The 144,179-nt window shown below is 39.5% G+C and overlaps 1 protein-coding gene and 1 long non-coding RNA gene across 5 annotated transcripts; one reads left to right on the forward strand and one right to left on the reverse strand.

Annotated features, from left to right (window-relative positions):
* Window positions 1–4,750: 4,750 nt before the first annotated feature.
* Window positions 4,751–19,998, forward strand: LOC118911116 (uncharacterized). Of its 2 annotated transcripts, none has more exons than XR_005024352.2 (4): window positions 4,751–5,120; window positions 12,287–12,448; window positions 16,679–16,839; window positions 18,049–19,998. It is a non-coding gene; the product is annotated as an uncharacterized LOC118911116 (long non-coding RNA). The 2 variants fall into 2 exon arrangements; XR_005024351.2 differs by lacking the exon at window positions 4,751–5,120 and adding an exon at window positions 6,526–6,793.
* Window positions 19,999–29,729: 9,731 nt separating this feature from the next.
* RYK (receptor like tyrosine kinase) lies at window positions 29,730–116,745 on the reverse strand. 3 transcript variants are annotated; one of them, XM_057497672.1, is made up of 15 exons: window positions 116,315–116,742; window positions 96,427–96,548; window positions 85,393–85,492; window positions 83,541–83,675; window positions 81,308–81,361; window positions 72,615–72,759; window positions 66,789–66,889; window positions 63,745–63,870; window positions 62,544–62,630; window positions 57,882–57,951; window positions 51,930–52,062; window positions 50,611–50,720; window positions 50,287–50,446; window positions 32,691–32,827; window positions 29,730–31,749 (listed from the first exon to the last, which is right to left on the reverse strand). In XM_057497672.1, the coding sequence occupies exons 1-15, from the start codon at window positions 116,547–116,549 to the stop codon at window positions 31,638–31,640; spliced, it is 1,827 nt and encodes a 608-aa protein (XP_057353655.1). In that variant the 5' UTR covers window positions 116,550–116,742; the 3' UTR covers window positions 29,730–31,637. The 3 variants fall into 3 exon arrangements, with proteins under 3 accessions (XP_057353655.1, XP_057353649.1, XP_057353663.1); XM_057497666.1 differs by having other exon boundaries at window positions 63,745–63,878; window positions 66,788–66,889; XM_057497680.1 differs by lacking the exons at window positions 29,730–31,749; window positions 32,691–32,827 and adding an exon at window positions 32,839–32,988 and having other exon boundaries at window positions 63,745–63,878; window positions 66,788–66,889; window positions 116,315–116,745.
* Between the last annotated feature and the right edge of the window lie 27,434 nt (window positions 116,746–144,179).

The following is a 144,179-nucleotide window of genomic DNA, read 5'->3' on the forward strand; positions in this document are numbered from 1 at the left end:
CTAAGATCATTTCATTGTCTAGGAAGTGGGTAAAGGCATTAACATTAATCTTTGGTAAATCAAAGATAATTATTATTATTTCCTGGGTAATTACTAACAGAATAAAAGAATGTACACTTAAAAGCTAGTTGAGGGGGAATGAAATTGTTAAAACATATACCCACTCAAAAATAAGAAAGCAGTGCGGGACCATAAGAAATATAACAAGCAAACAGGTGTGAATTAAATTGAAATATATTAGCAATTAATTGTCAGACTACATAAAATCAAAACACAACTGATGTTATTACAAGCTATAGGTTATAAAGAGGCAGAAAGGTTTAAAGTAAAAAGAAGGAAGGAAACATATCATGTAAACATTAACTGAAAGACAACTTAGCCAGCTTTAACATGTGTCTATCTGTAACTGATAGAACAAGACTAAAATCAGCAGTATTTCTTAGCTGATTTGAGCAATGCAATTCACAAACTTGATTCAATGGACATATTTGAACCTAACAACTATAGACACAATTGAAAATCAACAACTTTTCTTTGATCCACGGAACTGAGGTCACAGGGCAAACTGCTGCCCCCAAAACTGGGAAAACAGATGGATACAGAGACCCAGGGCTTACGAAGAGAATCCTGGGGGCAGAAGCCCACTCCTGGAGCAAGTACAACAGGAACACTTAAACTTTAAGTGACAAATTGCTGGACGCTCGGCACAAACAAGCTTGAGAGCTAAAAACTCCGGATTGGGCTGTCCTGGAGATCTCTAGCCCTTTTATGCATTTACCTCCAGGAGCCCAACAGGATGAAGATTGGAAAAGGGTCCCCTTGTGCTTCTGCTGGTGGGGGAGGGGAGGAAGGGGGAAAGTAACCATTCTAAAATATGCTCAGAGCTCTCTGTTCTTCATATCATCTACCCTCAAGGGAAGCTATGTTACCAAAACCTGACTTGAGTTTTCCAAAGCCTAACCAACCTGGAGAAAGGAAAATACCCAATTCCAGTCCCGTCTAGCCTTCCTGTCTTAAGGGGTAAGGGAGCTAAGAAGCACTTGTGAAGCCCAGGGGCACGGGTTTACTAAATGACTGAGACCTAATCATGGGATTACAGGGTACTCTCCCTCCACTCACACCTTACGACCCATCAAAACATACACTACTGTCCAATAACAGGGATTACAGCTCAAAGACTGCAAGCCTCAGATCCTATTGAAGAAAGAGTCTTTAGGGAAACCCAAGACAACAGGGGAAACAAAAGAACACTAGAGGAAATTTCAGCCTCTGACACACAGCTACAGCAAGCAGTAAACACGGCCTAATTCCTAGCCAGGAAGCAAAAGCCCACACTAATGCCCCGTCAGTTCGTTTTACATAATACATCATGTCCGGCTTTCAACAAATGATTCTAAGACATGCTAAAAGGCAAAAAACACAGTCTGAAGAGACAAAGAAAACATCAGAACAAGACTCACATTATGGCAAGGATTTTGGAATTATCTGATTGAAAATTTAAAATAACTATGATTAATAAATATGCAGAGACCATAATATGGGGGTGGGGCACAGGGAAGGCAGTAAAGCACAGAGAAGACAAGTAGTGACTCTATGGCATCTTACTACGCTGATGGACAGGACAGTGACTGTAATGGGGTATGTGGGGGGGGACTTGATAATAGTGTCTAGTATAATAGCTCATGTCTAGTAACCAAAATGTTGCTCATGTGAAACCTGAGCATAAGACTGTATATCAATGATACCTTAATAAAAAAAAAGGGAGTTCTAATGGAAAAAGATGGACAACATGTAAGAACAGATGGGTAATGTAAGCAGAGAGATGGAAACTCTAAGATAGAATCAAAAGGGAATACTAGAAATAAACAAAAACTAACAGAAATGAAGAATACCTTTGATGGGTTCATCAGTAGAATGGACATGACTGAGGAAAGCATCAGTGAGCTTGAAAATATGTTAATACAAACTTGGTAAACTGAAAAGCAAAGAGAAAAACTGAAGAAAATAAAGAAACAATATCCAGGAACTGTGGGACAATTACAAAGGGTGTAACGCACATGCAAATAGGAATGCCAGAAGGAAAAGAAACAGAAGAAATACTTGAGAGGATGACCTGATTTGATCTCTAGATTCACGTATTCCCAATAAAAATGTATAATAGGTATTTATTTATTTATTTAATGAAATGTGACAAGCTGATTCTAAAATATATTCAGAAATATAAAGGGCTGTGAGCTAAGATCTCTTAAAGAAAAACAGAGTAGGAAGCTTGCCCTACCAGAATGAAGCCACTACAAAGTGATGGCAGCACAGACGGTATGAGTACAGCACCTCAAGTGGGCTGTACTCAGAACAGTGTCAGCACTCCAGGTCAATGGAGAATAGGTGGCCTTTCTGATGAATCATCCTGGGACTATAAAATACCCATATGAAATACAAACAAAACTTAACTCCTATATCAAACCGTGCACAAAAGTCAATTTCAGGAGGACTATGGACTTAAATGTAAAGTGCACTACAATAAAGATTTTAGAAGATAAAAATAGAGGAATATCTTCTAACTGCAGGATAAAGATTTTATTTTAAAACAAGGCACAAAAACAACTACCACAAAGACAAAAACTGATAAATTTGACTGTACTAAGGAAAAGAATTTGTTCACCAAAAGACGCTATCAAGGCAGTGAAAAGGCGAGCAGAGTGGGAGAAAATATTTGTAATATATGTAACTGATAAAGGGTTGTATTTCTGATATATAAAGAATTCCTATAATTCATAAAGAAAAAAGAGACAACAGAAAAATGAGCAAAAGAGGTGAAGAGGTATTTAAAAGAGGATACCCAAAGAACAATAAAGAGACAGAAAGGTGTTCAGCCTCATTGATAATCATCACAATGGTACACCAGTACACCCCCACCTGACCAGCTGAGATGTAAAAGTTTTCTAAGACCAATGAGACAGAAAGATTCCCAATGCACAGAATATGCAAAGATCAAGTTGCAGAACAGAAAACGCACTAAACAAATAAACAGTGATAAGCTATGACGGGAAATATCAAGGCCATGCTGGAGTAACTTATTGGCTTGCAGCCAGTCTGCCTTAACTGCAGGGCAACATTATCCCACACGAATGCAAATTCAAATGTAAACAGCACTTCAAGGAACTGGCCCAGTTCCTGGACACATGTGAAGGCCAAGGTGTGGAGACTGAAATTCTCTCCCGTGGATTCTGCCAAAGGGCAGTGAATCAGCGTCCATGAAGAGCACAGAAGGTGCCCTGACATGGACACTGGGGATGTTTCCCTCCTCCTTTGCCCCAGACACTGAGATGGGCCCTTCACAGGGGCAAACAGGCAGGGCAGGGGCAGCCTTTTATTAACTGGTTAAAACCAATTTGTTCTCTGTGCAAGACTCCTGCTCAGAACGTGTGATGAGTTAACGATTGTTGCTAATTGAAATTTAATGAGAGAAGAGATGGCTATGGTTCCTTTAGCTAGGGCAATTTGTAAAGAAACCAGTGGAACCAGTTGTTTTGCATTTTAAACCAATCAAATAAGCAACTTGTCATGCCTTTGGAACATTCTTCTCTCTTCCTAAAAGTGAAGGGAAACAAACACTCTGATAGAGGTTTCCTAGTTTTAGAAGCAAGGGACAAATGTGGGGTTCTTGGCAAGGACCTGGACCAATAGGAGGCAGAGAATTCTAGACAGGTAGGAGAACAGAGGAAAACCAACTGAGGCATTGGTCAGAAGGGGCTTCTCAGAACAAAGGATGTAATGAGCACTCAAAGAATGGTCGTGATGATGGTGGGGAGGGCGGTGATATTGTGAAGCTGCTCCTGGTCCTGAGGATGGAAGGGGGAGGGTGGGTAGTGGTGGTGGTGATAGAACTGATAATGGTGATGGCTAGTAGTGATAGTGGAGGAGACAATGTGGATGGTGGGTGGTAACAAAGATGGTGGGGAAGGAGGCAGGTAATGGCAGTGGAGGCCAGTGAGGGTGGTGGTGGTTGGTGGTAGTTGCATTGATTGTGATGGAAAATTTTTTGATCCTTTATGGAAAGAATGTAGCTGGGCCTATCAAATCCACAACAGCTGGGACAAAGAAGCCCAGAGAGACTGACACCCCCCTGCTAGAGCCAGGGAGTCAAGCACAGGATGGGAAGTTTGATTCCAAATAAATGAGCAACTTGTTCACTGCAATCAGTCATTCTAATGGGGTCTTGTAAGAACATGAAAGTGGGACTGGTGTACACTGTTCTCAGGATTACTATGCAAACCATCTGAGCAAGAGTAGACGAGCAAGAGACATTTTTCAATACTCTGCTTCTCCAATCCAATCAGCTCCCTCATCCAGTAACCCTTTGTCCTGCAGACGCTCACTTCTTATGCCTCCCCTTGGACTCCATCTCACTCCAGGCCCCAACATTGCTCACACTGGCCGCGTTTTCCTACGGCATCCCTCTCCTTGCATGGTCCACAGTCTTCTAATCTGTACTTTCCTGCAGCCGGGAGCCCCACTCTCTCAGCCAGGCGGCTTGCAGAAAGATCTGAAGAAAGAAAGGAATGTTTTGCACTAGGTCATAAGGCACTTAGCTGGGGAAGAAAAAAATACCTGGTTTCTCTTCGGTGTCTCACCATGAGTCACCCACCTCACAGCCCAAAGGGCCTGGAAGGAAGCCAGCTGGAGATCCTACGGTCTGACTGAGTTCTGCCCCACAAGGTCATTATCCCTGTGGGCAAGTGTACCTTCACGCTAACTGAGATCAGCCTCCTGTCACCCAGAGTCACCCAGAGCCAGCTCTCCTGGCCCACCTGAGCATGCCCCTGACGAGCCTGCCTGTCCCGCCTGAGCATGCTGCTGCAGCTGGAAGGAGCAACATGGGTTCAGTCCCAGAGCTTGGTGGCTGGCCGATATGAAACACTCTCCTGGCCAGGAACTGGGACCGCTACGTCGCCCTGCAGACTCAGAGCAGTGAGGCCGCGAGCAGCTCTGGGGAGGGCTGGGGATCCTGGTGGGCAGTAAGACACCTGCACCATCTCTTAAGGTCTGGCCTCACCTCCCTAGGAAGCCTCACTGATTCACCCATCTGGGCACCTGTTCCACTTCTCAGTCAAGACCTGGTAAGTCTCTTCCTCACACCTTCTCTCTTTGGGGTTGCAGCAATAAACAGTTAGCAGCATGCATGCGGTGCTTTATGGCTTACCAAGGCTCTTCAACCACTCAGCTTCCTAGACTGAGCTTTCCACACCCCAGGATCCTGTGTCCCTGCCCTAGGACCTTGTGCCAGGGCATTCTGACATCAGTTTTTGCTCATAGATTTGTGATAAGGGTAAAGTTAGGTAATGTAACAATTTTTATGTTAAGTGAAGACATAAAGTAAAAGCAAACTTCCTCATTTTTAGGTAAAACAGTAGACAAAATTCCCAGAACCCTTAGGAACAGACTTCCACATTCCCAGGGCTCACTCCACTGGGCACTTGGGTTGCTTCCACAAAGAAGGATGGCAGCACTGTTAGAAACCATCACAGTGAATCCTGTCAATAACCCAGACGATTAGCACCAACACATGCACTCTCCCAGTGCAGATGCTTTGGGTGGCCGTGCATGTGCCAAGTTCCCAGAGCCATCAGAAAGCGTGAGTGGGTGTGCCTCTTAGTCCAGGCTTCTTCCCAGCATCAGGCTGGCTGCCAGCACCCAGAGTCAGGCCCCACAGCCAGTCCATAGGCTGGCACACCTCTCCAGGCCACAGTGAGGCCATGGCAGTGCCAAGGGTATCTAGAAGGCTTCAAGCTCCCCACCTCCATAAACCCTCCTAATCCACCCCAAATAAAAACAATCATGTGACAATAGAGGTTTTCTCAGTGTTATGTAAGGTATGAGTTCAAACACCTTTACACAACTTGGGTATTTTTATGCGCCTGTGAGATCCAAGGAAGTGAATCCAGCTTCCTGACAGTTCCCCCAGCCTCCCAATCCCCTTTACCCAGAATGCCACCCCCAACATTCTGGCATTGGCAGGGGTAGGGGCATTTATTTTTTGTCCTTAGAGCACTGCATACTTTTCAGTAGTATTCATTACCCATTATAATTTATCCCTTACTTTGAACAAGTGGGATTACAGAGAGTATAAACAGAAAACACCTTTTTTCCTGACCCTAGGTGAAATCTCCAGGAACCCATGCCTTCTGATCACTCATGAATAATAAAAAGCTTCCAGTCTCAAGAATCTTATAATAACTAATGTGACCAGCCCAGTACAACAACCAAATCCTTCTCTTTACTGTCAGCTTCTCCTGCATTCCCTGGCAAACAGCGGTGTTCTAGAAGTGCTTGTGGAATGGATTTGCCAAGCCACAGGTTCCTCATCTGCAAGACAGGGAGGTGTTGCACATGGCACTGCTCCCCGCACAGGTGATGTGTGAGGTAAGGGGGATGAGCAGCAGAGGGGGTCACTTCCTGAATGTGCGGCCCTGTGGGTGGATCTCTAGGACTTTGCAGACAATGCTCTCTTTGTCCTGACGCCTCCTCCCATATCCCCTTCCCCTGAGAGACCCCATTCTTCCTCAAAACTCAGCCCCTGCGGAGACTTGCTGACACCCCCATGCTGAAGCTGGGGCCCTCCTCATGCCGCCCCCTCTTAGAGCTTGTGTTTGGGAGTTCTTGCCATCCTCCGACACCCACCATCACGCTCTGAAGGGGTGTTTGCCGAATAACAGAAAGGAAGAGGAAGGGAGGAGTGGAACGGTCCTTTATAAATGGTGATGAGAACTTGCGGAGGTGGGTATTATCTGCAGTAAGTGAGAAAGGGGAGAGGCACGGGGAGAGAGCAGGAACAGGGAAGAGGCAAGGTGGGGGGAGAGAGGAGAGCCAGAGACAGCAGGTCCGCGAAGGAGAGGAGGTGGAGGGCAAGCCCACCTGCACAGACAGGCCCCCTGAGAGTGCAGAGAGCAAAGCGGGTGGGAATCAGCCGCTTCCCACATCTCCCGCCCCCAGCGGGGGCCAGAAGAGGGAGTAAGGCCAGGGCCTGCCGGCTGCCCTCCTGCATGGCTCTGCTCCTCACGCGCAGGGCCAAGGCGCCCGAGCTCCGCCCTAGCTTGGCTCTGTCCTGTGTGGCCAGAACGATAGGCCAAGATGGAGTCTGTCCCAGGCAGAACCAGAGGGTGTGCCGAAAAAGGGCTGGGCTCTCTGGGCATGGCTGGGGCTCCTGCTGCCTGTGTTGACATCTCAAGAAAAGGCTTCCTCATTTTATTGTGGGGGCTGGGGGGCCGGGCCATGGCCTCTAAATGGAATCCTGCAGGTCAACATGCTTAAGGCTCCTACTTGGAAGAAAGTGCTGTTGAAGAAATAAATCCATATAATGGTAGAGAAGATCAACCCCAGCCAACTATATTAAACCACAAATCTTTCATTCGCAGACATAAATGAATAACCAAGTGTGGATAAAATGAGAGTTCCTGTGGCCGGGATTCTCACCTGCCCCTGGTTGACTAGCTCACTGCACACCTGTGGGCAATACATGGCTGTTTACTCTATATAAAGAGCTCTGCCCAGTGCTCTGGACACGACAAGGTGGCAGGGCTGCAAGGCTGCAGGAGAGCAGAGCAGAGGCTGGAGTGGTGGCAGCGCTGAGGACAGAGGCCCAGAGGCAGAGGCCAGCTTGCTGCATGCAGACTCGCTCTGAGTGAACAGGATTTTAGTGACTGACCTGCCACCTGGAAATAAAGTTGGGTATAACCCGTTCACCCCAAGAACGTTTTACTGTCATTTTCTTTGATCACATTGAATCCATAGCGAACTTGCCCAGGGCTGAAACCCACTGGCAAGACACCAAGGATCCCAAGACCTTTGAGTAAAAACAACAGTTTTGAAAAAAGAACCAAGATAAATAGATGAGCAAAACAATGAACCAAAGAAAAAATATAGTGCAAGGAATAGGAAATAACTTAAAAGAATAGTATTCTCAGTGAGGTTCTAGGTTTTTTTCCCATAGACAAAGAGGGAAAAAAAGCCATTGAAGAAGAGGAAATAGAAAACAGTACAATGTTCTTGGAAATTAAAAATGTAAATTGTCAAAGATGTGAAAGAAATACTTGAGAATAGTGCTTCTCAAAATGTGATCCCCTACCAGCTGCAGCAGCACCCAGGAACTTTTTAAAATGAAAACTTCTGTGTCCCAGCCCAGACTTACTGGGTCAAACACCAGGGGATGGGGCCCAGCAATCTGTGTGTTCACAGCCTTGCAGGAGACTGGGATGCGCCTCAAGTTTGAGAACCACAGACCTAAGAAAGAACAAAAAGCCAAGGAGGTGAGAAACATGAGAGAGAATTAAAAGACTTAAAAATCAATATAGGAAGAGTTATAGAAAGGGAAAACAGAGACTTTGGGGAGTATACAATCAAATATATAATTTCAGAAAATGTCCTTGAACTGAAGAATTTTATCCCCTCAGAGTTGCTGGGAAGAACAGATCACATACCCATAAAGAATCCGTAACACGTCACAGCACAAAGCAAGCACTGAGTAACTCTCACTACCCTGGTCACTGCGTGTTTGACGTTCATCCTTCCAAACCTTTCTCTGTATCAGGACAGTCTCCTTTATAGTTGTTCTCCATAACGTTTATCTTACTGTTCATAGTTTTGCAACTTAAGTTTTTGTATTTAACAGGAAGTTCTCCCGCTGCCAGTTCTTCCAGATTTAAATACTACGTAGTATCCATACTTCACCTGCCTTTTGTTTTGTTTTTTTATAATTACAAATAATGCTACTAAGTTTCAGTCCTACCAACAGTATGTGAATGTACCAATTTCCCTCATCATTTAATATTACAAGTGGGTTTAATTCTTGATAAAAATTATTAAAAACAAATATTCTTTCTTGTTGCATTTCACTGCACCTCCCTGACTTCATGTAGGGTGACCTCTTTTTTGTTTGTTGACCATTTTACATTCTCTGTAAATTTTCCACTGATATCCTTTGTCTAGCTTTCTTTCCTATTAGGTTATCCTTTACTATTGATCTGCAATGTTTTCTATAACCTAAAAATCCATTTTTGTTTATTATACATGTTACACATCTTTTCTGCTAGTCTGTTACCATCTCTTAACCTAGTGAATAATTTTAAAACTTTTTTGAAGCGTAAGATTAACACTAATTATTGAGAAAGTTGTAAGATAACTTTCTGTGGGGAAATGGAAGTCCCTATGGCCAGGATCCTCACCTGACCCTAAACTACTTGATGATGTAATCGGCCTTCTGCTAGGCTACAGCTTCCACACCCTAGGCAATAAGCTATTACTGACTGAGTCACTATATAAAGAGTTCTGCCCAGGGTTCTGGGTGGGGGTGGAGACAGAGGTGGATTATGGACCTGCAGACTGCTGGATGCAGATATGATTCTAGTGTTCAATCTACCACTGGGAGAATAAAGCCAGGTATAAACCCTTTTACCCCAAGAATGTTCTGTTGTCGTTTCCTTGTCTCACTGCATCCATAGTGAACTTGTCTGGGGCTGAAACCCTCAGGCAAGACACTTTCTGACTTTATTTTTCTCCAAGTAGATAAGTTTCAATGCCAATATTTGAGTAGTGTTTTGCCATCTGTGGGGAAGTTGGGGTTCCTATGGCCAGGATCCTCACTGAACTTAAACCACCTGATGATGTAACTGGCCTGTTGCTGGGCTACTGCTTCCACACCTTTAGGTAATAAGCTATTATTGCTCTATACAGAGAGCTCGGCCCAGTGTTCTGGGCAGAGGCAGAGACGCTAGCACTTGACCTGCCTCCAGGAGAACAAGCTGGGTAATAAACCCTTTCACCCCAAAGAATGTTTTGCTGTCAATTTCTTTGGTCACATTGAATCCATAGCGAACTTGCCTGGGGCTGAAACCCATTGGCATGACACCATCTTAAAAAAATCTCTTTTAAATAATTTCTCCATTCTCACCATGTAAATGTGCCATTTATGGCTTCTTTATTCTACCCCAGTGACAGTTTTCAAATTCTTGGCAAGTCCCCACCACCATTACCACTACTATCACTGTCACTGTATAGCTTTTTCAAAATATTCTTGTATATTTTCTCCTCCAGATAACTTTTACAATAAGCTTGCCAGGTTTGTTTTATTTTACACTCATTTATTCCTTCTTGGATGCTCTTCTTTTACATAGATCTGAGTTTTTTGCCTATACTGTTTTCATTCTCTCTAAAGAACTTTTAAAATATCTTGCAGGGCAGGTCAATTGACAGAAAATTCCTTTATTTTTCATTTGAGAAATTCTTCATTTCTCTTTCACTCTTGAAGGATAATTTCACAGGGTACAGAATTCTAGGTTGGTTGGTTTTTTCTCTCAACACTTTAATCTCACTCCACTCTCCTTTTGCTTGCTTTCAAAGAAGTCAGCTGTAATTCTTATCCCTGATCCTCTATAGGTAAGATGTTTTTACCTTCTGGCAGGATTTTTTTTTTCTCTACTTTGATAGGCGTAGGTATAGTTTTTGTTGTTTTTTTCTGGTTTTTTTTTTCCTTTACCCTGCTTGATGTTCTGAGCTTCCTAGATCTGTGATTTGATATGACATTAATTTGGGGAAGTTCTCAGTCATTGTTATTTCAAGTACTTCTTCTGTTCCTGTGTCTCTTACTCCTCCTGGTATTCCCATTATGAATATGTTACACCTTTTGTAATTGTTGCACAGTCCTTGGATATTGTTCTTTTTTTTTAGGCTTCTATTGATATATTCTCAAACCCAAGAGATTATTTCCTCAGCTGTTTTAGTCTACTAATAAGCCTATCAAAGGAATTCATCATTTCTATTATAGTGTTTTTTGAGCTCTGGCATGTCTTCCTGTGCTCACATTGCCCATTTGTTTTTGCATGCCGTCTACGTTATCCATTAGAGCTCTCAGCATATTAATCATAGTTGTTTTAAAGTCCTGGCCTGATCATTCCAATATCCTTCCCAGGTCTGGTTGTGACATGCTTGCTCTGTCTCTTCTTGCTTTTGGCTCTTATATGTCTTGTACTTTATGATTAGGTTTCAATCCTTTATGGAACCTGTGCCTCTGGACTGTGTGATCTTCACACATTTCTCAGTGTTTCTCTCCCCTGGTCCCCATTAGGTGGGACAGGATGGCTAGAGGGGGCTAGAGCTGAGAATTTCTCTTCTCCCATATGGAACGCTAGAGTTGACTGGAGTTGGATATTTCCCTTGCCCCAGGTCAGTTAGGCTCTGAAAACACCCCAGCATGTTGGTCTCTGGTTGACTGGTTTGCCCTGAGAGCAGGACCTCTTAAGAGGAACAGAGTGCTCTGTGTGTTTAAAAATAGTTCCTTTCCCCCACCTCCCTGCTGTATGCATGAAGGGATTTTTCTCTGATATTTAATGGGAGAAACTAGCCAAGCTCCTGGAGGTAAAAACTCATAAAAGTATGGGGGCCTTCCTAGGACTCTGTTCCTGGAGTTTTTAACCCTCTTACTTGTCCACACTGTCCCTCCAGAAATCTGTCAATTATAGCTCAGGTTTTTCTACCCTGCCATTAGTTCCCACAGTGGTTTCTGTTCACGAATCTCTGCTCTGGTAAGCCCTGAAGGTCTGCATTTGCCTGTCTCTCCAATCCTGGCTACAATAGTTTGCCCTGAACCCTCATGTCTCTTATAGATCCAAGAAAAGTTGATGTTTTTTCAGTCTGTTCAGCTTTTTTACTGGTGATTAAGATGGAGTTGCAACTTCCAAGCTCCTCACATGCGGAACCGGGAACTGGAAGTCCCTGCCAAGTTCATTTTAAAAACCATCATTTATAACTGCATTGAGTACATTCATTAATTTAGGAAGAACTGACTTGTTTATAATTTTGGGTCTTTGTATACAGGAACATGGTTGACATCTCTATTTATTCAGTGTGCTTTTTATTAGTTCAATAACTTCAAGAATGTTTGATTGGTTTTCATATAAGTCTTACACATTTGTTGGCCTGTTTATTCCTAAATATATTAGTTGTTTTTAAAGGTATTTTTATAGATCCTTTAAAAAAAAAAAAGGTACCCTGATTGGTTATTGTTGGCTTATTGGAAGGCTAATGATTTTGGTAAGTTATTCTTTACTAGGCCTCTTTCCTTTGTTTTTGTTTCTTTATTAGTTCTAATAGTTTAGCTAATAGTTTTATTAGTTCTAACTGGCTAGTTGAATCTCCTGTACTTTCTAAGTACATTATGAAATCATCTGTAAATAATTACAACTTTTGCTCCCCCACCAATATTATTTCTTGTTCATGTCTTACCATCCCGCAGGGTTTTGACAAGTCCAGGCAGAACATGAAGATACAGTCCAAACTTATGGACCATATGAATAAAGAAGCTACCAGAATGAAAGTCAACAAAAGCACAAGCAGCTGCAGACTTCAAAGACTTCAAAGAACTTCAAGAAATGAACAGATCTAGATTATTACAAAAGTATGTATACATTTAAAGAAACAAAAAGATGCAATGAAAAACATAAGCAGCTACTAGGTAAAAAGAGACATATTTTCACATAAAAAAGGAAAGCTTTTAGAAACAAAAAATACATCTATCACTGTACTTTAAATCCACATTTTTAAGCCACATAAGAGCCAAAACTGAAAATAAGAATTGGTGAATCAGAAGGCAGGTTACAAAAAGTTACCCAGTGTTGTACAGAAAGCAAAATGTGGGAAAACATTAGAGGTTAAGAAACATGGAAGACAGAATAGAAAAAGGCAACATTAGCCTTCAAAAATATTTTTTTCTCCCTTTCATCATTAGGGTTTAATTAATCGAACAGTAAACTCCAGTCTCTACCCACAACTTTGCATTTTTTCTCAGACAACAGAAAGTTAATCAAATGTTTACTGTAGCAGGTTCATTTGTTATAAAAATATATTTTCCTTAGCTCTTTAAAAACAATTCAAGGTCATTTCCTGGTATCCTGTGCCTAGGGGAGAAAGTATCTTTGTAACAAAGGTACTGTGTACTTCCTAATTTTACTGCACAGAAATCTAAATGAACCTAATTCCTGGGGCAGGAGGGAGGGAGGGAGGTCATTTGTCATGTAGTCACACTGGCAGTGGCCTGTGCCTCCCTTTCATGGTAGGCCAGCCAACAGTGTCAGCTCTTCAGAATGACATTCTAGGTGATGTTTGTGCTGGTGAATTAGAGCAGGGAACTGGTGATGTCTAGGTCATGGGTCATTTCCTTAGTGGCTCATGGCCACAGGCAGCAGCCCAACCCTAGCAGGCGCCCTTAGTCTCAGGTCTGGGTCCAGAGGTCAGGGCCATTGGGCTGAAGTTTTTACCATTGCTAGAATAGCAACTCAGGGACTCTAGCAGGATTGTGTACATGCATATACATGATATAGTGAAAACATGAACATATGAGCCAGATACCAGGCCATGCCATGGGAACACAGCAGTGGGAAAGGAGCCCCCATCAGTGGGTTCACGTAAAAACTCCCTATACGTGGCCGTCTCACCCCATAGATCAATACCTGGTCCATCTCTGTGTTTCTTTTAGGAGTGTGTATCAGAAAACAACCTTGTGTCTGGCATACCTTCCTCCAAGCTTTTTGGATACATTTAGCTTTTTTCTGCCAGTAGAAACTTGTGGAGTAATGAATTCCATATGCTTACATTCCTCAGTGGGAAGTGGGAGGATTACTTGTATATAGTCTTACAGTAAAATTAGTCTTTGCTCCAAGAAAGCATTATATTTAATAAACCCTAAATGCTAGAAGAAGTTCAGAGACAGGAGTGGACTGGTTTTTTTTGTTGTTGGGAAGCTTACAAAGTAACAGACCAAAAAAATATGTGTCTTTGACATCCATCAAATCACCCACTTGATGATTCTACACATCCACACTTTTGAAGGAAAATACCTCTTATCAGAATGTTTGAAATAAGTGCTTGAGTGATATTCGAAAAAGGAAAAGATGGTATCCCTGGCAGCCAAGGTAGTACTGGGAAGAAAGTGAGAGCAGGGGCCCAAACAGGATGTCATCCTCCGAGCCTGGGGGAGGCAGCAGGGGGCATGGGAGAGAGGCTGGCCCCACAACCCTGCAGACACTCTCAGGAGGAGGCAGGCTGCACGGGGCTTGTCCGAGACACCCAGAATTCTTCCCCTGGAGGGTTCAGTAAGAGTCACAATGGAAGGAGTGAAGGTGGCTCCCTGGGGGGCCCTGGTGGAGGACTGGGTTTTGTGGTGGCTGTGTTGGGGCTGAGGTGGCAGCATGGCATCCAGGTGGGAAACCCAGGAAGAGATACTCAAAAAGGCCTGGACCAGAGCCCCATGTGTGGGGGTGCTGGGCACAGAGCAGTTATTTGAGCATGGATGGACTCACTGAAGAACAAGATGGAGAGAAGACTGGGATTCAGTAAGATTAGGAAAGCTTGGAGGATTAGAAGTGTAGGAACCCTCCACACTGAGGAACGGGAAAGAGATGAAGCCTGTGCAGAGGATAAGAGGAAGAAAAGGTCTAGGAGAGACAGGTTGAGGGAAAGGAGGGTTTTGAGCAGGGTGATGCGGCTGGCAGGGGTGGGAGAATGAGAGCAGAGGAAGGCCACTGCATCGGGCAGCCCTGCCCTGGGGGTCGGTCCTGCAGAGGGAGCAGCCCCAGAGAGTAAGAACAGGGTGCTGACACCCTGAGCAAGCCGAGAGAGGGACCAGGGTGGATGACCTGCCCGCTCTTCCAAGCAGCATGATGGCACCAGGCGGGGGAGACATGATGGAGGGTGGAAGGAAGTCGTGGTCCAGCTCACATGGACAGAGGAGGGAGCCACCACAGATGAGAAAATCACAGGAAAGAAGACCACAAGCAAAACCAGTCCTAGGGGACCCTGGGTGGGAGGGGAGAGCAGTGCTGGCAAGAGTGAGTGAGAAAGGGAAGGGATGTCCCAGGTGCCCAGGATGGACTTGAGAAAGGAGATCTAACTAGGGCTGAGTCAGGAGAGCGTCAACAGGGAGTGAGGGAGGGGTGCACAGAGGGTCAAAGTGAGGGAGGGGACGATGAAGACAGTCTGTGTAATACCCACTGGACCACAGCACTTAGCCGAGCTAAGAAGAGTTGAGCTTCTGAGAGGGCCCCCGGCCTGGCCTGCCGGCTAGAAAATGAGCCTGAGGTCATGCTGGAGTCGGCCCTTTCTTCTGAGCCCCAGCCGGCCGTGGCCTCTCCTCTGAGAATGCTCCTCACTGTCCCCAGCCCCAGCCCAGAAAGTCCTGTCTAGGGCGGCCGCCCTGGCCTCGGTCTGCTTCCTGAGGCTTCCTCCCCTCCCCTACAGCTCCCCGGGGAGGGAGGTGATGCTTCCTCTCTGGAACTCCTGCCCAGGCCAGTGGGGTCTGCAGTGGTTCTGGAAAATCAGGCTGCCCACACTTGTCCACTGCGATGGTCCAGGCCCTTGGTCAGGAGCTGGGGAGGTTGGAGTCATCTAGGCAGGAGTGATGGAGCCTGGCCCAGTGGGGTGCTGATGGACTGAAAAGTGGGGAATGCAGGGACACATTTCAGAAGCAGTAGATTAGGTATGGGGGTGAGAGAAAGAGAGGGGCTCGGGCTGGTCTCTCCCATCGACTGACACTGAACGCTGTTACCCAAATGGCAGACATCCAAGGAAGAAGCATACTAGGTGGGTGTGTGACAGCCAGAGTTTTCTCCCAGCCTGGGAAACCTCAGGGAAGAAAGCAGGTCTGTTTTCCTAAGAGGGGGCGGAGGGGGGGCAGGGCCTCTGGATGGCTGGATGGGAGCGCAAGAGGGGACTCTTCTCATGTCCGGCCTCTGCAGGGACCTCCCCGAAAGGTTCAGGGCCGCAGTCTCTCAGTCAGCTCTGGGGAGGCTGCGGGAGTCCAGATGGCTGGGACCAGCTCAGGCCTGACCTCCCTTCTCCCAGCTCCTGCCCTGGGGGCAGCCATGGCAGTCTGTGCCTGAAGGCCTGGCCCGACTCCTGGCAGTCATGAGACGAGCACTCCCTCTTGACGTAGTAGGATGCAGCTTTCCACAAGATGGGCATTTTTGGTTTTTACCTCTGGGAAATGGAGTATTGGTTTTCCAAGACAGATTCTTGGATAGGAAGGCTGGGGTTGGAAAAAGTTTTTGGTAAAAATGGGAAGGTGGGAAATGGAGGAAGGCAGCCTGATCCCAGCAGATGCCACAAGCAGCTTCCTTACTGTCCAGCTGAGGCTCAACTCCGGGGTATGGACTAGGGTGGTCTGACCACTGGGTTTGGAGGGGCAGGGGCGCATTTAGGTTCATAGATGCAGACTCTCATCACACCACGGGGGCCAATAGGGAAACCGAACTGAAGGACAGAAGCAATGGTCCTCGGGTGAACGACGGCCATGCGTGTCCACAGACTGCACACGCACACACCCTAGCGCATTCCCACCCCACGGGCACTGGCTGCGGCAGGTTTCCCTCAGAGCACAGGACCAGTCCCTCTAAGGATCATCTGTGTCCCTGCAGATGCCTGGAGAGGCCCTCCTTGAGTGTTCAGGCTTCATAGGTCTTACCAGGCCCTGGGGAAGGCTCCCTGGGGCTGGAACCGTCAGGGTATCCACAGCTTCAGAGCCTTCCCTTCCACATATAGTGCACCATTACTAGCTGGTTATGTGTCCTAACCTCCCCACTTCCCACCACCAGACTGTAAGGATGGGATGGCTCCTTGCTTTCTCCATTCCCAGGGCCTGCAAAGCTGCTGTTGAATTGAATTAACACACCAATGACCAAATCCTTACCCAGCGGACCAATTCCTTTTGGTGCAGTATAAATGTACTGTTCTTCAGTGGTGAGGAGAAAAGGCCACCTGGAATCTCCCTAAAACCCCTCCCATACTCCAGGCCTGGTAAGAAGATAAAGCAATGGTGGGGTTATAGCCCTTCCTGTGCTTCTGCACCATGAGGAGCAGGTAGATCAGCAGCCAGATCTGTCCATTCTGTTCTCTGGCGCACAAGTGACCAGGTGGTGGCAGCTGATATACGGTCTGGTATGAAAAGATGAGATGAGCTGGGCTGATCAGATTGTCTGTCTCAGAATTCTGATATGAAAATAAGCAAAGAAGCCACTTTGTCAGTAGTGGATATTTGTAAAAAGTGGACAGAAAGGCCAAACTGGCCATATGTAAGCTTAAGTTGCACACTATAAATAAGCAGAGGAGGAAGCCAGCTGGTGGCCAGACAGAAACAAAGAGACTTTAAGGGCTACAGGTCAAGGACAGCCTCTTGGGAGAAGACACATGAAGTGGTGTTTGGGTCAGGGGGTAGGCGGTCAGCTGGATTATAGGGAAGTGGGTGATGGGGTGCCATCACGGGAAGAGGGGTACACAAGAAGGCACAGGAAGGCTCCGTGTGTAAGACCTGACTATACATCAGGCAGAGAGGAAAGGAAGAGAGACAGTGTGTGGGGGGAGAGCTAGGCGCCGGATGCTGAAGGGTACTGTGTGCTAAGATGGGAAGGCTGAGCGCAGTGCAGTAACACCGACCCTGCTCTGTGACCACCTCGACTCTGGAGACCTCTATCTCACCATGTCAGCTTCCCGAACCCACAGTTCCCCGTAAGTCTTGTCATCCCCCAGAACTAAGCCACCTGCAGACCCAATCCCAGATCCTCCACTAACCGTAAGTCTAACCATTTTTTCCTTTTGTCTCACATCTACTCTGTAACCTCCTAGACTCAGGGCTTCCAGGCCTTTGACATCCAGCGGGCCTAACTACCTTGCCCTACTGGAGCTCAGAGCTGACCACCTGAACCAGACCCCAGCAACAGCCTAGAGTTACCCATACTGCCATCATCACAACTGTCCAGAAAATGTTCAGTCCTACATCAATCCCCCAGTCAGCACTGCTACCTGGTCCCCAGATTGATTCTCCTCTTCTTCCATAGTAAAATAATTTTAGTTGGGAACATGACTGCCTATCTAGACCCATCTCCCAGGTTTCCCTGTAGCTCAGTGTATAAGTTTTCACGAATGAAATATAGATAGTGATGTGTACAAACTTCTCTCTTACCTAAAAGGAGAGTATTTACTTTCTACCTCTGCTCATATCCCTTTCAGGAGCTGAAACCCTGAGGTGGCAGAGACCCAGCTTTTGGCCATGCAGCTCTGTCAGCACAGCATACGGAACAGCAGAACAAGACAGAAGGGACACAGGCCTGAGTGATTTAACAATGAGCCACTCCACCAGATTGGGCCACCTTCCTCCCTTTGGACTGTAATGTGAGAAGGAAAGAAACAAGTATCTTATTTAATCCACTCCTTCTCACAGCAGATTCTACTACTGTCAAATTTGTGGAGAAAAATGCCATAACCAGTTGGGATGGTATCACCATAAATTCCTTGTCTCCAACCTCAGCTGAGTTCCATTTTCACTTGATCTTGGTCAGATCCCTTGCAAATTTCTCTAAGCAAAGGCTTCAAACTCTCATGTTGATCAGGCCTCTACCCAAACCCTTTCAGCCAGTAATACTGTCTCTCATGGCACTACACAGGTTGAGACCACCAAGTAGGGTCTCCCACCACGTCCCACCTGCCCCTGAAATCTTCTCCCCTTATCCCAGTATGTAGGTGCCCTTCTCTCTTCTCTGGTCAGACTCCTTCGATTAAAATCACAGCTCCACCATGGGCTGCCCATCTTGGCCCCGTTTCCTCAACTCTAAAATGGAGATGATGACAGTAATACTCAACAGGATTGTGAGGATATGAGATGATGCATTCAAAGTGACAGCACAGTGCCTGATAAACAGTAAGCAGTGGCCACATGCCACTAACATTGCAAAAATAAGTGTGCCCACATCACTACCTGATAGAAACCCTTCACTCATTTCCAAAACCTACAGAACAAAATCTAAACCTTTTGATATGTTAGGCCCTTCATGACATATCTATTCCCCTTGACTCTTCTCTCTTGCCATTCTGCTTTGAACACTGTGCTTCAACAATTCGACCCACAGATCTAAAAAATAAAGGCAGTGGTCAGTCATTCAACAAATACATACTAAAATACACAATTTTGGCATTTTAGTGACTATGCCAATAAAGTCCCCTTCTGGAAAAGAATACCCACCTCCCTAAAAATCACCAACATGAGAAAGAGCCTACTTTTCATTTTGTGTCTGGGAAGTGGCACTGAATTCAGTTTTCTCCTTTGTAAACTGACCTTCCTTTCAGCTATAAAATGTGATGCAATGCTAAGGTGGCTGTGAGGGAAAAAGCAATCTTTATAGTTTATTTTAAGTCTTAGTATGTTGTTTAAATTTACTTGAAATGTCACTTCCTGTGGAAAAGTAATGAAGTTCCTTTTAAGAGGGACTTATGATACATAAGGCAGACAGTGAGGCGGGCCACCAAGAGATGCTAAAGAATGGGAAGAGGTCCAAAGTGGCCAGAGAGGGCGGAGGAGACAGGGGAAGGCCCTCAGGGTGGAGTCAGTTCCAGATTTCCGCAAGGCCTGGCAGCACCAGGCTGCAGCCCCCGTCTCTTCCTCTTCCTGACTTCCCAGAAGAGGCACAAAGGGCTGTAGGGAGTACTTACCACTAGACAAGAGTCAGCTTAGGTGGCCAAGCATACCCGTCAGGTCAAATAAATGCCCTTGTCAGCTAAGTCATCTGTGGGTCTTTCTCGTGGGGGAGGGGGGTTGGGGAGGAAAGGCCGGAGGGACACAGCCTAGAGATTCCAACACAAAGGCTAAAACACCGGTTTATCAAGACACTGTACTTCCCGATGAGGAGATGATGGTCAAATCAAACCCATTCTGGCCTGAGCAAAGTCAGAGTTAGAGGAATTTTATTCAAATTATTAACTCTAGTGCTTTTCTGGAGCCAGAACCTATGGGCAATTCCTCCTCAAGTGCACAAGAGTTCAGCGTATCCTGTTCTCCAGGTTATATGAACAACTTTTAGGCATTCCTTAGATGTATATTAAGTGGTGCGGTGGCCAAATAGTTCCAATTAAAAAATCAATAAAATTTTATATGAATGCAAATAATCTAAAGACACATAAATTTAGCCCAATATGCACCTATCAACATGAAAAGGCAAAAAATTTGATCCAGCCAAGACTAACCCAGACAGCTTCGGCATCTTCTACATCTTCCCCTGAGAAGGAACCTGGGGAGATAGATTTAACCAGTCTTCCTGAAAAAGAATTCAAAACAAAAGTCGTAACCATGCTGATGGACTTGCAGAGAAATATGCAAGAACTAAGGAGGGAGAATACAGAAATAAAACAAGCTCTGGAAGGACTTCAAAACAGAATGGACGAGATGCAAGAGACCATTAATGGACTAGAAAACAGAGAACAGGAACGCAGAGAAGCTGATGCAGAGAGAGATAAAAGGATCTCCAGGAATGAAAGAATTTTAAGAGAACTGTGTGACCAATCTAAACGGAACAATATCCACATTATAGGGGTATCATAAGAAGAAGAAGAGAGAAAAAGGGATAGAAAGTGTCTTTGAAGAAATAATTGCTGAAAACTTCCCCAAACTAGAGGAGCAAATGGCCTCTCAGACCACAGAGGTACACAGAACTCCCATGACAAGGGATCCAAGGAGGGCAATACCAAGACACATAATAATTAACATGGCAAAGATCAAAGACAAAGACAAAGTATTAAAGGCAGCCAGAGAGAAAAAAAAGGTCACCTACAAAGGAAAACCCATCAGGCTATCATCAGACTTCTCAACAGAAACTCTATAGGCCAGAAGAGAATGGCATGATATACTTAATGCGATGAAACAGAAGGGCCTCGAACCAAGACTACTGTATCCAGCACAAATATCACTTAAATATGAAGGAGGGATTAAACAATTCCCAGACAAGCAAAAGTTGAGGGAATTTGCCTCCCACAAACCACCTCTACAGGGCATCTTACAGGGACTGCTCTAGATGGGAGCACTCCTAAAAAGAGCACACAACAAAACACTCAACATATGAAGAAGGGTGGAGAAGGACTAAGAAGGGAGAGAAATAAAGAATAATCAGACCGTGTTTATAATAGCACAAATAAGTGAATTAAGTTAGACAGTAAGATACTAAAGAAGCTAACCTTGAACCTTTGGTAACCACAAACTTAAAGCCTGCAATGGCAATAAGTACATACCTTTCAATAATCACCCTAAATGTAAATGGACTGAATGCACCAATCAAAAGACACAGAGTAATAGAATGGATAAAAAAGCAAGACCCACCCATATGCTGCTTACAACAGTCTCACCTCAAACCCAAAGACATGCACAGACTTAAAGTGAAGGGATGGAAAAAGATATTTCATGCAAACAACAGAGAGAAAAAAGCAGGTGTTGCAATACTAGTATCAGACAAAATAGACTGCAAAATAAAGAAAGTAACAAACGACAAACAAGGACATTACATAATTATAAAGGGGTCAGTCCAACAAGAGGATATAACCATTATAAATATATATGCACCCAATACAGGAGCAACAACATATGTGAAATACTAACAGAATTAAAGGAGGAAATAGAATGCAATGCATTCATTCTGGGAGACTTCAACACACCACTCACTCCAAAGGACAGATCCACCAGACAGAAAATAAGTAAGGACACAGAGGCACTGAACAACACACTAGAACAGATGGACCTAATAGACATCTACAGAACTCTACATCTAAAAGCAACAGGACACACATTCTTCTCAAGTGCACATGGAACATTCTCCAGAATAGACCTCATACTAGGCCACAAAAAGAGCCTCAGTAAATTCCAAAAGATTGAAATCCTACCAATCAACTTTTAAGACCACAAAGCATAAAATTAGAAATAAATTGTACAAAGAAGCAAAAAGGCTCACAAACACAAGAAGGCTTAACAACACGCTCCTAAATAATCAATGGATCAATGACCAAATCAAAATGGAGATCCAGCAATATATGGAAACAAACGACAACAACAACACAAAGCCCCAACTACTGTGGGACGCAGTGAAAGCAGTCTTAAGAGGAAAGTATATAGCAATCCAGGCATATTTAAAGAAGGAAGAACAATCCCAAATGAATGGTCTAATGTCACAAATATCAAAATTGGAAAAAGAAGAACAAATGAGGCCTAAGGTCAGCAGAAGGAGGGACATAATAAAGATCAGAGAAGAAATAAACAAAATTGAGAAGAATAAAACAATAGCAAAAATCAATGAAACCAAGAGCTGGTTCCTCGAGAAAATAAACAAAATAGATAAGCCTCTAGCCAGATTTATTAAGAGGAAAAGACAGTCAACACAAATCAACAGTATCAGAAACGAGAAAGGAAAAATCACGACGAACCCCAAAGAAATACAAAGAATTATTAGAGAATACTATGAAAACCTATATGCTAACAAGCTGGGAAACCTAGGAGAAATGGACAACTTCCTAGAAAAATACAAGCTTCCAAGACTGACCCAGAAAGAAACAGAAAATCTAAACAGACCAATTACCAGCAACGAAATTGAAGCGGTAATCAAAAAACTACCCAAGAACAAAACCCCTGGGCCAGATGGAGATACCTCGGAATTTTATCAGACACAAAGGGAAGACATAATACCCATCCTCCTTAAAGTTTTCCAAAAAATAGAGGAGGAGGGGATACTCCCAAACTCATTCTATGAAGCTAACATCACACCAATACCAAAACCATGCAAAGACTCCACCAAAAAATAAAACTACAGACCAATATCCCTGATGAATGTAGATGCAAAAATACTCAATAAAATATTAGCAAACCGAATTCAAAAATACATCCAAAGGATCATACACCATGACCAAGTGGGATTCATCCCAGGGATGCAAGGATGGCACAACATTCGGAAGTCCATCAACATCATCCACCACATCAACAAAAAGAAAGACAAAAACCACATGATCATCTCCATAGATGCTGAAAAAGCATTTGACAAAGTTCAACATTCATTCATGATAAAAACTCTCAGCAAAATGGGAATAGAGGGCAAGTACCTCAACATAATAAAGGCCATCTATGATAAACCCACAGCCAACATTATATTGAACAGCGAGAAGCTGAAAGCATTTCCTCTGAGATCGGGAACTAGACAGGGATGCCCACTCTCCCCACTGTTATTTAACATAGTACTGGAGGTCCTAGCCACGGCAATCAGACAAAACAAAAAAATACAAGGAATCCAGATTGGTAAAGAAGAAGTTAAACTGTCACTATTTGCAGATGACATGATACTGTACATAAAAAACCCTAAAGACTCCATCCCAAAACTACTAGAACTGATATCGGAATACAGCAAAGTTGCAGGATACAAAATCAACACACAGAAATCTGTAGCTTTCCTATACACTAATAATGAGCCAACAGAAAGAGAAATCAGGAAAACAACTCCATTCACAATTGCAACAAAAAAATTAAAATACCTAGGAATAAACCTAACCAAAGAAGTGAAAGACTTATACTCTGAAAACTACATGTCACTCTTAAGAGAAATTAAAGGGGACACTAACAGATGGAAACTCATCCCATGCTCGTGGCTAGGAAGAATTAATATCGTCAAAATGGCCATCCTGCCCAAAGCAATATACAGATTTGATGCAATCCCTATGAAACTACCAGCAACATTCTTCAATGAACTGGAACAAATAATTCAAAAATTCATATGGAAACACCAAAGACCCCGAATAGCCAAAGCAATCCTGAGAAAGAAGAATAAAGTAGGGGGGATCTCACTCCCCCAACTTCAAGCTCTACTATAAAGCCATAATAATCAAGACAATTTGGTACTGGCACAAGAACAGAGCCACAGACCAATGGAACAGACTAGACAATCCAGACATTAACCCAGACATATATGGTCAATTAATATTTGATAAAGGAGCCATGGACATACAATGGCGAAATGACAGTCTCTTCAACAGATGGTGCTGGCAAAACTGGACACCTACATGTAGGAGAATGAAACTGGACCATTGTCTAACCCTATATACAAAAGTAAACTCAAAATGGATCAAAGACCTGAATGTAAGTCATGAAACCATTAAACTCTTGGAAGAAAACATAGGCAAAAACCTCTTAGACATAAACATGAGTGACCTCTTCTTGAACATATCTTCCTGGGCAAGGAAAACAACAGCAAAAATGAACAAGTGGGACTATATTAAGCTGAAAAGCTTCTGTACAGCAAAAGACACCATCAATAGAACAAAAAGGAACCCTACAGTATGGAAGAATATGTTTGAAAATGACAGATCTGATAAAGGCTTGACGTCCAGAATATATAAAGAGCTCACACGCCTCAACAAACAAAAGACAAATAACCCAATTAAAAAATAGGCAGAGGAACTGAACAGTTCTCCAAAAAAGATATACAGATGGCCAACAGACACATGAAAAGATGCTCCACATCGCTAATTATCAGAGAAATGCAAATTAAAACTACAATGAGGTATCACCTCACACCAGTAAGGATGGCTGCCATCCAAAAGACAAACAACAACAAATGTTGGCGAGGCTGTGGAGAAAGGGGAACCCTCCTACACTGCTGGTGGGAATGTAAATTAGTTCAACCATTGTGGAAAGCAGTATGGAGGTGCATCAAAATGCTCAAAACAGACTTACCATTTGACCCAGGAATTGCACTCCTAGGAATTTACCCTAAGAATGCAGCAATCAAGTTTGAGAAAGACCAATGCACCCCTATGTTTATCGCAGCACTATTTACAATAGCCAAGAATTGGAAGCAACCTAAATGTCCATTGATAGATGAATGGATAAAGAAGATGTGGTACATATACACAATGGAATACTACTCAGCCATAAGAAAAGGGCAAATCCTACCATTTGCAGCAACATGGATGGAGCTGGAGGGTATTATGCTCAGTGAAACAAGCCAAGCGGAGAAGGAGAAATACCAAATGATTTCACTCATCTGTGGAATATAAGAACAAAGGAAAAACTGAAGGAATAAAACAGCAGCAGAATCACAAAACTCAAGAATGGACTAACAGGTACCAAAGGGAAAGGGACTGGGGAGGATGGGTAGGTAGGGAGGGATAAGGGGGGAGGAGAAGAAGGGGGATATTAAGATTAGCATGCATGGGGGTGATGGGAGAAAGGGGAGGGCTGTACAACACAGAAAAGGCAAGAAGTGATTCTACAACATTTTGCTATGCTGATGGACAGTGACTGTAAAGGGGTTTATAGGGGGGACCTGGTATAGGGGAGAGCCTAGTAAACATAATATTCGTCATGTAAGTGTAGATAAATGATACCAAAAAAAAAAAAAAAAAGGCAGTTCCTGTGTGGTGACCTCCAATGAGTTCTACACAATGGTATAAAGGGCATATAAAAGTGTAGACAAAGGGTCTGTTTGTGTTTATACAGAGGATCAAAGCCTAATTTGGCTACCCTGAAAATGAACTAAGATACGATATGAAAAAGAACTTCCAACATCAGCACTCTCTGGAAGACTCATGCCAGAAGATGATCATCAAAAAACCCCAACAAAGATCCACGTACTGCTACAGGTGTAGATGCACTCATCCCACCAGTTCCTGGACTTGCCATGGGAATGAAGAAGGAGATATCTAAGCTGGCCTGTGCATACAGTAAAACAACAAATTTGACTGAATCTATACTGTTGGAACTCAACCAAGAATTAGGAGAAGTGCAAATTGTAGCGCTCCAAAATCTTACAACTACAGAATATTTACTGTTAAAAGAACATATGGGATGTGAACATTCCCCAGGAATGGGTTGTTTTAATTTGTCTGATTTCTCTCAGACTGTTCAAGTTCAGTTGGACAATATCCACCATATCATAGATAAGTTTTCACAAATGTCTAAGGTGCCTAACTGGTTTTCTTGGTTTCACTGGAGATGGCTGGTAATTACAGGTATGCTTTGGTTATGTAACTGTACTCCTATTATGTTAATGTGTGTGCGCAATTTAATTAGTAGTTTAAAACCTATACATGCTGAAGTTACTCTACAAGAAGATATGTCAAAGAAATAATCAATCTTCCCATGTTTTCTTCTGCCTGCTACTTCTATAGCTTTTCTTCTTCCTTCCTAATTACAACCCTTAAATAGAATTCGTGCCTCATATCAAATTTACCGAGTATCATAATTCTTCCAAGTGGTAAAGATACCTCAAGACAAATGCTGGGCATAGAAGCCACAGGGCATAAATATGCAAAGAAGTAAAAAGCTAACCTTTTCAAACAATAAGGCTTCTCTCTCACTTACCAACTTTACATTTCCCTGTACGGCCCCGGAAGATGACTGGTTAGCCAGAGACGGGTAAGATTCCTCAAGGGAGGAACAACCTAAGACGGGCACAGTCGCAGGGGGGCCATCAGGTGAGAAATTGGGGATCAACAGAGGTGAGGCTTAGAACCTCACCCCCCGTTCTGAGAGAAATCTTCTGCATACGTGGATGTTTTATTGCCCTTGTTTAGCTTGGATTAACACATAGTCTACAGGCACACACCTGATCATCTACATTTGCTCTCTTACAACACTAAACTATGTTTTCTACCTTTATCTTGTATCTACCTACCACTTCAGCATTTTATTAAAAATAATAATAATAATATAGAGAGAAATGTGGTATCCACATATAAATCAAGTATAAAAATCAAATGAGTATTCATATTTGAACTGTTTATAGTTCATAATGCATGAGCAAAACCGAAAGTTTCTGTGATGACTGCCCTTGTACTGTTCACCATGTAACTTATTCACTATGTAAGAATTTGTTCTCCATGTAAGAACTTGTTCGTTATGCTTCAGAAGATTGGAGACTGACGAAAATTAGGCTTGGGGTGGATTAATGATTGTGCATTGAGCACTGACTCCCCTATAGAGAATTTTATTGTTGTTAACAACCATTTGATCAATAAATGAGAGATGCCCTCCCCCAAAAAAAAAAAATTAGCCCAATAAATGCATGTGATACAGTATTAAATGAATAAAGAAATAAATCTTTAAGCTCTTTTAATAGGAGTTTTTATGGAGACATATAGCCAATCTCTGGCTTACTTTCAAAGGCCCTAGTCAGACCATGAAGCTACAGGAAACATACTTGGTGGGAGACACTATAGGCCAAATACTGAGAACATAAATGTCCTTGTAAACTGAAATCCATAAAGTGGTGGCAAAATTATGGACTACTGGAAAATAGCAGGACCGAGGCCAAAGTAACAATCACAGTGGAACAGTGGGTGTTCTGGACACAGACTCAGAGGCTAAAAGGGCAGGGAGTAATGCCAACCAGGGTTTCTCTTTAATAATGGCAGTGTTCACCAACCTACAAACAAGGCGACTGGGTACTCCCTACATTCACCAAGACTTCATGGTCACTGCACTTCCTCCGATACCCGACAGAACTTCTGAAGCATTAAATATATGGCTGAAAGACACTAGATTCCAGTCCATTATGCAACTTTTGCACATAATGGACAGATACTGCTAGTTACCCATCAACAGCTAATTGGTGCTTCCTTACCAACAGAAACCCTATTTTGCTCAGGATAAGAATGTGCTCAACTGAAAACTCAATTTCCCCAAATATACATAAACTGATGAATGAATAATGTATGTCCACATAATCAAATATTTGGCAATAAGAAGGAATGAAATACTGACACATGTGACATGAATGAACCTCAAAAACAATATGTTCAGTGAAAGAAGTCAGATATGAAAGGCCATGTATCGTATGACTCCATTTATATGAAAGGTCCAGAACAGAGAATCCAGAGATAGAATGGAGATTAGTAGTTGCCTCGGGCTAGAGGTGGGAACAAAATTAGGAATGACTGGTAATGGGTATGGGTTTCTTTTCAGGATGGTACAAATGAATTTGACTGTGGTGATGGTGCACAACTCTGTGAATATACTGAAAGTCATTAAATTGCACACTTTAAATGAATGATAAGTGAATTATATCTCAATGAAGCTGTTAAAAAAAATAACAACAATATCTAATTTCCCAAGATGCCTGACAGCTAAGGATCCATGTGCTGCAGTTCTGGTCAGTAAGATGCTAGTAAAAACACAGTGTCCTCATAAAAACAACTCAACTAACTCATATCTTTTATCTCTCATCCTTTCCCCATCTTCCTACCTAGTAAAGGTATAGGCCCTTGGGATCCCTATGAACAAAAACAGTTTAAAGATGGCAGAGAAGCAAAAATGGAGATCAGGTAATGGATATCCCGGGATCACTGCACCAGCCCTGGTTTAACTCTCTGGATTTGTTATGGGAGAGAAATAAACATGAATTTGGGGAAGTAATTAGAGTTGGACCTCTATTACTTGCAGCCAAATGCCATCCCTAATGAAACATGCCTATCTAATAGCAGCCTGTGCTTATTCTCGGAGTCAAAAAGGCAAAAGACTCAGAAAGATGCAAAAAAGTTCATTCCAAATATTTATAGGTTCACTCCATGTATGTTCGGTGAGACCTCTTCTCTAAATCTAGCTATTCAAAATCTCCACTTATATAACAAATTGGCATCTCAAACATGGTCTGTAACAAATTTCTCAATCCCCCCAGCAAAGCAAAATCCTATTCCTCCTAGTTTCTTCCATTTCCGTATATAGTTTGGCCATACAACCAGTTGCTTAAGCCCCAAACCAACTAGCCATCCTGATCATTCTCTTTCTTGTTCCACCCAACCCTGTACCATCCAACAGATCCAGGTCCTATCTGTAACCTTCAAAATGTTATCTTCAATTTGCCCTTTCCAATCTTAACACTACTCAAATTTGTCCAAAACCATTATCTTTTCTTTCCTAAACTATAAGTAGTTTCTTAAATAGTCTCACTACTTCTACCCTTACCTCCCTACAATCCAATCTCCACAAGTTGGCATAATCTTTTTAAAATGACAAATCAGGTCATGTCATTCCCTTACTTAAAATATCTTTTGAGTGAGATTCCATGTATTTGGAATACAATATGAATGTGTCCCATGGCTTGTAAGGCCCTGCTGTCTGTTCACATATCTCCAGACCTCATCTGTACTCTCCCTTCCCTAACTACATTCTAGCCACACTGGCCTCTGTGCTCTTCCTCCAGCAGCAACAGCTAGAGGATGAACAGGAAAAGTCAAGACTGGAGGCCACCTTGTTCCTGCTTTAAGGCCTCTGCAATTAGGTCCCGTCTGCCTGGATCTTCTCACGGCTGGCTTTTGTCATTCCAATCTCACATCAAATGCCACCTGCTCAGAGAAGATTGGCTAAATATTATACCTAAAGTTATTCTCTATGATACCACTCTGTATATTTTTTTCATAGCACTTACCAAAATCTTAGTTATGTACATTATCTGCTTCTCTTAAAGTGAATATAAGACCTGAAAGGGAGGAACCCCATCTGACTTGTTCCCTGCATATATTCAGAGCCAAAAATAGAGTGGGCACTCGATAAGTATATAATGAATGGCAGCCCAATCCTCCTTGCTTCTACAAACAAAATTTTCTTACAATGGGGTGTTATAAGAAAGGACAGAATATAAAAAAGTTCTGTATTAGGCCTGTAACAGGCCACTAGAGCCAGCCATATTCATGGCCACGATATACGGCCACTAGAGCCATAATATCAGATCAGTGCTTTGTCAGTTTGCTTCTTTCCTTTAAAAATTAGACTTCTGCAAAATCTGTTCAGTAATATGCACAATCAACAAAACCACTGGAGGAAGACCAGCCACAGAAATCTTATAACTGCTCTTTTCGTTGAAGTCAATGATTCCATGTAGCTCAACAAGAAAAACCAATTTAGACATTTAATCACCTACTAAAACAAATATATACATAAGACAGCTTCCAAACACAAAAAGATAAAGTTAAAAGCACCACACATCCCAGTAAACTGAGAGCACCTCTTATTACCTGCTAGTTTGAGACAGAAGTCAGATGTCAGCACTTTTTCTTTTGGATCATACATAGAACTGTGATATCTAAACAATGCACTGACCTGAACACAAAGAATGCACTGAATGTTGGAAAGAGTGCTAGAATTGAACCACTTTGTGTGCATAATACACAGTCAGTGCTAAATAAATATTTGTTGATTGATGCCTGCTAAGACTACAGATTGTAGGCAAAAACATATCTACCTGACAAGCAGTTCAAAGAGCGTTTAAAAAACCGGCCATTCAGGGGGCTTAGTATTCCTTAAACCAAAGAACCAGTGTTAAGAAATGGTACACAGAAAAATCTTGCTCTTGGCCCACTTGTGGTAGAGCATGTACTGTGGGAGCTATTTTTCCAGATGTGCTGATTCATAAAGCTTCTTCAAGAAGAGCTAAAAGCCTCCAGCAGCTAAACACTCTCCCTTATATACCTTGGAGGCTGGGAGTAGAGGACAGGCACCAGAAGGACTAGCTATTTAGATGTTCTATTCGACTCTGTTAGGCTAACTATAACCAAGTATAAATACAGACATAACTCTAGTATTATGGCTTTGGAGAAAACTTTCATTGTTGTAGTACTTCCTTGTAATAATAACTCCACCCTTTCATTAGAACCTGCAAGTTGAACACAGTCAGCTTTAATTCGTGTTAGAGCTTAGGAGCCTGAGTTAAACACCAATGAAATAAAACGCGTATATCTAGCTGTTGCATGTTGAAAGACTTACCAGGCACAACCAATCATTTGTTATGAACAATATTTCCCATACTGTCATAGTATGAAACAAAGCCTTTAATTTTCAAGTGTTTAAAAAAAACAATTTTATACTTAAGCCAGACTTGAAGATAAGCACAAAATTGACCAGGTTACATTTTGGTTTTTTTTGCCCACAACTCAAGCACCCACTCTGTGCATAGCACTATTCTAGGTGCAGTACAAGAGATTCTTAACCTTAGAAAACATGACTTCACTTTCTGGAATTCTATTATCTCCTTTTCCAGAGAGTAAAAATAAATAAAATTGCCATTGTTTATTACTGACCTGCCCCAAACCCACTTCTGGCTCACAGAAATGCTAATTTCTGCCAAATTTAAGATGTTTCAATGAACTTAGCCCCAACTTCCCCAAAATAAGAAAGTAGAACTCTTTCATTAAAAAAATTAAAAAAAGAAGTTTTTCACAAAAGGGAAGTTTCTGTTTCTAGTAAGTATTTTTTTTATTTCTTTTTTTCTCTAGCTTTTCTTCATCTAATTTTGCCTTTTCCTGTACAAGGAAAACCAGACATCTTTTTATGCTATCTTTCTTTTCCTAAGAAAAGTACTGCATCTTGAAGACAAACCATTCCCAAGACTAGTGATAAATACTTTAAAGGTGAATCACCTACTTTACCTTGATGAAGTTATAAAATAAAAAGCAGTTGGCACTAAGATAGCTATTCCAAATACCTGTGTTTAAACAATTTTACAAACTGTTCATTTATTTTGTATGAATGTACCCCTAGTCCAAAGTAACTATGTTTTTAAAAATTTTGGGCCAAAAAATTTACAAAAAACTTTTCAGTTCAACCTAATAAAAGTGACAGCTAGAAAATATTCCACATTATTAAGTCTGTCTTTAAAAGTTCAGATCCTAAAGCACTCCTAAGGCACAGTGTTCTGGAAGACAAATGTGCTTCTGCTGGCGTTGCATGATGTACAAAGTGTCCACGACTGGTTCTGAGTGAGGCCCAACAGGCCCCTTGCTCCGATGCCGTGGGACTGGGAGAGGAGTCAGACGTAGGCCCCTAGGGCCGCGTGGAACTCTGTGAGACACTGTACCAGCTGCTGGAACTTGGGCCTCTCTTCTGGATCTAAGGCCCAGCAACAGGCCATCACCGCAAATCTGCAGAGCGACAAAAATGGAAAACGTGTCTAGTGACAATTCAGGACTCCTAACCTTTTGGTCAATTTGATGTGCCAGGTTTTGTCTAAATGTGGGTGTGGAGAGGATGACATATTAAAAATCAATCACTATTACTATCTGTTGGCAGTTCTAAAATGAAAAGCAGCTAAAATGAGTTATCTGGATTTTATGTGTGGATTTCAATTCTTCATGACATTATCAACATACATCAGCAAATTCAGACTTCATGTAAATATCTAAAACACAGTCACAATAATAACCTGCATTATTTGTATTTAAGTTCTGAAAGAACTTGTAGGCAAAGGAAGGTTTATCTAACCTCTAAAAACCCTGTATGTATAGTACAATCAGTGCAAAAGCTGCCACCTTGTCATGATGTAGAGGGGATTCTGGAACTGACACCACACTCATCTGCACACTCATTTGCCCCTGAATAGCCTCCTGCCCACCCCAGTCCCATTATATGGGAAGATTAGCTATGTGATGAAAGCAGGAAAGGGAGTCATCTTACTCACTAGCCCAAAACATCTTCCTTATACATCAAGTGCCACCAACTGGCAAGGCAAGGTGACAATAAGAAAGGCTTTTTATAAGTAAGTGTGTCCTTAAGATTATATAAATAAAAGTTAGGTATTCACTCTACAGAGAATATCCAACATAGTATTTAGTGTTTTCTCACTATGTATATTAGTCTTTCAGGTTGGATTAAGCACTATAAATATAAGATGCAAAAACCCCTAATGTCAAATGCATAATGAGTCTGGCTTCCTGTGTGGTTCTCTACAAGAGCCTAACTCAAGTCCAAAGAATCATTATTCTCCAAAGGAAAGTCTATACGCATATGGACACCTGCTCTTTATCTTTTATCCCAATATCATAAGTGGAACAAAACCCCTACCTCAAAGCTCAGAAAAACTTACAGTTCATCAGGGCAGTTGATTGGCTGGGCTATTCGGTAACCATCTTTCAGGTACGCGGCCATCTCAAAGGGGTCGATGTCCACGTAGGGCGTTTGGCCCAGAGTCATGAGCTCCCACAGCGTCACTCCAAAGGCCCACTGAGAAGAGGAGCAACAACGCAGTGAGGTGAGGAGATGGTTAAAACAGCTGTCAGGAGTGCTGCTGCCGGAGGCTGGGTGTGGATCAAAAATAGCAACAACTCTTGAGGTAAGCAGAGTATTATCCAGGAAAAGCAGCCTACCATACCTAGTTAGTTTTTCTGCTGGGACAGAAAGGAGCATTTTAATGAATGCATCCTTTAATGCATCATTGAATGTCAATGTCATTATTGCATATTCTAAGGTATAATTAGTTCCAATGGAAAAAAAAACTGTTGATTAAAAACCCCACAACCTAAAACAGTTAATTATGTCTAAGGTTTTCCGAATATGAAAATGTATTAATTTGAAAGCTGTAGCTAGTCTGCATAACTAAGAAGTAGAAAGTGAATACAACTTAAGCCTAACTGGAGGGAAGAGCGTCTGAAAAAGTGGAATATGCAAATTATGTAAAATATAAATGTCATGGATTTTTACTATACTCAAATAACCTAAATTAATGGATGAAAAGTAGCCTGAGAAAGTATCTTCCAACCTTGCTCAAGTAAAAGACCAGATTTATTTAAAATCAACATGTGGACTTCTTTCTGGTAGGAGCAAAAACTGTAGGCAGTGGTCCAACCAGGACTTGCCACTTTGGCCCAGCCCTGGCTGCACTGCAGCTCATCAGGAGCACGTGCACAGCACACAATGTGTCTCCAGAGTTGCTGCCACATGGTTACGAAGGACTCAGTGCAGGGACTGCAGCTGATCTGCTGCTGCTCGTGAATCGCGAGTCTGAACAGCTGCAGCTGGATGGAGAGGATCCCTGTGTAGAGTGGTGTCACTCTGTGAGTCCCTACAAGTTCTAGACATTTTACATCCTTTATCTCCTTTAATTTTCACTACAAACCTGTGAAAACCACTGGTATCCTGATTTTACAGGTGAGGAAACAGGTTGACAGAAGCAACTTGCCCAAAAACCCATTTTTTAATGAGTGAAAGAGAAAAAAATGGGAGAAAAGAAGAGGAAAAAACGTTAAAAAACAAGTCTGTTTACAAAATCAAAGCACAATGTACTAAATTTTAAGTTATTTTTAATACTAACAAAATTCAGAAATACTCCCTAAAATACACATTTTTTAAAAGCCCTGTATTAGTGAGAAACAGTTTTATTTCTTACAATCTATGCAAACAAGAAAGCAATGGAATATCTTTTAGAGTATTTTTAAAACTGTCAATGGAGAATTTTATGCCAAGGCAAAATATACTCCAAAAATGAGGGGAAAATACTTAACTTTTCAGACAAACAACAGCTGAGATGGAAATCTGGATCTACACAAAGGATGAAGAGTGCTGGCATAAGTAACAACTAGATAGTTTGTCCTCATTTCAAAAATTCCTTAATAGATTGTGCAAACTGAGTTTTACCTAGAAGAAAAATGTATTTCCCCAGCACAAAGGATGAAAGGTAATGATGAGTGGAAATACTATTTTGTAAACTGCTTATATTAAACATGAAGTGGTATAACATTATTTGACAGGAGAAGGTGTACACTGTAAGCCCTAAGACAGGTTTTTCAACTTCAGCACTACTGACATTGCAGGCCGGACGATTCTTTGTTGTGAAAGGCTGCCTATGTTGTAGGATGTGTAGCAGCAGCCCCAGGCTCCACCCACTAGACGCCCCAATTGTGGTAACTGAAAATACCTCCAAATGTCCCCTGGCAAGGGAGACGAAACTGCCCAGTTGAGAACCCCTAAGTTATACTGATCAAAGAAAATAAAAAGACACAAATGAGCAATATCAGGAATGAAAGGGAATATCATTACATCAAAAAATATTAACAACTCAACTTTATACCAATAAATTTAGGAACTCAGATGAAATAAATTCCTTGAAATACACATTACAAAATAGACACAAGAGCAAACAGAAATCTACACAGCCCTATAAATATTAAAGAAATTGAATTCATAACTAAAAATCTTCCACAAAGGAAACTTCATCCAAACAGTTTCACTAGTTGAATTCTATCAAACTCGAAAGAAAAAAGTAATACAAATTTGTATTAGAGTTTCTAGCACTGCCATAACAAAGTACCACAGACTGGGTGACTGCGCAACAACAGTTTTTATTGTCTCACAGTTTTAGAGGCTAAAAGTCCAAAATCAAGGTGTTGGCAGGACTTTGCTCGCTCTGAAAACCTGCAGGGATGAATCCTCCTCTCCCTTACTTCTTCCTCAATTCACAACACAGTCCTACATAAACTCTTTCAGAAAACACAGGAGGAGGGAACACCTCCCAACTCATTTTGAGGCCAACATTACCCTAAATACTAGTATCTTTTTCATTAACAGTGACCAAAGAGCGGAGCACTGCTCATCCCCGAGGTCTGCGCTTTAGAAGGAGGGGAGAGGCAGGGAATGGATGGAGATGGATGTATAGTTTTAAAATCTCCAGACAGGCTGTGCTTACTAGAATTTCTCATAATCTACTGGTTTAAGGGGAACATTCTGTTCAGCTTAAAAATGGAAAAATGATTTCAAGTTAATATAAGTTAAAGGAAGGTACAGGATTACAGCTGGATATTTGTCTATCTTAAAACTTTACCTTATATGAACTTTTAATGATTACAGTGATTAGTAAATGTAATGCTTAATTTTTTAAAAAGTGTCCAACTTCAAAAGGTAGTTCATTACACAGATGGAACAGAGCCCAAAGAAGTGGAACTAGTTGGGTGTTCCCACCCCTTCTTTATGAGAGGAGATGGATCGATTCTTACCGTGGCAGTAGCTGTGAAAAAGGAATCATCAATCCAAACTAGATGTTGGAGGAAGAAACAATGGGAATTTGTAACAAGTGGATACTGCTACACAGGGAATAACTCCATCCATTAACAAGGGATTTACATGCTAACAACTTCTGACTGTACAGGATTTTCACAGTAATCCTGGCAGTATCTGAGACCTGGGGTGTATATAGGTGCCATAACACTATGATGTGTATAAGTAGACTTTAAAAAATTACTTCTTTTACATTGTTTTGTCCACATTATTATCGCTAAGCATCCACCTAAGGTTCTCATATTACATATTACAACATTAACAAACACCAAGAAAAAGAGAACAATAATACCAAAGGGTACACTGCAGTTTCATTTCCTTAAATGCCAGCAAAAAGTGATTAATTACATGTTGGCTCACCACCCCTTAAAAAAAAAAAATCAAAACCAAATAGCACTAAGATGATTTGTGGAAAACTTGGTCTCTAAAGTCTTCCAATAACTTAACCATTTAAAATTAGACAGACTTATTCTATAATTTCCTTTTGTTTGACGTCACTGGAAAGGAAGCAGTAAAGTCAAACAGACTTTTTTTCCAGAGTTTTATGAAGGTTGCTGCTATGTCCATTTAAGGAACATTTACAGAACTGTGTTTTTATTCATCTTCTTCTTCTTCTCCCACCTTCTTATATTATAGCTTCTTTATAGGATATAAGACATTTTCTTCACTAACAACATATACTAATGTGACTTGCCAAGAAGTATATAAAATCATTTTTTAATCTTTAATGTAATGTTAACTAATGTTGGGGCCTTAGATTTCCATTCTGTTGTAGCATTTCTCCTAATAAACAATACAAGTTTCTGATATCAGAATTCAGGAACTTATAATGTAAGCCTGACCTCAAAATACAATATAATGATGTGAAAAGAATTCTGTCAGTTCTAAAGGATCTCATCTGACCACAGTAAGAGCACAATCAGGTGTCCATGGCTAGGCCTTTCTGTTAATACCACATGGATGTTAACAACGTCCCTTTCTCACAGACAGAAATGGATTCAGATGACCAAAGTGCTCAAGTACTTTCCAAGCTTGATTAATGAGAAGAATCATCTGAGGTGTTTGTTGAAATTACAGATTCCCCAGTCCCATCCTAATAATTCTGAAGCCTAGAACTCAGTATTTTTGGCTAGAGTCCTAACTGGGTCTTAAGACCCAGCAAATTTAGGAACTGGTCTTAGATGTATTAACAATGGTGGTCAGATAGCAATGATGGTTTTTAATTTATTTTTATTGTAGTATGGTTGGCATACAAAAAAATGCACACAGTGTTCAATCTGATTAATTCTGAGATTTGTACAAACACTTCACTCTTTTCAATTTTAGCCAAACTAATGGGTGTGTAATGGTAATTTCATTGTGGTGTTAGTTTGCACTTTCCTAACGACTAATGATGATCATATTTTCTTGTGCTTATTTGCCATTTGTGTATTTTCAGTGGTGAAGTGTCTGTTCAAATGTTTCTCATTTTTATACTGGGTCAGTTTTTCATTACTGAGCTTTGAGAGTTCTTTATATATTCTACATTTATGTCCTTTATCAGATACATGATTTGCAAATATTTTGTCTGAGTGTGATTTGTCTTTTAATTTTCCTAACATTCTGTTTCAAAGAGCACAAGTTTTAAATTTTGATAAAGTTTAATTTGTTCATCTAAGAAGTCTTTGCTTATTGAAAAGTCACAAAGATTTTCTTCTATATTCTCTTCATGAGAATATAAATCAGAAGATTTATAGCTTTAGATTTTACATTTAGATCTGTGATCTATTCTGAGTTAAATTTTGTTTATGGAGTGAGGTGCGGGTTGAAGTCCATTTTTTTGTAGATGGATATCCAATTGCTCCAGGACCATTTGTCTAAAGATAATCATTTCTCCAAATTGCCTTTGCATGCTTGTTGAAGATTAGTTGTCCACACATGTGGGTCAGTTTTTAGATGCTGTATTCTGTTTCGTTGGTTGTCTAAATGCCAACACCACACTGCCTTGATTATTATAATTTGAAATCAGATATCTGTTTTTTCAAAGCTGCTTTGGCAGTTCTAGGTGTTTTGTATTTATATGTGAATTTTAGAGCCAATTTGTCAATTTCTATTAGAAAAATTAAAAGCCTACAAAGATTTTCTTTGGGACTGTGTTTAAATCTATAGATCAACTTGGAGAGAACTAATATCTTAATACTGAGTTTTCTGACCAAAGAATTAAGTGTAGCTCTCCGTTTATATAGGTTTTTAGTTTCTCTCAACAATGTTTTTATACCTTTCATTGTGTAGGCATGCCGTATTTTTGTCAGATTCCCATTAATTTATTTTTTGATGTTTTTATGTTTTTTTATTAAAGTATCACTGATACACAATCCTATGTTGGTTTCAAATATACAACACAGTGGTTCAACAGTTACCCATATTATTAATTCTTTATCCCTTCTAGGGCTGTCACTATCTATCAACATAGTAAGATTTTTCAGAACCATTAACTGTATTCTCCATGCTGTACTACCATCCCTGTGACCAACCTATACTGTGATTGTGAATGACTGTGATGCTTTTATGTTTTTAAAGAACGTGTGTTTTTTGAACATGATGCCAAAACTACCAACAACAAAAGCAAAAACAACAAATGGGATTACATCAAACTCAAAAACTTCTGCACAGCAAAAGAAACAAAATGAAAAGAATGGGAAAAAATATTTGCAAACCATATATATAGTATCTAAACTATATAAAGAACTTACATAACTATATACAAAAAATAATCTAATTAAAAAATAGAAAGAACTAAACATTTTTCCAAAGAGAACATCAAAGTGGCCAACAGATTAAAAGATGTTTTAATGATCCTTGACCACTAATCGTCAAGGAAATGCAAATCAAAACCACAGGAAGAGATCACCTCACACCTCTTAGAATGGCTATTATAAAGAAGACAAGAGGTGCAGGTGAGGTTGTGGTGAAAAAGGAACCCTTATACACTGTTGGTGGGAATGTAAATTGACCCAACCACATAGAAAGCAACATGGAAGTTCCTCAAACAATAAAAGCAGATCTTTCATATGATCCACCAATTCCACTACTTGATATATTCGAAGGAAATGAAAACAGTGTTTTGAAGAGTTATATGCACTCCCATGTTCACTGCAGCATTAGTCATAATAGCCAAGCTACAGAATCGACCTAAATGCCCATCAATGGATGAATGGATAAAAGAAATGACACACACACACACACACAAACAGTGGAATAATACGAAAAAAGGAAGCTATCTTGCCATTTGCCACATGGATGGACTCTAAACTTACACTACGTGAGGTTAAGTTAGGCAGACAAAGTATTATATAACTTATATTTGGAATCTAAAAAAGTCAAACTCATAGAAAACAAGCGATTAAAAATGGTGTTTACAAAAGGATGGGGGGTGAAGGGATAAAACTGCTATTGTTTAAAGGTACACACTTACGAACAGTAAATAAGCCATAGTGATCTAATGTACAGTATAACGAATATAGACAACATTGTACTATACTTATGTAATGTGATAAATACCACTAAAATGACAATCATATTACAACATATAAATTTATCAAGGTAAAATGGTGTACACCTTAAATTCACACAATGTTATACGTCAAGTATATCCAATTTAAAAAGAACTAAAAAGAATCTTTCCTATTTTTCCTTATTAGAAGTACCAACTGATTTTTGTACATTGATCTTGTATCTTATAATCTTTCTAACTCATTAGTTTTAGTAGGTATTTTGTACATCACACTGGATTTTCCTCACAGATGATCATGTCTGCAGATAAAGTTACTTTTTTCCTATCCAATTTTTTATTATCTTTTATTTCCTTTTCTTACCCTGGTGCACTGACTAAACCTTAAGTACAATAATGAAGAGAAGTGATGAGAGTGGGTGTTTTTGTCTTGTTCCTGCTATTACGTAAAAAAGCTACAGGTTCTGTTTTGTAGATGCCCTTCATTAGATTAAGGAAGTTCTCCTCTATTCCTAGACTGCTGGGGGTTAGGCATGGTTGTTTTCTAGTATTTTTTCTACATCTACTGAGATGATCAAATTGTTTTTATTTAATATGTTAATATAGTAAATTACAAAACTTGATTTTCAAATGATAAAACTTGCATTCTTGGGATAAAACCTAATGTAGTCATAATATTTTTAAATATATTGTTGGATTCTATTTGTTAAACTTTTGTTTAGAATTTTTGCATCTATTTATCAGGAGGGATAATGATTTGTAGTTTTCTTTTCTTCTAATTTTTGGTGTTAAGGTAATGCTGACCTCACAGAATGAACTAGAAAATATTCCCTCAATTTTCTGAAAGACATTGTGTAGAATTTGTATTCTTTCTTCCTTAAATGTTTGCAGGTATTTATTAGTACCTTAGAGTTCACTCTGGATCCAGAGTTTTTTTTTTTAGGCAGGTTTTAAATTAAACATTAAATTTCTAGAATAGATGTAGGGCTATTTATATTATCTATTTCTTGAGTGAGTTTTGAAAGTCTTATCTCCCAAAGAATTTGTCCATTTCACCCAAGTGTCTGAATTTATTGGGAAAAAGCTGCTTATAATATTCTCTTGTAACTTAAACCTTTGAGAATCTTTAATGATATCACCTCTCAATCATTATATTGTTAATTTGTAACTTTTCTTTTTTCCTGATTAGTGCTGGTGAGTTTTTTAACGATATTCTTAAAGAGCTAAGCATTTGTTTCATGGATTTTTGTGTTTTTCTGTTTCATATTTCACTGACTTCCATCTCATCTATATTATTTCCTTTCATCTATTTACTTGGGTTTAATTTGCTCTTTTTCTATAAAGTTTCTTAAGGTGAAACTTCATTAATTTGAGACTTTACTTCCAACACTGATGTTTAATAGTATATATGTCCCCCTTAAACAGCATCCCCCAATTTTTTAACATTGGGTCTTTTTCTTTCAATTCTAAATACTTTGCCATTTCCTCTTTTTCTTTGATTCATGAGTTACTTGTAAGTATACTATTTAGTTTCTAAATATTTGGGAATTTTCTAGATTCCTTTTTACCTCTAATTCAATTCCATTGTACTCACAAGACCCTATTTTGTATGAGTTAATTCCTCTTAAATTTATTGACTTGTATTAAGGCCTAGAATATGGTCTTTCTTAGTAAATACGCCATGTGCACTTGAAAAAAAAATGCATTCTGCTGTTGGGTAGATTGTTCTGTAGTTGTCAATTGGATCAAGTTGGTTGATAGTGTCATTCAAGTCTATATCCTTACTGATTTTCTATTTTATCAATTATTGAGAGAGGGACATTGAAATATGTTCAATTATATCTTAATTAGATTTAAATGATTATTTTAAAATCTTATGTATTTTACCCATTTCTGGTGCTCTTTGCTCTTTTGTGTGGATACACATTTTCATCTGGTATTACTGGGTCCTAAAGGACTTCCTTTAACATTTCTTACAGTATGATTCTCCTGGTGATGAATTCTTTCAGCTTCTGTATTTTTGAAAAAGTCTATTTTCCCCTCATTTTTGAAAAATATTTTCACTGAGTATTAAATTCCATGTTCACAGTTTTTTCTTAGAGTACTTTAACGATGTTGCTTCACTGTCTTCTCACTTGCATTGCCTCCAATGAGAAACTTGCTGCCATCATTTCCTTGGTTCATCTGTATATTAGCATGTTTTTTCTAGCTGCTTTTCATATGTTCTGTCTATTAGTAGCTTTGAACAATTTGACTACAAAGTGCTGTGGTTTACTTTCCTGATGTTTCTTGTGTTTGAGGACTATTACTATATCTGTGGATTTAAGTTATAACCAAATTTGGAAACATTTCAGTTGTTAATTATTCATTATTCTTGCTTCTCCATCCATGACTTTGGAGACCCCAATTATACATATATTCAGCAACCTGAAGTTGTCCCTCAGTTCAGTAAGAGATAGTTCTTCAAGAATTTTCTACATCTTCTCTCTCTTTCTTTACTCCCACCTCAGAGTTATACTTTCTCTTGTGCCATGACTATACCTTTACCTGGGCTCCTGAACCGATTCACCCATCATCTCTTGGACTTTTCCTCCAATAACCACATATACAATCTTTTTCTCCCCATTGCTCCCCAGGCCTAAAAACCAAACCAAACAAACCAAATAAAATAAAACAAAGGCTCTCTTGGTTCTGCCATCCTGTCAAGCTATTATATTTTCAGTCCTCATTAGAGCTGAACTTCTTCAAGTGTAATCTACTTACTGCCCCACGTTCTCACCTCCCACGGTGCCCTTGACAATCACATCTATTTTTAATGATTTACTAAATCTGCTTGTTCAAATGCCTCCAAAGATTTCTTCATCCTAATATTTCCTTCCTCAGCTTCTAAGACACAGCATTCTCAGGATTCTCTTCCCTTTTTATTTCTTTGTTCATCTTTCTTTTCTTACTAAAACTAAACATTCCTTGTTTCTTTCCTTGGTCTCTTCTTTCTATTCATTACCTCTAGGATCAAACGCTCCTGTTCACTCAATCTCCTCTTTTAAGTTGATGCCCAATTTCTAATATTCTGCTTTTATGACTTTTCAGAATGACACACACTCCACCCATCAGCATCTTGAACTCAACATGCCCCATATAAAATCAATCATGTTTTCCGCCAAACCAGATATTCTACCTGTTGTCCTCAATTGTATTACATCTCCATAGTAACTTAGAATTTACAACAGTAGAACTAAAGAAAAGTATGGATCAAAGACTACACTGAAGTTTTCAGAAACATGAGCCCTGGGTATAAAGGCAGAGTAGATGTATATATCTAATAGTTAAGGGGTGGGGGAAGGGGACCTCAGGCCACAAAGGTCAATTAACAAATTATTTACTGATAAATAACAATGTGGTCAAGAGAAGAGATGGGATATTTGAAATGAAGTCTGTGGTAGTGAAACACGGAGAAATTTGAGATTCAGCATGGAAACAGAAGTAGACAGTGTGAGGCCAAGTACAGTCAAGTACACAGCTTTCCAGAGTAAGAGTAAGTAACACTGATAGCTGTGAATATTCTTAAAATAAATGACTCAAAAGGCAACTTAATCACTTAATTTGACTATATCAACTTAAATTCTGTAACTATGGAACACCTGCTAAAGGAAAGTCAGTAAGGGCAGAATTTCCACTGTCCATTCTGGGAAGAATGACTTATGCATAAAAACATGAGGCAAAGAGTGTGGCATTTAGGTAGGTAGAAAATTCTCTGAGGATCCAAACAAGATCAAATCAAAGGGCGTAAAAGTACCTGGTGTGTTTTGACCCAGCAGGAATTCCAAACTAGCTTTAGTGCAGAATATAAAGAAATGTACAGTGGAAAATACAAAGCTAAAAAAGGAAGATAAGGAACAGAAGGTTCTGAAAACCAGGGGAAGGATTTTCGATCTTTCTTTACCAACTCCCTTTAATTAAGAGTTCACTCTGAAGATTAAAACTGGAGGAATATTCCTCATAGTGGAAGCTTGAGTTCATTCAACTTACTGATATTAATCAGTTTTCACAAGTTTTCAAAACTTAACACTCCACTGTGCACAAAGTCCAGGCTTTATTAATATATACTAAATATCCAATTTTTGAAGCTTTTATTATTCTATGAATTTAAATTTTTCAGATATTTTCTGTCTTATCAATAATCATAACTGAAATACACATCTATAGAACTATGTTACTTTAAAAAAGGTTTACTAAGATCCACTTAATAAATTTATACAAGTGACCCTTGAAGGGGTCCTTTTAACAATTCTTCAATGTTAGTATCTATTACCTAAAAATCTAAATAGTCCTCCAATATTTTTTATTCTAGCTAAATAAATGTACCCAGATACACAATGACTGTCCACAAGGTGTCAAATTTAGTATGTGTTGCTAATGCAACTTCAGAAGTCAGCAATCTTTAGGCAAAGAGCATCATATATGACTGTAAAGAGACCACTGCTGCTATGAATCTGTCTGAGGATTTGTGCTTAGGAAAGACAGAAGCGTCAATATTGGATGCCTATCAGGCCACCACTCATATCAGCTATTTATGACACTTTTTTCTACTGTACCAGATGATTAGACATTGCTCTATCAAAACACAGGCAATCTAAAGGGAATGTGAAACAGAATGAAATGATAAGGGAAAGGGAAGAGAGAGAAGATAATGGGGAAGAAATGTTCATAAGAGCTCTTGAGGACAGTATGTATTCTTATGGAGAGCTAGAACAGAAAATATATAGAGGGCAAATACTTGATGAAAAGTCAGCAACTGGCCACCTCTGAAAATATAATTCCTAAAATAAATATAGCTCCTAAAATAAACTGATTCCTCATTACCAAGAAATATTGCAACTACTAAATAGTATTAAATAAAACTAAACAGCATTTTCTTAATTTTAATAATATTAAACTTAAAAATTTTAATTTCCTAAACTAATGTCTGAATGATCCTTTTACCTCTCCAGCTTTTTCTTAATGTTTTTATATCAATTCCTTTTAATGTTAATTTAATATTTAAATAATAATTCTAGGATTATTTAGGTGTAAAATCTGCAACCATAAAGGAAACAAATATTGGAAATCTAAGCATTATTCTAAAATTAATAATAAAGAAATAATATAAAATAGAAAATTTTCTGTACTTTGAAAAATTATAAGCATTCTCTGAAAAACAACAGCTTTCTCTCTGATAGCAGAGTAGTTCAAAAGACCTCTTCTTTTCATGGGTTTATTCTGAATGTGAGCTCTGCTCGGATCTGCTCAAGGTGTGGCAATGACTTTCCATGACACTGGGCGAACAGGAGTATTAAGAAGCACTCTGTTCCAGATACAGCATCCGGATAACATTACAGACCTCCCTCTGTCTTCTAGGTAACCTTTTTTTTAAGCTTTTTAATTAAATATAGTTGACAGATAATATTATACCAGTGTCAGGTGTACAACATAGTGATTTGATATTTATATACATTACAAAATGTTCACCATGATAACTGTAGTTATCATCTGTCACCATTCAAAATTATTATTGACTACTGTACTATTCATCCCCATGACTTATTTATTTTATGACTGTACACTTTTAATGTTCATACAATAAATAATAATGTAAAGGCAGACGGAACACATTTTAATTTGCCCTGTACCCTAAAAACTGTTCAAATACCTTAAAGGATCTCCATATTGCCATAAGCCATTCTTGTAAGATCAGCATGGAAATAATCTCCTTAACTTGTTTTTGCCAAGGAACTGCTTTTTAAACACAATGTAATACCCCAAAGACAAGAAAATAACTCTTAATTGTACATTTCTGACTGCATTTAGTCTCTTAAAAGAAAGTAGCTTTCTTAACAGCAGAATTATGTTAGCTATTATAATTATAATTCAAAGAAGCTATAAATCATGAAATCTATTTTCAAATAGAGGAAACAAAATCAGAAAAAAATCTATGGTGGTTATCTATATCTAATAAAAACAGAATAAAAACAATATCCTGAAATTCTTAAGCCTGCCTATGATGACGCCATATCTTGGAATAATATTAGGAAGAGATTTATTAGCTAGTCACATTTAGTTATGCTTATTTCCTAAGTTCAACAGTTAAAAGCTGATACTAACATTTTAAGAATCCTGACATACTGAAATATTAAATCTTACCAGTAAAAACTGTGAAAATACAACACAGAGATGCAATGTATTATTTTTAAGATAGACCTCATTTATACCTAAAATATGTATTTTATATGTGTGGAGAAGTGGGGTTACATTACTTATTCTGCATATAACTCTACACTAAGTTTTTCAGCACAAAAGTAGAATATTAAAACATACACTTTAAATCCCCGACTCCATCCATAAAGAAAAACTGGGAGCACAGCATAATGATTATACATGCCATTTTCAATACAAATGTTAAAAAGCAATTTATATGAATTCAAAAAATATTCAATCCCACAAAACTGAAAGGTAGGATTTTTATGCTAATAGTAATCCTAGTCATAAGAAACAGAATGGTGTTCCTACTCCTTTTTATCTCAGTTATCCAAAGCAAAAGATATTTAGGGGATGTGTATGTGTGTGTATATATACACATATACACAAACATATATATGTAAATATCTATGTATTTTTTTTCCAGTTCTAATTTCAGAATTTATTCTTAGACAAAAAGTGATTGTGTTTACAGAAGAGAGAGAAATTGACATCTCCAGTGTTATTAATAAAGTGATTTGGCTCTGGTTTCCACCAATGAGACAGCATTTTATTTTCCTGTAGAACAGAAAACTTATTTTATTTTATTCATAGGGGCCTTTTCACTGTGTCGTGGTGGTAGGAGTGGTGGCTGTTTTTAAGAAAATTAACATTTACTATGTTAATGCTATGTAATCTCAAAAGTTGTCAAGGAGTGAATTTCTTGCCATTGCACCTAATATTTGGAAGTACTGGTGTGTGTGTGTGTATGTGTGCGTGTGCGTGTGCGTGTGTGTGTGTGTGTGATGCTGCAGTGGACATGCAAGGGAGAAACTGGAAATGACTTTATGCTTCATAACAGGGAATTTAGCACTTATGTAGTAACGTCTTTGCTCTCTGAACACTACTGTAACCCACTATTCCTATCAAAAGAAAGCTATGGGTACACATCAAACATTAGAGATTCAGAAGTTATAGATATTGATGTGAATAAATGAAGGAAAATGTCATTCATCACAGAGAACAGAGCCAACAGTCCACTTCTTAGAATAGTGGCAATATTCTTTTCCTTTATCAATGTCTCTTTGATTTCACTTTGATTTTAGGTAAAGGATTGTGAGATCAGATCACAAAACAAAATCTATCCAAACGGCACTGAGATGTCTTGGCTGTCAGGCCAGAAGAAAGATGAGATGTCTGTGGCTGGCGGTGAATACACTTCTAACTGCTCAATGCCAAATAGAAGGTTACATAACTGTAGTAACATCCCATGGCAGGAATTATTCTGGAGAAATAATAGTGTTTGTATTTTAAGTCTCTACGTATATCTTTCTCAGATTCGGTCATCCATCTCCTCGGCACTAGTGAAGTGTAGCCATTGCCATTTTATCATGCAGTACCTTTGGGCTACCTTAGGGATTGCCTCAGCCAGTCTCCTTGCCCTCGAGTTTCCAGCTGGAGTCTACCAACGGGATGCATGGCAGGCACGATGTTAGGCTCCTGCCCTTCCACAGAGACAGGGAGACAGGGTTCTGTTTCTTGATGATTACATCTCAAAGGGATGGCACCCAGGTCCCAAAGGTGAAAGGAAAATGATAGACTGATGTCTCTCATCAGCATAGATGCAAATATCTGTGCACTCATGGATTGCTTGGTCCTTCCCCAAATTTAACTGCCCCTATCTAAAATCAGTCCACAATGCTCTATTAGCATTCTTTTACCATCAATATCTATGTATTTTAAAGGAAATTTATTCATCAGAATCTAAAGAAGAAAATACAAACATATTAGGAGTTAACCATGTTAAATGTAAATCAATGGGTATTCACGCCATCACATTCTAAGTACAGCTCAGAAGAATTTGGGTCACAAAGACACTTAAAGTAAGTTCACGTCAAGACACACTAGAAATAATTATGATTTTAAAGTCATCTGTTAAGGTGCTCACCATTAAGTTTGTGGTAATTTCTTTAAACAAAGCTGTCAAGTGATCAAGCAGCAACAAGGTATTTGGTATGATGGCATTTTGGTGTAAGGCAGATGCTTACATAAAATATGTGAACTTTTGCAAAATTTATAGAATACCATAAAAATAACTAATTCTAAGTATGATTTTGAAATTCCTAACTAAACCTATCCTTCAATAAGATCTTTATCAGCTAATACAGGGGAGTGTACACAGCTGAAGAGACATAAATCACATTATGTAGAGATGTATTATTAACAGTACTCTCTTTAATTCAAAGTATATCATCTAATTTAGTTTTCACTCTGGAGCTCCCATGAAAAAGTTCATCATAAGTGTTGTAAAAAATAATTCCTTTACTGCATAAATATGTAATGGAATACCTACACAGAAACATTAAATTAAATAATGCATATCTGGGGGGCTTCCACTGTGCAATACAGCAGGTGTGTGCTGCCCTAAAATCGAACTCTGCTTTTTCTTTTTATATTATTTGAGAAAAATAAAAATAAAAAACAATAAAGCAACCCCTTTCTCCCCCTGGAAAAAAGTCCAGGTTCCCTTTATAAAACCATTAAAGCTTGTAAGTTGCTTTGTGTATTCATATTGCTTTACTTGGAATTTTAACTTCTTGACATTAGACAGAGAAGTTGTGGGTAAAATTGTAATTTATCCAGAATATCTTGCTTGGCTTTAGTACATATGCTTATCAACAGGAGTTCAAGGGTTGAAAGAAGTATGGCTTTAGTGGATTTGCATAATTCCTAGTGGAGAGAAGTTCATCTCCATATCAATGGGTAATTACCAGGGCAGTGGAGCGCTTATCTGTACCTGAGGGGTGAGAGGGGGAGAGAGGGGGAGAGTCGGTTTTGCTACTGCTGGAGCTGGAGAGAGGGATGGGCCGGACTGCAGTTTGTAAGCGATAAACAGGTTTTAAACTTTGTTTCTCCCTTTGACTGATTTCGGTTTTTAGAGGTATTTTGCCCCGGGATTTCCTCTCCCTGGACTTACAGAAGTTCTATTTTATTATCAAAGCTCTGAAAAAAAAAAAAAAACAGGCCAGGCCTAGTTATCTGCTGCTATACAAGCTGAATCCTCAAGGTTCAATATCTAAGAGTCTGGCTGTATTTCCCTCAGTCCACCCCACTCCCATCCTCTAACACGTCCCATGCCTCTGGGTGGGAAAGCCTGTGGCAACACGAAGCAAGTTTCCACCCACTGTTAACCTCTGCAGCTGGTCCATGAAGCAAGAACAGCCCTTCTCACTATCACTGATATGTCTGCCCATCTGACAAGTGTCAGATAAGAATTTTTTCAGAGTAGTTGATTTTAAATTAAGTTAAAACAAAATATTTTGAAGATGTGCACAGTGAAAGAACTTAATTTACAGAAAAAAAGTAAAAACAAACAAACCTGGAAGTAAACTGCTCATTCACATCAAGTGAGCTCATTTTATCAAGGCAATTGGTATGTAAAAAGGCACAATACATCAAATAGCTAACCTAGCTTCAGAAAAAGAAAAAAATTAGTAGATTGTAATTAACGAAAAGGTTTCCCCTTTAGCAAATCATCATTTTAATGATTTTAAATTGGAATATCAGTTTTTTAGTAAGGAAATCTTAGATAACTTCAATTACTGAGTTTGGCAGTTTGAATGGTGACCTCAAAGATATGTCCACATTGTAATCCCCCAAACCTGTAAATATGACCTTAAATGGCAAAAGATGTGCAAGCTAGGGACACCTTGAGAGTAGAAACTTACCGTAGATGATGTAGGTGGGTTCTAAATGCAATCATACGTATCATTATAAGAGAGAGGCAGAGGGAGTTTTAAGAGACAGATATATACACAGAGGAGAAGATGAACACAGAGTGGACAGATGCAGCCACAAGCCAAGGAATGCCAACAGCCAGCTACCAGAAGCTGGAAGAGGCAAGGAAGGTTTCCCAATTAGAGCCTCTGGAGGGAGCATGGCCCAGTCTATGCCTTCATTTCAAACATCTGACCTCCAGAATTCAACTGTGAGAGAATAAATCTCTGTTGTTTTAGCACCAAGGTTGCAGTAATTTGTTAAAACAGCTACAGGACACTAATACACTGAGGAAAGGAATATATTAAAATAAATAATCCTTTAGGCATACAAACTTAGAAGCCAAAGAGTAATCCTATATTACAAATAAAATATATCAATGAGACACAAGATACAATGAAATAGTATGCCCAATTTTTACAGTTGTAACTTTGAGGCATATTATAAGATTTTACATGCATCACTAACATGATCATATAAGGGAAACTTATAAGCAAAAGTTTTGCCTAATCTCTAAATATTCAGCTATAAAAATAAAGTGCAGTAAGCAAGATACAGATAATCTTTCAAATCAGACTAAAAAGTGACAGAAATTAAAAAACAATTAAAAATGCCTGCAAAATACACACAAATAAATGTGGCTTCTGGAACTATTCATCAAAGTATAAAGGCTCCCACTACATGATCTGCTCAAGTGGCAGAACCACTCAAAAACTGACAAAAGGAAGGGAATGACATCTGGGGGAATTATAAACTACACTGGCCATAATACTTGAGATTATTTGAAAAAATTTAACAATAAATCTTTATGATCTGGCAACCACTTGGTCATTCTGAGACTCAAGTAAAAGAATAATCAAATACTGTAATTTCTCTTAGCCTCAAAATCCTCATTAAAACTGGGACAACAGTGTCTACCTACCTTATAGTTTTAATAGCCGCTCAGAGCTATTGTGAGGATGAAATAAGATTTCAATGGCCCATGGTTTGGGTCACAGCTTGTATCCATAAACTGACTAGACTGGGAGCTAAGTACACTTGCTTTTTTAATGAAAAATTTCAGGGAACAGTTACTATATTTAAAAAAATAGAAAAACATATTAAAACAAAGCTGCTTCTCCATTCTACTGACTTCTAGGATCCTAGCACTTACCACATCACTAGCGCTGGAGAACTCATTATTGACCAAACTTTCAAGAGCCATCCACCGAACTGGCCTGTTTTCATTGTCCCCCAGACAGTGATAGTCCATGGGGAACAAGTCTCTGGAGAGGGCATTGTCTGTGATCTTAACTTGAAGTGTGTCATCAATGCTGAAAAGTAAAGACACGAACATCAAATGAAATGAGAGTATTTTTTAAATATGGATCACAGTTACTCTTTAATGTAATACAATTCCCACTGTGACTCCTGGAGAAAACCCCAAATTGAGAAAGAACTAAACATCAAATGACAGTAACAAGCTCCTGGCACTCACACACAATTCCTAGCAGCCAGGTCTTTGTGGATGACTTCCCTTCTGGCCAGATAGCTCATTCCACAGGCAATCTGAATAGCCATGTGTACCAGGTCTTGCTGAGAAATTGCCTGTGTAACAGAAAATAATAGCGTTTGCAGTTAGTGAAAAAATTACGATGGCAACTACTCAGTTCATTCCAATCCTACTCCATCCCCAAATACTTCTATCTATACACTGAGTTTGAAAGGCTACTTTTTGACCAAGTATATGTTCCCAAAGCTCCCAGTACCTGTTTCTATTATAGACCTTATCATTCTATAGTATAATCTACCATAAATTTCACAGTCTCTCTCACCCAGCAGGTATTTCCCCCCAACATCCAATGCGTACAGTAGCTGCTTAGTACCTATCTGTTCAAAGAATGTTTAATTTTTAAGGCATTAATTCAAATGCTTATGATTTAATAACTTGTTTTCTATAAAAATAATAGCTTTTATTAGGAGATTGTCCCCTGGGGACCATTTTCAAATTAATACAAGCCTACAACTCTATTGATATGCTCCTCTGGAGCCAGGACACCAGTAATGAGGGCTGAGGAGTGATAGAGCCTCCAACCACTTGTTGGAAACCTTGGCTTTAATCCTGTCAATTTACAAGGCATATTACACATATTAAACCAACTATTCAATGAAGGCTTTCAATCCACTTTCTCCTGGCAACTGGAAGTACATTATTATAAATCCTAAAACCAACTTAATGTGGTTACAAAATGCAGTAGGCAGCAAAACTCTCACTAGGCTTTACTACCTCTACTGTCATAATGTGTTTGGAATCTGACCAAATGCTTCACAACTATGTACACAGTAGTGAAGAGAAAGAAATTCTTAGGTGACTGGCATCGTATAGCCAGCATATTAAAAACACACTCAATTATCCCCTACAATCTAGCACTCCAGTCAACACCAGCTTTTGGTATAATATAAACCAAATGGCTCTGTAAAATCTGTTTCCATTCATAGAAGGGAGATCTAATACAAGTCCTTCAAAGAGTTATCAGGAAAATGACTGAGATGGTGTTACAGAGGGAGTGAAATGATTATGAGTAAACATACAATGGATATAAAAAAAAATTTCAGCATCAGTAAAGTGTAAGCCTCAGGAAGAATCATTAACTATCTGCTCTAAACCACCAGGTTATAAATATGTTCTGGTTCATTTTGAGGTTCTTTTTGCAGGCCTTTAAACAGTTTATATATAAGAATGTTAACATCTACTTTTGAAGATATCATCAGAAAGCTTTGGGTAAATACTTGGTATTTGGGGCAAATTTTTCTCACCTGAGGGTTATTGGCCTCTACTAATTTGCACTGGCGTAAAAACAATTTAAGATTCCCCCAATTCATGTAAGGCAAAATCACCATGGGCTTTTCTCCTTCTTCTATACACACATGGGTAATAGGAAGAAGATTTCTATAAAATAACAAGAAATCAGGAGAAAGATAAGTGAAATCTAAAACCTCAGGGGTTTATTTTTAATAAAAAGGAATAAAATTAAGAAAACCTGAAAGAAAACAAGAAAATCTCAAACATACTTAAAAACATAATTACCATTAAAAATGTAAAATTATAAAGGCTCTTTAAACTAGACTTCAGTGTTTCCCACATATGCACCTTTTCTAGAGAAAGTTATATATAAACTCAGTTATTTCCTGTGGACTGGAGTCTCTAGCTGCACTAAATTTTTACTCAAAAGGGTAATCAGAGGCACCTAAAAAGGACTTGACCATGAGTATATTTTAACATTCCTTTCGGTCCATAATCACACTTTTAAAAAAAGGCCCCAATGCATACTGGGAACAAGAATCTGATAGCCAAGAAGGCCTCTAAGAGGCTAAAATTGCCACAAAGGCCAAGAAGGCTCTAGCTGGTCACATGGGATTTACAATCTGATTTCTAATTCCTAAACTTACTATTTACTGTCTGTGTGACTGTCTTTCTTTGCCTTAGTTTCCATACCTTTGACAGGGATGGGGATCCCACCAACCATAAAATGTTATGATGTACAAAATAAAGCCAAGCATATAGTAAACAGTCTTGTTCTTGCTTTAATTTCTACGGCACACATACTTTCATCCTCTTGCCTTAATGACACCTCTTCCACTGGTATCTGGAAATTTTTTCCCAAGGTTATATAACTTTTAACATAATGACCTCATTTTTCTCCACCAAGCTGAAAATTCCTAGAAGGCAAAAACTAATATGAACTCTTATTTTTAACCTAATGCTTTGTATTCTGTGCCATGGAAAATAAGCACTTAAAAAAATTTGATAAATAACACAAATAACATAGGCTTAAAAACATTCCTATTCCTTAACTTAGTAAATTCTGCCTCTAAGGCTATCCAATAGGAAATAATATTAAACATAAAAAAGCCACGTGGACAAGGAGAGTTAATGCAATACTAATAGAAAAAGTTGCTAACAACTTGAATGTCCAAAAGTAATGAAAAGTGTACATCCAAATAATAGGATAGTATGTAATGATTAAATGATTATAAGGAGATGTTAAGGAGAACATGAGTAAAAGCTTATCTTATAGGAGAGAAAGATAATAAAATTCACATATTACAAATATGGAGAGGATTACACGGTAATTACAAATTGAAGAAAAAATAGTAAAAATCTGCATAGAAATAGGCAGTTGTTGTCTTTGAGCTGTGGGACTTTCCATCATTTCTACCTTGTTTCTCTGTATTTCCTAAATTGTCTCAATTTAGCATATATGTCTTCTAAAACCAGTCACGATTCTGACCTAAGAGTGCACAAATGAAAGTTATGGGCTTTGCCCACGCTGTGCAGGAGTTTTAACAGGGAAAGCACTGACCCTGAGCAGCTGGAAAAATGAGGATTCAGAGAACAGTAAACCTGTAGGAGGTAACACCTCTGTAAAGCTTCTACTTGCATTATGGCCTAAGAATGGCAGCAATGATTAGTCTGATTAGTCCTGCTTCATAGGTGAGGAACAGAGAGAGAAGTCAGGTAACCTGCTGAAGACAAATGGCAGGTATGTGGAGAAAAAAAGATGTCATCTGATTCCAAAACTCTTGTGCTTTCCCCAGATGACTGGGCATTCCTTCCCAAGGAAGCAAGAGGGGCCCAGGGAAGATGACAGAGCCTCTTTTCACACCCAGCCCCCCACACACTAAATTGACTAGCAGGTCTGTGCTCAGGTATTCACCTGAGCATGCCAAAATTTCAGAGGTAATGTGGAGAGTTACCCAATCTAACATCCCAAAATTATTTCTCTTACTGAAAAATTATTTTCATGACTGAAATTCGCCAAGGAGAGTTAAAGGCATTTTATCCAGGTGCAGTAAGTTTGTTGGATGAGATCAAACCATTCATTCTATTGCCAGAGGATAAGAGCCTGCTAGGAAAGGTAACAAGCTGCATGAACATGTTTCAAAGTACAAATGGCTCATCTTCATTCTGCTCATTTTATAAAGGAAAGGAGGATAAAGAGGGGAAGTCTGGGACAAGTGTGGATGAGAGCAAATGCAGGTGCTACAGAGAACAAAATGGAGGAAGGGCAGTTTCCATGGGGACTTGAGGCAAATGCACCCAGTTCTCAGTCTTGCTAGGGGTGCTTGCAGACTGGGAGCCATGAGGCAGTTGGCATGTGAAGGGCCTGCCCTCAGGCACCCTGGGACCAACAGAGTCAAACCATAAGGAGAAATAGCTCATGAGTACTTTGATATGAAACACTCTGATGTATTAAAATAGGTTGATAGCTACCTTTTATTTATACAGCTATTTTAACTTACAATAAAAACCAATCTCATGAATTCCAGTGTAAAAAGGAGTAAAAAGAAAGAATTTCAAAATGCTTTAAAATAGTTCAACATTTTACAACTCTTATTCATGGAATGTAAACATAAAGTAAACATGTTTTAAATGTGTAATTCCATATCACAACTACTTTTTTATAAAGTTAAATTCTGAAACCAGGTGCCATTTCTTGCTGTTACTTAGTTTGCTTGATAAATTCTACTGTTCACTAGAGATCATTATTTCATTTTTATCCTTCATACCTAGCAGAGTTTCAAGTGCAAAATGGGCACTTAATGAATCCAAGTAAAAAAATGAACAGCCCAAATGCATACATACAGCCACGAATAGTCTAGATATCAAGGGTCAAAAAGAAATGTGTTGTAGGTCCCAGTCCCCTTAAAAATAAAATGAACTGCTACAGTGAATGGAAAGAACAATGAATGTACTGACAATGTGTTTTGTTCGTTAAAAACTAGAAGAATCTGGTATCACTTTATAATTAGGAACAATTAACCATGACCAAACTATAAGCTGCCATAATCACTGACTGTCCAGTTTTAACCCATTTTAAAATGCCATCCCCTTGCATCACATAATGATAACCTGCGGCTGCTAATTCATCCTGATAGGATGTTGGAAAACCCCAGCAGGATGTTTAGAACCTCATGAGAAAATGCTGCAAATGATTGCTCTGAACATTTTTCAGCCAAAGCATCTTTGGACTACAGTGGCTATAAAACTGCTTCCTGGCAAAATCCTGGCTTTGTCCACCTTTACGCCTGCCACCCACTCCTGTGCTGAAGTGATGCAGACCTTTCATCAGGGTTAGAATACTAGGTCAGTACCCAAGTCCTGGGTTAACATTACATACTAGTATAACACTGTTGGCTCCTCCCCCTGGAATCAGCATGACAGAACAGCAGACACTCCCAACACTGTCAAAACGGACATTTCCAACTAATCATTACCCAGTTCTTGTTTTGTTATCTAAAGGAAACAAAATGTGTTTTTAAGAAAATATAGTCTAAGGGATGAGTTATCCATCCATTCCTCTGCAGATGAGGAATTCCATTCTTGGACTGAATCGGGTCAATGGAAGGAAACACTCCTTAACCCTTTCAAAGGAACATCTTCAGTTCCTCAAATATAATTTGTTCAATTTTTTCAAAAGTCTCTGGCTTTTTTACTTTCAATGAAATTCAAGAGTGTCTTTTTGTTATATTAATCAATGTCCCAAGGACATGATAAACCTAATGAGACATTCGCTCTGGAATTTGAAACCAGAATAACTTTTCTCTCTCTTAAGGAACATCTATGTTTCTTTCCCTTCTAATAGTGAGATTTATCAACTTCTAATGTTTCCTTCAGCCTTGGTTGCCCAGAAGCTAAGAAGCTTGTTTTATATTCAACTAAAGCAAAAATATTTGTCTCCTTGCCATTGGCTTATTTATTTTCCATCTTCACAATGCCAAAGAACTCAGTTTCATTTTCATTACCATTTTATTGATTCTACCATAACTTGCCTTCTTTTTAGATTCTAAGATTCATTTGAATATGAACCAAAGTATAAACAAAATTCAAATGTAAAACTAAGTAATCAACTTTTTTTTTGGTAAAGTAACTGCTCGAAGTACACAGAAATTAAAATGCACTGATGCCTTTTGTATGCTTTCCTTTCCATCTTTTTATTTTTTCAGAAGTCTATAAATATCTTCTAACAGGGATGGTCATTCAAGAAATAACAAGTGTTGGCAAGGAGGTAGAGAAAAGGGAACGCTATCCACAACTGGTAGGATTATCAATTGGAGCAGCCATTATGGAAAGAAGTATGGAAGGTTCTCAAAAAACTAAAAACAGAAATACTATACAGCCCAGCAATTCCACTTTTGAGAATTTACCCGAAGAAAACAAAATCACTAACTTGAAAAGATATGTTTATCACAGCATTATTTACAATAACCTAAATATGAAAACAACCTAAGTGTCCATCAATAGATGAATGGATAAAAAAGATGTGGCGCGCGCGCGCACACACACACACACACACACACACACACACACACACACACACACAATGGTATATTACTCAGTCATAAAAAGAATGAAATCTTGCCATTTGTAACAACATAAATGGACCTAGAGGGTATTATGCTAAGTGAAATAAGCCAGGCAGAGAAAGACAAATACCATATGATTTCACTTACATGCTGAATCTAAAAAAGAAAAATGAACAAACAAAACAGAAAGAGACTAACAGACACAAAGAACAGACTGGTAGTTTCCACAGGGCAGGGGGATGGAGAGATGGGTGAAATAGGTGAAAGAGGAAAAAAAAATTAGTGATAATGATCAGCATCTTGATCTGGGTGATAGTTACATGAGTACATTCACACGTCAAAATTCATCAAGCTGTACACTGAGATTTGTACATTTTAGGTACCTCAAAATAATAAAAATATCTTCCTGGAAAAAAAAAAGGGATGATCACTTTCCATTTTTTTAACATGTGACCAAAGATTCAGTAGACATACAAATCAAGCTGACTCTACAAAGTACTTTCAAAAAATCTTGACCTAATATTGATACTGCTGCACATTGTGATACTATTATTTAAGCCCTTTTTTCTCAGAAGGTAGAAGCTTTTGTTATAGCTCTGTCAAGAAGACTGATAAAAAGTTTTTTAAAAAAAGTTCTTCATATAGAACTATATATTTTTTTAAGTCATACTATGACCTAATGACAAGAGATTTGTTATATAAAAGGTGGTATATCCATTCAGTGAACTACTACTATAATATAGACATGAATTTATAGTTATCCATAAGAAAAGTTAGATACTTTGCTTTGTTAATATCAAAAAGCATGTTAACTTGTAAAGATAATAATGGCATTGTGATTATGTAGGAAAATATCCTCATTTTTTTGGAAAATGCATATTGGAAATGCATTGATAGTGTTAAGATATCCAATTTACTTTAAAATATTTCCACAGGCACAAATATCTGCCTATCCACACCTATCTAGATAGATGATAGATGCACACAAATGTATGCACACACAAAGCAAAAATGGCAAAATGTTAATAACTACCTTTACATTTAGGAGGTAGGCTTACTGTGTTTATTATTCTTGTCTTTGGTATTGTATAAAAAATCTTGTAACAAATTTTTTTAGTTTATGTATATCATCCTATTTTTTTAAGAGAAATACACACATAAATATGTAAAAACCCTTTTCAAAATCTTAGCTATGATTATATAGATGTGGGCTTACACACTATTTTCCTTTTACTTTGCTGTGTTATTAAATTTTGTGCAATGAGCATGCATTCACTTTTATGTTCTGAAAAAAAATTAAACTGTTCCAAAAAGCTTTTGATTCAGAACATTTCACAATGTCCTGAAAATAAAATTGTTACCATGTTTAACACTTAGATGCTGGGTGGTTTCTTCTCTTACCTGTGATGAAGACCTCGTAGCTTACAACTTTCAGTAAGCATCATTGTCACCTGAATTTCAGAAGCTTGATCTATATAAAGAAAAAGACATTGTCTTAAATGATAACATTATATATATATATATGATATTAATATATTCTGCTATTAGTCAATAATTATCTCAGACTATATAAAATAAATTTTCATTATAAAATACAGGTAAATCCAAATGGCTCTAGCCTGAAACTCTATTGTGGTAGGTAATCCCACTGAGTAAATCAATATTAACAGAAGACATTATGGATAAATGTGACTACATAAAAATTAGAAATTAAGTAAGGTTCCATAAACAAAGTAATAAAAGAGTGGACAAATATCCATAACACGTAGGCATTTTATAAAGGGCTAATGAATTTTTCCCTTCTTTAAAGAGTTCATATAAATAAGTAAGAAACAAAAAAAATGACAAAGAGGCAAAGGGAATAAACATACAGTTTACTGAAAAAAGAAACACAAGTGACTAACAAAATTACAAAATGACTTTTAGCCTCACTCCTCAGTAAAGAAATGCAACTTAAGGACACACCATTTTACCCATCAGATTGGAAGAGACAAAAAACCAGCAACCTACCCGTCTGGGCAAGAGTGTGAGGCTCACCAGAGCACCATGGTAGGTGGGAAAACAATATCTAACATTTTAAATGCATATACCCTTTACATCATCAGTCCCACTGCTAAGAGTCTACTCTACAGATATATCCACAAAAGATCATATAATGTAAGAATTATTGTTCAACTGTAACAGTAAGAAATGCAAAACAACAAAAGTGCCCATCAACGGAAAACTAGTTAAAAATTAGCATATCAGAATACTGTGTGACTATTTTTAGAAATAAGATTTAGATCTATACATTTTGAGAAAGATGTCCAAGATACATTAAATTTAAAAAGCAAGCTGCAAAAAAACTGTGTTTGTGTGATCAGTTACAGCTTAAAAACAAAATTATTTAAAAAATTAGATATACTTGGGTGCATTTTTTCTCTTACTCATGAAGCAAATCAAAAGAAATTATTTATAGTGGTTATTTTAGAGATGGGAAGATTTACATTTTGTACCTTTCTGTTTTGTTTACACTTTCTAACCTTACAAACATAAAACTAAAAAAAATGACCACAAGAGTTCTGACTGGAGACTGCAGACAATTTTATTGTTTTCTTCTTCTTACCTTTCTGTAGTTATAATAAACACAAAGAATCAATATTAAATTAGTAGAAAACAATTTAATTTTCACAGAACATCCGAAATTAAAACGATTATTCCATTTTATTTTCTGCTTCTGAACTCATGGTTTTTGGTCCAAATTAATAAAACAGAACTAAAACTGGCTTTTTAGTTCAATGGTTTTGAAACAAAAACATGATAATGCAATTTATCAGTATGTTTAGTCTGTATCTCCCAAGAACTATAAGCCATCAAATATTTTCTATAGAATTTTCTATAGAATATCAATAGAACAAGTATACTTTCACTATAAAATTGAAAATCAGTTTTATTTTTTAAATGGTTTTTAGATATTAAAAATAAAATTTTGAGTATAGTGTATCTCTAAAAACACTTTCAGAGAAACCAATAGCTAATTTGTATGTCAACAGTAATAACAACTTATAAAGCTTCTGATCAATGCACCAAGAGGAAGAAAAGGATGTAAAGATCGGTAAAGCCAAGATCTACACCCCAACCCTACCTAGCAAAAGGCTGAACCAACAGTAATATGTAGACCACTGAGCTCAAGCACTATGATGATGTACCATTGTCACCCTTTAACAGTGAAGCTGTCAAAGCTGAAAATTACAAATTTCATTTACCTCTAGGACTAACTGGTGGAATCACTCCCTCTCCTATACTCACTAGTACTGTCCCCTTTCAGACAGCTTCACTTAGTTAAGACTTTTGTAGGTATGTAAAATGGGTGGACAAAAAGCCAAGGACCTGAAATACTTGGTACTTCTTTGGAAAAGGTGCTCCACACAGTGTCTGCTTGAATAAACTCTACTTGTCTAAAAACTGCTTAAAATTTAGGATCATCTAGTAAATGGCACAATGTGCCTTATTCACTCTTTCTATAATCTAAATTATCTTTCATGAAATTACAGCCAGGGCTATCTGGGGGCTGGTAGGACCTTTTTAGGATTGAAAACAAGTACCAGTTGGAGGTCCCACCCAGTTCTTAAGAGCTTACTTTCCCATCAACTGGTATGAAAACCCAAGTAAAACAAAGGTAACTTCAGTATGTATCATTTTATGCATAATATTTTTCAAGTTCTTAACTTTAATAAGCATATTCTATGAAGTAAGGGACATCTGAACTGGATGATCTAAGAAAGCTATCAATTTATTAAGAGAAAATCATTTTCCTGGATTCCTTTCTCAGTATAGTCCATGTCTTTTCATTTTAAACACTGAAAGGTCTATTTTCAAGAGATATACATTTGAAAACAATACTATAAAATAATTACATTCTAAAAGTTACAAAAGAGAAAATGATAAAAAACACATCCCCAAACTGCAAAAAATTAGCAATTATAAAATAAAGTAACAATAAATTCAAATCAATTAATTCATTTTACAGAACTTCATTTCACATTCATGGTCTGAAATTCAGATTCCTAATTTCAATTTCTGGACATTTCTACTGGCGTATCCATAAGTCCTTGTGCAACATTACATGTTTTTTAAGAATGCAATTTCCTGCTTATGCTTATGCTCAATTATCTTTTAAAAACTTATTTTTTGCATCTTAAGCTACACTTCTAATTGTGTAGCATGTAACAAAGCATACAGATTTGTGAAAGAACTTTGTCAGTTCTATGTAGCTTCAATTAAAAAAATTAAAATAACATTCCACAGGAGTAAATCTCAGAGACACTCAATCATGCGGAGTTATCTCTTGAACAATTTTGAGGCAAAGACTGTGGGCAAAGCACTTCCTCTCTGTTTCCCAGGCAAACCATGACCACATCTTGGCTGAGGACTCACTGTGCTTTCTCTTGTTTTCGTCTAGCTCAGAGGGAACATAATAATTACAGTGGTAAAGTGAAGAAACAAGCTAGTGACTACAATTCAAGTGTATACGGGAAGAGAAATCTTATCTTGTGAAACAGTCCCAGTATCCGCATTGTGTTTTCTTATCACTATTATTTCCTTTTTTCCCCCCTTCAGACCCTAAATCAACCCAATTCTGTACAGAAACCTTTTTTGCTAGTTCAAGATTCTTTTGAACAAATTAGTAAGCCCAGTTCTAAATTGTCCATAGAATATTTACAAAGCCCAGAAGAAATATTAGAGTTAAAGGAAAGTGTTTTCTTAAAAAACGGGGAAGTGCAACAAAGGGCAGTATTATTAAAGTTCAAATTTTACATTTACAAAGAGTAATACGTAAAACATCCTTCAAAACTAGTCAGAGAACAAAATGGGGCCTAACTTAAATACTAACCTCTAAGTGTTTTGGGGCTAGGAGAAGTGGGTGAATAAAATTAAAACTGAATAGTATAATAAACCATTTGTTTAAAAAAGATAAAAGGTGTTTGAGTGTGTGTGTGTGTGTGTGTGTGTGTGTGTGTGTGTGTGTGTTTGTAGCATCCTTAAATAAGCAGTTTTGCGAAATTATATCAAATTCTATTCAAAATGCTAAATTCATTTTTCCAAAATTAGTATATTATCATCTCAACTTATATAGACAGTCAGATATGAAGTGCCCCATCAATTTCTACATTTTTCTTTCTCTTAAAATGAGCAAATAGACAACTAAGAATTACTTGTGCTTTTATAAATATCAATTATCAATATTTAAGTTCTAATATTTTAAAGGATCTTGCTGATTCATCAGTATTAGGGAATAAGCAATATATAAATCATATCCTAGCATATTTTCATAGGGAATCTCTTAACTGAAAAATTTATATAAATCAGTAAGTGAAAAATTACATATCACATTTTTCCAAAAGGAGAATATGTGAAAGCAGGTATTGTTAATGAAAATGTAAACCAGTGCTACCTTTTATAGAATAATTTGGCAACCGGCAATCTCTTATCAAAATTTTAAATATGAACACTCCTGGACCAGCATTCCAACTATGGCTATACCTGAAAAAGTATACTAAGAAACACACACACATATACACATACACATACGTATATCTTCTGCCGCATTATATACAACAGCCAAAATAAAGGCAGGGGCTAATGGGAGAAAGGTAAGGAGTAGGTACCCATATAAGGTACTGAGAGTCTGGGAGTCAATGTTTTTTCTTTACAGTCCTCACTACTGTGTGGTAGAGGGGAGGTAAAACCAAAAACAATGTTTTTTAACAGAGAAAAACCAGAGAATTTCAAACCAAGAAAAATACAGTATTACATAGAGCAACAATGAAGTCAAGTAGATGCAGTTTTAACTAGAAGCCTGAGTTGTATCTAATAAAAGTTTAATGTCTTAATTTATTAGACTTCTATTTTCTAAACCTAATGAGAATAACCCAAATTGCCTAAAAAGTTAGCACCATATGAACTAAATTAACATGGACTGATTAAAAAGTCTGGCATATACTGAAGATTTGAGACAGAATTGCACTGGCATGAACCACCTTAGGAAAGCACTATAGAAACAGTATGGGAAATAAATCCTACCTTTAACTGTTTTTACAAATGTTTGTTTTTCTTTATTTGGATCTTTGTCATCTACTAAAATCCCATGGAAAATACGCCCAAAAGTACCTAAAGGAAAAATAATAATTAATGAGTTCATATGATAACCTTCATTAATTGTAAGTATAAAACTTTCTGGTGTAATTTAAAACAAATATAATGTGTTTTGTTTTAAAGGTTATATGTGATAAACACTACCCAGCCCTAGAGTAAAAAGACCCAAATCTTTGTGTTCTAATGACTAGAAGTTATTTGTAACTATGAAATAACTTGCTTTTAGGAGTGCCATATTAAACTAAGTATGTGAGAATTCTTTCTGAATTATCCTAAATAAACTAACGATATAGTCAGGAGCACTGGGGCTTAGTAACAGGATATCAACAGAGGCATTTATGAGTTTCTAGGCTTAGCCTCAGAGCAATGACAAAGGAAGAAGATGGATTCTATTCATACACTCAAAAATAGACCCCCAAAATCTGCTTCTGTTAATTACTATTTTTACTATTTGCCATTGGGACAGCCTCACTTAGCTGTGACTGACCTGTAACATCCCAGCTAACAAATGAATTCATAATGACTAATCTGCATCCAAAACATTCCAAACTGCATTAGGAGAAGGGAAAAGGAATCCTCTATTAACAACTTGGGGACTGCAATGAAGTATTTTATGATTAGTTTCTGTCCCCTTCTTTCAACATCTCCCCTATCAATGCCTTAAAAATCAAGAAAGAAAGTAAGGACCAGCAAGTGGGGAAGGCAAGGGCACTAGTAGCTATTAGACACCTATGATGTGTTAGTTCACTTAATGTGCACCGCTTCACCTAATCTTCACAACTAGTCTAAGAATAGAAATTACTTAGAATATTTCAAAAACACCTGCTAGGTAGAGATCACGTTTAAACAAGAACTAAACAGAAAATGTACTTTAAAGGTAACAAACACACATATATATGTACACACTTAAATATACTTGAAAATCAAGAAATACATCAAAGGTGTATTAAGGCAAATTAAAAACCTAAAGAAAGGGAAAATGAAAACCAATTTTATAAAGGAAATAAAGTGTTACCGCTTTCTATCCTCAGGCACAAAATGAGGTGAAATTCTTAAAATTTGAAACAAAAAAAACGTTATAGTGCTAAGATTCAATTCCTTGAAGAAGTGATTTTGCGGTAAAAAATACCTTCTTGGAGTACATCTTTTAGTGTTATCCTCTCCCTGGATACTGCTATATCCTTCACCTTTGCTTTGGCCTCTAAAAGAGTGACACTTCTCAAGTCATTCTTCTCTATCCGCAAGGTAGGATAACCTGAGGAGCCAACAAAGCGAAACCAAGAAATATAAATACCCTTATTATGGCACCAGGGCCAACTCGTTCAGTTAGAACCTCAGGACTCAGGTAATAGTAATGAATGAATGGATGCAAGAATCATAAAAAGAAACAGGCACACACATGAACAGGGAGAATTACTTGTGAAGGCCATGCGAAATACTGAAAAGCAACACTTATCCACCAACCCCAAAAATCTTAAACTGCAGAATTAAAACAAGAAGCACTAAAATTAATGTTACCATTACCAACATATCAATTGCCTTTCAGCTAAATGAAACAAACTTTGACTCATGGAATTTAATTTAATCCTTCTATGGACTGTTTTTCTCCCACAGAACTTTTTAAATAAAGACATGTTTGTAAAAGTATCTTTTCTAATAAAACATATGATTGATTTTATCATTCTGGTATTCTTACAGTCTACTCATACCATTGTGGGATTCCTATTTATTTTTCAGTTCTCTTAATTCCCATTCATTCTTAATGTGATAACAGCAAAAACAAAATGTCTAGACGTAAATTAAAATTTTCATTCCAAAAAAATACTGGAATAAAAGGAACCAGTGTTAGCAAACAGGAATTGGAAAGGTATCTTTAATGCTTTACTTGCTTTGGTAGCTATTGGGAAGAAAAATCCCTAAAGAATTAGTGCACCTAGACAAGGATCACCAAAGCCTGCTAGAAGAACCGCATGCAAAGCTTTGGGGAACCTTATAATAAATGGATTAGGCTGACAGCACCCGATTCCACTGATAATCAGTTTGACCATGATAAGTCCAGGCGCATGAGTCTGTGTGAGTGTATCTGTATGTGTTTAGTCCTGCCTGGAGTTCTCTCAGTATCTTAATTTGTAGTCTGTTGTGTTTGTTATTTTAGAAAATTCCTGGTTATTATGTCTTCAAATATTTTTTCTACTCCTTTCTTTTTCTATTTTTATTTATAAAAATATATATTTTCATTGAGTTTTTTAAAAGTATTTTTATCATACATTTAATGTTCACAAGAATTAATTTCTCACTGATGGTAACTGAAAATTTTAATAAGTAGTTTTTGCTGACTTTTTAAAAAAGTATTTTGCTTTTAGCATATATAATAATAGAATTATCTATTTCTTTAAGGTTATATCCACAATCAAGAATTGATTTTAACGAGCAAAACTTAGCCTATAAACATTAAAGCAATGATGTTTATTTTGAACAGTTTGGACTACTCTTACATCTATCATTGTACCTTCTGAAGAGCATGTATTTATTCCTTTCATTAGTGGTGATGGTAACTGCTGCCTTTTAAAACTACAGCACCCTTTCCTTCCCTTTCTTTTTCTTGCCACTGTCATTTTACAGATCCAGATCAGGTCTCCTGGAGAATGTCTGGCATTTGCTCTTTTGAATATCATTTAACCTGTTCCTCTGTCTCTGTATTTCTTGTAAACTGCCAGTCAATCCTGCGGTCTTGACTGAATTCAAGTTAACTATGGTTGGGTGAGGAGAAACAAGAATACTCCCTGGGTGGTACATCACATGTGGGAGTGCAAAGTATCTAGCTGTGCTACTTTTACTGATGACAAGTTTCATTAGTGAATTCAGGCAGTGACAGTCTGATCCCTCAAATAGTGAAGTTCCCCATTTCCCTTTGTTGGAAGGATTTTAAACACTGGTGACCTTTTCCTGAATCAAATATTTTATTAGGGGTTGCAAATATGATTTTCTGATTCTATCATTCCTTACACATTTATTTGCTGGGATTCTTCTATAAAGAAACATTTTCCCTCATTAACTAGAACTACCTGGTTACTCCAAAATACAGTCACCATTTGTCAGAGTATCACTGGTGCCTTAGTTACCTTGTATGAGTTCTCGCATAAGGACCAATTTTTTAAAAAGTTTTATTACAAACTCACAGATTTTTACACGTTTTATGTTTCAATACATTGCAGTCATTACTATTATTACTATTATTATTTGATGCTTAAATAGTCCCATCTTCAGGAGCTCTTCAAGTCTTTAGCAGTTTTCATGATTTTTGGCTCAGCAACATGATCCAGGTTTATCTCATACATTCCTGACCCAGTCCTGAGACCATCTATTTCTCCAAGGAATCTTGTTGTTGTTGTTGTTTTTCATGGGAAACAGTATTGAAAGGCCACAACAGGGCACTGGGTGAAGGACAGAAATTCTTAGTTTTCTAAAGAGTAAATGCCAGCCCAAGGAAGGTAACAGTTAATTGACTCTAAGAACCTAATTAATCAATGCCAGCACTAAATCGAGCCCTGACTTGTGGCCTGCTGCTTATCCTGATGACTACATTGTTTCTTATTGGCATGGTGACTGATTCCTCATTATGTCTAAATAACACCCTAAGAATAATTATTTTTCCCCAAACATCTACATGTTACAGTGTAAAAACTTTCATCAAAATCCTATTATAGAAAAAAAGGGAAGCACATACCAGGCTCTTAATTCTAATGACAGCTAGCTTCCTATCATGATTAGAAAACAATGTAAAGTCCATACCATAGCCCATAAGACTATCAAACAATTCATTAAAATTCAAGTCTCTGTCTTCGTGTGGCTCAATGGCTTATTTATCTAACTACCTGAAAACTTTCCTTCTCAAGTGATTCAGTAGTCCTTTTAATATAATTAATGCATTGAAATCTCCCCAAAACTAATTCTAGCAATTAAACAATTTTATTTTAATGCTCCAATTTTAGAACATTTCATTCAATGCTCCAGAAAGCAAAAGTTGAAGACCAAGCCTAACCTTGCATATATTAGATACCACACACCTAGTATGGTACACATGTCCCACAAGTAACTAACCACACAGGACTATGGAGAGACAGGCCACAGACAACTTCAGGAAATCATCTTTACAATTAAGTTAACTCTTACTGGTGATTGGAGTTGCATTGTTGGGCGTGTCAGCTCTCAGGTACTGAGTCGTCTGGGTAGATGGCTGAGACAGCCCTTGGGAGCTACTGCTGGCACTGATGCTGCAAACAATATTTAGAAGATAAATATCTGGCAAGTAAGCTTCAATGAGAAATTTCACTTTTTCATATATACAAAACACATGTAGTTGTTATAATCAGCTTAAAATCCTGATGGAGATCATAATAATGCTGGCTCTCCATCACAAATGTTCCGTACTGAAATTTTAATCTTCCTCATAATGTACAGCTTTGTTTTGTCCCCCTTTTCTCCACCATCACCAAGTAGCATTTTCTAATGAAAGTCATTCAGAAGTGCAGGTACTAGTCCTTAGACACCACACCTAGCAGTCTAAAGCCCCACACAATGAGAACTATGGATTACCTCTTTAAAAAAAATGCCCATGCTATTCAATTAGATTGCTTCTAAGAACAGGAGTAGAAAGACAGGCCTCTTTTAATGATGGTCCAAATTCAGATGGCATACGGGTGAGAGAATATCAAAGCAAATCAAATATGCCAACAAGGCCAAAGCTTGGGAAGGGGTATAATATCTGGCTCAAGCTTGTTTAATCACATATACTTTGTTTCTTCCCCAATTTCACCTTTTTAGAATGTATGGAACTTATCAGAAATCTCTAGTACTTGAAGCAATTCATTCCATCATATTCTCTAAATAACACAGGAGATCCAGAAGACAGTAGGCTCAAATAACTGTCAACACTGTATTCAAGATTGCTACAAATCAAGCCTCTTAAACTTGTACATTTGTCTTTTCAGTTAATAACCACCTTATCCCAGGTCATCCTTGGGCACATTCCAGTTCCACTCCCTCAGCCTTTGAATTCTGCAGCAGTGGAGAAGTGAAGCATAGAAATTCAGCATGAACAGTGAAAGCAGATGGCAGATGTCATCCCAGACTGTTAGTATATAAGCTTTCCATGCCTTCCCTTAGCTATAGGATCAGCAGGGTTCAATCAGAGGCCTCCAAATTTCCTTAATATATAAAATCTTTTAACTTACCACACCCCAACACAATAATTCTATATTTGCAAAACCTGGTGAGTAAGTACATAAGACAAAAAGCTACTATTCAAGAATTGCTCTATTAGCCTACTCACACGGTAGGTGTGGGGCAGTGCAGTGAAGAGAGAGGGAACATAAACCTTGACTTCAAAACTGCCAGCACCATCATTCACTGGCTATACCATCTTGGGCAAACTAATAGTTTTCATAAAATCATCTCCTGACAAGGTTGCTGAAAGGATTATATGAAAAAAATAAGGAAAGCACATAAGACAGTGCCTTGGCTGGCCTCAAACATACATTTACAAATTATTATTGATATTCTATATCCTCAATCCTTAGAATGATAACAGGCACCTGTTTTTAGAGTTCTGAGAACTACTCAAAGATCAGACTAGAAATCAGTATTGTTAAAAGGATTCAATAATGGAGAAGAAAGAGATTACTATTCCTCAAAGACGGGAGAAATAAAGGATTTTAATTTATTAATCCATAAAATGGGGTTAAGAAAACCTATTTCCTAGGGTTTTTATGAGGCCCAAGGTGTATAATATAAGGTGTATAATATATGTGAAAGTACTACTTACATATTACCTGCAACCAACATATACTGGTGGTTGAATAAACACCCAGGCCCCAAATTTGCTAGTTATGTTTCTCTCCAGTAACTGAACAGTAGGTGGCACTCTTGTACCACTTCAGAATTCTTGAACAGACTGGCCATACAATGTTGAGTATCCATGTTAATTTTCTTTCGTTCTACAGATATTTCATGGATCCCTACAATGATCCAACCACTATGTTAAGTGTTCAGAACAAACTTTTGAAACCCTAGATTTACTGCTAAGAGAGAAGTAGGGAGCAGTTGGGGATCTACACTCCAACAACTATTTAAGCCAATTCTAAATAGCTACATGACAGGAGGCGGAAAATGAGATAAAAATGTACATTTGCTAGCACTTAATAGTTTAAAGCCAGTCTAAATAAATTACCTTACTTGATTTTCATAAGCAAGTAAGATTAGTTATGCAAATATGAACCCTGCTTTAGAACTGAAGTCAGAACTTAGGGCAAAGATCATCATTGTTTTTCAGAACACTTAATACAATTTGTGCTTTTTATTTTTTGTATAATTCATTTATTTATTCACAAAACAAATATTTACTGTCTACTACATGCCAGCTACTGTGCTGGGGATACAACAGTGAACATAATAAACAAAGATCTCCACCTTCATGAAGCCTATATTCCACTTTCTGTTTAAAATCTGTCATGCTCAAGCAGATGACAAACTCCAAGAGGGCAGGAAAAGTGCCTGCTAGTCCACCCCTCCTTGCCCATCACTGAGTCAGTGCCTGGCACATTAGGCCCCAGGTGGCCTGAGTCTCAGTGAGAGCTCAATAAACTATTTAATCAAATAATCAATGCATAGAGAAAACCACACTTCATTGGAACAGAAGGACATAATCCAGACAAAATTTTGTTTCTGATGTGAGCTGCTGATATATACTGAAAGAGGCGAAGAATTATTGATATGGCTTTTTGCCTCTTTCTACTATTTTTCACTCAACATTCATTCAACAGATACCTGTCAGGCATCAGATATAGAAACAAATAAAAAGAAATAAAGGGACCTTATTACCAGTAATGATGAGGGTGGTGGGTAATGGAGAAAATGGGAAATGAAGATATTGCCAAATAAGAAGCTCAAGTATCCAACAAAATAGGAACAAACTTTCCCACAGTCATTAACTAACAGGGAAAGACTACAGTGTGGACAAGCTGCAGATCAATCCTTCCATGGAAGGACTTCAGAGTGAATGTGGAGAGAAATTGCCTCTACAGGAGGACAGACTCACCTGACATAATACAGAGAGTGAAGAGATAAACTCAAGTGTTAGGAGAGGGAAAGCCACATACATGGGCTCCACCTGCCCATGGCATGAGCACATCTCAGGCAGTTTTATTCTCTGCCTCTAAAGAAGTTCAGTGGATAACAGGACTCTGGCTCCTAAATGCCTGGACTGGGGAAACTCTCTTACCATCCCCATCCAAGGAATTCCATGAAGCCATGGTTTTCATCAAACCTCACAGGGCTGCTGTGAGAATTAAGGGAATTAATAGATGTAAAGCACATGGAACAGTGCCTGGCATGTAACAAGTACTTTAAACATACAATACTGAGATATTACAACACATGTATTATACAGTGAGTCCCTCCTGTCACTCTGCCCTGGTCCTAGCAGTACAATCTTGGAAAAGTTAATCTCTTTAAGCCTGTTGCTTCACCTTTAAAATAAGAACAGTAACATATCATTGCTTGGCTATGGGTGTCAAGCAAGATAATACATGTCAAGTGCTTGGTAAACAGAAAACAGTAAAATGGTAGCCATTGCTATCTCAGTGGCCCCTATGCAGAGAGATGCAGCATGTGTCTCTTAAATGCTATTAGAGATGGGAACCTTCTTGTCACCACTGTTAGCTTCCTGGCAAGTAATAAATAAGGCTAGTAGAATATGAAATGGATGAAGAAGAAATTAGTCCATCGAGCACACCAGATACTAGGTACTAGCACACTGCACCTTTTTGAAACAAAAGTCATAATATGGCACTTACCTATATGCAGGGCTGTGTTCTAAGAGCTTACAATATCATTTCCTTATCACTTCACAACATCTCTATCAAGTATGTGCCATTATTTTCTCTGCCTTATAGATGAGGAAAATGGAGACATAGAGAGGCTAAATAACATACTCTATTAAGGCCATAAAGTTAGTAAAGTAAAAGCCAGAACTCAGAAATGTTCTGGGGCTCCAGAGACCATTCTTTACCAAGAGGCTGTGCTCTAAAAACCAGTGAAAATATAAGATGCTTTTATTCAGGCAATGTCTGGAAACCTCTGTCTGATAACTAGAGAGAAATGGCACACCAATTCATGGGTGGTAACTGGTTATTTCAGCAAGCAGAGAGGGCTTTCCCCTGTGGAATCTGAAAGTTCTTGCACAACTGTGGCCTATGGAGATTCCCAGCCCAAGAACACATGCAGGGGTTCAAGGAAAATGTATACATCCACACTAAATGTCATGCTCCTCAGTGACCCCTCCAACTCTACTGTATCCTCTCCTTCAGAGTCCTATCAAAATGTTCTGTTACTTCATTTCCCCTTCAGTTGCTTTCTAATGCCATTTTTTCCTCTATAAAAGCTAAATCTAATTTCAACATTACTGTGTACATAAAACATATTCTGAAACACATCACCCAAGTATTTTTCTTCTCATTCTTAGCTCCTTTCTCTTCTTTCTCTACTCAGATAAAGAAAGTAATGCAATAGGGACAGAATACTTAAGGGCAGGTTTGAACTCAACTAGGTCCCCTGTCTGCTTGTGATTTTGTATATCCCACATATAAGCTTACCCATTGTATATGTGATACTGTGTAAGACTGGGGATTCAGCAATCAGTAAGACACTCACTCCTTAATTGTCCAGTAGGAAAGACAAGTACACAAAAAGTGATTAAGGAAGGAAAAAATACAGTAATTGCTATGAAAAAAGAGAGACAGAGACAGTGGGAATAAGAAAGAGACAAGGAGAGGAGGATAAATAGATAGTTGACAGGTACAGAAAATACTTCATGACAGAGATGGCAATGGAGTTGAAATCTGAAGAACTGACAGGGTTTGGACTGGTGAACAATGCAGGGAGCGCCAAGGGCAAAAGGAAAGCATGAACAAAAGCCCTGAACAGCAAAGTGGAGGGTCAAAGGGAAGGACAAGGATCACTTGACTGCAGTGTAAGTAAGGATATGGTAAGAAATACAGAAAGGTTCAAAGAATATGGGAGACATATCTCCAATAAAGAATGGCTTTGAAAGCCAAATCATGAAGCTGGGAATGTCTTCAGTCAGCAACTGGTGATTCCTGGGAATTACCGAGGAGGGAAATGAGAACCTGTACTGCAAAAACAAACCTATCTGTCATTCCATCTTCACCTCTCCCTACCCTAGCTATAATGTTCTCCTTGTCCTCTCTGACTCACCCATGCTGGGACAGGCGCCTTTTGTATTTTACACACTATCCTACATACATCATAATCATCAAATTTACAAAGTTTTATAATTATGGGTTAATGTTAAAGATTAAATAGTTGAAGCCATAAGGTATATCATTACATTTTTTATTCCCAGCCACTTAGCATAATATCTAACCCAGTGCATCTCAAAGGCTACATATTAGAACCATTCAGAAAGCTTCAAGAAAAATACTGATGCCCAAACATCACTTCAGACCAATTACATCAGAATCTCTGGAAGGTGGGACCCAAGCATTGATGTTTTAAAAGCTTACCCATGATTCTAATGTACAACCAGGTTGAGAACCAATGGTTTAAATCACAGCAGGTTCTCAATAAACGTCTAATGGATGGAAAAATGGATGGGTGGGTAATGGAGGGATGAACTAGGAGGAAGAAACAGAGCTATTTTAAAAAGGTACAGTCATGTTGATGAGGATGGGGAAAGTTTCTGAGCTCTACTGCTTCCCCACCAACTAATAAACTATAATATCTCACTTCACAAATTTAAACATAAAAATCAGAGAAACACAATGACAGTAACCACAAAGAGTAACTTTTCCTTTGCCTAGGCTTAATTGCCCTCCCTTCCTTCCCCTGCACCACTGTGCATCAGTACCATGGGTGTGTGTGAGTTCCCATGCAAATACAAATAACTGCTTTATTTCTTCCTTTCTCAAATGTGTACAATACCTGTCATCCAGTTCAATCCTTTTCATACTATGAAGGTGCAAAACAGCTAATATTATTGCTACAAGAAATATTACTGCACAGCAAACCCCCACGCTAATATAAAACACACGCGTAGAGGTGGTTGGAGCTGCATGTACAGGATCATCTGAAATAAAAATGAAAAGCATGTTAAGCTTTTTAAACAACTATCAAAAACTGCTTTGTGACCCAATATATACAATGAGTACCCTGTTCTTTGTAAAAGAGATTTCTATTCCACGTATCCCTTCTTGGATGAGATAGGTTACGAATAGTGTGTTAATATAAGTTCATGTAATTTTTTAAAGCTTTTGTTGTAATTTGTAGTTTTAAAAGTGTTTTAGGGGAAAAAAAGCTGGTGTTGCAATACTTGTATCAGACAAAATAGACTTCAAAAGAAAGAAAGTTACAAGAGACAAAGACGGACATTACATAATAATAAAGGGGTCAATCCAACAAGAGGATATAACCATCATAAGTATCCATACACCCAACACAGGAGCACCTACATATATGAAACAAATACTAACAGAATTAAAAGGGGAAATAGAATGCAACGCAGTCATTCTAGGAGACTTCCAACATTCCACTCACTCCAAAGGACAGATGAACCAGACAGAAAATAAGGACACAGTGGCACTGAACAACACATTAGAACAGATGGACCTAACACACATCTACAGAACTCTCCACTCAAAAGCAACAGGATACACATTCTTCTCAAGTGCACATGGAACATTTTCAAGAATAGATCATATACTAGGCCACAAAAAGAGCCTCAGTCAATTCAAAAAGGTTGAAATTGTACTAACCAGCTTCTCAAACCACAAAGGTATGAACCTAGAAATAAATTATACAAAGAAAAGAAAAAAGCCTACAAACATATGGAGGCTTAACAACATGCTCCTCAATAACCAATGGATCAGTGACAAAATAAAAACAGAGATCAAGCAATATATGGAGACAAATGACAACAATAATTCAACAACGCAAAGTTTGTGGGAGGCAGTGAAGGCAGTGCTAAGAGGGAAGTATATTGCAATACAGGCCTACCTCAGGAAAGAACAATCCCATATGAACAGTCTAAATTCACAATTAATGAAACTAGAAAAAGAAGAACAAATGATGCTCAAAGTCAGTAGGAGAGACATAATAAAGATTAGAGCAGAAATAAATAAAATCGAGAAGAATAAAACAATAGAAAGAATCAATGAAAGCAGGAGCTGGTTCTTCGAGAAAATAAACAAAACAGATAAATCCCTAGCCAGACTTAAAAAGAAAAAAAGAAAGTCTACACACATAAACAGAATCAGAAATGAGAAAGGAAAAATCATGACAGACACCACCGAAATACAAATAATTATTAGAGAATACTATGAAAAATTATATGCTAACAAACAGGATAACCTAGAAGAAATGGACAACTTTCTAGAAAAATACAACCTTCCAAGGCTGACCCAGAAAGAAACAGAAAATATGAACAGACCAATTACTAGCAAAAAAATTGAATTGGTAATCAAAAAATTACCTAAGAACAAACGCCTAGACCAGATGGATTCACCACTCAATTTTATCAAACATTTAGTGAAGACCTAATACCCATCCTCCTTAAAGTTTTCCAAAAAGTAGACGAGGAAGGAATACTCCCAAACTCATTCTACAAGGCCAGCATCACTCTAATACCAAAACCAGGTAAAGACCCCACCAAAAAAGAAAATCACAGACCAATATCCCTGATGAACATAGATGCAAAAATACTCAACAAAATATCAGCAAACCGAATTCAAAAATTCATCAAAAAGATCATGCATTATGATCAAGTAGGATTTATACCAGGGATGCAAGGATGGTACAATATTAGAAAATCCATCAACATCATCCACCACATCAACAAAAAGATGGACAAAAACACATGATTATCTCCACAGATGCCAAAAAAGGATTCAACAAAATTCAACATCCATTCATGATAAAAACTCTCAATAAAATGGGTATAGAGGGCAAGTACCTCAACATAATAAAGGCCATATATGACAAACCCACAGCCAACATCATACTTAACAGTGAGAAGCTGAAAGCCTTTCCTTTAAGTTCGGGAACAAGACAAGTATGCCCACTCTCTCCACTTTTATTCAGCATAGTCCTGGAGGTCCTCGCCACGGCAACCAGACAACACAAAGAAATAAAAGGCATCCAGATTGGTAAAGAAGAAGTTAAACTGACACTGTTTTCAGATGACATGATATTGTACATAAAAAACCCTAAAGAATCCACTCCAAAACTACTAGATCTTGTATCTGAATTCAGCAATGTTGCAGGATACAAAATTAATACACAGAAATCTGTTGCACTCCTATACACTAATGATGAACTAGAAGAAAGAGAAATCAGGAAAACAATTCCATTCACAACTGCATCAAAAAGAATAAAATACCTAGGAATAAACCTAACGAAGGAATTGAAAGACCTATACACTGAAAACTATAAGAAACTCATGAGAGAAATTAAAAAAGATACCAGTAAGTGGAAACACATCCTGTGCTCATGGACAGGAAGAATTAATATTGTCAAAATGGCCATCCTGACTAAAGCAATCTACAGATTCAATGCAATACCTATCAAATTACCAAAAACATTCTTCAACAAACTAGAGAAAATAATTCTAAAATTCATATGGAACCACAAAAGACCCCAAATAGCCAAAGCAATTCTGAGAAGGAAGAATAAAGCTGGGGGGGATTATGCTCCTTGACTTCAAGCTCCACTACAAAGCCACAGTAATCAAGACAGTTTGGTACTGGCACAAGAACAGACCGATAGACCAATGGAACAGACTAGAGACCAGATATAAACTCAAGTATATATAGTCAATTAATATACGATAAAGGAGTCATGGACATACAATGGGGAAATGACAGCCTCTTCAACAACTAGTATTGGCAAAACTGGACAACTAAATGCAAGAGAAGGAAACTGGATTATTTTCTATCCCCATACACAAAAGTAAACTTGAAATGGATCAAAGACCTGAATGTAAGTCATGAAACCATAAAACTCTTAGAAGATAACATAGGCAAAAATCTCCTGAATATAAACATGAGCAACTTTTTACTGAATGCTTCTCCTCAAGCAAGGGAAACAAAAGTAAAAATGAACACATGGGACTATATTAAACTTAGAAGCTTCTGTACAGCAAAAGACACCATTAACAGAACAAAAAGACATCCTACAGTACGGGAGAATATATTTGTAAATGACATATCCAAGAAGGGGTTGACATCCAAAATATATAAAGAACTTACACACCTCAAAATGCAAAAAGCAAATAACCTGATTAACAAATGGGCAGAGGATATGAAAAGATGGTTCTCCAAAGAAGAAATTCAGATGGCCAACAGACACATGAAAAGATGTTGCACATCACTAATCATCAGGGAAATGCAAATTAAAACCACAATGAGGTATCACCTCACACCAGTAAGGATGACCAGCATCGAAAAGACTAAGAACAAATGTTGGCGAGGATGCGGAGAAAGGGGAACCCTCCTACACTGCTGGTGGGAATGTAAGCTAGTTCAACCATTGTGGAAAGCAATAAGGAAGTTCCTCAAAAAACTAAAAATAGAAATACCATTTGACCCAGGAATCGCACTTCTTGGAATATACCCAAAGAATACAACCTGTCAGATTCAAAAAGACATATGCACCCCTATGTTCACCGCAGCACTTTTTACAATAGCCAAGATATGGAAGCAACTTAAGTGTCCATCTGTAGATGAATAGATAAAGAAGATGTGGTACATATTACAATGGAATACTATTCAGCCATAAGAAAGAAACAAATCCTACCATTTGCAACAACATGGATGGAGCTGGAGGACATTATGCTCAGTGAAATAAGCCAGGCAGAGAAAGACAAATGCTAAATGATTTCCCTCATTTGTGGAGAATAACAATGAAGCAAAACTGAAGGAACAAAATGACAGGTGACTCAGAGACTCCAAGAATAAACTAGTGCTTACCAAAGGGGAGGGGTGTGGGAGGGCGGGTGGAGAGGAAGGGAGAAGGGGATTGAGGGGTATTATGTTTAGTACACATGGGAGAACAGTGTATCACAGAGAAGGGACATAGTAGATCTCTGGCAACTTACTGCACTGATGGACAGTGACTGCATTGGGGTATGGGTGGGGACTTGATAATATGTGTAAATGTAGTAACCACACAGCTTTTTCACATGAAACCTTCAAAAGAGTGTGTATCAATCATACCTTAATAAAAAAATTTTTTTTAATTAAAAAAAAAAAAAGAAAAAAAGAACTCACATGCCTCAACACCCAAAAAGCAAATAACCCAATTAAAAAGTGGGCAGAGGATATGAACAGGCAATTCTCCAAAGAAGAAATTCAGATGGCCAACAGGCACATGAAAAGATGCTCCACATCACTAATTATCAGGGAAATGCAAATAAAAACCACAATGAGATATCACCTCATACCAGTTACAATGGCCAGTATCGAAAAGACAAACAACAACAAATGCTGGTGAGGAGGATGTGGAGAAAGGGGAACCCTCCTACTCTGCTGGTGGGAATTTAAGCTAGAAATACCATTTGACCCAGGAATTCCTCTCCAAGGAATATACCCAAAGAATACAGTTTCTCAGATTCAAAAAGACATATGCACCCCTATGTTTATTGCAGCACTATTTACAATAGCCAAGATATGGAAGCAACCTAAGTGTCCGTCAGTAGATGAATGGATAAAGATGTGGTACATATACACAATGGAATACTACTCAGCCATAAGAAAGAAACAAATTCTGCCATTTGCAACAACATGGATAGAGCTGGAGGATATTATGCTCACTGAAATAAGCCAGGCGAAGAAAGACAAATACCAAATGATTTCCCTCATTTGTGTAGTATAACAACAAAGCAAAATTGAAGGAACAAAACAGAAACAGACTCACAGACTCCAAGAAGGGACTAGCGGTTACCAAAGGAGAGGGGTTGGGAAGATGGGTGGGGACAGAGGAAGAAGGGGATTCAGGGGTATTATGACTGGCCCACATGCTGTGGGGGGGATCATGGAGAAGACAGTGTTGCTCAGAGAAGGCAAATAGGGACTCTGTAGCATCTTACTACACTGATGGGCAGCGACTGCAATGAGGTATGGGGGGGCCACGGTAACGCGGGTGAATGTAACCACATTGTTTTTTCATGTGAAACCTTCGTAAGAGTATTTATCAATAACACCTTAATAAAAAAGTTTTTTTAAAAGTGTTTTAAATAGAACTTTTGGCTGATGCGTATACATATAATAAACTAGGTATAGCAGTGCTGTCCAACAGAAGTTTCTGATGGAAAAGTTCTACAGTGTGTTGTGGAATACAGTGGCTTATGGCCACCTGTGGCCATTAAACACTTGAAATGTAGCTAGCAAAACTGAGGAAATGAAGTTTTGATTTTATTTCATTTTAATTAATTTAAAGCGAAATAACCACCTGTGGCCAGTAGTTACCGTACTGGACACCACAGATCTACAGATCTTCACATTTCCTCAGCAGTGATGCCTGGAGTGGTGAGATTAGATATCTTTGTTGCCAACCACTAGACTCACAGGAAAAGGAACACACAATGGAGTGACCCACAAATTTAAATAAAACAACAAACTTTGAAGCTTTTTGTCTTTTAAGAGTAATAAATTATTTTGCTTACGTGTTTTTAAAGAGCAGGAAAACAAGACTCTCCTCAGAAATAAAATATATTCAGTTTTATATTACTCAAAAAAGAGAAAGAGAAAGAGAAAGAAAGCCCCAGCATTAGGGGATATAACCCAAAAGACATACAGACACAGACGCAAACTGAGAAAGACACACAGAGACAAAGATACATATGAAATGAAGTAGCAGAGGAGAAGACACAGAAATACAAGCAGAACTGGTGTGACTGGAGATTCAAGTTTCCACAATGAATACTCACATTGTAATTCTACTAAATAAAACCTGAGAAATTTAGGTTTATCTTAAATGAGATGGGAAATCATTGTAAGTTTTCAAGCAAAGAAATGGCACACATCATCACACTTGAAGAAAAAACAAAGATGCTGTGTGAAGAGACGCTGTGGGTAAGAAGCACAGACACAGGGGACGGGTTAGAATGCTAGTAGAGGGATCCAAGAGAGACAGCGGTGGCCTAGGCAAAGTGTTCCTGAAGATGAGAAGTTAATGGACTGGGAAGAAGAATCAATGGACCTTGATAATGATTAAACTGGGGTAAAAAAAAAAGAGAAATCAAAGCTTGGGCTTAAAGAATTAGGTGAATATGCTTTACAAAGATAAAAAGGCAGGCTGGGGGAGGAGAGAATCAAGAGATTTTTCTGTTCAAGAGGACCTAGTACACATGTACATGGAGAAACCAAATTAACACAAATGTGGTTTGGTGTTCTGAGGAAAGGTCTGGAGAAAAGATAAAAGCTGTAACTTTAAAAGACTTGGAAGTAAGATTGCTTTCTGAAAATTTAAACTTTGAATCAACAATCAGAATATCAATGCACAGAGACCGAATGGCTTCTACCGCAGCTAGATTGACTGCAGCCTCAGTGCAAATACGACTTTCCTCAAGAGCGCCACAAGCTGCTCAGTCTAAGGAGTGGCAGAGAAGGAAGGTCACAGAGACTGACATGGGCAGCACCCACCCAAGTATACTCCAGGGCAGAGATGAAGACATCACTCTGCTGAGCAGGCCCCCCAAATGCACCCGGCTTAATGACCTCCAAAATGCGGGCCTCTGTACACGTTTCACTTGCTTCTGCCTGCAAACGCTCTGGGTTTCAGATGAGACGTCATCCCTCAGGAAGCCGTCCCGCTCCCTCTGAGGTCAGAGGCCCCCTCCAGGGTTCCGGGAGCACCTGCACGTGTCTTGTCACAGCTTTCCGCACCGTCATGAGCACTGCCTGTCACCTTGTCCAACTCATCAGCTACATTACAAGCCCTTGAGGGCAGGATCTGTTTTGCTTTCTGATTTTAATCCTCTGCCTCAATCATACCACCTGGCACATCAATCACAGACTCTCAGGAACTGCTGGGTAGATGGACAGAGAGAGAGGGAAGAAGAGAGGGAGCAAGGAAGAGACAGACACCAAGAATAAGCAGTACTCTATTCTCTTTATGAGAAATAACATCCTACTAACATAAAAGAAATGGGTAAAATCACCAGAATTTTAAAAGTAAACATGGGGAGCAGTGATATTTTTAAAAAGTTTTCTTTCTTCTCAGAGATGACTCTAAATGATATACTCTAAAAAAGTAGACAATATGTCGTATTGTTTTATCTTCAAAAAAGGAATCTTTTTATCTACTTTGGGACATCTAGATACTTTGTACCTCCTAAGGTGATGAAAAAGAAAATAGGAAGCACGTACAAAAAAATCTATGAACTATTCTTGCCAAGGGTTGGTTCTAAATTTAATCAAGTATAAACCCTAACTACCAGTTTAACAGGAAAAACACATGTTACGTGACACTACAAGGAAATTCTATGGGACAAATGACTCAGTTTCTCTAACAAGTGATATTAAAGGGAAAAAGTAGTTTCTGATAAATATAAAATACATGTCAGCCAAATACAGTATGTGCAGGCTTTGTCTGGATCATGATTCGGGGGAGAAACTATAAAAAGCCATTTTTGAGACAATTAAGGTTAATTTGAACATGGACTATTAGAAGATATAAAGAATTTATGTTAATTTTTTAAATGTGATAAAGCAAATACAACTGAATAGATGTTGGGTGATTGCAGGTTGCTTTTTAATGGCCTTTTTGAAAAAAAATACACACTGAAATATTTATGGGTGAAATGATGTAATGCCTGGGATGTGCTTTAAAATACCCTGCCCTTTGCCACCCACCTAACCTACCCAAAAAGGAGGAAGGAATCAATGAAACAACACTGGCAAATGTTGACTGTTATTAAAGTAGGGTAATGGCTATATGGGGGTTCAGTAGCACATTCAGTCAACTTTTACATACTTGAAGTTCCCCCCACCTCCAGTTCTTTTAAAAAGTTTACATCCACAAAGAGAATCTAGTAACCTAAAAAGATATTGCTACTGAAACTATCTCAGGAAGAGTAAGACTCAATGATGTGTTCATGTCAGAAAAGGAAAAAAAGAAGTCTAAGTTATACTATCCAAATACAACCATTACCAAAAAATAAAAATCTACTAGTGAGTTGTTACTCTATAGGTTTAAATAAGATGGTGTTTTTAAGCTTGCATTTTCACCTGGATGAAATTAGCTGAAGGTCAGGTTCAGGCCACAAAGCAAACTTTCTAACCTTCTACATTTATAAACAGATGAAGATCTTACACATATTTCATGTTCATACTTCAGTTATGAGGATTCATAACAGATGTGATATAAATTCTTGCTTATAAAAGTTTTTAGATCACTTACTGTGATATATTCATAAATTTTACCTCACAAAGTATTCTATATTCTAATAGTGTCATCTGACTACATACCAATTTACAAAACAGTGAAATAAACAGCATGCCATCGTTTATCTTTGGACAAAGTGGAAACCACAGGCCTCCAAACTTCATGCAGTTATGTTTATTTGCAGTCAACCATTTTTTATCCCTAATGATGGAGAAAGATAATACAATAACACTTACAAATAGTTCTGCTAGTGTTTTTGTCCAAGGCTGAAGTTTTTACTTCTTCAAGTTCTGAATTCAAATGGAGACAAAAGATGCTTTAGAAATTCTTTCTTTTCCAAGAAAATCCTTAAATACTACAATTATGTTTTCTTAATTTTCTCTAAAATAGTTTAGTGTTATATCAGACCATCACCTGAACTAAGTAACAGGGTTATTTGTTGAACAATAATAAATGCTACATTACTATTCTGATAATTATCACTATAATCATCAATTAATAGTCTATACCAGCATGAACATAAGGGTGTTACTCATAGATGCTCAGTGAAAAAGGGTTTCTGTGGTCAAGAAACTTGGGGAAAGCCACATACTATAACCTCTGTGGAGGTTCATAATGCATATTAGCAGAACATAAAGGCTCTAAAGAATTCTAGAGTAACAAAACTTGTCTGATCCAGTAATTCCTGTCCTCATTAATATTCAATATAGTACAAATGTGTTTTCTACTGCAGAAAGTCTTAGAAGCATTGTAGGCTGGAAAACAAGGCAAATAAATATATTAGGATCATACTAAAGTAAGAGTCACAAGTATGAACTGGATGATTGAGAATTATGACCAGAATTATTACCACCAAGTAAAAAAGGAGGGTACTTATATCAAACTTAGGTCCAAAATAGAAAATTCACACCAACTGTCAATTTTAACGTTAATTTTGGTGTATAAAGAAATTAAAGAAGATGGAGAAGGTATGGAATCACTCTGAGTATCAGCTTATTATTAACCTTAGTGGATACTAACATTGGTAGGCTCCATGAACCAACACATTGGGCCATCATTCTGCCTTTAAGTATTAAAAGCTGAAGCATTGTTGGTATAGTCATCACCCACCTCCCTAGGGATCACAAAGCAGGTATTTTACACACCTTACTAACTGGCTGTGCAAGCTTAGGTGGCCTTTCTGGGCCCAGTCTCCTCATATTGATTATATAATGTGTAGGTTGAACTAGAGAGTTTCTGAAGTCCACTTTTGCTTTAAAATTACATGAAAGTAGGTACATAACTGAAAACATTAGAACTGAAAAATGTATCAAAACAACAAAGATAAAGGTGCTGACTTTTCATTTTTAAAATGCCTGTTCTAATAAAGCATAACTTTTTTTTGACATGTATCTGGACATTAGCTATTATAGCTCACTTGCTGGCTTTGGGTATTTTCATAACACTCAGCATTAACTTCAATTAGGAAATGTGTTAAAAGACGGTTTAACAGTGAAGCTAAGAACTGGACGTGCATCCCAGCTATAGCACTTAGCTGTCTGACCTTGGCAAACTGGTCAGATTCTCTGAACCTCAGCTTCCTCTTTGGAAAATGGTGATAATGAAAGAACCTACTGCCTGGGTTGCTTTAAGGATTAAATGGGTTTAATGTACATAAAGGCCTTGGAACATTGTAAGTACTAATAATGGCACAATAAGGTTAGAGGGTTTGGTTGTTTTTTTTTAGGGTTTTATTTTCTATCTTGGATACTAACCAGCTCTCTGCCTATGTAACCTTGTAAATTCAGGTCACTTTAGTGCTCTAAGATAACCTTTAAGAAAAATTCTAAAATTCTTTGATCCATGAGCTACCATGGTAGAACTCTTTCATATCCACTGCAATTTCCTGAGTAACAGATTATTCACAACCAAAAGCTATTAATGCTTATTAAGTATCCAAAAATGGTTATTCTAAACTTTAGGCTAGATTCAATTAATCTGCAAAAAAAAACACAAAAACCCAACAACTCTCAAGCAGGTTACTATGCCCATTTTACAGATGAAAAAACTGAGTCTTAGGTTAAGTATTTGTCCCAATATCCTGCCAACAGCAAAGCCCAATTTTTAGCTCAGGTCTGTATGGTCCCAGGACAATGTTCTGCCAGCAGTTAACTTCATAAGGGAAACATACTTAACACTCAGTTACTCAGGGATCCCTATCAGAATTACCTGATTTTTCCACTTCAGTCACTTTAGTACTATTTCACAGTCCTAATGGAAAATGTCCTAGCACTGCTGATAAGAGAATTTGAGAAAGCAGGACACAGTGAGATTCTGGGCAATCATCTTGGATTTTATTTGTTATATGCCCTCTATTTTCTCATTTGCAACTATAATCAAGATTTTATTACAAATCTATCAAAAGACAAAATCTATTTTTGGCCTTCTCATAATATATAAAACATACACTATGATATATAAATTCCTTACTTTTGTAGCACATTTTCCTTCGTTTAAAATTTAAGACTGTAAAATTTTTTGAGGAATTTACTGTCAAGTTGAGCTGCATTAGTATCATAACCTCAGAATCTACTTTGCCAGTACAGGAAAGCTCGACCCGGAACACTGTTTAAAAAAAAATAAGAAAATATTTTGATTTTCTACAAATCAAAATTAATGCCCATTAAATATTTCAGAGTTATTTTTGTTGCACTAGAACTAAACATAATACATTTACATAAAATATGAAGCAGAAACTTTCAGAGAAGTTAATCTTTGAGACTACACAGCTTTACATTAACTATTTCACTCATTATAGATATAAAAGTTAGCATTAAAGGACAAACTAAGACTGAAGGGAAAAGATCATTATTTTCAACTTTTGCTCATCATTTCTAATATATCACATTATCTCATAAGTCCTCTTGTTATAATATAGTAAAACTATGGAATCAAAGTAAACCCTGCTTCCTTCCAAGTCAAATCAGCAACAGTAACAAAAACTACCTGATAAATAGGAAAGATAACTCACCACCAAAATGCAATTATGATTGCTCATGAGATTAAATATAAACCTGCAAATGAATCTGATCAATTCCCAACTATGAATTTTTTAAAAATCCAAAAAGAAACTGACTTCAATTATTGTAGCAATGGGATAACACACTTTTGTGCACATCAATTTTTTTCACTATTTTAGTTTAAGATTCTTTTTCTACAAATTTAGAATATATCATTCTACCATCTCTGTGAGTTTATGAGAGAGATGGGCATTTGTGAATTTTACTGCTCCATAAAATTTAACCAGCTTTCCTTTTTTTAAAGTTTAGATTAATGTCTATCACAGTGAATAAGACTGCAGAAAAGTTCCACAGAGCTGCTGTGCTTATACTTCTAAGTTTTAAAAATGTTCATTTTCTTAAAATCTTACATCTACAGGAGACTTTCTCAACAGTAGTTAAATTGGTGTAAATATGACATGTAAATCATTTACTCAGGCATGTACTAAGTGCCTATCCCACGCCAGATGCTATGCTAGGTACCAAGGGTAGTGAACTGAAAAAGAATGCTTCTGCCTTCAGGGTGACCACAGGCTAGCAGAGAGAAACAATAACAAAGAACTACAAGATAATATGACCAGTTCAAAAATAGTTACACAGAAGATCCTATGGGGCAAGAAGAACAGAAGAAAGAGTTAACAGCAAAAGGGAGAGGAGGAGGCAGGAAAAGGAGAGTGCAAATTTTGATTCTTTAGGATGTTTAGTATAATGAGGAGCCCAGAAGAAGAAAAGAGGGAGATGGTTCCAAATACAGAGACCAGCACATGCAAAGGCATGGATGTCAGAACTGCATGTAGTGCGGCCCTGCTGGGACCCTGGGACACCTGAAGCAACAAGGCTGGACAGGCAGACAGAGTCAGAGAGTAAGCAGAGAGCACACTGGCTGCAGTGTCTAGAACATACTCAGCTGATGGGGGTGGGTGGTAATGATGGGTGTGATGTCACATGGTCAGATGTGAGTGTTTAAAGATCATCCAGGCCACAGTGTAGGAATTAATCGAAAAATAACAAGACCAAACACAGGCATCCCTGTGGAGACCAGTGTCACCAATGCAGAAAATGAAATAAGGAAGAGCTGAGCATAGACAGTTCTAGAAGGGATGGAAAGGAATGAATGGTTTAAAATTCAGTGCAAACAATCAATATTTGCAAAAAATTATTTTTCAAGTACTCACACACTTTATGCTTGTCAAGTAAGATACACATTAGTAGTTAAACTATTCTTTCTGGGATATGGGAGACACAGTTGAATGCAGTGCATTCATTCTGTCTTAGAAACTCACCTGATAAAGTGCGTGGAACTTCCCCCTGAGCAGAAATGTTGACCTGGGGCATGTCCATAGCCACAAAATTGTCTATTTGGAATCCCAGCTTATATTCAACCTGCAAAATGGAGAAATAAACTGGACCTATGATAATAGAAGACCAACAGCCTGACTTCAGTGATTAGCTCATAACTAATGAATACATGAGGCTTTCATTTGTTCAAATACTCTATATATAATTTTTGGATGAGATGGCTGCTCTACAGACCCACTCATCACACAAGCAGATTACAAGGCACAAATTTCTCATAGAATATTTAAGCCTTATACTTTACATTACTCTTTGTCCTGCCCACAGGGTCTTGATAAGAAAAGTATTCCTTTCTCATTCAGTGGTCACAGAGGTAGCTTTGGTGAAAGCTAGGATTGACAGAGTCCAAGGAGCAGAGGGCTGGGAAAAGTACAGTGGGAAAGAGGTTCAAGAAAGCATTCTTTAAGAAACTTAAATAGAAGAGGGGAACCAGGTAGTAGCAGAGGAAGAGAGGACAGACTCCAAAGCTTGTCTTTCTTCTTTTTACAGTGGGAAATAACCACAATTTGTTTATATGCTAATGAAAAAAGCCAATGAAATGGGACCTACTATGAAAGGAGACACAGTATTATCCCAGATTATAAGGGAAAGGATGCAGCTGGGCATCAGCTGGGGCAGGCGGTGCTCACCCATGGATGAGAAGAAAGGCTCAATCTAGTGAATGTAACCCCCTCTACGACTCTCCTCTCACACTCGAAAATCCCTGAACATTTTAGAAGTATGCAAATATTAAACTATTGCTTTGCAGTTAAGATGGTATACAAAGAATTGTTAAAGGCTGTATTTGGGAAAGGAAATGTTCTTACTGCTGTGCATCAGTGACTTGGTGATATCTGGATAGGAAGCCAAGTGTTCATTCTCATCCTGGCATGCCCCAGGACTGCCACTGCCACGGCCACTAGGAGGTGCTAGAGGGCTACCTCTAGCCTAGCAATTAGGGGTCAAGAATGAGCAGACTTGCCAGCGATACTAAGAATAACATTAAGAGAATGCATTGACTTTATCACTATATCCATGCTATCTCTGAACAATACATGAAGGGCAAGTGTACAAAATAAATTAAGCATAGTCAGCAGAATTGGATTAGAACCATGAGACTGTGTGACTCAAGTAAATTATTGGCTTTTCCTGAGTTTCAGTTTTTGTAGTATAAGGCTAATACATGTTATAAGGATCAAATAGGATATTTAATGCAACACACCTAACTATCAGCCTATCACAGGCCCCCTCTGACAAACACAGACCCCAGTGGCACAGGCAACCATTCCAGAGAAGCCCCCACATTGCCCGGCTGCCCTTCCCTGTAAGCACTAGCCTACTGCTGACCTGCGCCCTCCTGTGCTCTGACAAGAACACTGCTGCAGCCCTTCCATTTTGGCCCCCATCTTGGGAAGTTCACTATTCAAAACAGCCTCCCACATCCTTAGCCTCTCCACAAATGACTTCCCAATCTTCTCCCCCAACCTGGCTTTCCTCAGAAGTCATCTCATCCCCTATCACTCAGTTTACAACTCGCAACCCTCACCTCAGGGCCTAGACAATAGGCTCAGCATTCTTTTAGGATCATTAGGTCTTTTCTAGGCATCCTTTCCTCATAGTCTGAAGCTCACAACCTCTACTCACAGTGGCTACTCTCTACAATGCCATCAGTATTAACTACAGACACAGGACTTCACAGAGGCCTCGGCCCTTGGCTCACTTTGTCTCTTGCCACCTTCCTGGGGCTTCAGTATTAAGTATTCCTACATACTAAAGAATTGCACTATAACCAAAGTAAATGTAAAATTCCCACCCTTTTATAAAAGAGCCCATCACTGCCCCTGTTCATACAAAACCTTATGTCTTTGTCTCCAACACTCTGATTAAGCCAACATTTTTATTAAGTATCATTGATATACTATCTTATGAAGGTTTGACATTAGCAACATTGTTGTTACAATATTCACCCATATCACCAAGAACCACCCCCCAACACCCCACTGCAGTCACTACCTGTCAGCATAGTAAGATGTGATTAAGCCAACATTTACGAAGCACATTTAGAAGCTAAGAACTGTCCTCGGAGCTGTGATGCAATGGCTAATGGCCAATTATTATGCTATTTCCCTCCTCTCTAGCCCAGACAGTGACTTGGTTTCACTTTCCCACAGCCTGTGCCCCAAAGAAGACTACATTTTGATGCAGTCATATTAGCACCCTCAACTGGGTCACTCCGTCCCAACAGTTAGGGGGCAGCCCCAGCCTGACCACCTTACTCCACTCTTGCTGCCCAGCACTGCTAATGGAAATCATACTCCAGGAGAGAAGGGAGCTCTTACACAAAGATGATTCCCATGCTCAGGGTCGGTCGGCCCTTAATCCTGCTCAGCAACCACTTCCTCACCAACCTCTTTCTCCCTAGCCTTCTCACTCCAACTCTCATGGCCCTCACTGCTTCGCCATCTGCTGCCCTCCCTGCTTCCTCACTCTCGGACACATGTTCTTGTTCCCTTCAGCTAGCACACAGGAATCCCCTTTCTGCCTTTTTTTTCTGCCCCAGGCAGCTCTGTTAGAGCACTCAACTTTTAAACTCCAATCTCAGAGAAAATATTTATTCTCTCCAAATGATAAATAAACCCTTCTCTCCTAGTACATCAGCTTCTAGCCCATTTCACCATTAATGAGATCTCATATCATCAACTTGTCTCTTTCATTCTCCCATATCTTCAATTTCTTCCATATGCCCAATTACCTACTAGACATATCTACTTAATAGTATGTCTTCTAGCTCTCAAACATAACAGATTCAAAGCCAGACTTCTATTTCCCCATACTTGCTGTCTCCTTTATTCTAGGTCTCAGTTGTTATGAACAGAGGCACAGCTAATCAGGGACCAGAATCCCTAGGAAAGCAGACAGAAAGAGAACAAGTATTGGGGTCAAAAGCCCTAACAGTGGTGGTAAGGGCAGGGGCCAACACTAGCACTCCAGGATCTCAGTATAGCAAAGAGGAGAGAAGGGTGGGAGGGAGGGAAATAAGCCTGTGAGGGGAGCTGGATAGAGTGAGGGCGATGGGGCAAAGTGGCGAAGACGCTGAGTAAGAGTTTTGAGAAGGCCAACCCTTTGGCTCGAACAGCACCTGGGAAGGATAAGAAGTATGAGAGCATGGAAGCCTAACCTTTGCTGGCCCCCTGTTTGATGGACTACCTAAATATGTGAGGCATTCACAAGGCAGTTCTCTGCTCCCTCAGGAATCTTTAGGATATAAATCTTTAAGTTGAAGTTTCTGGAGTCAGAGAAGAAACTGACAATTATTAAAGTCTAATTTTCTCTACTTTGGCATGTATTGATCTATATGGATCTTACTTGCCAATGAGTCTTTGAAGAAACAGATCTGTTCTAAATCTAACATTTATAATCTCCTGGAACAAAGGAAACATGGGCAGTGTTGTTTATGAGAAAAAAGAATGAGCCAAAATACTTCAGAAAAGAAACTGAATAAAATATAAATACTTAAATAAATAAATAATAAACATTTTTGGAGATCTTCCCTTATTTGGAAACAAATGGCAATTGCAAACAGGCAGCTGATGAGTAAAGTCATTTCCTTCTGGAACTCAGTATACAGATTTAAAGTGAATACACTTGCCTACAACCATATAGCTTTTTAATTTATCTCAAACTACCAAAATTACTGCCTTTCTCATAGAAAACCCACTCTGCAGGGGATACAGCAGGCTGGCCCCAGTTGCTGTTGTAGTAACTATGGACAAGTTCCCTGCAGACCCTTCCGACAATGATGAAGAAATTCAAACCCAGAGAACAGCTAGGGAGTGGGAATCAGGAGGGGGATATTCTGCTATACTTCGGTATATTTTTGCCATTCAGCTATCTAAAATATCTACTGTCACATGACAGCTGCAGTTGAGTATTTTTCTGGATACTGGAGAATGTTCTGGAATATAATAAAAACTAATTATTTGTTAAAACCATCTAGTAGTATTTCCTTTTTCTGAGTGTGTGGTCTTGTGAAAGAGAAGCAATACCAGAGTTACCATCCCATCTGGAAATGCAATTAACTAATGGCATTTACCAACCACTCACTAAGGCAGTATGACACCATATCAAGAATAAAACATAGCTCCAGCCTCTGAGAAGATCAGTCTGTTTGGCAAGACTAAACAGCTATGTAAACAATGGAGGACACTATTAGCAAAAGCTTTGATGTATGAAAACCAATGTTAAAATATCCACAATGTGAACTGACATACCAAGGAGATCTTTGGAAACAAATATTTTATCTTCCGGCAAAATACAAGAATTAAGAATGTCTGATAAAGTGTTAGAGCTTGAGAGTCATGGCTCTCCTTCTGAAAGTTCATGATTATATGCCAGAGCCAACACGATCAGGTAAAAAATTCTTCATCATGTCTGTCCTGGCCCCTTTGTGTGCCTTTTCTATTTCAAGTCATCTCTACCTCCCGTTTCCTCTGCCCCGACTGTCACCTTAACGCAAGTTCCTCCTAAATCTGGGTCTTAGTTTCCTCTCATAGTAACTGATCAATAAACCAAGTATAACCACATAATAACATAGGATTCTTATGAAACCACATTTGAAGGGGAAAAAAGTTCAACTCTACATACAGTGACAGAGAACCTTTACCAAAATACATTGTTCAGTGCTCTATAAACTGCAAAGAAGTATGCAGCATATTACCTGTTTAAAATATATATATATATATATGTATATGTACACACACACACATACACATATAAATGCTTATCCATGCACAGACCACCTTTAGAGAGGGAAACAAGACCCAGGAAACAGTGCTTCCAATGGAAGGGGAACTTGGTGGCTGGATTGCTGGGGGATGGCACTAGGAAGGTGTAGGGGACTTACTTTCCACTGCATACCCTTATGCCTTTTGAATTTTGTACCATGTGCATAAAAGAATATTTACATGATTAATTGTTAAAATAAACTTTAATCAACTGTGCTAAAATCACCAAAGACTATGACATAAAACTAGAATTATGAACTGCAGTGGTGGCTGAAGCCTGAAACTATATTAACATACACAAATTCATTAGCTTTTTACTGTAAAAGATTTTAAGATATAAGATGATTACTTTCCTCCAAATTCTTATACCTCTTACAGATGACCTTGTGAAATTAGTTTTAGCTATATGTTCAATCTATGAATCTATTTATTTTTCCAAATTTACAACTTTATTCAGAGTAAAATACTTGAAAAACCCCCAGTGTGCCTGTAACTAAGCACCAGGTGCATACCAGATACAGAACACAGAGTAAGATGAAAGGGGTTCCCACCTTTGAGGTGCTCAGCATCAAGGAGGCAGACAGAAAATAAAATCACCTTCTACAATATCCTTAGAATATGACAAGGGCTATGAGGGAGGAAAGAGAGAGGCACTTTGGTACAGAAGGGGCACCTGCCACAGCAAAGGCGAGGTGCCACCAGACTGATATTTATGAGATAAACGGTAAAGAATGGGGAAAGGGCATTTAGGAGTTAATAAGGTAAAGAATGGGGAAAGGGCATTTCCACAGAGAAAACACAGTAATGTAATAGAGTCACGGCATTCAAGAAATTTCCAAACAAAATGGCACTAAACAACTAGGTGGACAGGAGGCAGAAAAGGAAGAGACAAGGTCACAAAGGCTTCCTAAAAATCAGAACTTTATTCTAGTGGCAACCAAGAGCCCTAGAACAGCTCTGGAAGGGATGCAGCAAGGGGTCAGTACAGAAGGAGACCAGTTCAAAGACTATTTCCAGATCTAGTTAAGAAACAATGAAGGCCCAAACTAAGGATGAGGCATTAGGTCCCAAGAGAGCCAGGAGATGAATTTAAGGTTTAATTATGAGAAAGAATCACCTGGAGTTGGAAAATGTAGAAGAATCTAGAATCCCTTCTAGGCTTCTGGCATAGATATGTAAATAGATGGTGATGCCCTCCAAGATGTCAGGGAATTTCTGCCTTGCAAGGAATATCGTATCAGTAACAGCAGTCCAAATGTGCACTTATGATGGTATTTAATACCTACCACAGAAGTATTTTAGCAATTATGCTATATAAGATAACATGAAGAACATGGAAGATAGAGCTGTACCAAGGCTCTTCCTGACCCAACATGTACCCAGGCCAACACTGCTTGTCATTCAAACATATATATATTCATCTGAGCCTTCTTCTATCTACTCTCCTCCACTGCAACCTCCTCCTTGTGATAGGCACTTTAAACTCCACAGACATCCACTATCAGCAATGTCAGATCTCTGAAATTCACTACAGATAAAAATAAAGGAATGAGTAAGAGAAGAACTGAAGAATCTGTTCAATTCTAACACCACACCCCACATTACTTTTTTATTCACAAGTCCATATCCATTTACTTGCCCAGGAAACATTCTCATGATGTATCAGCATTCTTCTTTCCTAAGTGGGCCAAGAAATAATCACACCCTGTTCAAGGTCACTGGAACAGAATCTGTTCTATCTCATTAGATTTTTCACTATTCAAAAATATATGCATTATTTGTTTTTCATATTAATCAACATTAAAGGTAGGGAAAGTAACAAAGGATAAACTATCAAATTTTTGGAGAGTATTAGAAGCTTCTCTAACCAGAAAGATGTTCACAAAAACAGCTGATCTCAAAGTTGCAAGGAAACTTAAAATTCAAAACAAGCCACTCCATAAATTTTTTAATTCCTTCCACAACACTCCTACCAAATGGTTACCTAGTACAGATCTGACCTCTTCCAGTGAGCAGGGAGGGACATGCTACTCTCCATGATAGCACTGACTAAAAAGTGAAACTGGTTCTCAATAGAGATGTAAAAACCAGTCATGCAAGGGTGATGAGATATGGGATTTTTAATATAATTTCAAATTATCTCCCCACAATTACTTATTCATTACAAAGGAGAAAACTTTTCAGTGGAGAAACCTGGTAAACTGAGTGATGAGCGTTAACATCACCAGTTATGGGACAAGCTGAGATCAAGTGCACTATGAAGGACAGTACCTCTGTGGTGTTACTGCCAGAGACATTCCTGAACACAATCTTGAGAAAACCTCATACAACTCAAATTCGGGGACATTCTACAAAATAACTGGCCTGCATGCTACAAAAATGTCAAGGTCAAGAAATACAAAGAAAGGCCATGGAAGTGTTCCAGATTAACAGGGGACGAAAGGAACATCAACTAATTGCATATATGATCCTGAATCAGGTGAAAAAAAGAGCAACAGAGAACATCATTGGGATAAATGATAAAATGTGAATACTGTATACTAGATAATAATATTGCATCAATATTAAATTTTCTGATTTTGATTATCATACTTTGGTCACGTAAAGAATGTCCTTGTTCAAAATGAACAATTGGGACTACATCAAACGAAAAACCTTCTGTACAGCAAAGGATACCATCAGCAGAACAAAAAGGCAATATACAGTATGGAAGAATACATTTGTAAATGATTTATCCGATAGGGGTTAACAGCCAAAATATATAAAGAGCTCATATGTCTCAACAGAAAAAAAAAATAACCTGATTAAAAAATGGGCAGAGGACTGAACAGACACTTCACCAAAGAAAAATACAGATGGCCAACCGGCATATGAAGAGATGCTCCCCATTGCTAATCATCAGGAAAATGCAAATCAAAACCACAATGAGATATCACTTCACACCAGTCAGAATGGCCACTATCCAAAAGACAAAAAATAACAAATGTTGGCAAGGATGTGGAGAAATGGGAACCCCCCTACAACAGTTGGTGGGAATGTCAATTGGTGCAGCCATTTGAGAAAGCAGTATGGAGATTCTTTAAAAAAACCAAAAACAGAAATACCATTCAACCCCGTAATTTCACTTCTACAAATTTACCCAAAGAAAACAAAATACCTGATTCAGAAAGATAGATGCACCTCTATGTTTACTGCTACATTATTTACAATAGCCAAGATATGGAAGCAACCTAAGTGTCCACCAGTAGATGAATGGATAGAGAAGTTGTGGTACATATACACAATGGAATATTACTCAACCATTAAAGAAGAAATACTGCCATTTGCAACAACATGGATGCATCTATAGGGTATTATGCTCAATGAAATAAGCCAGGTGAAGAAAGACAAATACTGTATGATTTCACATAATTGTGGAATATAAATACAAAGCAAAACAGAATGAACAAAATAGCAACAGACTCATAGACACGGAGAAAGGTCTGGTGGTTACCATGGGGGAAAGGTTAGGGTTGGTGGGAGACGTAGAAGGGGATAAGGGGGCATAAAAATTCTCAATCATAATGCAGGTTGATCACAGGCATAGTAGGACAGCATGGAGAATATATTCAATGATTCTGTAACATCTTCCTATGTTGACAGTAGCTGTACTAGAGGAGGTAAGGATTTAACATATGGGTAACTGTTGAACCACTGTGCTGTATACTTGAAACTAATATAAGATTGTATATCAATGATACTTCAATAAAAAAAAATGCCCTGTTCCTAGAAAATATACACTGATGAATTTAGGGGTAAAGGGACATGATGCTTGCAATTTACTTTCACAGGGCAAAGAGTGCGTGTGCACTCTCCAAGGGGAGAAAGGATGAATGAGCGACACAGTAAGCAAACAGAGCAAACCAGTAACAGCTTGTGAATCTAGGTAAAGGATATATGAGAATTCTTTGTACTAGCATGATCTTTCTTCATGTTTGAAACTGTATCAAAATTAAAAGTTACCCTCCCCCCAAACAATCGTTAAGGTCACACAATGCTATGTAAGAATACTGAAAATTGTGTTAGCCCAGTTTCCTTGAAAAGTTCGGGTGCCTTCTCACTGAAACTGACATAACTCAGATTAAAATGTCTTAGATGAATCTTTTCTGAATTATCTAAACCACTTATTTTGGGACTTCAGCATATCCAGGTTAACATTTACTAAATATGCTTAGTTGTTTCACTGAATTTTCTCTTGACCTCTGGTTTTGCGGTTTTCACCCTCAAGAGATTTGTCTATTCTTAAAGTGCAACCCCCATACTTGGATACCCAAGGCTCCAGATAGCAAGGTACATATGTTTTACCCAGGATTCAAGCTAACTCAACTTTAATCACAAGACTCCTGCAGCAATGTGTTAATGGGTCTATGTGTATGTGTGTACAATGTTTCTGTAATACATGTTTGAATATATATAATAATATGAATACATGCATATTTATTTAATCATTTTTACTCATTTATTTGGTAAGCAAATATACTTAATATATTAGTGTTAGGGAATGGAACTGAAGAAATAAGTACCCTTCTTTACTTTGTAAGGAATGTTCATAAAAGGTACCATCTTGGGAGAGGGAAGGAAGAAACAATTTGACAATGTTGATCAAAATTTTAAACATGCACACTCTCCTTGACCCAACTACCTAGTGATAATTTACTATTCAGAAATAATGCCACAAGTGCACAAATTTTCTGAAGATGTTAATATATGTATACACATACATATATGCCTATACATACACACACACAGATATTTCCTTCTGTTTCTATATTCATCAATAACAAGGTAGAAACAGCAACAAAAGATGAACTATCAATTGTTTTCACAATCCCTTACCATGGATTTAGCCTGCCAAATGAAGTGAAGACTATTTGTAACAGAAAATGGAACCACTGTTTGAAATAAAATGCTTTTTTAAAATCCTTATGTTGACAAGGCACTTAACAAATGACCATACATTAAATATCCATACAATATCATATTACAAAAGACATTAAAGAGAATGAAATAAATCTACAAATGGAATGATGCCAAAATACAGTATTAGGCAGGGAGAAATTACTGTATAACATGTGTGTCATAAAATTCCTTTTTTGTTTAAGAGTTTTTTTAAAAATGAGTCTTGAAGTATACCAAACTATAAATAATGATTACCCTGGGTAGAGATCTACAAAGTCTTAACAGTTCTTAAAGCAATTCTATAATATGTGAATTTTTCCCAATAACTACTATTGTTTTCTAAGTAGAAAGGTCTACATCAAAGTGTTCAAATTTAAACTTGCAACAAACTTCAGGACAGAAAGCAACGTACTGCACTTAAAAAAAAAAAACTCTACAAGATTTTTAGTAGCAAAACTATTTTTATTTCCCAAGTAAAATCCAACTCAAAAGCCTGTATATAATGCTGATAAAAGAAACAGAAGTTGATTAGGGGAGGTGGGCTCTACATTCATCCTCCCACTCTTTGGCCTGTAAGAAAACTTACGTTTGAATGGGCCCAGACAGTTAGAGGAAATGTAAAGATTTCAGAAACAAGTAAGCCAGACAAGCACTCCTAGGGCTAAAGGAAGAGCACACATGGGTGCCCGTGTCTGCTGCACCTTACTTTCACTGTTTCTCCATGAACGGGAGAACTATTTCTGTTATATCAAACCTGTCTAAAACACCTACCTCACCAAGCTCCCCACCCCTGACTCTTAGCACTTCATGGTCACAGCACAGTCACTAGCAGGTCCTACTGACACGTTTTCAAGCTAGATCAGCATCCCTGTTTGAAAAGCCTGGAAGGATTTAAGTGTTCAGTTCTAACCTAGTAACAAAAATAATGGCTAACTTGATTTTAAACAGCTTGAGAAAATCTAGAGGAATAGGCTAAATATTTAACATATAGACCTGAAAAGACCCATAACTGCTATAGCACACTACCCACCAATGCTTTTGTACAGAGGGCAGCCCTCAGACACAGCCTCAGCCTTGGCAGTCCCAAGCTGGCATCTTTGGTGGACCACTCTCTTACCTTGAACTTTGCATGCCAAGTGAAGTGCAGGAAATTTGTCTCACTGGGTGCTAGTGACTGTGCTGTGACCATGAAGTGCTAAGGTCTCACAGCCTCAGCCTTGGCAGTCCCAAGCTGCCATCTTTGGTGGACCACTCTCTTACCTTGGACTTTGCATGCCAAGTGAAGTGCAGGAAATTTGTCTCACTGGGTACTAAAAGGTTAAAGGAGAGAGCGTAGTGACTAATAAGGTCATTTCTCACATAATAAAGTTCTGCATCAAGACCTAGAAAAAAAAAATAGAGAAAAAAGGATTAAAGACCTAAAATACTCTCAAAATCATTAACCATCAGTATTTCAAATACTAATAGAGTGAAAATAACACTGATGTGCAAACGTACATCACAATTTTTTTTCACATGTGCTGCTTCATGAAGCAGGAAGGACACTGGACTTCACCATAACCAAAAATACAAAGAAAGTGAGATGCAAAACAAGCAGTTATCTGGCTGAACACAGGGATACTGGAACCAGAACTCTGGTAGCACAATCCGTCTCCTGAGGGCCAATGTGACACTCTTCCCTTTGAACAAAGTCCTCCTCAGAGTTCTATCTACAAACAAAGCACCTTTTCCCCTCAAAAACTTACGCAATTTAGAGAAATTCAAAATGGAAGGGAGAAAGGAACTTGGGGGAAAAGAGTGTGAGCCAAGGCCTCAAGACCCCCTCCAGAGATGACCTCCACTTGCTCCAGCAGCACAAGGCCCTGGCCACTCTGACAGGGCTTGCTATGAGGCATTCATACCAGCTGCGGCACAAACACACATCCTCTTTCCTCCCCAGATTAGAAGGTACAGTAATCTCCTCATTTTCTCAGGACGGTTCTCTACACAAAGCAGATGCTCAGTAAACATTGTTAAACAAGTTAGTACTACAGATAATGCAGAAATTACATAGATGCCTGAGAAATGCTGGAGAATAATTCCCAAATTTCATTCATTGCCAGACCACTTCCCCAACCATAGCGACATGCAACCTTCACCATAACACATATTCCAATTTTGTCATACCACTTTATCTTACCTGTATTTAATATTTTTCTTTAAAATTTATTCAATTCTCTTAGAACAAAAATTTTAAAGGCAAAATTTAATCACTATCTTGAATGGAATATCAGTAATTACTGTGAAAAAAAAATTTTTAATACTATATTTTTGAAAATACAACAAATACAACTAATCCTAAAAGAGAGACCAGAAGACACAGGACAACAGCCAGACTACATCCACACATGTGAGAGCCCAGCGCCTGGTGAAAGGGGTAAGATACAACCCCCGGCCTGGCGGGACCCGAGCACACCTCCCCCCAGCTCCTGGTGGGAGGGAGAGGGAGCCCAGGACTGCTAAACACCCAGCCCCAGCCACCCGCACCAGAGCGCAGACACAGTGCATGCGTGGAGGGCTGGAAACTAGGGAAATAGGGCAGCAAGACCTCTGAGCGGGTTCCGAAGCTGATGCCCCTGTGACAAAGAAAAGCGAATGCCTATTGAAAGTCTTAAAGGGATAGGGACTTAACAGCTAGACGGAAACAACACAGGTCACAGCCCAGTGGCTGGAAATTACAGGGAAAACCGGGCACACTAACCCCCTGGGCAACAGCTCTGAGACTCCTCACAGAGGTAAACAGCCAAACAGCCCCCCACAGAAAGGGAGATCCCTCCACTCCAGCCGGGCAAGACACAAAGACACAGCCTACACGCAATTACCCAACACAAGCCACTAGGGGTTGCAGTTGTCCCAGTAAAGAAAGGCAAGTAGCAAGTGAAAAGGTTGGCCCTCCCAGCTGACAGTCAATAACACCTGTCAACGTGAAAAGGCAAAAAAATATGACCCAGACAAGACTAACCCAGACAGCTTCGGCATCTGCTACATCTTCCCATGAGAAGGAACCTGGGGAGATAGATTTAACCAGTCTTCCTGAAAAAGAATTCAAAACAAAAGTCATAACCATGCTGATGGACTTGCAGAGAAATATGCAAGAACTAAGGAAGGAGAATACAGAAATAAAACAAGCTCTGGAAGGACTTCAAAACAGAATGGACGAGATGCAAGAGACCACTAATGGACTAGAAAACAGAGAACAGGAAAGCAGAGAAGCTGATGCAGAGAGAGATAAAAGGATCTCCAGGAATGAAAGAATTTTAAGAGAGCTGAGTGACCAACGAAACAGAACAATATCCGCATTATAGGGGTACCAGAAGAAGAGAGAGAAAAAGGGATAGAAAGTGTCTTTGAAGAAATAATTGCTGAAAACTTCCCCAAACTAGGGGAAGAAATGGCCTCTCAGACCACAGAGGTACACAGAACTCCCATGACAAGGGATCCAAGGAGGGCAACACCAAGACACATAATATTTAAAATGGCAAAGATCAAAGACAAGGACAAAGTATTAAAGGAAGCCAGAGAGGAAAAAAAGGTTACCTACAAAGGAAAACCCATCAGGCTATCATCAGACTTCTCAACAGAAACCCTACAGGCCAGAAGAGAATGGCATGATATACTTAATGCAATGAAACAGAAGGGCCTCGAACCAAGACTACTGTATCCAGCACAAATATCATTTAAATATGAAGGAGGAATTAAACAATTCCCAGACAAGCAAAAGTTGAGGGAATTTGTCTCCCACAAACCACCTCTACAGGGCATCCTACAGGGACTGCTCTAGATGGGAGCACTCCTAAAAAGAGCACAGAACAAAACACCCAACGTATGAAGAAGGGAGAGAAATAAAGAATCATCAGACAGCATTTATAATAGCTCAACAAGTGAGTTAAGTTAGACAGTAAGATAGTAAGAAGCTAACCCTGAACCTTTGGTAACCACAAACTTAAAGCCTGCAATGGCAATAAGTTCATACCTTTCAATAATCACCCTAAATGTAAATGGATTGAATGCACCAATCAAAAGACACAGAGTAATAGAATGGATAAAAAAGCAAGATCCATCCATATGCTGCTTACAAGAGACTCACCTCAAACCCAAAGACATGCACAGACTTAAAGTCAAGGGATGGGAAAAGATATTTCATGCAAACAACACAGAGAAGAAAGCAAGTGTTGCAATCCTGGTATCAGACAAAACAGATTTCAAAATAAAGAAAGTAACAAAAGACAAAGAAGGACATTACATAATGATAAAGGGCTCAGTCCAACAAGAGGATATAACCATTATAAACATATATGCACCCAATACAGGAGCACCAACATACCTGAAACAAATACTAACAGAATTAAAGGAGGAAATAGAATGCAATGCATTCATTCTAGGAGACTTCAACACACCACTCACTCCAAAGGACAGATCCACCAGACAGAAAATAAGTAAGTACACAGAGGCACTGAACAACACACTAGAACAGATGGACCTAACAGACATCTACAGAACTCTACATCCAAAAGGAACAGGACACACATTCTTCTCAAGTGCACATGGAACATTCTCCAGAATAGACCACATACTAGGCCACAAAAAGAGCGTCATAAAATTCAAAAAGATTGAAATCCTACCAACCAACTTTTCAGACCACAAAGGCATAAAACTAGAAATAAACTGTACAAAGAAAGCAAAAAGGCTCACAAACACATGGAGGCTTAACAACACGCTCCTAAATAATCAATGGATCAATGACCAAATCAAAATGGAGATCCAGCAATATATGGAAACAAACGACAACAACAACACAAGCCCCAAATTCTGTGGGACACAGCAAAAGCAGTCTTAACAGGAAAGTATATAGCAATCCAAGCATATTTAAAAAAGGAAGAACAATCCCAAATGAATGGTCTAATGTCACAATTATCGAAATAGGAAAAAGAAGAACAAATGAGGCCTAAGGTCAGCAGAAGGAGGGACATAATAAAGATCAGAGAAGAAATAAATAAAATTGAGAAGAATAAAACAATAGCAAAAATCAATGAAACCAAGAGCTGGTTCCTCGAGAAAATAAACAAAATAGATAAGCCTCTAGCCAGACTTATTAAGAGGAAAAGACAGTCAATACAAATCAACAGTATCAGAAACGAGAAAGGAAAAATCACGACAGACCCCACAGAAATACAAAGAATTATTAGAGAGTACTATGAAAACCTATATGATAACAAGCTGGGAAACCTAGGAGAAATGGACAACTTCCTAGAAAAATACAACCTTCCAAGACTGACCCAGAAAGAAACAGAAAATCTAAACAGACCAATTACCAGCAACGAAATTGAAGCGGTAATCAAAAAACTACCAAAGAACAAAGCCCCTGGGCCAGATGGATTTACCTCGGAATTTTATCAGACATACAGAGTAGACATAATACCCATTCTCCTTAAAGTTTTCCAAAAAATAGAAGAGGAGGGGATACTCCCAAACTCATTCTATGAAGCTAACATCACCCTAATACCAAAACCAGGCAAAGACCCCACCAAAAAAGAAAACTACAGACCAATATCCCTGATGAAAGTAGATGCAAAAATACTCAACAAAATATTAGCAAACCGAATTTAAAAATACATCAAAAGGATCGTATACCATGACCAAGAGGGATTCATCCCAGGGATGCAAGGATGGTACAACATTTGAAACTCCATCAACATCATCCACCACATCAACAAAAAGAAAGACATAAACCACATGATCATCTCCATAGATGCTGAAAAAGCATTTGACAAAGTTCAACATCCATTCATGATAAAAACTCTCAGCAAAATGGGAATAGAGGGCAAGTACCTCAACATAATAAAGGTCATCTATGATAAACTCACAGCCAACATTATACTGAACAGCGAGAAGCTGAAAGCATTTCCTCTGAGATAGGAAACTAGACAGGGATGCCCACTCTCCCCACTGTTATTTAACATAGTACTGGAGGACCTAGCCACGGCAATCAGACAAAACAAAAAAATACAAGGAATCCAGATTGGTAAAGAAGAAGTTAAACTGTCACTATTTGCAGATGACATGATACTGTACATAAAAAACCCTAAAGACTCCACCCCAAAACTACTAGAACTGATATCGGAATACAGCAAAGTTGCAGGATACAAAATCAACACACAGAAATCTGTGGCTTTCCTATACACTAACAATGAACCAACAGAAAGAGAAATCAGGAAAACAACTCCATTCACAATTGCAACAAAAAAAATAAAATACCTCGGAATAAACCTAACCAAAGAAGTGAAAGACTTATACTCTGAAAACTACAAGTCACTCTTAAGAGAAATTAAAGGGGACACTAACAGATGGAAACTCATCCCATACTTGTGGCTAGGAAGAATTAATATCGTCAAAATGGCCATCCTGCCCAAAGCAATATACAGATTTGATGCAATCCCTATGAAACTACCAGCAACATTCTTCAATGAACTGGAACAAATAATTCAAAAATTCATATGGAAACACCAAAGAACCCGAATAACCAAAGCAATCCTGAGAAAGAAGAATAAAGTAGGGGGGATCTCACTCCCCAACTTCAAGCTCTACTATTAAGCCATAGTAATCAAGACAATTTGGTACTGGCACAAGAACAGAGCCACAGACCAATGGAACAGACTAGAGAATCCAGACACTAACCCAGACATATATGGTCAATTAATATTTGATAAAGGAGCCATGGACATACAATGGCGAAATGACAGTCTCTTCAACAGATGATGCTGGCAAAACTGGACAGCTACATGTAGGAGAATGAAACTGGACCATTGTCCATATACAAAAGTAAACTCAAAATGGATCAAAGACCTGAATGTAAGTCATGAAACCATTAAACTCTTGGAAGAAAACATAGGCAAAAACCTCTTAGACATAAACATGAGTGACCTCTTCATGAACATATCTCCCCGGGCAAGGGAAACAAAGGCAATAATGAACAAGTGGGACTATATCAAGCTAAAAAGCTTCTGTACAGCAAAGGACACCATCAATAGAACAAAAAGGTATCCTACAGTATGGGAGAATATATTTATAAATGACAGATTCAGTAAAGGATTGACATCCAAAATATATAAAAAGCTCACACACCTCAACAAACAAACAAAAATCAAATAATCCAATTAAAAAATGGGCAGAGGAGCTGAATACACAGTTCTCTAAAGAAATCCAGATGGCCAACAGACACATGAAAAGATGCTCCACATCGCTTGTCATCAGAGAAATGCAAATTAAAACCACAATGAGATATCACCTCACACCAGTAAGGATCGCCACCACCCAAAAGACAAACAATAAAAAATGTTGGCGAGGTTGTGGAGAAAGGGGTACCCTCCTACACTGCCAGTGGGAATGTAAATTAGTTCAACCATTGCGGAAAGCAGTATGGAGGCTCCTCAAAAAGCTCAAAATAGAAATACCATTTGACCCAGGAATCCCATTTCTAGGAATTTACCCTAAGAATGCAGCAGCCCAGTTTGAAAAAGACAGATGCACCCCTACGTTTATCACAGCACTGTTTACAATAGCCAAGAAATGGAAGCAACCTAAGTGTCCATCAGTAGACGAATGGATAAAGAAGATGTGGTACATATACACAATGGAATATTATTCAACCATAAGAAGAAAACAAATTGTACCATTTGCAACAACATGGATGGAGCTAGAGGGTATTATGCTCAGTGAAATAAGCTAGGCGGGGAAAGACAAGTACCAAATGATTTCACTCATCTGTGGAGTATAAAAACAAAGAAAAAACTGAAGGAACAAAACAGCAGCAGAACCAGAGAACCCAACAATGGACTAACAGTTACCAAAGGGAAAGGGACTGGGGAGGATGGGTGGGAAGGGAGGGATAAGGGCGGGGGAAAAAGAAAGAGGGCATTACGATTAGCATGTATAGTGCATGGGGGGCACGGGGAGGGCTGTGCAACAGAGAAGTAATGATTTTACAGCATCTTACTACAAAGATGGACAGTGACTGTGCAGGGGTATGTTGGGGGGACTTGGTGAAGGAGGGAGCCTAGTAAACATAATGTTCTTCATGTAATTGTAGATTAATGATACCAAAATAAAATAATAAAATAAAATAAAGAACTCTGTTCCTAATAAGTTATAATGTTATCACTAGTAATAATAACAAGGTATAAATATTTAAGTTTTTCAGACACAATTAAAAGTATCAAGAACATCTAGGTTCAACTCCCGCTAAAGCTAGATGAAACAGAGCTACAAGCAGAAAAGAGAACAAGAAGGTAAGCACATTCTCAAGCCATGCATGCAGTCATTTAATAATCTGTGAGTTTAGTCCTACTAGAGATTCTCTGAATTCCTCCATCTCATGAGACTTACAGAGACAGCCAATTCCCTTTCAAGTATCTTAGGGAGTATCTATTCTCACCAAACTGTTTAAGGTCTCTGCAGTTCTACCAACTATAGACAGAAACCATGGTTCCCAACTAAAAACCTTCCTCTTTGAACATACCAAAGCAACATCTCCACAATATTCGAATTGAAGCCTAGGCAAAGACTGGAGTCTATTAACTTTTATCAAGCTTCTGAAGCCCATTTGGACCTCAACTTGTGCTGGCATGCTATTCATCCTGGTCATCCATCCATGACCTTCTCTCTTCAAGGATCCATTTCTATACCATGATCCCCTAATACCACTGTGACCTCCATCAAGCTCCTCATCTTATAGTGACTCTATAGCATCTTACTACGCTGATGGACATTGACTGTAATGGGGTATGTGGTGGGGACTTGATAATGGGGGGAATGTAGTAACCCAATGTTGCTCATCTGAAACCTGAGCATAAGATTGTATATCAATGATACCTTAATGAAAAGAAAAAAGTTAAAAAAATAAATAAATAAAACACCTTCTTCCAGCTTTCCCTTAGAATATCCAATATGCCAAAAGGTGAAATCTGCAAACAAGATGAACCAAAAAGAGAAACTCAAAGTTCAAAAAAATCTCCCACATGCAACACTGACAACAGGGCTAAAATGGGGAAAAAATTCTGAAAAGAACATCATACTTCATTTCCCAATGTAATCTTTTTCTTTCTTTCCCCATCAGATACTCAAAAAAAAATTTTTTTAAGAAAAAGTAAAAGACAAATTAAGATAGGAGATAAATACCCTACTCTTTCTAACTGCTATTAATTATTACATAATATGTTTTGAATATGACAATAGCAATTAAATGCAGTCTCAAAGCAGGGGTAGTAGATGGGAGGATTATCACTGTCTCAGAGTAGTGTGCCAGGCTCCACAAAGTGAAGTGCACAGTGAGAAATGGCTAGAGAGGCAGTGAGGGAAACAATTTATTCAGTAATGCTTTATTGAGACAGTCTGCCAGGAAGAGGGCAACTCTTTAGGAGACCAGGAAACAGAGCCTGGTTCCAGTAGCAAGGAGAAAGAAGGCTGGGGTGCCCTGGTCAGAACAAGGAAGTTCCCAAGGGCTGAGATGAGGACCAAGTCAAAAATGGTCATTTCAAGGAGTACCATATTTGGAAAACAGACCTGGGAAGTCAGACACCAGCATGGCCAAAGGAATAACAACTATGAGAAAAATCAGGGTAGGTTTTAATATCCTTTAGGATAAATGGAGAAAAATAATGAAAACAAGTCAGGGAATGAAGTCATGGGAGATTATCTGCAGAGGTCAGGTGACTGCAACAACCCTAGTGGGCAATGATCAAACAAGTATTACAGACAACAAAAGAGAAGAAGATTCTGAATCACAGCCCTGGGGCAAAACAATCAAGGTAGGAAAGGAAGGCTATAACACATGATAAGAGCTAGTGAAGAATCCAGAAAGGAAATTAAGAAAAAATTCCATTTATAATAGCACTCAAAACAATAAAATACCTTATAATAAATTTTAACATGGAAGTGAAAGACTGGTACATTGAAAACTACAAAACGTTGCTGAAAGAAATTAAAGACTTCAATGAATGTAAAGACATCCTGTCCTCATGGATTAGAAGACTTATTTCATGGAATACTGGATGCTTATCAGATACATAATTTGCAATATTTTCCTCCATAGTGTAGGCTGTCTTTGCCTTCTTGATAATATCTTATAATGCACAGAAGTTTTGAATTGTCACACAGTCCAATTAATCTATTTTTCTTCTGTTGCTCGTATCTAAGAATCCACTGCCAAAACCAAGATCATGAAGATTTACTGTTTTCTTCTAGGAGTTTCACGGTTTAAGTTCTAAGGTTGTTGATCTAGTTTGAATTAGTTTTTATATATGACATGAGGGAGGAGTCTAATTTTATTCTTTTGCATATGGGTATCTAGTTGTCAGATGAATAGATAAGCAAATTGTGGTACATACACGGGATGAAATATTATTCAGCCACAGAAAGAAATGAAATATTGATACATGCTACATTGCAGATGAACCTCCAAAATATTATGCTAAATAAAAGCCAAGACACAAAAGGCCTCATGTTGTATAATTCCATTTCTATGAAATACCCAGAATAGGTAAATCTGTAAATGTAGAACACACACTGGTGCTTGCCAGGGATTGCAGGAGAGCGGACAAGAAGAAACTGCTAATGGGCAGGGAGTTCTACTCTGGAGCAATAGAAATGTTTTGAAACTAGACAAAGGTGGTGGTTGCCCAGCATTATATATGTACTATATGTCACTGAACTGTTCACTTGAAAATGGCTACTTTTATATTATGTGAATTTCACCTCAACTAATTATTTTTTGAGAAGAAAAGAAAAAGAGCTGGTCCCTAATCCATAAATGAAGTCGAGTGTAAAAAAAACTGACTTTCAGTGACTGGAAAGGATTATGAGAAAACTTAAGAGAGAAAATCAGGTTTCAGTTAAGCTCAAGAGATAAAGAAGCGCTATGAAGAGTGAGAGGAAACCTCAAAAGAAAAATTGGAGCTCCACAAGCCAAAGGTGAAAAAAAAAAAACAACAGCAAAAAAGAGAACAGAGCAAGTGAAGTGAAGTGGGTGGAGAGTGGAAAGGGACTGCTGGAAGGCAGACTGGAGCAAGAGTGGACAGTCACGGATTAGAATATGCATAGTTTTTCTATACCAACCAAGGACAAAAAACATTACAGTTGTTCAATTACAGTAACCAGACTTAAATTTCTCACTACCAATTTCACCAAAGTAGGAATGTTGCTCTCTTGTTAGGAAATACAACATTTACTTATCATTTTATTTGTAAGCAACCAAATTCCAAGCTGAAAAACCAAAGTTATTACTGTAAAACTCTCAACACCCATCAAGAAAAACTCATTTTTCCATAGAAAATCTTAAATTCAAACTTAATTCAAGGCTTGTGTTCTACATGACCTGGCCTGTCTAGCTCAAGTTCAAGTAATTCAATAGTTCAAAAATTCTTCCAAATGATTTTAAAAGTTAACTATTGGTTTCCCACAGCCACAACAATAGTTGATTAGTGCGAATGGCCAAACCATCTCCTTTTATAAAAAGAGCCATGTTTACAGCACATAAAATTCATTCCAGGAACCTGTTCACATGTCTGTTTCTTCCACTACTTTGCACACCTCAAGAACAGGACTCGAGTCTTAGTATATTTGTAGCTATTCAAGTGTTAGATGCATGAATGGCTTGCTATTGATAAAAAGATGGATTTTAAGGGAAATGGTACTTTAAAGAAAACGTCAGGAATCAATTAAGGCAGGAAAACAAAAGTGATGTCATGGAAACAGGACTAAAGTAGAGTTTTTGCTAATAAGTAGCTGAGTGACTTTTGGCAATCGATTATTTAACCACTTTATCCAGGCATGAATTTTCTCAACTATAAACAAACAAGTTAAACCAGACTATGTTAATGTCCCTCTTCAGACACAAAAATTCTATTATTCTATGATATAATCTATGGTTTCCAAATGTCAGCCAAAACTCTATTATTCCATGATATCATCCACAATTTCCAAATGCTAGTCAAAACTTAGGTATAAAATTTAATTTAGTCGAGATAATCTTTTAAACATCACTTTTTCCTGCCTATAACAGGATGGTTCAATGTGGTACATTAACCAAAGAAAAAAGTCCAAAACCACTCACTATGTATGAAACCACTAAATACTCTCTTTTACTGACACTAAAAGAAAAAAAAATACGGAGACATTTCAAAATTTCCCGGTTTATGGAAATTAACAAGCTGAAATAGATACATAAAATAATTTGCCATCAGAATTGAATAAATCTAGTTATAGTCAAACTACACCTAGAATATTAGCTGAGACCTAATATTTAACTACATCACAAAACAGGAAATTTACAAATATTAGACAGAGAAAGGAAAGGGGCATACTTTCTTCAGAATTAAAGATGAAAAAGTACATAAATCTTAAATCCCCTTAGCTGTTTAAACAATAATCTTCTAGATTAAGATTTTTCATGTAATCCTTTGTCCATTCAGCGTTTTCTTCCTATCTTTCTCCTACAACCTTAAATATCTCACTAGAACTGGGTTTAGAGTGTATATGTGTACATACAGGGAGTGTAAAAAGAATCAAAGTGAGCTTTTAAGAGAAAAAAGATATGCATGACTGACAGAGAAGACCATGTAAATAAGCACCCTCCCTCCACCCGCTTCCTCCAGGCTGCCTCCTCAAAGCAGACCCATCCTTTTGGTCCCTGAGAAGTGGCTAGGGAGTCAGCTTCAAGGAAGGGAATGTTCTGATCTTCCCAAGGAAAAGCCAGGTATCTCCAATCACTGAGTACCTTTCTTCACTTTGCCACTTCAGGAAGAAAACATGATATGTGGTCAAAATAAATCGCTCACTTAAAAGCAATCCACTGGAGTGGCTATTAGTTGTCACTGCTTTACCAGATCAGGCTACAGTTTGCAGAGAACCATTTATTAAGCATCTCCCTACTCCTCTCCTCCAGAGATCACATTTCAGAAAATAACTTTCACTGTACTTCTGTGATCCCTGAAAATGGAAGCCCAAAGCTTCATCACAAATGCTGTGCTCAGGTTTGCCTCTTATACCTGTGATGACATCACCTTTGGGAGTGGTGTGGAATCAAAGAGAAAGGTCACTTTGGGTTTCAAATGGATGACTCAAATAATGCACTGTCACCTTCCCTATCTGAAAATGCTTTAGTCAGGGGGTCCCTGCAAGGCCCCCAAAGTCTAGGAACCCCTGGCACAGTATGCAAAACTTAGTATGTGTGGGTGTCCATGCCTTTGTTGAGGGAAAGGTCCTTAAGGCTTTCATAAAATAAGGTGGAGAACCTCTGATATCTCTGGCCAGCAACCTCCTAGTTAAAAATTAAATTACTACTGCTCTTAAACCTATGGTAATATTTGACTGCCATTATTTGCTTTCCCTGCAAAGACATTACTACACAGCCATTACCACAAGCAAGTAATAAATATCACGAGTGAATTTTACAACTCTGAAAGTAAATTGTGACAGGTACCCCCCTCCTGGCAAAAAAGGAAGAAGGTGGCAAGTTATGCCTAAGTTTCCTTTATAATATCGCATTTTTATAATTACGTATTTTTAATATAAAGTACACTATTATTCTTTGTGCCACTAAGATTGAAAAAAAGGCTTTCAATTAACTGATGACTCACCATTGATTGTAAAATGGTTCCAATTTCAGAGATTTTCAAATGTGGAAGAACCGTACAACTTACAATCAATAAAACATGGCATTCGTGGGCCCCATCTCCATCTCCTAAACAAATCGCTCAGGATAAGTCTAGGAATCCATTATTTTTGTTTAAGCCCCTCAGATGATTCTGCTTAGATAAAGACTAAGTAAACTGCTAACCTTCAGAGGTAGCAGAAAGGAGAAAGCAAGCACTTTGGAGTCACAAAGCCCCAGACATCTCTCTGACCTCCAGCAACTTCTGTAATTTCCCGGAGCCTCAGCTTTATCTATAAAAATGTCAATGCCACCCACTGCCTATGGTTGATAAAATAAAAGAGAACAGTGTGGAGTACTTAGCACATAGCAAGAAGTGTACTGCAACACATATATTTATATAAGAACATATTTATGGACAAGACATAATATATATCTTATGAACAAGGATAGACCTATGAAATTACTTTCCAAAAATATTTTACCACTCAGCACTGTCACCTACTCAGCACAGTAAAAAGAATCATTCAAGACGTGTTTACTTTGTAACAGTAATACAAACATATTTGTTTTGCACATCACATTTTAAGAGGTCCTACAAAAATTAAAGCTGTTTAATAACATTTTGACTAGGAAATATTATATCTGATTTACATCAACAAGGATAACACAAAAGAAACATACTTTTAAGTGTGGTATAATTAATGGCTATGTTTCATGTCCAAGTTTTTGTTTCATGTTGTTTTAGTATGTATATAGCTGGCAGGTTTTTTCAGAAAACACTGGCATAAGATCCCCAAAAGTAATGCTGTGAAACTTTTCAATTCAGGATGCTAAAAAAAATACCCACATGTTTCAAGTGACCATTAAAATGCAAACAGTATTTCAGGCAGCACCTTCAGAACTGACTAGTCAACTCAGGATGTGACTCATAGGGGACAGGCTTAGCCATAATTAGATAGAGTTCTCCCATATGTGTAGCACGAAGAAGGAAAAAAACTCGAAAACCGTTAACTGCACAATGTCTCAGCCTTGCTCTCCCAATGAAGAACACATGGATGCAAATTAATGCTGCATCAGTGCCACCAACCCCACCTAAAACACCCAGGGTTAAGAGTTAACTGCAGGGTGCTAATCTTCTCAGCACCCCAACTCCTCAGGGTCTGGACAGTGGCAAGTTATGGTAGATACATCAGCAGAGAGGCCCGCCATCCCCCACCAAGCACTTGCCCTGAGGGAGGAAAGAGAGGTGCTGGGAGGAGAGGAACACATGGCTCATCTCATTTTCTTTTCCTCAACCGCTTCCCAAAAGCAAAGTGTCAGTTCAGCTGCCCAAATCTGAGATCCTGGATTCCTCCGTGACGCCTCATTTTCATTAACCCTAAGGTCTCCTCCACTAAGTCTTCTCCAAAGTGGCTGCAAATTCCTCACAAATCCATCCCACCCCTCCAACTACCCTAGTTGATCCCTCTTATCACCACAAGTCTGACTCTGTCCCATATCCCAGATCCAGCTTTTCAGTCTCAAAGCCACCCTTTTCACTGGAGCCAAAATTATCTTTTTCATAAGCCAGTCCTGTCTGTGCACGCTCCTCTCCCATGTTTTTCAACAGCTACTCATTACCTGTAAGATAAAATTCAAATTCCTAATCCAGTCTCCACCTACAACCCAGCTTTATACTCTACCACTCTCAGGCTCTGCCAATTTATCTCATCTCAGCCATGTTAGGCTTTCCTATTCCTGGATTTCACATACATTTGCTTCCCTAAGTCTATGGCTTTGTTCATGCTATTTTCTCTGCCTTGACATGAACTACTCCTCTTTTCTGCCTATCAAACTCATCCTTCAAGATGGGGCTCAAATGTCTCCTTTTCTGGGAATACCTTCCTTAAACTCTCTAAGCCTCTCCCTGCTCCCCACCTTCTATAGTAAAAAGTAACCACTCCTACAATAACTTACTTACATCAATCAGCAATATAACTCTTATCTCAGTGTTAGAGTCTTAGACATAACAGTCTCCCCTATGAAATTCTGAGTTCCTCAAGAAAAATAATTTAATAATTTTGAATCACCATTTCCTACCACAATATATGGTACTTGGTTGCACTTCAAAATTTTTTACTGGGCTGATTTGGGGAGCAAAGATATCAGCTAGTATTGAACTGATTTTAATAAGATGTGAAAAATGCTTAACTCTTCCAGAGGGTATTTATTTTAACAGAGAAGTAAATTATCCAAAGTGAATTTCTAATTGGTGGGAGGCAGTCTATTCTCAGAAGCTTCCCTGACTCCTACAGAGAGACCCTACCCACCACCAATACCACCACTGCCATCATGATCAGTGTACACAATGTCCCCCAGCAATCAGCATTTCATTCCCAAACCCCTAGCACTGCCCCAGCCACATGCCACTTTTACATGCTCTGGACTTTAGGGAAGTCAGTACTATCAGGATTATCAATCACACAGAGAACACGGGAAGATGCAGGTAATAATTAAGACCACAGACAAGCTCGTGTAACAGCAAGCTTACAGATTCTTTGCCTTGAGTATTCCGGTTAATCACAACTCTTCCTGAGCTGACAAAAGAGACCATATGGATTCTGGACTCAGGCAGGATTCTGGCCCTCAACTCACTGCCGAAACGGCCCCAAATGAAAGTCCTCATCTGTAAAATGGGGAAATGATGCCTACATTGCAGTCTGTTAAAAAGAGTAATTGAGAGCAATAAATCAGGGCCTGGGGACACAGGATTGCCATGTAGAGATTAAAAAGCTCCTGAGGCTTTTGGAGTCAGTGTATGGACTTCCATCAGAATTGCATGCCCTACTTACCAAGGACATGGGCCAGTTACATACCTCCTCCAAGACTGTTTCCTCATCTATAAAAGGAAATAACAGTACATACCTAAGACCTAAGATAAGACAGGGATTCATTCCTTTGTGCCTGACACAAGCAAAAGATTGTCACAGCACTCTAAAAAGTGTCAACTCTTTAATATTGTTATTACACAAAACTGCTACATAACCAGCTCTTCAACAGTCAAGGCCCAACCTTAATTACTAGTTATATACTGGGGAATGACCACTTGTCTTTATCCCCATTTCCTCCCCAAACTCCTCTAAAATGATAGTAATGAAATAAAAAAGACATTAAACCACAAAGACAAACAGAAAGGGAAAGAAGACAACAATATATTAAACCTTTCAACAGATTTTTGCAAGATGGGTAGCAGTTGAAGTGCTCACTATCCCTCAGCAGCCCTGAGGCCCCAAGGGACCCCAATGACTGGCTTGAGGCTCAGTTCTGACAATGGGTGAGCCTCTGAAAAGGGTATTCAAAACAGTTGAGCCCCAGGTCCAGCTGGAAGCCCCAAGTTTTTTCTGAAGAAACTGAACCACATTGGCAGAACTGTAAACAGGACAAGTCAGTCTACAGGCTAAACGGGCAGCACCCTCTTCCCTCCCCAGCCAGATAACCCAAACCCAGGCAGCCAGTGTATCACCAAGCACAGGAGAAGCAGGAGAGTGGAGGTGTCCGCTCTGCAGATGCTGACTAGTCCTGAAGATATGAAGATGCTGGTATGTGGGGTAAACGCCCAGTGAAAAGTCCACTTGCCCTCCAAAGGAAGTCACTAGACCACCCCAGCACCCACACACTCTCTCCCCCTAATCAACTTTTCAGCATCTTGCTCTTAATTAGACAGCCAAGGATCACCAGGTCTTTATGATATAAACAAACTAAAAAGAACCCTGAAATGAAAAGGCACACAAGAGGAAGCAGAAGAAATATTTAAAAATGTTAAACACATAGAAAATATTTACCATACACCTCAAAGATAAGTGAAGATAAATACCTCCATAAAATAAAAATTAAATGGAAACAATATGAAATGGAAAGAGAAAACAGAAACAGATCCAAAAATTTTAAAACATTATTAAATTTTTAAAATAACATCTTGGAAGACAAAATTAAGAAATCTCTCTTTTCCTCCCAACTCCACAAAGATGTAAGAGGCAACACAAGAATATCTGAAGATTAATTCTGGGACACTCAATAACCAAACCATCACAGAAAGAAAAAACAAACAATAAAGAGTAGGAAATTATCAAAGTAACAAACATTTTTGAAAACTTAAGAATATGAATCTCTAGATCAAAAAGGCCCACTGAGACAAGATAGGAGATAGACAGAGAGATAAAAGGACTCCCCCGCCAAAAATGTACAATTTCAGAATGCCAGTGAAAAGATTCTGAACTTCAATAGAAACAAACAGAATGGCTTTGAATTTTTCATCAGAAAAAGAGCCAGAGAACTGTGAAATACCATCAAAATTGTGAAAAATAAATTATTTTCAACCCAATATTCTAAATTCAGCAAAATCATCTATGAAGCGTAAGGATGGGATAGACACCTTCAGACATGCAAGGCCTCAAATAATTTACCTCCCATGTACCTCTTCATAGGAAGCTAGTGAGGATATACCCTTTAGCAAAAGAAAGCAAACAGAAGAAAAATGAAGACAAGAGATCCAGGGAACAGAGGCTCCAAGATAGGAGAGAAAGGACAGAGGTGAAGGAAAAACAATCCTACTGTCCAGATTGTAACAAGAGGATGGAAGACTCTGGAGCGGGGAGTCTCCGAGAAGCCAAGTGGAATTGATAGATTTGCTGTGACACAACCTGGAAAAAAATTATGAAGGCGTTTAACGTATTTCTTGGAGAATCTGAGGGGAATGTAGCCACAGACACATAAAAAATGAATCAAAAACTTTGAAAGGTAATTGCTCCAGGAAAAACAAAAATGTGTAGGAAAAAAAAACATAATCATGGGTCACTATTTAACTCAGAAGTGGGCAATAAATATATGCACAATAATGTAAGTACTAAATGCTGGTTTTTTTGGTAAAAGTATATTGTAGGGTTTGAGGGCAAGTGCTCAGTTATGATACTAGAGGTCAAATGCTTATTCTACATTGATTTCAAAATGTGAAAATAAAAATAAGAATAGAATAAACAGAAGAACTAGTTTGGATAGTAGCTTCTGCTGGAAAACAGATCCCAGGGGATAAAAAGACCAAAGGCAGAAGACCACTGTTTCTTTTAGCACTATTTGATTTTTTTTTAACTATGTACATTAATTAATTAGATTAAAACAACAACTTATTTTCCTTTGGGACATTAGTTCAATTTACAAAGTTGTTACTATCAATTCATTTATAAGTTTCTTACTTGGAATTCTAAACTCATTGTCTTAGAAGTATCACAAAATGATGGCTAGTTTCTTTCCTAAGTCAGCTTTCAGAAGGCATTTAACCCATAGCAACACAAAAAATTGGCACAAAATATTATTTCACGTAGTCTTAAACACCATAAGAGTTTCTGTGTGATACTGCAGTCTGAGAACTCTAGATATCTGGTATACAACCCACTTGCTCTTCCCTACCAAGGGGCAGCCAAAGATTCCTTTAAAAGTAAAAGGATGAGGGAGATGGGAAAGGATGGAAGGAGAAAACCTTGATCTGGCAGGATGGAGAGTCAAATGACCCACTGTAACAGGTCAACTATTTGCATTAGAGAAAATTCAGCTGGAGGTCCATCTTGACCCAGAGGCAATCTCCTTCACCTCTTCCCAGTAAACTATTTCTGGTATTACACTGGATGCTCATCAATCAGGTATAAATACTCATTTCAAGTATTAATTAGCAATGATGTCTTTCCCACCATACTATACCCAAACTTCCATATATACAGTATCTTCATTTCATTCAATAAAACTTTGTGGCCTATCTCAACACTGTATTTGATTTTTTTATGATTTTAAATTATACAACCTTGAGCAAGTTACTTAAAGCCTCACTTTCCTCATCTCTAAAATAGGAATAACGTTATCTACTTCACTGGGTCACAAGAAAATTAGAGGAATTGATGCATAGAAAACATGTAGGGGCAGGTATATGGCAGGCACTCAATCATTGTCAGCCTCTGGTTGCCCCTGGCCCCTACGCCCAACCCCAGCAGGTTTCTTACATGTACAGAAAGTCACAAATTATATGCTTTTAACAAAAAAACCTTTACAAAACTATGCATGGTACACTGTATTTTTTAAGTTAATGTGATGTGAGTCAATTTATAAGCAGGCATTCATTATTTTTCTAAACCTTAATCTTATGTTCCAAGACTAACCCAATCTGCAGGTTTAATTCAGCTCAACTAAATTCAGCTAATGCAACTAAACTGAAAAGAGGATTATGAATGGCAGGACATTACAAAAACACAACATTCTTCCTTGGTTAAAAACTATAAACCCACATATTTAACAATGTCTAAATAGTCTGCTAAAAGCAATCCATTTCAAATTGAGTGGACCTCAACAGACCTCAAGAAAGTCTTATAACTTTAAAAAACAAAACTAAGAGATAATGGATGCTTAAAGGAATAACTTTTCCCCCTCAGATGGAGCACAAACTTGAGATGAAGTAACGATGAAAAAAATGTATTTTGTGCCATAATACGCAAAAAAAGTAAATGTCTGGGTCTCTGCAACTACCAAAGACTTTCTTTTGGGCCCATTTCTATCGGACCTTCTTCTAAAGGGTTATTTCCAGAATCCATAAAGTCTCAACAGGAGAATACCATTATTTTTCAAAATAATTCCCTAAATGACAAAGCTAATTAGGTAGAATATAACCATCCACTGATCCAAAGCCAAGTTCTCCTTCCCCTACAAGGTATTGAAAGTAGAAGAGTGGCCCAGAAAGACAGATCAGTCCAAAGTCCAACACATCTAAGACAAGAACCAAAAACGTACTGAAGGAGCTAAAAGGTCTGCTACCTGGGGATTCATTCACTATTTAAAATATGCCCATCCGCCGCAAGATGTGGAGACTGCCTGGAGCATGCATGCGGTGCCCTTACAATCTCCCTCTCTTGTCATTTTTTAAAAAGGACAATCACCAGAAAGTATGAGCACAGTAAGGTGGCCTCTACTAGGGCATCAAAACCACTGCCAAGGGTTTGCAGGTTTACTTTAAATAAAACGTGGATTTCTAGATAACCGAAATCCAGGGCCCTGAGTGACAGGCGTAGGAAGGATCAAAGAAACTTGGTGCAGCGGGGAAGAAAAGTTTAGGGCGCTTGATCCTCGGAGTAAGGCGAAAGGCTGAAGAGGCTGTGAGGAGGAGGGCTGGGGTGGGTCCCGGGTCTTTCGCGGAGGCCGAGGGGTCCCCTGGTCCCCTCGCGGCGGAAGTGAGGGCTGCGGGGAGGCGGGAAGGCGGACCCGAGGGGCTGGGCAGGGACCACACCTCCGAGCCAGCAGGGCAGGCAAAGGCCGGGGCCCGGAGACGACCCCGGGCGATGGGACGCGCGCCGCCCGTGGTCCAAGCCGCGCAGACTGGGCCTCCCGAGACCGGAAGCTGCCGGAGCTCGGCCGACCTGCCCGGCCGGCGCCGGCGGCCCCACTCACCGATGAGCCGGCGCACCTCGTCCTCGCTCAGGTAGAGGCTCACGCTGGGCCCCGCGGGCGACAGCGACGGGGGCCGCGGGGCCGGGGCCGCGGCGACGCGGAGCAGCGGCAGCAGCACGAGTAGGAGCAGGAGCAGGAGCGGCGGCGGCGGCGACGGCGGCAGCGGGGCCCTCAGGCCGCGGGTCCCCGGTAGGCGGCCCCAGCCCGGCGGCCCCGGACGCGCTGTCCCGCGCATGGCCCCCGCCGCCAAGGAGGAGCGTGGGCCGCCGGCTGCGGTGCCGCCCACCCCCGGCCCCGAGCTCCTCACAGCCCCGAGCCGGGGGCGGCCGCCCAGCTCATCGCGCAGCCGGCCCGTGGCAGCCGGCCGCCGCTTCAGACCGCCAGAGCGCGCCGCCGCCGCCGCCGCCTACTCGGCGGCATCGTCCACTCCCTGGGGACTGGCTGCGAAGTCGCGCCCGTGCGCGCTGCCGCCGCCACGAGAGCGTGCACGCACGTACCTCCCGCTCCTTGCAGGCTGAGGCCGGAGCTGGGCGCCGAGAGCTGTGGCTTTAAAGCGCCGGCGCGGGCGAAGCGTTCTCTGATCACCGTCTACTGAGCCTGTCCGCCACTTTGTTGCCAGTCTAATGTTTTGCTCGTCTGTTGTCTGTAACCCCCACCTCCACGACAGTATGTCCAGGCGGCAGACCCGAACTGCTCCTGCAGTCGAGTGGGCTCCCCAGATCCAGGGAAACGCCTGGATGAGGCCGTTGTGGTTGCAAGAGAAACTTGCTTTTTTGTTTAGTGGAAAATGGAGAAAAATAGAAATCACCTTTTATCCCACCATCGGAGTCAGCATTAACATTTCTGTGTTCTCGTGGATATACCCTACATACATTTATGCTCCAAAAAGATCTTGCTTTGCAAACTGTAATACCTTTTTCTCAGACGTTACGAATTTTTGTCTTTTATAATGGTCCTACGACCCTATTATTAGCCCTCAGCCCTCATCACGGGTTAAGCTGCGGTCCATGCCAGGTTTTGACAGCCTCCCCTGACCCCAATATGAAATGGTGCCAGTGTGTCTGCTTGTGCACACACAGAGACGTGACGTGTGTATTTCATCATTTGTCTTAGGTAGTCCCTGTCCCCCAGAGAGGTAAAAAATCATGGATACACCTCGTCTTTTTTTTTAAGGCAGCCGAGTGAGCCAATGCGCGGACCTCCAAGCCCCACGATGAATTTGTATGAGCCACCCGCCATCGCGGTCAAACTTGCTCCCGGAGCCCCGTCTCCGTGAAACTTCCAAGCGCCTAGGCCCTGACCCCATGCCTCCCTTCGGGGGCCAATTCTGCGGAGCAGCTGCTCCCGGGCCAGGCCCAGCGTCCGCGCAGATGCTCCACCCGCAGGGAGGCCCTGGGAGGTGGCTATTTTTATCCTCGGCGGAGGGTAGGGTAAGAGAAGGACTGATGAGGCGGGAAGTCCCGGAACTTGGTTTTCTGCTTCTGTAGTGAGAGGGATGGATTTCACTTGGAGATAAACTATCCTAGCACAGAATATGACGCCCATCCTCCCACAGGGGGAAAGTGGGAAGAGGTGAGGGCTGAGGAAAAATGCTCCGCAAGAGACTGATAAAAGCCACGAACGTCGCCCCAAATACTCATGTTGGTGCAGCCACCGCTAGTACCTATTAGGGCATCTGGGCTTGGGGCTGGGAATGAGCTGTATGAACAGAGCTCTCAATTTAAACAGGAGGCATTTTTTTTAAAGGATTGCATATTCCCTGCATATTTTTAAATGGCTCACAGTTCCCAAGTAAGGAAGCTCCTGTCTTCAAGGCAGTGTCCTCTTATCGGTGACTTCTTGAGGAACTCTGTGATGTAAACAGAGCACAAACTTTTTGTCAGTCAGGCCTGGCAGGGTTCTGGTACTTTTTAGTGGTGTGAGCTTATTAGGAAATTAAAACTCTCTAGGCCTCAGTTTCCTCCTTCCTAAAATAGGAGTGAGATGCCAGACCCACAAGGCTTTCACAGAATTTAATTGGAGAAGATGTGACTAAACACCTAAGCAGACACTGGACTGGGTGGGTTTCACACCTGTTGTTATTATTATTAATCTCCTTCCTCTAATGACCACTTCCTGGAAAGTTTCATCACCGATTACCTCCAAACTGTTCAAATCAAGGATCCTCAAGAACTTTATTCAATATAGGTCTTCACCTGGTCCAGAGCACAGCTCAATACATTCATACCAAGCATCAGGCTGGGCACTGGGACATAGGGGTGAGCAAGCTTTCCTTGAGGATGTAAGATAAACAAACTATTCTTGCACATTTTCATCAGTGTTGTGAAGAAACAGTGGTTCTCAAAGTGTGGTTCCCAAATAAACAGTATTACCACATGGGAACTTGTAGAAATACAAATTGTAGCCCCCACCCCAGACTAACAGAAGAAGCCACTTCAGGGAGTAGCAGCACCCAGAGAAGTGGCATGTACATTTTATTATCTGTTGTAAGGAGCCCCTGTCCCCCAAAGAGCACCACAGCCGTCCAGGCATGCTGGCCACTCCATCAAGAAAACCTCAGCTCTACTCTCTCTCCCTTGGACTCTAGCACATGCCACCTCACTTGGCTCCCTGCTGTCCCCTTACTCTTTTAGTCTGTTCTCAACATTATAGCCAGAGCCATCCTGTTAAACGTCACCAACATCATGTTGCTCCCTGGCTCTTAGATTGCCAGTGGCTCCCCAATTCATCTAGAATAAAAGGTAAAGTCCTTACAAGACACCAAGGCAGTTCTCACTCTCCACCTTCCTCTCCTCCCTTCTGATAGTATCTCCTACTCTCCACTCATTCACTTAGCTCCTGCCTCAGTGGCTCCCTTGCTGTGCTTCCAGCACACCAGACACAATCCTACCTCAGGACCTTTGCACTGCTGTTCCCTGTACCTGGAATGGTACATCCTGGTTTCCTTTGGTATCCTGGCTTCCTCTCTCACCTCTTCAAATCTATATTCAAATGTTAATGTCTGAATAAAATTAAAATTGTGAGCTTCCCAATACTTTAACTCTAACTCCCCGGAGAAAGAACCAGCTTCCAGTCTCTACTTGCTCTCACAAACCCCCAACCCATCCCTGGAAAAGAAGTCCCTTCTCCCTCCTTACCAGGATGTGGGTGGCAACTTTTGAAATTTCCCAGTAAGCTTCAGCATACAAATGCTGGGAAGGCCTGACCTCAGCCTCCTGAGGTTTCTTTGTCTAGAGCAAAGAAAGGCCACAACCGTCATCATACTCCACCAACTGCCCTTGCTCTTGGTTTTGCTTGTTGACTGTGGTTGACCTTACTCTGCTCCTCTGGGAGACAAACTTCAGAAGGCCCAGAAAATACCATTATCAGAACTTGTTCCACCACTCCTTAAAAAAAGGACAACGTTGGGCTTGAGAGGCAGTGAGTGGGTGGGTGGCAGCACTGGGCCAGCCTGGGCAGAGCAGTACAGGGGTGAGACCTTCCAGATAGCAGAAATGACTGGGGTGTTCTAATGCATGGAGTCTAATGTCCCACCCAGACTTCCAGCTCATATCCTTAAGGGTAGACACCTAGCTCATGGTCTCTGGGACAACTCCACAGCTCAGACTGAGCTTACTTAGCTGGTGGAGGGATCTAGAAAAGAGCTGTCTTTTCTAGAACAGCCCCTTTTTTTTGCAAGAAGCAGTCAGGAATGCTCTTCTGTGCAATGTACAGCAGTTTACTTTTTAAACCTCCCTCCACAGGTATATTTAACCCATCATGCTGTGAAAGAATCAAGCAGCACAGAAGTACACAGAATAAAATAGGAACATCTTCTTTGACACAACCTGTCATCTCTTTCCTGTATGTCCCGGCTTGGTGTATGTTCTTATAATCCCTTCTCTAGAAATTTACCTATATATATATGTACTTAGACATGCAACTATATGTGTGTATTGTTTTTACCAGTTCTACAGAAATGGAATCATACAGAAGGTAACAGTCTACACAGTTTGCTTTTTTCACTAATTAAAATAAATTGAGGACTTGAGGATGCTTGTGTGACAGGGCGTACGGAGGCACTTCCATGGTGTTCTTTCAGTTGGGATGGACCACGACAGATTTCAAAGTTCTGGTGATAGACCACACATCCTTGCACAAAAGTAGATATTTAGAAGGGTAGGTTCTCAGAAGTAGAAATGCTTTCAAAATTGACAGATCTCACTGAATTGCCCTCTGATAGAGTACCAATATAAACTGCCACCAATGGCATAAATGACAGAGATGAGGTAATAGATCAGTGTTTTTTATTTTGGTTTTGACAGTCTGGGGAAAGAAAAATAACTTGTTTAATTGGCATTTCCCTCATTACTGATGAGGCTGAACATCTTCTCATATATATTTATTGTCCATTTGTTTGACTTTGTGACATTATCTCTCCATATCTTTTCCCTGCTTTTCTAGTGGGTGGTCATCTTATTGATTTGTAGTTATTTTATTTTACTGTATCCCTTGTTATTTAACTTTGGTTATGATGTCCTTTGCTTAATTTAAATTTGGGATTTTTATTTTGATAAATCTCAATCTTTTCTTTTTATCTATTTATTTTTTATTTTGTATTATTATTATGGTATCATTAATACACAATCACATGAGCAAAATTGTGGTTACTAGATTCCCCTATCATCAAGTCCCCCCCACATACCCCATTACAGTCACTGTCCATCAGTGTAGTAAGATGCTATAGAATCACTACTTGTCTTCTCTGTGCTGTACCGCCTTCCCCATGCCTCCCCCTATATTATGCATGCTAATTGTAATGAACCATTTTTCCCCCTTATCACTCCCTTCCCACCCATCATCCCCAGTCCCTTTCCCTTTGGTAACTGTTAGTCCATTCTTGAGTTCTGTGAGTCTGCTGCTGCTTTTGTTCCTTCAGTTTTTTCTTTGTTCCTATACTCCACAGATGAGTGAAATCATCTGATACTTGTCTTTCTCCGCCTGGCTTATTTCACTGAGTATAATACCCTCTAGCTCCATCCATGTTGTTGCAAATGGTAGGATTTGTTTTCTTACACCTTTTCTTTATGGCTTCTGCATTTTGTGCCTTGCTTAAGAAAACTCCACAATTAAAAATTTTTGTATTTTTCTAATGCTTTTGTAGTTTTCTCTTATAAAAAAATTAACTCCTCAATCTATCTGGAATTTATATATGGCATAGCACACAATTATACTATTTCCATGTGGGGAGCCATTTGTCCCAAACACTCTTCATTGTATTTACTGAATATTCCATTCTTAGTAGTTGTAACCAACCCTATTAGTCAGGATTCTCCACAGAAGTAGAACCACTATGAGATACATATATATGGAGACAGACAGACAAAGATACAGACAGATAGATAGAGATAGAGGTGATATAGATATATATAGAGAGAGGGGGAAAGAATAGAGGAGAGATTTACTCTAGGAATTGGCTCATGTGATTATGGAGGCTAAATCCCTGGATCTGCCCTCTCCAGCCTGGGGAACCGGAAAAGCGAACAGCGTACATTCTAAGGCTTGAGAAAGTGCTGGTGATAATTTATGGTGTAATTTAGGTCCCATTCTGAAGCCTGAGAACCAGGAATGCCAAAATCAGAGGGTGCAGATGTAGATATCTCAGTTCATGCAGAGAGAGTGAATTCATCCTTCATCCACCTTTTCATTCTATTCAAGCTCTCAGAAGATTAGATCATGCCCATCCTTGTTGGTGGGGCATGAGATCTCTACTCATTCTACCAATTCAACTGCTGATCTCTTCCACAGACACACTCACAGACACATCCAGAAATCATATTTTGCCAGCTATCTAGGCATCCCTTAGCCCAGTCAAGTTGGCACATAAAATTAACCATCACAAGTCTTTATCAACTTAGCCCTCATATGCATCTCCTTAAGCCATACTTAATCTCTAAATAAAAATAATAACAAGGTCATAATTCTACCCAACATGATACAACTACCCTGTGTACAACTGAAAATGCACTAATCCCTTCCCCAGAAGAGGAGGTAAAGTCCTTGAGTGGTATTTACTCTTCTCCTGATACCCTGTAACTTAAACACTATGATGTGAAATTAACAATAAATACTGATATAGTGTCAATACATCCTGTGTTATATGATAAGGGAATAAGAGTACAAAGAAGACAAAGATATTTGCTTAATATATGTACATATACAAACACATAACAAAATTAGTTTTTGTTCATAATAAAATAAGTATTTGGGACAAATGGTTCCCATGTGGAAAAAATAAATGTATTCATAACAAAATTCACAACAATTACAGTTCTTATTATTTCTGTAATCGGTCACAAAGTTGTAGATTCGACTATTACTACCTTCTTCTACTCCCCATTCTGTATTCCCTTTGCCTTTAGCAGGTGCCTCAGCTGGTTGTGGTTCTTCACTGGTAGGGTGGCCCAAACCTTCAATCCTAAAAGGTCTGGCCATTACTAATCCTGCTTGAACTGGACTGTCATAGGTTTCCATTGACCTTAATCACAGGTCATGGTAAACTAGGAGATACCCTAAGGGATTTCCTATATTCCAGACATACTCTTCCTTACCTGTCTACTGGTTTCCATTATTGCTTTTGAGAAGTCAGTTATCACTCTAACTGCCACTTTGACACATTATTTTTCTTTTCTCTATGGCTATTTTAAGATTTTTATTTTATTTTATGGTGTTCTGCAATTTCATTGAGATATATTTAAGTGTGGATATCTTTCCACTTATCTTACTTGAAGTTTATTGAGATTCCTGGTCTGGTGTCTTAAGAATTCCAGGAAATTCTCAGCTCCATTTCCTTTATCATTTATACATAGATACATAGATAGATAAATAGATAGATAGATGGACAGATAGCTATTTTTTCTGAATCATTTGAGAATAGGTTGGAGATATCATGCTTCTTTACCTTTAAATATTTCATTGTGCATTTCCTCATAACAAGGACCTTCTTTTTCTTTTTTAATTTTTTATTAAGGTATGATTGATATACACTCTTATGAAGGTTTCACATGAAAAAACAATGTGGTTACTACATTTACCCATATTATCAAGTCCCCACCCAGACCCCAATGCAGTCACTGTCCATCAGTGCAGGAAGTTACCAGAGATCCATTATGAAGGACCTTCTTTTTCATAACCATAACCACAGTATATCAAAATATAGACATTAACATTGATACAATACTATTTTCTAATCCACATTCAAATTTCAGCCCATATTCAAATTTCATCAGTTGTCTCAATAAAGTCCTTTATAGTTATTTTTTTCTGGTCCAAGACCCAATCCAGGATTACACTTTGCATTTATTTGACATGTCTTTTAGGTCTCTTTTAATCTGAAAAGTTCTTCAACCCTTCTTTTGTCTGAAGTTCTTGACCTTGACCAGTTATTTTATAAAACTGAATTGGTGTTGCCTGCTGTTCCTCATGATTAGATTCGTGTTACGCATTTTTTGTGGGACTACACTGGAATGATATGGTCTTCTCAGTGTGGCATATCAGGAGGCACACGAGGTCAGTTTGGCTCAGGTGATATTAACTTTGAGCACTTGGTTAATGTGTTGTCTATACATCTCCTCACTGTAGTTACTATTTTTCCTTCTGAAATTAAAAAGAAATTTGGGGGCAGATACTTTGGGATTATGTAAATCTCTGGTCCTCATCAAAATTTGTCCAATGGTTTGATCACCCATTATTTTTCCTTAACTTTATGTGGCATTCAACCATAAGGGAGACCAGACCTTTCCCTTTCCTCCTATTTATTTACTTTTTCATCAGGATAGATTCATGAATTCTTATTTTTTCAGTGATTATAATCTGTTACTATCATTATGTATTTTCATCCTCAAAATATATGTGAAGATAATTAAGATTTTGCCAGTGGGAGCCCCTCCAGCTGGTTCCTGTGTCCATTTGATAGGTCTCTAGCATTTGTTGAGCATGTTCTCACTTTATAGAACAATAAAATATTGTTGTACTTTTCTGCAGCAGCCCTGGAATCAGCCATTTCTCTTAGGAGCCCCAGTTCCCTTAGTGAAGAATGGTATTTAGAAACCAAGATTTGGGAGCTAGGTGTACTGATTGCTACTGGGATATAATTGGCTGTAGGCCTTCTCGGGAGACAGAGCCATAAATTTGCCATAAATTTTATTTTAACATATAAATCCTCAAATTGTTGATTTTCTACTTTAGCCAGTTCTTGTTTACTTGAATAATAATAAATAATATCTTACATTTATTGAGCACTTATTATTGGCTAATTACCCAGCTAAGTGTTTTTACATGGATTATTTCATTTAATTTTCAAAGTAATTCTGTGATATTGGTATTATTTAAGCCTCCATTTTAGAGATTAGTAAATTGAGGCACAAATTAAGTCGCTAATGCCATCCATACATCTAGAAAGTAGTAGAGCTAGGAAGTGATTTCAGGTGGTTTGATTCCTGAGCCCATGTGCTTACCCATTCTGAAGAAATTTGTTACATGTATTTAAACTCTTCCCTTTGCTCTCACTCTTTTTTTCAGACATCAGTCTGTCGTATTGAGTTTGCTGCTGTCTTTCAGGGTATTGGTTTTCTCAGATCTTTCCTAACTCCTGACTCCCTTCTCCTTGATTTGAGAACTGTGTGGGTCTTTAAGATACAGGTTGTGTTGATGAGCGTGTGCCTCTGACAAGTATGGGAGCCTCTGTTAATGCGTCTTTTGCCATGAGGTCTCCCTGTCTGTCCTGGGGGTTTCTTGTTACCCAGTTATCACTCTGCTTCTCTAGTCTTAGTGCCCAGTCACTGCTTTATCCTGGGGGCAACCACTGCTAACCCCTGCTCACTGCAAGAGGAGCTGAAAGAGGATTCACCAGCCTGGTTGCTTCAAATTAAATATCCTGATGGTTGTCCCAGGGTACCCTCCCGTTCCTTGGGGCCATTGACTCTGAGCTTGGAGCTGTTCCAGAACCATTCCCACCACTAAAGCAGAAGTTTCCTGGGTTGTCTTTGTGGTTTTCTCTGATCTTGTTTTTCTTAATCTGCTTCCATCTGCTTTCTGTCTTCTAGGGGATTTCTCAGTTTTCCTGATCCATTCATAAGAAATATATCTGCATGACAAAACTACTATAAATAAAGTAAGAAAGCAAAAGACAAGCTGAGGAAAAATCATTGCAATACTTATCAAAAAGGACTGTGCTATATGCAAAACTTTTGTCAGCTGTTATGAACACACACCTATGCCTATAACACACATACCTATATCTCAACAAGAAGTCTATCTGGCATTCAAAAGATAAAAATATGGATAATTCAAAGAAAAATACAAATAGTCTGGAAATATATGAAAATGCTTTATCTCAGTCATAAATAAGAAAAATGCAATTTAAAGCTACACTGAGATACTGTATTTTAACCTATTATGTTGACCACTCTAGTGGTTTAACATATGATGTTGACCACAGTGTTGGGGAAACAGGCACTCTCCTACATATTTGATCGGAAAGAAAATTACTAAAGTCTCCAAGGTAGACATTTTGGCAATTATCTACTATGTTTACAAATGCACATACACTTTGACCAGCAGTTCCTCTTCTAGTATCTTACCCTAAAGATATGTTTGCACTAGGAAATGATATATGAACAAAGTAATTTATTGCATTATTTTGTAAGGGCAAATGACTGGAAAACACTTGTTCATCAATAGTGCAGTGGTTCAATAAGCTGTGGTTATGTGGATGCAAAGGAAAATGAGAAAGCTCTTTATGAATACATACAAAACCATCCCCAGTCTGTATAAGTACTACCAGGTGCAAAGCAATATGTGGCACATGCTACTATTGGCACAAAAAAGGGGGAAAGGAACATATGTGCATGTATATGCATAATATAGGTTTGAGAGGTGGCACCCACACATGCACACATGCACACAACACATGCAAACACCACTGCCACTACCACCACCACACACTGACATTGATGAGACTCTTGTTTTCCTCTTTTTTCTCCTCCTCCTCTCCCTCTTTCTCCATGACTTCATGAGATTTGAGGGGAGAGGGGATTATAGGGACAGCAGATCTGTACACCTAATTTGCTACCTGGTGCATTCTCATTTCTCTGATCTGTAGTGGACATTACTATGTTCAAAACAGCCTAAGCCAGGGTATTCAGGGGAGGGGGGAAGAGATTGATTTATTCTAAGGAATTAGCTCATGTGATTATAGAGGCTGGCAAGTCCAAAATTTGTAGGGCAGGCCAGCAGGCTGGTGATTCAGGGAAGGGTTGATGTTGCAGTTTTGAGTTAGAAATCTGCAGGCTGGAAACTCAGGCAAAATTTCTGCAGTGCATTCTGGGCCAACTTCCTTCTTCAAGTAACATCAGTCTTTGCGTTTAAGGTCTTCAACTGATTAGGTTGATGCCCACCCACATTATGGAGGGTAATCTGCTTTTTTCAAAATTCGCTGATTTAAATGCTAATCACATCTAAAAAATACTTTCACAGCAGCATCCAGAGTGGTGTTTGACCATACAACTGAGAAACATAGTTTAGCTGTTTACACATAAACTTAAGTACTGCAGCCAGTCTTCCCATTCTTTTCCTTTTCACTGTCCCTGCCCATCCCTGTTGTTCATTGTTGATGATGCTGAGCAACATGTGTCCAAACATGCTGGTTCTCGTTCCCAGCCACACAGCACTCTCCAGGTACCCTTGCTGTGACAGAAATCGTAAGGGTGTCATTGGCACTCAGATGCCAGAACCACTCCACAGTTTTCCCAGCCCCACACGAAGGGAGGCTCCACCAGGCCTGGGTTTCACCGGATGGGGTTTCCCTTCCCTGGCTTTATTTACTGAAACTTTCTCTAACCTTCTCCTCTCTTAAATATAATCATAACAAATAAGCCATATATTTGTGACATGATGCATTCTTGAAAATCACCTTCTTTTTCTGCCTCTTCTTCTTCCCACCCTCCTTCTCTTCCTCTTTCTCTCCCTCCTCATCCCCCTTCTTCTTCTTCTTCTTCTAATGGTGCTCTCATGGGGTGCCTGCTGTGGATTTGTCAGTCAAAGAAAGAAAAGGCATTCTTTTTTCTCCCTGTTTTAAGAACATCTCTAGCTATGGCATCCTTAAATAGTTTAGCTCAGCCTGGCTCTCCTGAACCCCAGGTGAGAGTTACCAGACCTATGTTCTTGGAAACTTGGTTAAAGGTAAGTTGGATGAGTTGGGAGTGGGGGTAGGAGCTAGTTAGGGCTCCCAGGGAAGGAAGGATATATCCAGCAGCCAAGAAAATCTCACTGCATGGGAAAGGGGAGTGTCTCCAGTTCTGCAAGGAGGCTTGATGTCTATGGATCTTGAGTGGTGGACTTTGTTGCCACAGGAACCCCTGTTCTGAGCCTTGTCTGTGATGAAGGCCCTGGAGGGCTATTTCAGAGCTCTGCCTGGAGCATCAGTGCTGGTCCAAGCTGGAGTCCAAATCTGTACAGCAAGAGTAACACTGGTGACCCTTCTAGGGCATCTACTATGACCAGAGGCTCATCTTCCCCCATTTTTTGGGAGACTAGACAAGCCTGGGAGTCTGGTATGACCTCTGCAAAGAGGAGAGTCACAGAAAATAACTGTATGAGACTTTTTGCTGACCATTATGAGTGGGCCTCAGAGTCAGGATTTGAGAAAAACAAAGGCACATCATCCTTGCATTTTGAGCACTGTGGAGCAGTCCTTACCTGGTAGGTACATGTTCGTTTAGATCTAGACTCATTCTCCTTAGATTCCTTCTGCTAGATTCTGTCCTTTCTCCCAAAGCCTGTGGATGTCCTTCCTTTATGCATAATATCCCTTCCCTTCAGCATCTGTCTCCACCCAATTCTATCAGGAAATACGTGAGAACCTGCAGGACTCAGTGGGTTTCTCATTCTTCCCATAGAAAATATTATCTTTATGGGTGGTAGCTTTGATTACCCACAAGCCCTGCTTAATGCAATGCCTGCATTTCCTTTTCTGAAAGGGAGTCAGAGTTCTCAACTCTGTTCCATGATAGATCAACTTGGTAAGAAGTTAACTGTTGTTCCAGCAAACTATTTATCTAGCACATTTGAGAAACATGCATACCAATGCCTGCTTTTGGAGAATCAAATGCCCATTAATATATTGAAGATTATGAGGAAGCCTGTTCAATTTTACTCAGTAATTTCCATACTTATTTAATCACAGGACACTTTTCTTTTGGTGCATCTTTTGGCATCACCAGTTCTGCAGACCAAGTTTGGGAAACTGGTGCAGTGGAAGCAGTGGAAGCTTTGGGATGAAAGGGGCTTTGTCTTAGTCCACTGCGCCCCTTGATGGAGTCACTGCCCCTGCTTGGAGCAACTTCTTCCAATTTGTAAAATGAGGTAGACAGACTTGATGTTTTTATTCAGACCTGTGACTGACTCCAGATTTTTAGAAAATGGGGGCCTATGGATGGGAGCTGAGAGATTTTCCAAGAGCACTGAATAGCAATGAGATACGTCTGGGCTTAGACCACAACTCCTTGACCCGCTCAAACCCTGTGGCCACAGGAACTTGGGGGTCCTTAGCTCTACATGGCGTTAATAACGTCAGCTCTGCAGCAGGGACTTGAGATTGTGCATGAAAAGCACCCAACCCTGCCTGGCCCAGACACAGCTGTGGAAGTTGCCCTAGTAATGACACCACACAGAGCAGGGCTGAGGACACTCTTCAAAATTTAAATATTATTGATTGAATCTCTACCTTGGCTTCTAATCAGGTTCACACACCCCCACACAAAATAAAATATGCTCGTGTTCCCATATCTGCCTCCTCCAGTTTAAGCCTACCTAGAATTCCCAGAACCAGCAGGGGCACCGCTCCTTTGCCGTCAGCAATCTGTTCTGAGCACACCCAGACTACACAGCCCTTTCCTCCATTTGTAGGATCACTCGGGCCATGCTTATACAGTAAACTTTAGCAAAGATTTAGGGTAAAGGGCAGTGGGCTAGGACAGAATAGGAGGGGTTCTAGAGCAGCACAGAACATCCAAATCTTGAGGGGATATATTAGACACTTCTAATCTTTACATGACAGCCCCATTCCCACTGGGGCCTAAAAAAATTCTCCCCAGCCACCCACCAAGATAGTGAGATGGAATCTCCCTACCCCAAGGCTTTCCTCAATTTTCTTTCCTTTCTAGATGCCTTCCCCAAGCTCTGGTCTATTTATTTTGCAGGGGAGTTAAGCTATCTCTCTGTCTTATATTCTCAACTGCTCACCTTCTGCACGCACCCAGGTGTTTTGCTGAAAAAGAGCTTTGTGCTCAAGAGGAATGTATGCCTTGGGGGAAGATGCAGCTGCCATCTATTATGATTTTACACATTCGCTTCTCTCCCTCTCTGATACAATATAATTACTACTGAAATATGCCTAGGAGAGACATGACAGTCAGACAAGCATATTAGATGGATCCTTTTGGTAATGATTTAAAGGATGAACTGGAGGGGAAATGGTAAGACCAGGGAACCAGACAAAAGGACTGTCCACACATCTAGGCAAGAGAGGATGGGATGGAACAAGGTGAGGCAGTGGGGAGAGCAACTGGGGAAACTGATATGAGAGAGATTCATGGGATAGGATCCATAGGCTTGATTATAGATTGAATAAGTTTGGTGGGGGAGGGGAAGCAGGGAATGAGGATGAATCCTAAGTGTTTGGACTGGAAACTGGTGCCATTATGATGATAGAGAATATCAGTGCTAGCCTTCCTCACCATCTTCCTCCCCTCCCTGCTACTACTAATGATTGGAGCACGGACAGTATGTCAGGCACTCTGATGCATGCTTGACATGCATCATGAGGTATAATGAGACCATTTAATCCTATAGGGAATGTAGTAACATTCAGCCTCCCAGATGAGAATGCGGTTAACTTCCCCCAGGGTTTCACAGACAGCAAAAACCACTATGTGCAAATTTAGGTTCTGGAATAATGATTCCAGTTTGGGACATGCTGTTTGAGGTTCCTGTGGAACATACTGGCAGAAATGTCCTACCAGAAGACGGAAGTGCAGGTCTGAGCTCAGCAGAAAAACTGAGCTGAAGATGCAGCCATTCACACACAGGTGGCAGAAGAGATCAGGTGTAGAATGAATGGGGAAGCTTATACAGAACAAGGAGAAAAGAGGGCTGAGATGGAACACCGCACACTTTGACATTAGGGACAGGAGAGGAAGAGAAACTGCAGAAAAGGAGTGGCCAGAGAGTGAGGGGAGCCAGGACAGGGGCAGGGCAGGGCCAGGGAGGTGTGTCCGGAGGGAGTGGCGCAGCATGCCCAGTGGTGCTGAGGACGCCAAGACTGAGGCTCTCTCAGTGCATTGGTCCACTGAGCAGGCTCCAGTGAGGGAGACTGTGGCAGGCAGAAGGCTGACTGCAGAGATCACAGCAGGAAGAAGAGGAAAGGAAGTGGAGATAATGAATACCAATGTTTTCACGAAGCCTGGTGTGAGAGTAAGGGGAGGTAGAGCAATATCTAAATGGCGATGTAGAGAGATTCTTTTAAAATGGAAAAATAGAAGCCATTTCTAAGTTGAAAGGAATGTGAGAAAACAGAGGGAGAGGTCAAAGATACAAAGAAGAGGTAACTGATGGGACAGTGTTCTAAAGAGGCAGGAAAGACTGGTACTAAGAGACACAGTGTGGTCCATGGTGGGAGGACCGCCTCTGGGAGCTGAAACAGACCTTAAGGTGGCGCAGGCGCAGGGTCCCCTGACGAGGCCGGTGGGAGTGGGTGGGTTCAGGCACATGCCTTCAGGGGATTGGCAGGAAGGGGAAGGAAATCAAGGAAACCTACATGTGGTTGCTTCTATTTAGTCTGAAATCTGAAGGAAAGTCATTTCTGGATTAAAACTCAGAGTAGGGTGGGACTGGGGATTACAGAAAAGGGTTGAATGTATGCAAGTGCTGGTAAGGTGGATGGAAATTTGTGGGACCCCTGGAAGGTTAGCTTGACCCCTGCCTCCATTTTGTGTCCCCCCATCTTGAATAACTATGTGTGTCCATTTTGTGTCGTCCATCTTGAATAATTACATGACCCCCCTGCCTCCATTTTGTGTCTGCCATCTTGAATAGCTGTGTCCCCTACATGACCCCAGCCTCCATTTTTGTGTCTTCCATTTTGAATAACTATGTCCCTCCATTTTGTTTTGTGTCCCCCATTTTGAGTTTCGGGCTCAAGCCATGCCCATTTCCACAGAAACCTTGCCCAGCAACCCTCCTCAGCCAATCAGCTAAAGTCACAATAAACCACCCCCCTTGGAAAGCCCCTACCTGTTTTTTGCTACAGTATAAAAGCAAAAAGGGAACTTTGTTCAGGGTCTCAGACCGAGTCCTATGTTTTGACGGGCCACTGGGACCCTAGTTCTAACTAGCAATAAAGACCTGTTTTGCTCTTACATCTCGTGACTGAGGCTGGTGACTGCGGCTCCACACGGGGGACTCAAGGAAATGGGGCACAATAAATTGTTCTGACTTTAACTCTTCTGGGCATTGCTGAGGGTGTGGCTGAAGCTGATAAGGGAAGCGTTTGAAGTCACACCTGTTTATGTGTTGATGGTCTGTTTGCAAGAAGGAAGAAGATGGCCTGTGGAATAATTCATATTTGGTTGCAGATCCAAAAGGGAGGGAAGAAAACAGCAAGGATAGTTCCAAGTGAAACCAGAAAGGCCTAAAATAGAATGAGACACTACTGCTTGAAGAACGTGGACTGAACCCAGCTTTAGTCTCTGCAATTTCCCCAAGACCTACTAAAATGACAGGAATGGTTTTTTGTTGTTGTTGGGGTGGGGGTGGGGGTGTTCATTGGTCATAAACCCAAATGACAGAGGGAAATGAGAGTAGAGACAACAGTAACTACATTTTGGAAGCTGAAAGCAAATGAACAGCAGCAATTGACTTAGCTAAAACCAGTCAGGAACTGAGGCACCTGGTATCTCTGAAAGTGGGAATGCTGAAGGGTTAGGAATAGGAGGATCAATTGATTGTTTAAGAAGCATATAGATCCTGAGGTCTTCTCCCAGGTCTAAGCACAAAACTAAAAATTTATGATCTGGAAAGGATAAAACAGAGGTCTTTGGACTATAGGACATCAGGCACTGATGAGAGTGATAAGATACCATAAGATAAGATACTAATAAGATACCATATTACAAACAGGGGGATAAAGTGAAAGTGTACAACTGAAAAGAGAAGACCCCCATTCTCACCTCCAGACCTCTTCCAACACTTAGCTCCCAGGATACTGGCAGCCAGGTGGGAGATTAGAGATTTCTCCAGGAAATCTGAGCAGACCAGAAGAAAAAGATGCTGATATTTGATGCTCCCTTTATCTTTATCACTCTAGATAAAGGTCACTGGTCTACAACCCGATTTTTAGTACTGCATTCCTAAATAGGAAAGGGTCACTACACATTTGAGGTAATTCTTTTGCATGAAAGGCAAAGACCAAGACAAACAGAAAGAAAAGAAATCTGTAGAGAAACAATGCAGAGACCAGAAGCAAATATTTAAAATGTGATGCTTAATATTCCTAAAGAAATTAGAGATAACATAGAACCCATGAAATAGGAGCAGGTTGCTTTTTTTTGAAGGGGTCAAAAAAACAAAAAGCACCCTTAGAAAATAAACCATGACAATAAAAATTCAAAAGACAATATAAGAGCTAAAATTTAAAGTTCAAGAAATATCCCAGAAAGTAGAACAAAACCATAGAGGTAGAAAATAGGAAAGAAGAAATAAGACAGTAAATAAGGAATGATAGATGTGCTGCAGGCCAAGGCAGCTGCACAGGGGCAGATAGAAGGATCTGGGAGCAAAGTCCCCAGGAAGAGGACATTGCTTTAGAGATAAGTACCTAGAAAACAAAGCAAAGGAGGAAAGGGGCACTGATTAACTCCAGGGAAAACAAAAGTTTTTGGAGAAAGGAAAGGCAATTAAAGAATTCTATAGGGCTGGCCTGTGATATATATATTTGTATTTGTCAAAACAAGGTAAAACCTAAATATTGGTGGAGGTAGAGGAAGTGGGTATGCATGGGGAGTCTTTAAAAGGAGCTGAATCTTCATCTCTCAGACTTGGAAATCAGTATAGAATGCCTAAAACTCACGGCAGAGCAATGTAATCCCATTCTTTAGCAGTATCTCTATATATCTGAAAACATCAAAAGAATCAGCAGTGGGGGTGGAGGACAAGAGAGGAAGCCAGAAGACTGCTGTTTTTCTAACATTTTAGGGAATTGCTTGACTTTTAAAACTCCATGTATGTATAACTTTGAAAAAAATTCAATTTAAATTAAAAGAGTGGAATGAGATATAGAAGGGCCTACTGGAGCATGATGAAGGCTGCTCCGCCCTCTTTATGAACTGCACAGCCTGACAGACCTCTTTCCAATGACTTTAATTTAGTAAAACCCCAAGCAACTCATGAGACAGGATAAAACATGAAGTATAAATTTGTGTAAGAGTAATTAGCTGAGACATCAAAGAGCACAGTGACTTCCCTCAACCATCATAAAAAGCTTGCTAACAACAGGCATGGAAGACTCCTTGGTTATCATTTCAAAGAAGTTCTGTTCTGTGGATGAGAGACAAGAGTCCGGAAAGTATGCACAAACTCGGAGAACGGGTTCCTACCACATGCACATGCGCGTGTGTGCATCCCTTCCACCTATTCAAAAAGAGCTTTGTGCCGGGGAGGACGGAGACAGAGGAGAGAGAGCTATAAAGGAGTAAGAGGGATGTGTGGTGGATCACTCCTCCCCCTTAACACAAGCTCTTCTCTGATGAGAAAGGACAGAAGAAGAGGAACGTTGCTCTGGAGTCAGCAGGGTCAAAGACAAAGGAAGACTAATGGGCTCAGTTTCCCAGCTGCAGTTGCTCCAATGGGTCTTGCACCCTCTGATAATGGGAAGCAAGAGGGCCAATGGCATGATATTTTTACATGAGTGCACCCCCATTTTCCACAGACCCAAGTGTGACTTGGAGAGCTTCTTGAGAGCTCATAGTGAGCCACAAGTTGGCTGGGAGTGAGAAGCAGACTGGCTTGGTGGGGGGAGAGACACCTACTGGCTGGGGGGATGGGCTTGGCTTGTCCCAGGGGTAAGGGAGGAGTGGGCCTGACCCTTAGAAGTGAGACAAGGATGAGGCCGGGCTCTGTGGGATGGAACAGAACCTGCCGAGGACCAGACTGCCACACTGTCATCTCTGAGAGAGCACCACAGCCACAGGCCATCAGTAGCTCCAGAAACACAGGAGACCAGGAAAGGGGCCCATGTGCCCCTGTTCCTGGTGACTGTGCTGGTGAGCAAAGTCCTCAGATTATGCTTGGACCAGGGAGGAGTGCAGAGCGCTGAGCTCCAATTTGATAATCATCCCAAATTTGGCCAAGAAGTCATGGGGTGGGACTGCATGCATCGGGATGAGATTGTCCTCCCGACACCAGGACACAGCCACAGGCTCAGAAATTAAGGCCAGTTCAAGAACTTATTAAGGTTCTATTTTGCACCTATGAGTTTTGTGAATGACTATAACTGGCTATTGTTTCTGTTACACTTACTAACAGCCTTTGACTTGAGAGGCCATGAAGGCCTGAAAACCTAGTGGTCATAATAGTTTAAAACTACTGTTTATTGGGTGCCTACAAAGGGCCGAGTGCTTTATACCCAGAACCTCATTAAATCCTCACACACCCAGTAATGTAGCCTCACTGTAATCCCCATTTTATAGGTGAAGGAGCTGGGATTTAAACAGCGACTTGACCAAAGTAGGTAGTAAATGGCAGGGGCAGGATTCAGACTCGGTGTGTGCTGATTTCAAAACCTGTGCGTACGCTGAAGAATGACATGTCTGAACTGTGCTGGGCCACAGAGCCTAGTTTTCTAGACAGCTGATAGTGTGTGGACATCAGTAAATGAGCGAGTATGCACATTGACTTTCTGGGCATCTGTTAGCACTCCAAAAAGGTGGTGTTGGAGCAGCAAGGTGTAACTGATGGTGTGAAATGGCCTCCGGGTGAGAGCCCTGTGCAATTAGTTGGGTGCCCTCACCTGGTAACAGTAGCAGAGGCAAGTGTTGAACAAGAACCCTGAAACTGCATGCTCAAGGCATGCCTTTTTCTAAAGTGATTTTGAAACAGTTGAGGAATTTCTTAAATTTGGAATGTGCTCAATAAATTTCTGTCAAGCGAGGTATTCAGCTCTTGTTCTTTAAAGTTGTGCCAAAGAACTGTCAACTTAAGATTGCGAAAGATCATGACATGAAAAGCTCTCAGTTCTGGCAAGATTCATCAAGCCCTGTGCATTTCCCTATTAAATACTTCCACATCTGCCCTCTCTCTCCTATCAGGTCTCCACCCTGGCTTATATCTTTATGCACATGTAGCTTAGGCCAGTGCAGTAGCTCCATCCATTCAGCAGGTATGAATTGAACACTACTCCGTCTGACAGCGAGCTCAGTATGGGGACCAAGATGAAGGAAATGTGGTTCCTGCCCTCAGGGACCTCCTGGACACAGGAGAAGATGTGGCTTACACTGCCGCTGTCCACCCCAAATCCCTTTCTTCCCTAGCAAATAGAATGACTGTTCCATATGGCTGCCCAGCTGGACCACATTTCCCCAGTTTCCCTTGGGCTTAGGTGAAGCCATGTGACCAAGTTCTTGACAAAGGCATGCAAAGGAAATAATATATGCCACTTCTAAGTCAAGGTCATCAGGCCCGCCTCCTCTACCTCTCTTCCCTCTTGCAGACTGGCTGGAGCATGAACCTGGTGGTGACCAAGTTTCTATCATGCAGTTAATGACATTGCCAAAGTGGACAGGAGAGCAATGACTTAGGAGGACATGGTCCTCACATGACCATGAGTAGCAGGTATCATCTCATAACCATTATGGGGGAGAGAAAAATAAACATGCATATAATCTGAGCCACTGTATTTTAAGTACTCTGTGTTATAGACACTTAACTTTACCCTAACCATAACAGGTATGTTAAAAGAAAAAAATGCAGCCCGTAGTATTTCTGGTGCTCTGACAAAAGCAGGAAAAATCAGTTTGGGTAGGGCAGAAGGTAGGAAAATGGAAGAAGGGAAGGCTTCTTGGTACAGGGTACCCTTGCACTGAATCTACTCATATTTCTCATTTTTACCCTTCATTCTTTTGGTTTGCCGTTTTTGTCCACATTACTTCTTTCAGATATATTCTCTCTCATTCCTGCCCTTCACATATTAAAGCCTATCCAGGCTTCAGGACTCGATTAAATCTCATTTTCTCCAGGAAAGCCTTCCTTGACCAGTGATAGCACCCTCATCTGAAATCTGATGGCACTTAGTCTTTATTATTTATTGACACACAATTAATATCTTCTCTACCAATATCTTGCACTTTTTGGTAGCCTCCCCCAGGATCTGGCATGATGCCCAGACTTGTTCTGAGTTTCCCAAGGCTATAAATATACCTTATATGTCTATTGCTTTGTAAGAAATCTACCTTAAAACTTAAGAGGATTGAAACAACAAATGATTTTTATTGCTCACAGTTCTGGAGGTTGTCTGAGCTCAGCTGGATTGTTCTCACTTGGGGACTTCCATGCTGTTGCATTCAGATAACAGCTAGGCTGGAGTCAGCTGCAGACCTGACTGGGCTCGATGTTCTAGAGGACTCACTCATGCGACTAGCAGTTGTGACTGTCAGCTGGAAGCTCAGCGAGTCCTGTTAACCAGAGAGCCTCCATCTGGCCTCTCCATGTCACTTGGGCTTCTCAGATAATTATGGCTGGATTCCAAGAATGAATGCCCAAGAGGATCATACAAAAGCCTTGTGACCTAATCTTAAAAGACCCAAAATATCATTTTGACTGCATTATTTTGGCCAATACAAGGCCAAGTTACGCAGGGGAATAAGACTCCACATCTTGATGTGAGGAACAGCAAGTGCACTCAGGGAGATAAGGAATTTATGACAACCATCTTTGGAGGCTGTCTTACCAAACTGTGTAAGCATGGGATCCAGAATGATAGGCCTTCCAAAATTAAAGCAGGTGACCGTCTTTCATTTAATCACCTACAAATCAGAGTCCCAGGGAGCTGCTGCTTCTCCTCCTCCCTGAGTCAATGAGAAGGATTCAATGCTACTGTGGCACTAACCTGGGGATGGAGGAGAAATTCAGATGCCAAGATGCCTGCCAAAGTCTGGGTGGCTCAGTGCTTGTAAGCCAAGAGTTTGCCAGGAGAGGATGGAAGAAGCCACAGAAAGAAAATTTCTCTGAATTAGGGATGAAAGTGTCTATCTGGGTTTCTTCTAAATATCACTTACCACCCAACTTTCCTACCTATCATGGTACCAAAGACGAGGATTAGGGCAGAGCTAAAATTGGGGAAAAGGATTGCATGATGAGAACTTGGAGGAAGGCTTTAACTTAGCCACCTTAGCCACCCATCTGAGTCAAGTGTAGGGCCCACCATGGCCTCTGTCCTCTGTAGGCTTTGGCTACAGGAAGAGGGTACGATTCCCTACAAGCTACCACTAGCCACACTGGCCTTTGAACTCTTTGGTTGACTGAATAAGGACCTTCTGAAAGTGTACATATCCTAATCTCCAGGAACTGTGACTATATTATGTTATATGGCAAAGGGAAATTAAGTTCAGAAGGCATTAAGGTTGATAATCAACTGTCTTTAAAATCAGGAGAATACTCTGGATTATTTGGGCTGGTCCAATGTAAGCAAAAAGTCCTTAACTGTGGAACAGGAAGGCAGAAGAAGAGCTGAGTCAGATAAGGAGATGTGGCAGTGAAAGCAGGGGTCAGAGTAATCCAATTGCCGGCTTTGAAGATGGCAGGGATCCATGAAACAAGGCACATGGCAGCTTCTAGAAGCTAGAAGTTTTTTCTTCTGTAATTTATCTTTTTCTTTCATTTAGGATGTATTCCTCTCTTTCTTCATTTTGCTTCACTCTCCGTGTCGGTTTCTGTACAGTAGGTGAAACAACTACCTGTTGTTGAAGGATAGATAATCCTCACATAGATGAACCTTTTTGCTCAGGCCTGCCCTTGGTTGTCTATCAAACCTCTGTGCGTGTCCAAGCAGCCTTTTATATTTTTAATAGCTCCCAGTAGTTGAGGATGTGCCAAGGCCTATCAGTGTCCCCAAGGGGAGGTTCTCATCACCTAGATTCAGGCTGATTGGACATAAGACCCTCAAGCAGCAGCTTTTTTAAAGTTATATGAATATATATGTAGTCCCGAGGGACTGCAAGTGTAAGCCCCACTGGCCACCAGATCCAGGCAATCTGGAGGTGTCCCCTGGGCATCAATCACAAAAATTGGTGCTCTAGATGGGTGTATAAGATCTTTTCTGGAGATACCAGTCAACTGGAGCAAGGAAGAGGTGGAGTGCCAAGATAGCAGCCGCAGCCTATGTTCCTTGAGAGCAGCTTTGTAGGCTACCAAATGTAAACCAAACCTGAAGCCTACCTCTCAATCTGAAGCTCCAAGACAAGCAAGGGGTCTCCTTCACAGAAAGACTGGAGGGGTGTGCCTCGGTCTGCTGTCTGTGTGGTGCCCTGGGGGTGGGAGCCTGCCAAGGACCATCCCTCCAATCCCCACTGTCCTATGAGGCCCAGGGATTCAGGCTCCATCAGTCAAGCAAGCGGCATTCCTTGGGCATCGCCAGGCACCAGATATGCATAAAGCTCTCCTCTGGGAGACATAATAAAGCCTATATATGACAATCCCACAGATAACATCATGCTCAACAGTGAAAAGTTGGAAACCTTTCCTGTAAGGTCAAGAGAAGGACAACAATGTCCACTCTCACCACATTTATTCAACCTAGTATTGGAAGTGCTAGCCAAAGAAACTGGGCAAGAAAAATAAATAAACAGCATCCAAGTTGGAAAGGGAGAAGTAAACTGTCACTATTTGCAGATGACATGATATTATATACATAAAACCCTAACTGTTAGAACTAATAAACAAATTCAGTAAAGTCACAAGATACAAAATGAATATATAAAAATCTGATGCATTTCATGCAATTCTATCAAAATTTAATGGCATTTTTCACCAAAATAAACAAATATCCTAAAATTTGTATGGAACCACAAAAGACCCCAAATAGCTAAGGCAACCTTGAGAAAGAAGAACAAAGCTGGAGACATCAGGCTCCCTGATTGCAAACTATTTTATAAACCTATAGTAATTAAAGCAGTATGGTATTGCTATAAAAATAGACATATAGATCAATGAAACAGAAAAAAGAGCTCAGAAACAAACCTATGTGTATATTGTTAATTAATTTGTGACAAAGGAGACAAGAATATATAGCGGAACAGTCTCTTCAATAAATGATACTGGAAAAATTGGTCAGCCACATGCAAAAGGATGAAAATGGACCACTGTCTTACACCATAAACAAAAATTAATTCAAAATGAGTTAAAGACTTGAATGTAAGTCCTGAAACTATAAAACTCTTAGAAGAAAACACAAGCGGTGAGCTCCTTGACACAGGTCTTGGAAGTGATTTTTTAAATCTAACACCAAAAGCAAAGGCAACAAAAGCAAAAATAAATAACTGGGACTACATCAAACTTAACAGCTTCTGCAGAGCAAAGGACACTATCAACAAAACGAAAAGGCAACCTATTGACTGGGAGAAAATAATGGGAAATCATATATCCTGTAGGGGCTAATATCCAAAATACATCAAAATTCATAGACTCAATAGCAAAGAACAATAGCAGTAAACTGTCTGAAGATCTGAATAGATGTATTTTCCAGAAGACACACAGATGGCCAACAGATGCACCAGAGGATGCTGAATATCAGTCATCATTAGGGACATATAAATCAAAACCATAGTGAGATACCACCTCACACCTGTAAGAATGGCTATTATTAAAAAGATAAGAAAAACACATGTTAGCAAGAATGTGGAGAAAAGGGAGCCCTTGTGCTCTGTTGGTGGGAACATAAACTGATGCAGCTGCTGTGGAAAACAGTGTGGAGGCTCCTCAAAAAATTAAAAATAGAACTACTATATGATCCAGCAATTCCATTTCTGGCATTTATCTGAATAAAATGAAAACACTAATTTAAAAACATAAATGCACCCCCCACATTCATTGCAACATTTGCAATAGTGAAGATATGGGAACAACCTAAGAGTCCACTGATGGGTGAATGGATAAAGACGTGGTACATATACAATGGAATATTATTCAGCCATAAGAAGATGAAATCTTGCCATTTTCAACAGTATGAATGGACCTCAGGGGCATTATGCTAAGTGAAATCAGTCAGACAGAGAAAGACAAATACCATGTGATCCCTCTTACATGTGTAATCTAAAAGAAAAAACCAAAACAAAAAAAGCCAAGCTCATAAATACAGACAACTGATAGATGGTTGCAAAAGGCAAGGTGGGAAAATGGAGGGGTGGGAGAAATAGGTGACCTGTCTTTTTGTTCAGTTTAAATAAATTAAGGAAAAAAAGAATACACAAAGATATCCATGTTCAAACAATTGCATCATCTCTACATGCTCAGAAAAAAAAAAAGACTTAAATATTTAAAAAGCAAACCATAGAAGACAAACTAGAAGAAGATAGAATCAAATATTGATTAAATTTCTGTACAGGAAATAAATTTGTAAGCTTTGAAGTGAAAACAAAAGAAAGAAACCACAAAAGAAAAGTCTGAAAATTTTGGATAAATAAAAATTTTAAACTTCTGCACTACAACAAAAGCAGTGAAAGCAAAATAACCAAAATTAATAGGCAAAGAGACCAGAATGGAAGCAGTTGCGTGGAGGCTCTAAGATGCATTTACCAGTCAGAAGACTAACATCTTCGTTATATAAAGAACTTACAAAAATTGGTTTAAGAAATTAAGGCTTGAAAAAATAAGTACACCAACATCTGTGCAGACAAATCACCCAAGTGGAAACATTTCTATAGACAAATGTGGAAAAAGACTAAGGCCTATAGTAATCAAAGAAATACAAATTAAAATGGGAAAAGTATGATTTTTGTTCATCACAGTGACAAATTTAAAACAGCAATTCCTAATCCTGGTGACAATGCAAGTAACTGATATCATCATAGTGCTTATCCACAAGCAAATCTTGGAAAACAATTTGTCAACTTGAATTAAAGAGCCATAAAAATATTTCAATACTTCAACCAGTTATCCTACATTTAGGAATTTATCCTAGGGAAATAATCTAAAAGAAGAGAGAAACTCTTCTTGGTGATGTCCGTTGAGTGTTACTGACATCTCAGGGGGTTCTGGATGACCTGGCCCTGGGTCTACAATGCTCCTGGGGGATGGATTAGGGGACACCCCTCCCCACAAGTATGCTTTGCATCGGTTGAGGTACATGGCAGCTTTGGGATTTGGGTGGAAGAACTAGAAAGAGGGCCCTAGGGAGGAAAGGATGAAGACCCTGGAGGTAAGAGGGTTTGGGTCTCCCCCACCATAGGACTGGCTGCCTCACTGTTTTTGAGGCTTTCCGGGAGAAGCAGAAGGAGAATTACCAAAGGGCTGTGTGAGACTCACGTCTAAGCAGTGCAGCTTCAGGGCCTAAACGGCCCAGTGCCACGAGGAACAAGGAAAGGCGCGCGCTCCTACCATGTCCGCTGCCCTGCCGCAGGCCAGCAGGCAGTCAAGGCGCGGAGCTGTCAGCAGGGATCCCCAGGTTTCCTGGCAGCAGAGGGGGTATGGGCAGAGGATATGGGCACGGATGGAATATGGGAGGGCAGGGACTGCCTCTGTCTTACTTTCTGCCGTTTCCCCAGATACATGTCAGACACAGTGCCTCACATACAGCGAGCACTTGAGGTATATTTCTGAATGAACAGAAGAATTTGAGTGGTCATTACCCACCTGCAGACTCTGGAAAATAGCTGGGGCCGATCTGGATGGGTGAGGATAGGGGCTGAGGCCATGCAGGATGGGTGGTGGCCCAGACCTGACAACGTGGTGGCATCAATGCCAGTGCGGTCACAACTGTAAAAATAGTGCAACCGAGACATTCTAACTCTACTTATAACACTGAAAAACTAGAAAATATTAAACATCTAAATGTCTAACCATTAATTTTGGACTGTACAATTAATGCAAAGTCATGCAAACATGAAGTTGAGAAGAGGGCTCCCAAGTACTCTCGGGGTCTTCTCTTCCCAGACACATGCAAGACCGCATTCCCTAGGCCTCCTCCCTCCCTGCCTTTGCCTAAGATACGTCCTTGTGACTACGAAGTGAGGAACGTTCTTCTGGGCCCAGGCACTGAAGAGTCCGTGCGTGACTCGCCATCACAATCAAGGAGAAGTAGTACCATGCGGTGAAAGGGGGCTACGACCGTGTAAGCCACCACGTGGCAGGGAACTACACGAGAGAGTCACCCACGTCCACGGGGGACCTTGGGTAGAAAAGGAATAGCCTTTAATATTTTAAACCTCTGAGATCTGGGTGTTGTTTCATACTGAAGTATAACCTATCCTATACCTAAGGGCACTAGAGAAAATGCTCAAAACATGATATTTAAAGAATGCAAACTTACTCATAAGTATAGACAAGATATTTCCATCTGAAGCATCTGAAGCATTCAAAGCAAGATTTTTTTGATTACTGCACTGCGGTGGTGTTTCTCTGCACATTTTTCTTCTTTACTCCTAAACTTTTTTTTTTTTAATGTTGCTCTACTGTCTTTAAAAATAAAAATAAACTACTGTGCGGGAGAGGAAGAGAGAGAAAGGACAAGGAGTCAGGAAGCCCCTGCTCTCCAGTTTCTTTGCTCCTTCTGAGCCCTGGGTGCCCACTGGCCTCTCAACCCATCCACCAGCTCTAAACAAAAAACTTTCCCACAATGACAACTGTGTGCTCAGCACCAGAGAAACTCACTATAAATTATGTTCACACAAAAGTCTACAGAGTGGATGCAGTCATGATCTTTTCACAGTGTGGGAACTGTGATTCAGCAAGGTCACTTGCTCAAGGTTTTGTAGCAAGTTAGTGGCAGAGCCAGGATTCAAACCCAGGCCAGTCTTCCTTACAACCAGCCTGTTCAGCTCTACAACTTAGCTCACTGGCAGACCTGGACAGAGTGTGACTTTTGGAAGTTTCCCTTATCTTTCTGCTTTGAAACTCCATTACCTTTTGTTCCCTACGCCCAGTATGGTAGAACAGGCTGTTTCTGGAGCAGAGCTAACATACCTAAAGTTTGGTATCTTAACCTGTTTGTGAGCAACAGGGTGGCAGCAGTGATGGTTTCCCATATGTGTGGTACTGGAGAGACCTGTGTGGGATCAGTTATGGTCTTCCCCTCCCCAGCGGACCTGTCCTCCAGATGAGGTGCAATGTGACAATGAGCTCTGAGCCCAGTAGAGGCGCAGAAATCCCAGGAACGTCCCTTACTAGCTCCGTGACCTCAGGCAGTTCCCTTAACCCTTCTGAGCCTCTGATTTCTCCTCTGTAAAAAGCTAGTGATCTCTGCCTACATCTTGTGAAGTCCCCAAGGAAGGAAAAGCTCTTTGAAAAGTCAGTGCTAGAGAAATGAAAAGTAATGTTATTATTTTCCAGAGCAGATACCAGATCAGGAAATGGAGAGGGAGGCATAGTTGGTGCCTGCGTTGCCCAGGAAATCACCTTATTTCCTCACTGCCGTCTGGCCTGGTTCAGGTGCTTAGAGTTGGCTCAGATTTGATCTCTTCCTCTTGTGTAGCAAGGGCTTGTTCAAGTTCCCTGAGCTGGGAGAGGTGAAGCAGACATCATCTGGCCGGAGGGAGAGGTGGAGAGGCCTGGGGGTCATGGTGAC

The sequence above is a fragment of the Manis pentadactyla genome, chromosome 1 (genome assembly GCF_030020395.1).
Source record: "Manis pentadactyla isolate mManPen7 chromosome 1, mManPen7.hap1, whole genome shotgun sequence".
In the NCBI taxonomy this organism is placed as follows: Eukaryota; Metazoa; Chordata; class Mammalia; order Pholidota; family Manidae; genus Manis; species Manis pentadactyla.

Coding starts and splice junctions, on each gene's coding strand:
- RYK (XM_057497666.1), bottom strand. CDS start 116,549: ATGCGCGGGACAGCGCGTCCGGGGCCGCCGGGCTGGGGCCGCCTACCG. Junction 85,493..96,426: donor CTTGGCATGCAAAGTCCAAG/GTAAGAGAGTGG, acceptor TCCATTTTGCAG/GTTGAATATAAGCTGGGATT. Junction 63,879..66,787: donor AATGCAACTCCAATCACCAG/TAAGAGTTAACT, acceptor TCGCTTTGTTGG/CTCCTCAGGTTATCCTACCT.